Source organism: Strix aluco, chromosome Z, assembly GCF_031877795.1.
Source record: "Strix aluco isolate bStrAlu1 chromosome Z, bStrAlu1.hap1, whole genome shotgun sequence".
Classification (NCBI taxonomy): Eukaryota; Metazoa; Chordata; class Aves; order Strigiformes; family Strigidae; genus Strix; species Strix aluco.
The window spans coordinates 69,974,739-70,118,917 of NC_133971.1; the positions used below are offsets into that span (position 1 = coordinate 69,974,739).

General features: G+C 37.6%; 1 protein-coding gene across 8 annotated transcripts; it reads right to left on the reverse strand.

Annotated features, from left to right (window-relative positions):
* Window positions 1–978: 978 nt before the first annotated feature.
* On the reverse strand, window positions 979–62,071 carry ERCC6L2 (ERCC excision repair 6 like 2). 8 transcript variants are annotated; one of them, XM_074812708.1, is made up of 19 exons: window positions 61,596–62,050; window positions 57,155–57,579; window positions 53,925–54,044; window positions 52,277–52,470; window positions 48,116–48,277; window positions 46,675–46,882; window positions 45,113–45,253; window positions 43,472–43,585; window positions 41,862–41,981; window positions 35,770–35,841; window positions 34,470–34,615; window positions 29,274–29,369; window positions 27,819–27,918; window positions 24,107–24,259; window positions 22,882–22,962; window positions 19,890–21,087; window positions 19,011–19,165; window positions 4,105–4,292; window positions 979–2,227 (listed from the first exon to the last, which is right to left on the reverse strand). In XM_074812708.1, the coding sequence occupies exons 1-19, from the start codon at window positions 61,612–61,614 to the stop codon at window positions 1,252–1,254; spliced, it is 4,668 nt and encodes a 1,555-aa protein (XP_074668809.1). In that variant the 5' UTR covers window positions 61,615–62,050; the 3' UTR covers window positions 979–1,251. The 8 variants fall into 8 exon arrangements, 7 of the variants coding, with proteins under 7 accessions (XP_074668809.1, XP_074668811.1, XP_074668812.1 ...); XM_074812710.1 differs by lacking the exon at window positions 53,925–54,044; XM_074812711.1 differs by lacking the exon at window positions 61,596–62,050 and having other exon boundaries at window positions 53,925–54,022; window positions 57,155–57,210.
* Between the last annotated feature and the right edge of the window lie 82,108 nt (window positions 62,072–144,179).

Here is a 144,179-nt window from a genome sequence, read left to right on the forward strand (position 1 = left end):
ACAGTAATATTAGCAGACTAACTCAGCAGATTACAGTTAATTTCTTCAAAAAGTTACCTCATGATTTTAAGAGTATGCATGCCTGAGTTTAAAAAAATGTGGCCACACAAATGCCCACAAAGTTACTCATACTAAATATTCATGTTTTAAATAAAGAAAAAAAAAATCAATCAGCAATCTGCACATACGTTGCATATCTTCTAAGTGCACATGCAATACAATGCATTCAAATTTTTTTCAGAATACAATGCTTACAAAATGAAACTTGTTTCATTACTTAAGTTGGGCAAGTTTTCCCAGTATAAACTGTATTTGCTTCTTTCTATCAGATACTCAAATGTATGAAATAAATGGAGACAGAGTCTGAATTACTGAATGGCATTAGATTCTTCCTGAAATTCACTAGGGAACAGAGTATATATTCTTTATATTTTAAAAGATACAACCTTTTGTATTTTAAGACTATTCCCTCTTCTTTTCTTGCATAAAAAGGTAACACCAACATATTGTCCAGACCACATAATCTCAAAGACATAACAGAAGTCTATAAAAATGGGAGATGAAAGTGCAATAGAGATGGAATTTGGTACCTAGCATCACTTAATATGTGGTAGGTCTTGCACTGAAAAAGAGCAAACAGACAAAAATTGATGATTCTTCACATCATCCAAGCTGAGAAACTCACTGCCATAGGATACTGAAGGTAATCAGAAACTCCATAGCTTCAAAGAGAGACTGAGCAAAAACACAGGGTGGGGGAGTAATCCATCAAATGCTATTCGACACAAAGACATCACCCCTGTCTCATGAAGTCCCTCAGTCTCCAGTAGTTCAGAAAGTATATGGAATATCATTGACAAATCCTGTAAATATCATTAGATTCTTCCAAGATAACTGAGGGTGTCCAAATGTAAGGGAAAAAATTACTCAGTATTGCTACTGATTCTAGGAATACAATCAGAACTCAAGAAAGCAAAGTGCACTCAGAACATTTAAAGAAGTTTAATTTAAAATGAATATATCATAGCTTACAATATATAGCACATATGCACTATTAGGCACATATGTACTATATGTTACATAAGTAATTGTGTATATATTCACATCTGTAAAACGTAAATCTGTATAATCATAAACATGAATTCATCACTTTGCCTTTAATTTCATGGAGGTATATTTTGCTGCATACTGCTGAAGTTGTGTATATTTTAATGTTCAACTAAAGTATAGTGCAACTCACATAGAAAACTTTCATTTTACTACATTACAAGATGTAGCAGTGGATGGTTCATCTGAATCATCCAGACTGTATTTTTTCCACAGAAAATTTTCATTTTTTTTCCAAAGAGAACTTTCACACACTTCTCTCTCTTCTGTAACTGGGGGCTGAGGTGCTCTTTCACATAGCTTCTCTATGACTGCTATGTCTGTGAGCTTTCTGAGGCTCTCCTGATTCTGCTCATTGAGCATGTCCCAGAAATCTTTTGGTCTCTCCTTTGATTTTTCTACTTGCCCTGAAGGGAATCTCCTTGGTGATTCTATAAGCCCACTTCCATCATTTCTGAAGAGGTCATTGAGAATAGAGGTATCTCCAAGCAAGTCCACAAAAGACTTTTTCTTACAAGTCTGAGCTTTTCTCTCCCCATTTGCTGACTGAAACAGGGATCTTTTTCTTGGCAGCTGTGTTCCTTCTGAGTCCTGCTGTCCTTCACAACTTTTTACAGGCAGCACCTCAATTATTTCTGATTTACTGCTTAATGAGCCAGATGTTATAAAATCCTTGAATGCCTGACTGTTTCTCATTTCGATACGTTGAGTAGCAACAGTGGGCGATTGTTTATATTTTGCATCAACACACACATCTTGCAAGTAGGAGTCACTGTGAAGCTGCTCCACTTCTCCTTTATGGCCCTGCTGGCTCTGTGTTTCTGTAGTTCTGCTCAGTAGTAGTCCTTTAGCTGATGAAGATCCAGACTTAGATCTTCCAAAACTAAGAGTGGATTTCCTTTTTCTGGAGTGTCTTGTATCCACTTCTCTTTCCTCATAGTCATGTGGAGCTTGTGCTGGTATTTCAGCTGGGAGGAAAGACTCCATCTCTGGATGCTTGGAAACGTAGAATTCCTTCAACATCTTCTGCCTTGTTTCTGACGTAGCTTTTGCAATATGTTCTGCAAGTTCTTCCACTGATCCCATATTAAAGTGGGATACCATCTCCTCAAATTGTCTCCTGCAATTATCAAGAAGGAAAAATACGTTATTCTGACAACTTTAACTAGAAACAAAAGCAGCTTTTAAGCAATTTGTTCGATTCACTTACTTCACATAGCCCAGAAAGTAATTGCTACAAGCAACTTCCTTATTAGGAGCATTGTTTTATTTTTATTAGCAAAGAGAAGAAAGAATAGTGACCTTAGAAGAACTGAAGTGACTTCTGAATCCCAAATTCCAGTGTGATTTCCTCAGGTTATGATCCAGAGACTTACCTTCAGTGTAGCTAAGATATCATACCAAATGACCAGATTTCAGAAGGTATTTAGCTACCAAAAGGATGGATATGGATAGATAGTAGAATATTTTTTGGAAAAAAAAAAAAGTTGCTCAAACTCATTTTAAAAACCCTTGCTAAGTAAGAGCTGGATAAACACATTCACAGGACACAGGGACTGTCCCCTCCATCCTATCCCGTGAGCTATGGAATATTTGTTTCTGCTAAGAGGCCAAGCTCTAACTAAAGGAGATCATTCTAATTGAGCTAGCCATAGTCTGGAGTCAGGTAAGCTAACTGGAAGGCTGGAGAGGTGGGTTTATGCTCCCTTGTCAGAGAAAGATTATGAAATATGTTACCTTTCCCGCATGTGGGCTCCAATAGGCATGAGATTTAACCCTCTATGGCCTCAAATACCGCTTGACTGGCTAGCTCCGACTATACCGTTTGTGTGTGGTGACCGCAGACAGCTTCCCACTCTACCTTACAACTACATCACATTTAGTCACCCTCGCTTATTGCACAGCATATCCAGATGTATTACAAAGTCTAACTGCAAGCCAGGTGCTAACAGATGACTTAAGAGTAAATGTGCTTAAGCTTGTTGTTAGATATGGCTTTAGTATCTTGGAATAACATCCTTAGTTGATTAATTGCCTTTGAAAATTTTACTTCAGCAAATTATTCGTAACTATGATTACGATTTTGAGTACTTTGGCACAAAGGGTTCTCCTCTACCCGCCTCTTAAATATTTAGAATTTTCAGTATCTGTAATAGTAAGCAAGTCAGGCACTTCAACAATAATAGTTTGGATAGCTGAGGCCAGCTGGCTAATATGACAGACTCTGAACACTGACAGGTATTACCTAGATACCAACTCTCATGTAGCAATTTAATTGTCTCAAGGCCAAATTGAAAATATATACCAAATCCCAGTTCTACAGGTTTGCGTAGTTAGCTACAGCTTTCCACTTTCTATTTCCAGATACCATCTGTCTATCGTTACTGAACTTTTATCTATATGCCAATGGAATTTACATATTTATAATAGCAATAGTTTAGGGAAAAAGGGAAAAAAGGAAGAGAGAAAAATTGTCCTTCCAAAAATGAGGGAGGAAACAAAAGATTAGAAGAAATATTAAAAGATATTGAGCCCCATGTTAAAAAAAAACTAAACAAAAGGTCTGCTTTTTTTAATAGTCTTTCATTGAAAGTGATGAGTTCTAGGCAAAACCAGTAGGCAGTTGGAAGCTCACACTATAGAATTTGTCTACAGAGTTTAAACATTGGTTTGTAGTACTGCATGATATACATACCATGAACACTCATGGTGATGACATCTGTACAGCTATGTAATATATGACACATTGAATCAACACAAAGTGATTTGTGGGTTCAATTAATTTTTTCAATTCATATTAAATTAATTTTACTATTCATTTAGTATCAGTTATGGTACTCTACAGTATGAGTGGAAGTTTCCCATTAGTTCTGCTTTTGCTGTAGAAAATAACCAGTATCTCCTGAGTATGGTTGAAAAAAAGACAAAAGCAACTGCCCAGAGGGACGTTCATTTCAACCTTAAAATTTTACTTCCATCTCACCAAAACAATCTCACCTGCGGATTCCTTTGGGTGTCTTTCCAACCAAGAAGGTGGTTGAACCTACTCTGTGTACTTGTTTGTTTTTCTGGGTAACAGGATGCATAACATACAGGTGATGCTGATTACTGTTTGCCAACATTTCTTGCCGTCCCTTAATAATGTTCTTCTTTGCTGTGTTGTCTTCTGGATTTTCTTCATTTTTCTAAAGTAAGACATGGAAATAGTCAGAACAGCTGTGTTTCTTACATAATGATGAGTTTTATTGCACCCAGTTCTGTCACTCAGCACTCAATGGTTTGAATGCTAAGACTGGGTTTAAGAGCTGCAGTGTACACTACCTACTCAGTCACAAACTTCCAAGGACACTGAAGGCCAGTCTTTATTCTCTAAGAGTAAGGTGGGATATTTTTCCAAACAGGTTAATTGTGATGTTAAATGAAAGCACTCAAAACACTCAAAGAGAAATTATAATCACAACAGTATTCAAAGATACCAAAGTCAAGGTAAAAACATTTTTATCAGTATTACAGTCTCTAACACACACACATATACATGCAATTATTCAGAATTGTAAAGATACTTTTGGAAGAGTACTCACATGTAAAGGAACAGAAAATAAAAGTTAAGACATTAAGCTTTCATCATAATACTGGTAAGATTAGAACACTGACGCTTCTTAAGTGAAGAATGCCAATTTTAAATGTAATAGAAAAAGCTAACGTTTTAATCAAATTCAAGAAGACTGTGCTACAGAACAACTCATCATGCACTGACAGTCAATGTCTTGCACAAAAACATAATCCTATTTACACCTTAGTTATTTTTCAGAAATTTTCACAAATTCTTGTCAAAATTTCTCCTCCACCAAAAGGCAAGCTGAGGTAAATATGAAAATTAAAGAATGTGTTTGAAGAGCAGGGAAAAACAGAAAAAAACAGAAACGCAATGTTACTTTGGGGGGTGGTTTTGTTTGGGGTCTTTTTGTTTTGTTAAAATTGAGATTAGGGGAAAGAATAGCTGCTTGGTGATGTTCTCAGTCCCCCTACTAACACTACTTTAGAGATGAAAACACAAATTGTGTTCACACCTTGTCATCTGCAGTTCAAAATTTGGTTTTAGATCTACAGTGTTTCTTCCCAATGTGTTTCTATTTGATCCATGTTCACTTCCTTTATTTCCATGGGCTGTTCACAATGTTCTTGAGCTTTAGGGTCTCACATCTGTTCTCAATCCATTATTTTGGCAAGTAACCTCAAACTAGCATACAGAGAGAGATGTTAATATTAAAGGACCTACAGGCATAAATTTTCACTTTAAGCTAAATGCACAACTCCAAAGATTAAAATTTCACTGCACTACTAAAAGTTATACTACACAAAACTGAAACCAAGGCCCCAATTAAGATAAAAAGCCTATTCTCCCAATAATGTTATCTAGAGCATAAATATTCTATCTTGCTAATTCTGTATACATTTAAGATGTTTACAAATATATATGTATTTTTTAAGATATGCATGGATAATACAGAACTTGGAAAATGTATTTTAAAAGCAGAAAGCAATGCTGCTTTTAAAAGGTATTTATTTTGATGGCATTTTTTCCTACAAAATATTCATAGTATTCAGTTCTCACTATGATAAGACCTCATGTATTTGTCACTCTGTCAGGAAATCAGGATTGTATAATTTAATTCAACCCTAACCATGTCAATGCCCATCTTAAAAGTATTTTAAACCCCCATAAACATGCATCCATCTACCTCTTATTAAGCAAGACTGAAGTATATGAGGCAGCAATACTTTGGTTTACACATTTGTTCAAACACAGAAGATTAAAAATCTATTTGGGAAAAAAGCCAAATGTTGTAAACACGCTGAAAGTCATAAAATTGCTTGACTTTGCAGAGAAACAGAATTAATGTAAAAAGTACTGCTAATTGCAAATAAGCTCACAAATGGTATATTTAGTTTTGGAAGTACAAAACTTAAGTACATTGACCCAGGGAGCCAAACCCAAAAGAAGAGCAGCAAAATAGCACCATATACACACAAAAAGCTCCACTTCTTTCTACCTAAATTAGCTGCTCAAACTCTTTTCCTTAAAGAAAAAGTTACTATAAACAAGTTACTCCAAGAGCTGCAGGAGCTAATGCCAGTGAAAGCCCATGGCCACTGTGAGTCACTCCTGAAAAACTTCTCAGCTCTCTGGAGCAAAGCCAGTTGGTTAAATGGCACCCAGTTAGGCTGAAACACAGCAACTGGCTCTGTTGAACTTGTGAACATTTTTGAACATTTGCCAACTTAAATCCAGTCCCCAACTCCCAAATCCAATAATTTATTTTTAAAAAGTGATAAACATTTTGTCAGTAGAACTAAAACACTTATTTCAGATTTTTTTTAAGATGTGTCTGTGTTCACTAAAGGTCAAATCTGAAGTTTGTTACTCTGAACAATACATGGATGAGGCTCTAGGTAGAGGTAGATGAAAATATTCCCTGTATCTTTCTACTAGCATATCCATTAAATGAAGTGAAAACTTCAGTCAACATTCCAGCACTGTCAACATTCCACACTATTCTGCTTTCTTTTGAACATGGCTTCATGTATTACTCTCCTTAATTCTTCCCTCTCATGGTCAACTTCTTTCTGATTCTCTTTCACTGTTTGCCTTCTAACTCACCAACTGAAATATATTTCATGATGAAAATTTCCTTTCAACAGCTTTCTATTTTCTGTTCTTCAAGCACTTTCTCTACCAAACTATTCTGTGTGTGTGTGCCCATTATTTGCTCCTACATGAAAACCCATGTTGACTTTACAGTACTAGTCTTGTTCACCTGAATTATCACGTGTATCATATGCATAAGACAAAAATCACAAAGAAAGACTGAAATTAATACAATTTGATTAAGCTAGGAACCTCTGACTTGTTCTTATATTACTGATACTAGCATATTTTATCTATTTATATCACTGAATGTCAGACCCTTTATGAATTAATAAATGTTATGACCAAAAGAATGGAATAATAAAGGAAACAAAAATACTTCAACACAAGAAGTATTCTGTGCATTTGGAAGTGCACATTATCTTTGCTTAGCTTAAAGTACTGTATATCCAATATAACTGGGTAAGTACAAGTGTTGCTGAACTTCTTGAAAGAACATTTTAATGATATAAGATCTGACTACAGCATTTCCAAATCATTACTGAAAAACTCAAAGACGTTAGTGATCAGCCCATAAGCATATCTCAGGACTATAAAGAAACAGTGATTCAATAGAATAAAATAAAGGAGAATTAAGAAGAACAAGTCAAATTTTTTTTGGTCAAAAAAAATCCAACTGTTTTGCCAAATAGCAAGTCTGGCTTTGCTTTATCGTTCAGCCACATAACTACTGAAAAATGTTAACTAATTTAACACAGGGAGGAGAAAAGTAGTCAAAAAACTCAAATGGCACAAATAGTGACACAAATTCTTTCTCGTGGAATCCATCCAGTACCTAAATAAGTAATAACATGTTTTTCTCTCACACTAAGATATGAATATGCTTAAAAGTTTCAAATACATGATTATGGGCAAGTTATTCTGAATGACAATTAAATTCACAGTATAGAAATCCAAATACATTCTTGCCAAACATTATACCATCACACACACATATACTGTGTGTTAAAGCATATTCTTCATGTACCGCATAGCACTAATAGCGCTAATCTTCTGATTAGCCTTCTGAAATACATATAACACAAAGCTCAAGAAATACTCAGTATAGCATACAGTATGTGCTATATGAATTTTAAAAGAATTTTTAGAAGTAGATTGACAGCAATCATGAAAGCAGTTAGTCTTTACTAAATGTTTAACCATATTAAAGACAATATGCATTCACAGTGCACGTTATGAAATTTCCACTGTACAAAGTGGAAAAGTTTCACTTAAATTTGCCTACATACTTATTGATCATCTGATAAAGTAAGTGTGCCTATACTGAATTATCTGTAACACCATTATACATTTCTGTATTCTTCACATTTTCTCCTTTCTCAAACCAGCACCTTGGCAGTGGGAAAAAAGTGCAGCAAAATAATTCCTTTTCAGCAAAGATAAAAAAATTTTGACTGAATTACTGAATGTAACATTTTTACTACTTTATTCAACTTTGTGCACTTCCATTTTGACAAGAAAATCTTCACACAAAGTTCAAAGAAATAATTTCTTTACAAAGGCATTTCAAAGGTTTAGTTGAAGGCAACATTTTTTTGGCTTCCAAAAATTACATAAGAGGTTACACTACAGAAAAAATCCCAGTAAATGGAAAGAAATAAAGTTAACGAAAGTACAGTAAAATGTAATTGTGAAGTGCTATTGCAAGCTAGGGAAAATAACATGTAGAAGTTTTCTTATTCTATCCCCTCTTCATTTACTGCACTTACTCTGAAGAGGCTTTCCATATAATCCAATGGGTAAGAGGGATTACTACATAGTTGTGCAGAAAATAGTTTTTCACTTTTCATGTTCCATTTAGTCTATGGCTTTTTCAACATAAACATGTTATATCTTCCTATCACAGAAATTATTTTCCTCCATTCCTCCTTCTTTTGTTATAAATGTCTCATTCTTAAAAGTATATATCAAGTTTTGGAGACCAATAATGAGTTTCCAGTTCTTTGAGTTATATATTACATACAGGCTCTAATCATGAGTCCAGCAAAAATGGTAGCATCTACACATTTAAAGTCCCACACCAGTTCACAGTTAAGGGTAATGTTCTTCAAGAAGAATGAAGGTATGCTGCTCAGCATCAAGGAAAAATTTAAGTGCCATCATGCAGCAGTCACTTCTACTTAGATATTCCATCTTGAATCTGCAACAGATCTTGGATCTGTTAGCTCTGTGTGACAATCCAGCTGTCTCCTGCTACATAAGTACATAAGTTTTAAAAATAGTACACACCTACCAAACCCAATTTTTGTCCTTCTTTGACAGTACAAAACTTCAGTATCTGTTCTTCCTACAACAGGCATAAAGAGGTGGCTCTACACTCTGGGGCAATGAATGCTAATCCATGTATAAGCATCATCAGACATGACTGAGGTGACTGGGCACTTTAAGCCTGTGACTTCCCTCTTCCTCTCTATAGCTCCTTCAAGCAAGGCAAAAGAGAACAATGTTCATCTTTTTAAGTACAGCAAGATGAAAATGTATGGGAGAGTAAGTGAGCAGAGGCTAGGAGTAAGATGAGAAGAGAAAAAAAGAGAAACAGATTCAGGGATACTTGCTTTTTAAGCTGGCTCACATTTGTGCAATTCCTCAGATCACCAGATTGAGAGGAAACTGAACTTCCTTCAAAAACCTGGATCTGAAGTTGAAAACATGTTTGCGTAATTATCCCTCAGCCACAGTTGTACTGTGTCTGAGCATATTCCTCTCTTTTACTGCCTGACTACCCAAAGTATCACTATGGAAAGTATCTTGGCCAGATAGTGACTTCCAGTCAGCAATAAACCTCTCTGACTTCCCCACTCACAGCTGAAAACAGTGTTAACAGGCTTTTCTCTTCAGGTATGCATGAAACCACTGCTGCCAGATATCCAGGATACTTTCCACTGCACACTTTCATTGTTTGTTTTCATTTCTAAAACAAACAAGAAAGGCTTTCTCAGATCTCTAGCTGCCTTGCAGCCACTTAAATCATACAAAAGCATGAAACAGTGAATTCAGTATGACTGTCCTCTTAATATACAGCTTACAAGCAAACAATAAACCCTTATACCATATTCTACTTTATATTTTCCCATTCCCTCAAAACCTGAGAAAACACATGACTTTCTAGATATATTTTGAATTGCAGTGGGTTTTGGATGACTATTATTTTGATCAGGTAATACTTACTACATTCCAGTGAATTTATCTACCCAAATTATAATTCTGAATTATTTCAGCTAATCTTTTGTCCCTTTGTAATTTTCCTTGTTTTTTCTCCGAGAGCTTTTCTCATAGTATGTATGAATTACTATGACCTTTCTATATGCTTTTCTTGAACATACGCTATTCCTAGGTATTGTTTTTATTTTACCTATGTTTTCTCTACTTGTCAGGACATATATAAATACCCTGAAATGTTTGCTACATGACTGTTCATTCTTGGTCTTGTTTCCTTCTCTCTTCTACACGTACACATGTCAGACAAGAATTCTTCCTAAATTATTCTGCATGCCAAGGAAGATAAAGTGTAATAGCATTCACATAAAACTTCATGTGGTTTCTCTAAAAATGAGGTCCACATGGTTAAGAAGATAAAAGAAGTTATCAAATAATGAGACTGTTTCTATTTTCACCTGATTCTTAAATAAACCAAAATTGTTTTTCTATTTATAGAGGACACACTGCTGAACAAACTATGTACTTTGGAGGGTTGTGGCGAGTTACAGATTCCATAGTTTGAAATAAGCCTGAATCTTAGAATATTTTAGAATGATTTCCCATGTGGACATTCATTTTCCCTCTGAATTTAACTTTCTTAATTAAAAAGCAATCTCACTCAGACTGAATTTATCTACTGTTCTAACAAAACAGGATTGTAGAATGAGAATTAGAGGCAATTGTATAGCTAATGGTTAGTACCACAGTTGTTTTAGAAAATGAAGCTAACCTACCTCAAAATTTTAGAATACTGTAGGACAAATTGCATTTGTTCTCAAACTTTGTGAACTAAACAAAGTTACTCAGGACGTTGGCTATGACTTGCAAAGGTATCTAATATTCAATAGTATCACAGCAGACCAATAGCTGAAATATTCTTTAAGCTATGAAAACTGTTAGGCTTACTCTGGGTCCAAATTACTCTTCAGAAATATTCTGCCAATATCAAGAGACCAGTATTTAACTACTCCTGCTGATAAAAGCAAAGAAATTTTATCAGATTCATACATAGTTATTTTCCTCTGGTTGTCACATCTAGATTTTCTGCTTGTATAAACTGAGACCAAGGGCATTCCATAAAATCTAATCTTTTGCTTGGTAGCGGAGAATTGACAACTAGGTCAACTGAGGACAGACCGTTCTCTCAGTTTCACATTTACTTCTGTTTCTTCTCCAGTCAGGTAACAGAGCAAGAATTTCTCACTGGGAGCAGTTTATTTAATTTGTTGACTCCTTAAGAAAAATAATTCCTATAAGCTGTATCACTTTTATTACTTTTTTTGCACCAAAAACTGGATCATAGATCAACATAGTTATTACTACTGTTGAAAATGAGAGGAGATAATCAGCCTGTCTCAGAATTCAAACCTAAGGGAATTGTTTATTCCACCAGAAGTCTATGGACTTGCACCTATCTTCTTTCACTCTCTCACCCCTTCAGCAAACAGTAGCAAAACCAAAAGCCATGCACATACACCATAACGCAAATGCAACTACATGCTTCACAGAATGCAACATATGAACTCACCACACTTTAAAAAAAAAAAAAAAGCCATGCTGAAATGGTTAATTTCATTGTAAACTGAAACAGTAAACTCAATAAAGCAGCATTACAGGCCAATCATTTGGGAACAATTACTTTAAAGCAATGCCATTCCCCATCCTAGATGAGCAAGGATAATGGAATGTTATCTCCCAAAAGCCTACTCTTTGTAAACAACTATCTAAACTTGTTGAATCTGAAAGCTGTGCGAACACACTGCCATCAGAGTTACTATAACTGATAGAAAAGTCTTTGTTCAAATAATCTACAAAATGTCAATGTAATACAAATAAGATAAAGAGAAGTTCTTAATGACACAATTTTTGTATTTACAGTATTCTCAACAGCACTTAAATCTGCATTGGAGATACAAAGGGCACGTTTCTTCCTAGGCTGACAGCATGCTTAGTCCTCTCATTTACACCACATTGCAATAACATAAAGAGGGGTTTACCATTAATCCAGGTTTTACTACAAAGCATCCCGTTATTTCTCTGTCAAACACTGGCAACAGTGCCAAATGTCTGTCATCCAATTCAAAGGATTGTCGTCTTTTATAGTGCGATTCTTGTACGAATTTATAAAAATACAGATATAGTTTCTTAGAGCTGGTCACAGTCTACATTTTGGCCCGAGTTCATGCCACAGAGGTTGAATATGACAGCTGGCAGGAAGCTGAGGGGAGAATACATCCTCCCCCTTTTCAGTCACCACATTTCTGTTGCCATAGTGATTAATCCTCAATTGAATGGCTGTCTTTGTACATTTCTTTTCAGCAAGACTTTAAGTAAACTTAAGTTGAAAACATGCAGTTGACTAAAAAAGACAGACTACACATATTCAACAGGTACAGTAAAAGGTCCTGTGACAAATACTTTTCCACATATTAAAAAGTGCAAAGTAGCTCTAATGTGAGACATCAGTTTTTCAAACTATTTACTATGTGCTGTTCCCATTTTTGTCTTTTTTTTGTGAACCTCCAAACCTTCTCCAAAGTCTTCTCCATGCTCCACCCCCCCTCACCAAGATTCCTATTGAACAAATATTACACAAATTCAGCTTTATAGGAACTAGAGAAAGCCTATTCCAGACTTCTGTATTTGTGTAAAACATTTCACATAGGTTGTTTTTGACAACAGAGAAATTAATTAGGAAATTAAGGAATGCAGTCATTTAATTCAGAGTAGACTAGAAACATTAGAAAAATATATTTAATCTTGCCTCTTGGAGGCTTCTACTTCTTATGGTAACTAAGAAAAAGTTTCACAAATAACAGTGCAAGCTATCCAAAAACCAAAGGGAGTAAAAAGTTCCTGCACTGAAAATCAGCCAGGCTGCTTTGGAACCTGGAACCCACCAGGAAAAAAAAAGATCAAAAAAAAAAATCCAAACCTCTAAAAATACTTAGTAGATTATTAAAGTCTTAGAGAAGTTGTTAACACTTTCATTTTTTTCCCTAAAATTAATAACGTCAGAATAATTTTAAGCAAAATATCACACAAATAACACTTCCCCCCACCAAAAGACTGAAATAGCTGTAGGTCTGCTCTGAAAATTATAGTTTGGCTTTATAAATCCACCATGTCTAGTCTACCGGCTCATTTCACATGTTTTCTTTAAGATTTTGTTTGCAATATCCTTCTTTCTGTAGTTACACAAGATAGTTCTTCATTTTGGTTTTCAGCTATCTTCTTAACAGATAGTGATGGAGTAATAGAGAAAATAATCTTCCGCTTGTTTCATGAAAAAATAATTAGTTTTTAACCAAGTCTAGTTGCATACATGTGTAAACAGAAGACTTGAATTTAAACTAAAATGCAGAACACATATTGTTCAATGTCATTAAATTGGGCTAAACCCAACAAAATAATGCAGGAAAAATCAAGTCATTTATTCCAGTACATTAATTTTTAATATAATCTTCTTCACTCACACGTCTACAAAAAGACCAGAAAACCCTTCTTACAAATAATCTTTTGTGAAGTAGCATATCAAGTGTATTTTGTGGTCATACGCATAAGGAAGCAACAAAGAACAGCTTTCAGTAATTTTTACTGGAGTGGAATTCTGCCACACTAAATAACATGCATTTTCTACCCTCAGATGTTTAGAATACTGAAGCCTCATGTGATCCTCCCTGCAACATGGCATCACAGATCTGACCATAATTTCTGTCTTAACACATGTACTGGTTTTGGCTGGAATAGAGCTAACTTTCTTCACAGTCGCTAGAATGGAGCTATGTTCTGGATTTGTGCTGAAAACAGTGTTGATAACACAGGGGTGTTTTGTTAATGCTGAGCAGTGCTTGTTCAGAGTCAAGGCCTGTTCTGCTCCTCTCACCACCCCACCATCGAGTAGGCTGGGGGTGCACAAGAAGCTGGGAGGGGACACAGGTGGACAGCTGAGGAAGTGGGGAGACATTCAGAGTGATGGTGTTTGTCTTCCCAAGTAACTGTTACGTGTGATGGAGCCCTGCCTTCCTGGAGATGGCTGAACACCTGCCTGCCAACGGGAAGCAGTGAATGAATTCCTGGTTTTACTTTGCTTGCATGCGCAGCTTTAGCTTTACCTCTTAAACTGTCCTTATCTCAACCCACACTCTTCTGATTCTATCCCCCATCTCACCAGGGAGAGGGAGTAAGTGAGTGGATGTGTGGTGCTTAGTTGCCAACTGGGGTTAAACCACAATATCTTATGACTTGCTATGAAAAATAGCTAGACATCATAGCTTGCACAGAGAGACACTTGACTGCTTTCAGAGACACTTAGGTTCTGGGATGTACAATGAATTTTTAGAACTACAGAGGAAGTTGAGATGTATTATTAACCTATAATACAGTATAATCTGTATCTCCAAAATTTCAAGAACAGCTTCCTGCAACACTTCTGCATGGAACAAAAATTCCTGGCTTTGTTTTGATTACTGGGGCTCTTAAACACCTCTAATTATTGACACTTCAGTGCCTTCCACATAAGTAGCACGATCAGAAACATCAACTGTTTGAGGGAAGATTATCATACTGTTCTTATATCCTTTCTTCTCAAAATCTACATTGATCTGACACTGCCAGTTGTGGTCAATGGTAAGAATATGGACAATCTTCAGACACAGGACAATATGTACAATTCAGGAACTGTTAGTAGTAAGTTAAAATATTTTAATTGTAATTCTAAGTATTCTATATTTAAGGGGTATCAAGTATATAAATGCCATGTCTACCTAAACAAAAAGTTATTAGTCTTTTAAGCACCTCCCTGATTATACTTGCAAAATAAAGTATAAGCAGATCTCCACTGCTGTAGATGACTATTTATGAAAGGCCCCTCTATAACAAGACAACAGTATCTCTCTTAATTGAAAATGCTGCTCTTACCTAACAGGTATAGAATCTTATTCTATTTCTGTGCAATTCCATAGGCTTCTGTGATAAAGGAAATAGATTCCACAAAACACAATTTATTTTCCTTTCTTCAGGATCATGCAATAAAAAAACCTTTCACATTTGTGTGCTTCTATTATTGTCGTATACAAACTGTCTTCAAATAGTTATCCTTCTTTAATTCAGATGCTGGACAGGATTTATTTTGACTAATGACATTTAACCAAAATATAGTTTATTCTCTTGCTCGTACAATTAATGCATACTTTATACTGTTAATTGTACTACTTTTAGATTTTATCTTACCTTTCATAGCTGGTAAATTGTAAGAGAACTCTCATGACGTCCTTTTTTTACTTCTTAAAGGCAGACTTCATAGTCTGGTTACTGTTACCTAACTGTATTTTCAATAGTCATATAGAATTTATGGAAACACATGCTAAACAAGCATTCATTACTATAAACATGAACATTCTAGCTAAACTAGTCAGTTAGCACAATTCCTTTTAAGACAAACAAAAATAGAGAGTATGACAGCATTCCCTACCATCTCTGGATAAAGAAGAGTCAAAGGTTCTGCAGCAGTCCTGAAGCCAAGTACCAGGACTGTTACAGAACCTGGAGCACAAAGCAAGCAAGAACAAAAGAAATAGTAGCGAGACCTGTTTCTCATAAAAAGAACCAGGACTTTGTTCCTTAAGCATTTTAAGGTACAGAATACCACCAGGTTAAAATAATATGTTCCTGAAAGAAAAGGTAGCTGGGGTGTATAAATACTAGCAGAGGTAACATTAAGGACAGACTGACTACTTATTACTGGATAAAAAATACACTTGACTGAAACCTACAGTTTAAAAGGTTAAGAGAGATTTGACTGTGAATTACAATAGTGTCCACTGTCCAGATCTAATGCAGACCTTCTGAAGTAAAATTAAGGGAAGAAGCTATCACCAGATAAACACCTCTTCTTATCCCAAAGTTCAAATCTTACACTTTTTATAACCAATTTAAATCCAAGCTTATTTATTCATTAGTTACTCATGTTCTTAAATGAGATGTTACATACCTTCAATATTCTTTTCTGAGTAACAAAATTCCCTGCCCTCTGTCCCTTCTACCTTGGCTTTCAAGGATCTTCTTCCCATGCAACCTCTCTCACTTTGAATGAAGAGTCCTCACAGGTTTTGCAGTCTGCTCCAGTTTTAAGCAGTTTCTACAACTCAAGTGACTACATTAGTCTCCATGCTTCAGCAATAAAGGAAGGACTAATAAACCTAATTTACACTCCTTTTAGCTACTACAGGTAGAAAACCAGGAAGAAGACATTTTTAATATTGCTTTCTAGTGACTTATTTTTGCTGTTACTCATATTCACCTTATTTCCATAAGTTATCTATGTAAAAGTTTGTGGGAATTTAGTGAAGAAAAAATGCAATTAGGTGACCAGTCAGTACAAGAAATCAACAAAATGTCAATGTTTTTACAAAACATTGTCTTAATTGATTACTTTCTCTTAATATTTATTAGATTTTGCTTATTACTTATTGCTTATTATGCCTGTCATTCTAGATTCATATGTAAGCAAGAAGCAAAAACGTTTCACTCTGTCTTCAACTGAGATATGCAGGAAAAGCTGTATTTCCCAACTTAAACTCATCCACTTCAATGGAATACTTTCTTAGCTTTTAAGTATTCTTGCATCCCCTTCCCAGAGATAGTAGTAATTTCTTGAAAAATTTATTTAAATCTTCTTAAATCAGAAATTATTATAGACAGATTGCAGAGCAAAATTGCTAAGCAGGAAGACAGAGTTGGCATAGATACACTGAACAGCACAAAGGATATTTCACTTTTGTCCTAAAGAGACCTATCTGTGAAATGAAAGGAAGAGATCCTTTTCTGATCACTCCTACTTAGAAACAAGACAATTTGATTAAGTGTACTTAAAAAGTGACATACATATTATCAGGGCATTATTCAGGGGCCTTCATGATGCTATTAAATAAAGCTTCAATATAAATACACTGTTGAAAATGCTTCTAATTAAGAATGTGGTCATTGATACCCAGAGCAACCTGAAACAGCTACACAATACTCTGAGAAACACTGTTAGACCAATGATCTAGAAAGCGACAGTGAGAAATTCCAGCTGACAAAAATTTTTTCTTTCAACATCCATCAGTTTACAATTAACATTCCAATATTTAATAGTATAATTTTATTTACCTAAAATGATGGAAATTTAAACTGTTCAGCCGTATTTTTAACAGTATGCTACTTTAATCTGTTGAAAAACTTTTTTATTAAACTTCACTTGAAATCAGCATTCTCTTTATGATAACACCATTAGTTGCACTGACAGTGAATGTCCTAACTTAAACTGATGGCAAATAAGTGAAGAATGACCCGCAAAGACTGATGGCCAGAAGAGTAACAATGATCATGTTTTTCACAGAACACTTTCTAAAATAAAAATAAAATAATGAAGAAAATAGTAGCGGTAATATTCTAAGTAGTCCATATTTCAAAGTTGTCTTATGAAGCTCTGGCAGCTCTTTTTTTAAGCAGAGCACAAAAAATTCAAAGCTCCGCCTTTAAGAATAGGCAGCCATCTAGGGACCATTTCTAGATTAGTGCCTCTACATAAAAGAAAAAACAAGAAAGCAAAAGGAGAGGCAGCCTTCTCCATAATTATTGATGTTTTTCTTCCTATTTAGATATCCAAGAGAAGTGATAATACTGTTGCTTTTGAGTGAAAAACATATACCTAGAAAACTGACAAGTTAAGAGAAGTTCACTTGTAATACTTGCAGTGACACAAACTCTAAAAAATGAGATGGAAGTTACATGAACAATACAAATGAACTCCCACAGACTAGTTTTGAACATAGGTGGATCAACAGACATTTACTCAAAGTACTCTCTTCAAAGTTTTATTTCATTTATATTTAGTTTCAATAATGTTGTCAGCCATTGCCATTACCTTTCTACAGTATTCTTGAGTATTTTTGACCAACTTTTCTGTTAATAAATGACATTCTAATGCAAATGTGTTAGAACTGAAAAGGCCTCACTTTTACTGGTTGGCCTGGTTTGATCCTCCCAGTGTAAAAATTCTTTGGCATCCCTGCTAATGGCTTAATTAAATACAGTACATCAACAACACTGGAAGAAACTCTTTTAGCCACTGCAGATGTTCAACACTCCACAGCAACATAGTCTTATGGCTACAACTTCTGTAGTGATCGATAACATGTTTGTAAAGACTAAACTGCAGATTCACCAGTTACTTATTCTATGCTTGTGGTTTATCTTAAGAATGAGTCTAGGAAACTGCAAATGTTTATTACAAGACAAACAAAGTGTCCAGATAATCAGAGTAGATTAAAATCACTATGTAATAAGAAAAAAAAAAATCTGAAAGCTGTACCTGAATTTATTCCAGATTTGTACATATTCCATATGTAATTAAACAAGATGCATGACCAAGAAAAAGCGTAAAACGTATCAGTTGCTGCAAATGAGCATTCCTAGTAAACTCTAGTTTTACATATCAGACATTAAGCATAGACAATTTAACTCATTATAGCAACTGCATGTGTCCACCCCTAAAAAAAAATAAAATATGTAAACTGATTTATGCTTTACTTTCTATGCTACAGAGATTCCGGCATGTATTGTGGCAACTGGATTTTTGTTAACTGGATCCAGGACAAGCTGAAGTTTTTTCAAGCCTCAAATCAGAAAAACATGGCACAGAATGTGATTTCAAACACTCAATCTTTAATCTTACCGTTTTTCTCACAGAAAAATCCCACAGAGGGTGCTGTGTTGCTTAATTCCCAGTTCTTTCAGAGCTGGCCAATGTGAAAACCACCCCAAAAAACAAAACACAAAAGTAATTTATTAGACCTCCACTTGAGTTGCTTCCTCCTCCTTCCATCCTCAGTTGCTTTGATCATTCATGGTGGCCATTAACAGAAAACCAAGTTTGTTAGAGCTTTTTAAGATGAAAAATGAGGATAAAAATAAAGAGTAAAAACAACATTTCTCAAACATTTCTCTTTACCTTGGCACTACAGACTGCTACATTAGCAGGGAGCTGGGAAAACTGCTTCAACTCAAATACGTCTCGCACTGCCCATCGGCTCAAGCGATTCTCAGCCTTGCTGGATCCAACTACATTCTGATTTGAATGAATATATGCCACTTCTTGAACACCATCTGATATATCAGGAGAAAGACATAATCAAAGATGTTCATTATTCCAAAACCCTGAGGGTACACAGTTGCACTGAAGAAGGATAGTGTAACAAATTTTACAACTTTCACATAAAACTTATTTTAAATTACGATTTCACTTAGCACGAAGTTTCTCAGCTCTATGAAATTAACAACAATCTTTAGACTTATTTGGATTCATCCAAACAGTTTAATACTGCTTCCATGCCAGTGTGGTTTTTTTTCAGCAGACAAAGAAGTTTCAAAGCATCTATGATTTTATGGCTGCAATATTAACATTTAAAGTCTCTATTAAGTTTCTAACAGAATCAAATCTTCTACACAGTATTTCAAACTCCCAGATCACAATTTTTTTTACGTACTTAAGATTTTATTTAACAGCCCTGTCAAGATCTTTACTGTTTTACCGTTCAAATATTTAGATTTGTGAATTCTTAATAAATCTTCAATCCTAGCATCTTTCAACAGGCAGTGTTTAGCGAAATACTACAAAGAAGCCCATCACCCCGGAAGGCAGCAAAGTAAGGCTAACAGGTAATAAAGAGTTACAGAAGGACATTACTAAATAATTTAGCAGAGCATTTACTAGTATCTAGTAACAAAAGCATGTATAACAGGAAGAACTTAAAATCTGCCAACAAGGATAAATTAAACATATGTTACTACACTAGTTGAAATAAATCAAAGAAATTAAATTACTCGTTACCTAAATATCTGTCCATTGATTCCACTTTTTGCTCGTGATGTTCAAATTCAGTTTCACCTGCAGAAGTTCTACGCACAGCACAACTGCTAGACTTCATTTGTGCAACAGAGGTATCCTGAGTAGTATGAAGCACTTCAGACCCAAACTGAACTCTGCCTCTCTGGCTTTTACACTTACAGCTTTGCTTTCTGGCATGAATCTTCTCAACTGGCAATTTATCTTCAGAGGATAAAAATTCATTTATATTCTGAGAATCATCTTCCTTTCCTTTTCTACTGGGCTCCTTTGGTTGCAGCAGAGATTTGTAAACGTTATCTAGTCCATTGGTATGAGTGTGTCTTTCTTTCCATTTCAAAAAGCTGAAAGTTTTTAACTTTCTTGATTCAGAATTATAGGAAATTTCAATATCATCAGACTCATCACTTATGTCGCTTGCTCCTTTCAAATCTCTTGCGCTGTTCTTGATGTCTTCAAAAGACATGACTTTGCTGAAATTTGACTCAGTACTATGGAATCCAAATTGCCTACTGTCTTCGTTAAATACAAACCCATCTTTTTCTTTTGCTAACTCTTCACAATTTTCAGATGTTGACCTGTACATTTCAACTTTTTTAGTAAGCATTGGTTGTTGGCATGCTGGAACTTGGGTAGGAAAGATGACATCATCACCCTCTTCAGAACTGCTTTCAGTTTCCATGACTATATCACTTTGCTTTGAAATGCCTTGATCCTCACTTTCTCTGTCCCCTTCCTCCTCAGAACCTGATAAAACAAGCCAGTCTGTACCACACACATCTTGCTTATCAGTTCCATCTGGTGACTGAGCAGCTTTCCCATGCTCCAAAACAGGTATGTGGCTTTGCCATTTCTGAAAATCACTGTGCTTGCTATTTACATTTGTTCTTACAGTCTGATCATCAGAGCTTGAATGATGAGAGTTATAATTATTACCCCCTTCTTTGGTAGTTTCAACTTCTCTCTGCAACAACTTAGAGAATCCACACTGCATTAGGGAAAGCTGTCCCTTTGTTACCATTAAATTATTTGCATTGCAAGGCTTCCTTTTGTTACATTTCTTCACAGACATTTCCAGAATATCATCATCACTAAAGTCATCACAAAAGTCCAGTTCTTCTCTCTTTATTTGTGCCTGAATGTTTTGGGGATCTCCATCTTCTTTACAGTCTGGTTGTTCATACTAAAAAGAAAAATAATTTACAGCAAAGGTATTTAAAACATAAATAGATTATGAAACACACCTAACTCCAACGCAGTGTAAAAAAAGTGGATTTTCACTGTGTTAATCAAAAAATATACAAAAATAGTACTACAACACAAGTGGAAAGCAAATACAAAACAAATCATAAAGAAAAATTATATGAAAGTCTTTGGCAGAATAAAATTTTAGCAGAACAACAACGAAAGTATATTATAAATTATTAGCAGAACAAAAATATTATAGTTATTAAAATTGTAATTATAATTATTAAGTTATAATTATAACATTATTTTAGCAGAAACAACAAAAAATATTATATATGAACCAATATATGCTGCACACTGTTAAAACAATCTATGTCTTCAAAACACACACCCACATTTTTCTAGTTTATACTAATCTTGTTGCAACTTTTAATCTTTCAAAGGTAGTTTGAAAAGTGACTTCACGATTCAAACCTTAATGCTGTGTAATGATATTCATAAAAAATATAATCTCACAGCAGTAGTCAACCTCCTTATATATGGTGGCTAACAGTTTAAAAGAGCTATGAGTAGGTGACATTCTGCTCTAAAATTAGTTGAGGCCTACTGTAATCAAACAGAAGTTATACCCCAGGCAACCTTAAAACACTGAAGAGACTGAAGTCCAGAATATAGTTTCAAAACTGTATACTACTGAGGAGAAGAACTTTGACAATATATAAATGGAAAGTCAGAAGGGTAAATACTAAACTTTTGTACATGAAGAGAAGTTTTAAAACTAATATATTAATCCTGATATATCACCCTGCTTATCAAAAAGCATTTAACGTAAGTTTAAAAAGTTCCTGTTGTCACCAAGTCCAAGGTGAGATCATGACCATACAGTGATGTATTAGCAATGTAGGGTTATGACCAATGTTATGACATACTGATTTAAATTAATACTGACATTTGCCCACAGAAATCTCCAAAAAGCATGAGACAGTGACTAATTTTTAGTACCATTCAGTATGATCTAATCTAATGATATTTTCATGCTTAGAGGCCATATTGTAGACTTAATTGTTAGTTTCCCAAATCACCTGAACACAAGTGTTCAAAGACATTCGTAAAAATGCTCCCATTAAACCCAATCTTTTCAGGAAAAAATGATTCTTGATCCAGAAGGAAACCATTAGATACATCTTAAAAAAATAAAAAGGGGGCCAGCATTGAACAGACCACTGATTTGGTGGGAATCATTGTCTGAGTACATCAATGAAGTAGTCCATGTCTTCCACAGAGGTCCACAAAACCTGAAGCAAGCTTTCAGTCCTCTCAACCAACTGTACTCCTTTCCACAATTCCCTAACCAAAATCTTCTGAACAACAGTAGATGTAAAATTCTCAACTGACTTCTTCATCAGAAAGCTGTCACATCATACTATAAGGCTGTCACTCTTAAGACACTACAGAGCAGTATTGTTTACCAAAGCATTGCTCTGTAATAACAGCATATTAGAAATACCTTCATTTGGACTGAGGATATCCAAGTGTTGTAAAGGTCACAGAATACTGTATTACCCAATGTTCAGAATATTCCATTTTAAATACAGAAATAGAGACAGCATGACATTCTCTAATGCTTTACAATGTTAAACCAGAGGTAAACAGATCATAAAAGATGGCAAGTGCAATCTTGGGTAAAAGTATTATTGGTCTAACAACATACTGTCCACATTTGCTACTGTAGTATCAGGAACTAGAGGGACTGGCATGCTCTGGTCCATAGTGCACAAAGACACCTCACCTTCTCTGAGCTGCACGGAGGAGTCTCTTCCTTTAGCCATGTAGCTGCTGTCATGACTCCTGCTTCTACTCGCCCTTCCCTCTAAAACAATCAAGAATGTATGTAATAAATACTGTTATGTATTCAAGTAAACAAAGGCAAGCCCAGAAAAAAATAGTTTTTCTTTCTTTTTACAGAGGCATAAGCACCAGATGTACAATCAGCAAAGCCCAGACTAAGACTTACATTTTCGCAATACACTTACTGTTCTTTGATCTAACACACAGTCTGCAGGAAAAGTAACATACTGCATAAACTGGGAGTATCTTATACATACACTGCGTTTTAACAATTTTAAACTTTTTTCCAAAGCAGAATACTTGCTACAATGTTCATATTACATGCCATGTTTTAATTTAATTTAGAGAAGTTTTGACCTTAATATCCCCAAAGTATATGCACTCACACCACATTACTCTTTTGGCTATGCTACCATTATACTGCTATATCACATTCCCCAGCCTCCTCCTAGCATAGGCAGAATAACAAAATAAAGGGAAGGATGGGAAGAAACCTAGAATAAAGCTGCAATAAATTCTAAGATGCAAGTTAGCCACAGAAAACATGCTGCACAGAAAAAGGTATAATACTACATATACTTAAAATCAGTTTGCACTCTGTGCTATGGAATTGGGCCAACAGTCTTTTTAGAGTAACTAAGAAATTAATCTTAATAAAAAGCCTCAGTTATTTACTGTAATATTTTTAAATACAGCATTATAAAGTATATTTTATTGAACAGTTTCTGACATCTCAAAATGTACTATAAAAAGGTTACTATAATCACAAAAAATATTTTTGTGATGAGACTTCTGGCTTGAAAGGTCACTACTCTGAGCTACTGGTGAATAAAAGGTACCTGTGCACAAAGTTGATAATATGTGAAAGTATCACAAAAATAAGTTACGGCATTTTTATTAGGAAAAGAAATCATTAGTAAACTTTTGAAAATTATAACCCAAACTTCTTCCAGTTTTTTGTTTGAGTTAAGGAAATTTATCTGGTCTACAGCAGAGTAAGAAATTAGCAAGCCTATTTCATTTAAAGCACTGCATAGACAGGTACTGTTTAAGTTTCACCATTCTGTTTTATGAAGTGTTTCCATTCAAAATTATGACAAAGTATCTCATGAGGAAAGGAAAAATGTAAAACTAATATCCAAAAGTAAAAGGGTAGGACTTCACACCTCCAGGATATCTTTGGTAAGACAGGACCCCTGAGTCCTAAGTTTAAAAAGGTTATGGATTCCAAAAAGCTCTCCTTGATGTTCCTTTGATCCTTGCACTGCCTCGAAATACCGCTTGGCATTTTCACTTCCAACCACCACACAGTGAAGTTGCTAAAACAGAACAACACAAGAGATTTCAGAAGTGTTTGCTCCAACAACATGTCAGAATTTCCTGGCATCCACATTATATACACAGCTTTAGTTGGAGCAGGCAGAAATTCCTAAGGGAGGATATTTTGTTTTAATTTCCCTGGCAGATGTTGGTATAATAGATTATGGTACAATAGAACCTGCTTGGTTTTACTGAATTAAAAAAAAAATTCACATCTTTTACTTCATTGTTGTCTAATATCAGAAACCTACTATACACGCTACTGACACTCCTCTATATTTTGACTGCTCATCTTTCCACATACTAAATTCTTACTATTTTTTTTCATAGTCCTTTGCACTGTATGCTTAACTTGGTAAGGACTAAAGCCACAAGATTATTCCTACCGATCTCTGAATATTTTAATCATGCATTCTTGCTAAGTAGACTGAAGAGAAGTGACTTAAAAATCTTCCAAATGAAAAGGAAAGACAAGTAAATAGTTTGTCAGGCAGAATTAAAACCCTTTTGAAGTCAGGCAGGATTAGCTGCATTCCAATGACTGCAAGCTTTCAATACTTATATAATTGGTCTATTTGACTTTAAGTGGAAGAATGTCAAAACCATGGTTTTATGGATACCAGACCTGTAATAGTTTTTGTAACTGTCTCTAAGCAGCTGGTAGTTCTTCAGTTCTAGTAACTTCTAGTTCTAGCACTGAACAGGCATTTTCCTAAACAGCACAACTCTTTAATTATGTAGGCCAGTAACTATACAGTCAAATTCTAGTTTAACTTTAGCTAAGCACAGTTAACATTCTCCTTAAATTACGCATGGTATTTACAAAAGCATACTTTAGGATACATATGTAACTTATTTGGGTTTCTATTATGTTAGATTTCAATTTTACTTACATCAGTTTCTTCAATCACATATAACAAGGTCAGACAACCAAACATCACTAAAAAAATTCAGCAATTTTAAAATCAAACAGATCCTTCAGTAAGAATACATGACAAACATGCTAAAGCATTTTCACATAAATTCATTTCACGAAAAACATGGATGACATGATTTAGCTCTGACAGCACGTTTGTATAGTTCAAATGCCACATATCCACATGCACTCATGGTTTCTGAATTTTCAACAGCAGAAAAAAATGCATTTTCTTCACAATTTACTGAAAATTTCCTAACTGTGCTCAAGCATCAGTAACAAGGAGTGCAATCCAAGTGTAGACAAAAAGAAAAAAACCCCAGATTTACAATTACTCTGTTTACTGCTTTTTAATCAACTTGAAAAACACAAGTGTCCTGGTTTAACCAGGATAGGGTTAAGTTTCCCCAGCAGTGGGGGGGAGCTCTAGCCGGGTTATTCAGATACCATGCGGACGTCACATCCTGGCAGGTCACATTTTCCTGGCGCGGAGCGCGGTGCACTCGTGGTTTTGTACATCGTGCTTCAAACTGCTGTATTTGGTAGCTATTTTGCTCTGTTCATTGCTATCACTATTACTGTTATTGTTATTGTTTGTTGTGTTGCTGTTGCACTGTTCTATTAAACCTCTCCTTATCTCAGTCTCGGGGCTTTGTATTTCACTCCCTTTGTGGGGGAGGGGCAGCGGCCGCGTGGTCTCAGACCCCGGCGGGGGCTAAACCACCACAACAAGTCAACTTGAAAAAAACCCCATGAGAGTCTTTCAAGAAGTTTTATACATGCCTTTTGGAAATCCAAACAGACAATATCCAGGTTTTCTTTACCTACAAGATCACCAATTCCAAAGCCCTCTGTGAAGCATGACTCCCCTCCTTCAGGATTTTAGTGAATTTTGTTGGTCGTAATACGCTATTGCTCATTTTGTTAGTCTTTCTGAGACCTCTCCTACTGATACTTGCTGTTGCAATGAATCCTCAAAAGTACTTCACACAAGAGAAACTTTCGAACAGGATGCTCTCTAAGCTTTTCCATAAATGTGTATATAAAGAATAAGTCAAGTAGGCTAAAGCAATGCCCATAGAGCAGTACAATTCCCGCTCCTGATGTGTTTGAAAACTAAATTATTAGCTTTTATATTTTCATACCACTGTTCCTCAAAAATAGTTTTTGGACTTACAGTGTTTTATATTTAACTTGCCTCATTAGTATATGATTTCAACTATTAATACAATGTCTTCTTCACTCTGAGCTTCTCATAGAGTCTCTGAAAATTGCCCAGTTACCTGTGAGCACTTCAGCCCATCATCTACTACTTTTAATTTCTTCTTAACAAGTTTCCTCTTTTTTATTTAGATCATTTTGTCAAAATTAAACAGAACTTTAATGGCTTTTTGGCTTCTACAAAACACTGAATTTAAGTGAGATAAAATCACTGTCACACTTCTGAAGGTAACATTTTAAGCCATATACATTACTGAGAGCAGTTCAAGATTTGATCTTCCAGCTGTGGGTTTTCTGTCTGCTCTGTAAAATCAGATGATCTTAGAACCTTTTTCTTATTTGTCACTTACTTAAGAGGATAATGACAATTTTTATAGTACATATTTCCCACTCCTTCAGCCTCCAAACTCCTCCTTGTACATAACCCCTCTACAAGAGGGTGCTTGTCACTGAAGACTTATTACCAGATTTTTCCTATTTATGGCCAAAAACTGTTATGTTAATTAATCAAATTTCATAAAGCTTTCTTTAATATATAGTATCAATTGCCCACTGAAGTGATCTGCTTTGTTTTCTCCATGCAATGCATTCTTCAGGACAACTGTATCTCACTGATTTTCTTCCTTTCTCCAAGTTTATATGTCCATGTCAGTATCTCAACTTAAAACCAATATCTTATTTCTTAACTTGCAATTTGTTGAGAAAAACATGTTCACATTTCATCTGGTTTCTTACTATTCTGCAGCCTGCTTTTTGTTGTTCATGTTTGAGTTTGCCTATTTTTTTATTTTAATTCTGATCTCATCAGGAAACAGTTGCTAGATTAAGTGTTCCTCAAACCACACACTTAGTTTTTCATCATCTTAGGTGTTTAAACCCATCAATGCAAGTAGAAAAATTTAAAAAGAGCAAGTGTTTCAGGTTGAGTACTCTGGCAAGCAACATAACTTATGACCTTCATATCAGCAGCAACTACAAGCTGTTCCCCCCTCCTTTTATAAGCAAGTTTTCACAGGCAGGAGAGTAGCAATGCCTTCTTGCTTTTCTTCTGTAGCACCACCATGATTTTAGCCCTACTTTCTCCAATGTTTCATTAAAAAAGCTGTCTGAATCACACTGCTGCAGATACTAGCTACAACTCTCATAGACATATTTCACGAGTCTTTAAATAAAACAGTTCTCTGTATAACCTGATTAATGTATATTATGTAATTAAACTGTCAGAAGTTACATAAAAACTTGAATACAAATATAATTGTTTTGTTCTTTGACAATTGCTAAATGATATATCTCTGCTTAATAAGTTAACAGCATGTGTAATAAAACCAAGGTAAACTACAATTTAGCTATAGGCTAGCTTAGTTTTCAGTCATTGAAATCGCTAAAGAAAGCTCCCAATTTAAATAGTTTGTGAACTTTACCTGTTTATAAACTTGTCGCAAGTACATCATCTCCTCCACAGTTCCCAAGGATATCAATCTAAACACTTTAACAGCTTTGTATTGGCCAATCCTATAAGCTCTGCAAGGACAGTGGCATATTAAAACATTTTTTATCAGTAAAAAAAATAAGAGAGCTCTTAGGGGTAGTAAAATAAATAAATAAAAGCATTCCAATAAAATAGGCATACTCTAAATCATTTATGAGTTGGTTGTTTTGCTTTGCTTTTTTTTTTTTTTTTTTTTTTTTTTTTAAACTTTTCATTCCCTGTTCCTTTACCCTGTGTTTTCCATGTTTCTTCCCAGGTCTATCTAGCTGAAAAAGCTTTCCCTCAATTTGTATCAGAAGGCCTGTCCCCCATCTCTCTTGGAAACACACCTTCCACTATGTTTTCTCAGTTATTTTTTTTTCCCCTCTCTGTCTCCATTTGCTCTTGAACAAGATATTCCCCTATTTGCATTATATAGGAGTTAGATCATGGATTGCTTGGGGCAGTCTGTTCTTTCTTAACTTTATAAAGCACTTTGCAACTTACATCATCATAAAAACAGTTAATGAACAGACAGTGTTCTATCTAAATGGTAAATTCTGAGACTTCTAATAGATTATATTCCAAAAATTCAACAGAGGCTGAACCAATTTATAGAAAAGTGATCTTAAAGATTCTTTACACAGTCCCTTTCAACAAGACACTTTTCAGATACACATATTTCTCTAGAACAGGTGCCCATCAACACCTCTTAGAAGTCAGAAAGACCCATAGAATGGAATTACATAACTGGATGGGACAAAAGAAACCAGTTTATTTCTGCTCAGGAGAATATGTAAGTCTACTGAATTTCAAAGTCTTCCAATAGTCTTTATTTCAGCTATTCAAAAGTCTGTCCTGAATTCCTAGGGAAACATCCTATGTTTAAAAAAGCCTTGAAATAAAAATCCAGATTCCTCGAAACACTGCAATGGCATACCATCAGAGATGGAAGTGTGTGCTGAAAAGACACTAATCTCCACAAGGGTGAAGCAGAAAAGAACATGAAGTGTTTTTCTTTAAGTATTCCGGAATTCAAAACATCACTTGAACTCAGGTCAACTACAATGTACTCTGTCCTGACAAACAGGAAAAATGCCACCCAGCTACACACACACACATTCTAGAGATCACTAACAGTTACAGTAACTATGGCCCTTTTTTTTTTTAATGAGCCCAGCATAACAGTGCCACAAAAATAAAATGAAAAATAAGAAGTAAAATTCAGAGTTAAAAATTGGAACATCAAAGTTAAAAAATAATTTAGCTGGACATTTTTTACTGTCTTATGGACAAGTTAGACTATGTTAAAAAAATTCTTCCCTGAGAAAAATTGTAGTTGGACAATCAGATTACATAATCAAAGCAGAGTACAACATGGATCAATGTCTGTATTTTGAGAGTATACCTGTCAATAGCTTGAAGATCATTTGCTGGGTTCCACGTAGGATCAAACAGTATAACAACATTGGCACCAACAAAATTAAGACCCAGTCCACCAGCCCTAAAACAAAAAAAAAAAAAAAAGAAAAAACAGAACTATTTGACAGTAAGACAACCAGAACAATTCTTTTTTTCAGTGTATCATGTCCATAGTGGTATACTCCCCAACATAAAAAAGAGCACATTAGAGATATTGAAAATAGTGGAGTACAGCTTTGTGTTACTGTTGTGCTAATAATCACTGCTGTAAAATGCAGTCTTCTCACCTAAGCAGCAAGATTACAAACCGTATGATTAGCTGAGTCATAACCAACTGCTATCACCTTGCTATAGTAAAAGACCGACTTCTACTTCATACTCACTGAGCCCAATACAGGCCAACCCCCCTCAATGATTACACTGAAATTCATAACCACTTTTATGCCAGTTAATATTAAAGAAGCAGGAAAACTATAGCTTAAACATCATTAAACAGCATTGAATTTTACTTCCTCTAATCCCAGTATGTAGTTTTGACAATAATGCTATGCAGCTTCCACTAAAATGGTCACAGTCTAGGGTAAGTCATATCTATAAGAACTAACAACTGTTTCAAGTCTATTTGTAAAGTATGTAAGTCAACAGTTAAAAATACAGTTGGCCACACAGCTGCATATGAGCAACATCCATACTAGTCATTACAAGAAAAAAAGCCACTAGAAGAAGATTGTCTACCATAGGGGTTAGGAGTCACAGGGGTACAAGTTACATCATCTTGAAACATTCAACAGCTGTAGTGTGCTTTCAGGTAAAGCCTGCAAGCCAGTAAAGTATTTGAGCATATGCCCAACCTGAGGTAGCTAACTAATAACCTGCTGAATCCAACAAAACTGCTCAGTTACTTGGAGTTTGGCATGTGCGCAGCTAAATGATTTGATAGGAACAAACGTGAAGAAAATACCACTGCTCATCCAGACGTGAAACAAGCAAATACCGAAAATTCTTTTCATCTGGCTCAACCAACATCCCTACAAAAACGGACAAGTTCCTATACAAGCACATGCTAAATATTATTATTAACTATTAAAACAATTCTTCACATTGACATAGGCAGCACTAATTTCAAGTGTGGTTTTTTTCCTGAATGAGGTACCACAAAATTGAAAAAGTCAATGCCATTTAATATACCAAGCACCTGGTTTTAACAGATTCCTTTATATTCTGCTTGTTTAAAGCAGTGGGCAAGGTAAAGTTTCCAGGTATAAGAATGGAGACAGAAAAAGCTTATGGAGCCCCACCACTTTTTGGTCTTCATGGAATCCTTGTCAATGAAAATACAGTTGTGGCCTCCTCCTTCCAGGTGTGGAGTGGTGTTATGTTAGTCAAATCTGGAAAGGGAAAGGATGTGGGAACCCACCAATATTAACGCAGGTTTCTGGATGATGAGTGTTCTCAAAGTTTGAAATGCTGAATAAAAATCTTTGTATTTTTCAGAATACCTTACTGTATTTTGGAATTTTTGTGTATTTCTTTTTAGTGAAGACAGAATTAAGCCTCTCATCTTACCAAATCAGCCCTGCAGACAGACTGAAACATAAGTCAACATGTTTTTCCAAATGCCTTCTCATAAAAATTGCAATATTTGGAACCAAAATATGAATTAAACCTCAGTGCAAAGCCTTGGTGCAAGTAAAAAAGACTGGCTATAAAAGTTAACTAAACAGGATACTTAGCTTTTACCTTTCAGTATTTTTAGGTATACCACAAAAATTCAGATATTCCAAAACAGAAAAAGAATGGCTCCTATATCTTTCATAGACAGAATGAATGCAGTAGTTAGTTTGTGCATTGTAAAGAATATCTTCTATTTAAACTACCATTTTAACTAGCTGTTAGTCATTACTGCAAGATGGTCCATGCAAATTACTATAATATGGCTCAAATGAAGAGCCCTGCACGAAAGGTCTCGTAACAGTTGTTACAAACAACAGTTTTCAAAAGATCATCTTACTTAAAACTGCATGCTACACTAAATAAACGGCTTTTTATATCCTGTCACTGACAACTGAATACCTCAATGTTTAGAAGTTACAAACCAATATTGCATTAGAAAAGTTTCCATGAAAGCTTTGACTATGTAATTCTATTTACCAAGGTAAGTTTTTTTTACAGTTTATAAGTGTTCTGTTTCAGTGAGATCTTGTGACTGAAAGTTCTCTGAATGTGATTACATGCACATTAAAAATTACTTGCAATATAATTGTGAAGAATTCAAGTTAAATGAAGTCCTGTAAAAGTAAAAAGTAATGGACAGTAATTGAGAATGCTGCAGGTAGAATGGAAGTGCATATTGTAACTTTTCATGATAAAAAAAACTATCTGCAAATTTCTGTAACATCACCTCTTCATCTACGCACTTCTCTTTACATAATAAAGAAACTGAGAAGCAGAAATAGATTTTCATTTATAACTATTCTGAAGGAAATAATCTAGAGATAGACTAGTGTTGAAAATCCAGAAAACAATGATTTAGCTTTAACGGTGGGAATACTTGCTATTCTTATTTCCTGGAGAACATTATGATGGAACAGAACTGCGTAGACTTCAGTATTTTACATTCAGAGTTCCCCTTTTTCAGGCTAAGCAGCACCAACAGAGTTGCAAGCTCTGACATTCTCCTAGCACGTTATAGGAACTCCAGCAATTATTTTAATGTTCCTAAGTATGCCTAAAAATCTCCTTTTCTTCCAAATAATCATACATTTTCTCAGCAACACCAGCACAGGAATGAAGTTTTCTAAAACAGCTTTTACTTCATGAGCCTTAGAAATTCCAGCAGATGTATACCTATTTTACCATAGAGCTCAACGTTGAAATTAATGATCTATACCTAATGGTTTGATGGAATTTACAAGTTCTGAAGGAATCAATCATATTTTCTCTCAATACCTATATATTTATCCATATATCTGTATTAGTCATCATTATCAATAAAAGCATTATAGATAGCTATATGACTGATACTAACATTAATGGCAAGACTTGAGGTCAGGCTATATAGACAGATTTTTCTTTTTTCTTTTTTTTTTTTTTTACTTTATTAAGGTCCCATTTCTCAAAAAACTCAACCAATTAAAATCAGGATTTCCAAATGTCTATGGGCTACACATAGGCAATTCCAGGCAGAAACAGCATTCTGTCAGTATTAAAAAATTGGAATGTAACAGGAACATTGTAAATTTAACAGTGAAGTCATCACCACTGTCTGCACTGTAGCTCACTAATTTATAGATTAGAGCTTCCTGTTTAAAGTTGTATGTTAACTGTGCCAGTGGACTATAATGGCATACTCAACATCACTATGCGTGGAATTCATCCTTTGCAGAATGCATTTCTGCAGCCAAAAGACTGAGCAAGTATTTTCAATGAAAAAAATCAATATTTGGCTCTCTGAGCAATGGGACTTTCAGAACACATACAAGTTGACTACACGGATCAGTCAAAAAACTTTGCAAGAAAGTACAGACAGAAGAGTATGACCCAATTCTGTCAACTTACTACGTGTTGAGAAATAAAGAATATACTGTAAAGTCCTAATGCCTGAAATCTGAGTATGATAAAAAATTAATCTCTTGTAGAGTAGAACTAGGATAAATCACTTTGAGTTCCAAAGGATTACAAAATTAAACTTGGTCCATTACTGTATATCAAGGAAGCAAAAAGATCACTTCTTGTTACCTGTGATAAACTACACAAAGAACCACACCTTCACCTTCTGTTTTGCTTAGTAAACACCGGTTATGTTGACTGCAATTCCATCATTGTTTGTTTCTTCCATTTACTCAGTAAAATGAGAAACACTAAAAACAACAGAATAAAGTCTCTTGTCTCAAGCACCACCAGCAGGCATGGCCAGCTCAACAGTCTCTGTATTCACAAGCTCTCATAACAGAGGAGAAAGTCCATCTCTGTTTACCTGATCTTCATTTTTATTTCCGTGTAAATTAATGGAAGAGAACTGAAAATGTTATAATTATGCAACTGACCTAGACTGATAGAAGCACAAACTAGAGAGTCTTTCCTAATGCTATGGATGCAGTAATAGCCTGCTGTCTTCAGAGACAAGGAATAGGGACTCATGAAGGTCTTAGGGAAGCTGATGGCCAGATTCCACAGTTGATGGAGATTACAAACAAATGTGTATAACCAACACTACAAGTCTCTTCACAATCCTGCCCACATGCACCAGAGAGTATCTGAAAACAGTTCTGACATGCACTTGCAATAGTCTTTAAGATTATCTCTGACTTTTAATTAAACAGAGGTAGTGTGGGTCCTCCTATCTAACTCCAACATACACACTTTCAGTACAGAAGGACTAAAGTGACTATATAGGCAAGAACAGCATGTCTGCATGTTTCATCAAGTTTCACTGAGTTTTCCTCTGGACAGGAAGATGGAAGTTTTTCTTTGTTCCCTTTCTGCCCTTGCCTGGACAAACTTTATCCAAGATAGAACATGGAAGTAACCAGAATTAAAAAAAAAAAAAAGAATGGTCATCATAGTTTCATTAATCTTAGTTGAACATATTGCTCTATTTCAAAAGAATTCACTATCCATCATAAATTGATAAGCAGATCTGATAAATACATTTTTAAAAAGACAATCCAGGATTCTTTGAAGTATTTCAAATAGACATGTGTTAATTAACATGGTTAATAAATTACAGTAACACCAAGAGATAATTTTTCAGTTCAATATAGCCATTCACGTTCACACTCATTTGCTAGTTCTACTAGCACAGTACAAGAAACCGAGTCTGTCTACAATAAAATGAAAGGTTTTTGTGGATAATGACATCATCATAATAATAATGTTTTAGTAATAATATTTAAAAATGGTTTCCTCACTCCTACAGCAGCTGGAAATTTAAAACCAGGATTCACAAGACCCACTTGTTTCAGGTCTTAGAAATCCTCACAAAGCAGAGGAGAGGGGAAAGGAGGTATTTTAAGAAGCTTCAGACCACAGCAGTGAGTCTATCTTTACTAACAGACAAAAGAACAATTCACTTTCTCAGAGACATATTCCCTTAAAAGGTCATCAAGCAAAATGCAGAGTAACCTATTTACTGAACACTAGAAAGGCAGAATGAAACAGACTACAAGTTAAATTTTCTTACATTGTAGATACAAGACATATGTTAATTTCCTGAACGCTGTTGAACTCTCTTACAATTCTGAGTCTATCTTCTGATTTTGTATTTCCATCAAGTCTTCGGTAATCTAGCCCAGATGCCATACAGTATTGTTCCAGCACATCTAGCAACTGGGTGGAAAAATAAAAAAAGATTAAGTGTTTACTATTATCTTTTTAATTAAGCATAATCACAGAGGCCATGTTTCTCATATCTTTTCAATAGAGCAAGCATTGAAAATGAGAGTAAATCTTTGCCATTTTGGTATCAACATCCTTGACTCTCTTTAGCTGTGATTCTACAGCACGCTACATGATTAATGTTGGTCTGCTGTGGTCTCGCTCAGTCCTCCAAACCTGGATGCCTGTCCCGCCTCTAAGTGATGCTGAATCAGTTCAGCCCAATAACTTAAAACAGTTTCCTACTGTCTTAGGAAGTTACAATGGCTTGAGAAACAATAAATGAGGACCAGAGCCAGCACAGAGAAACATGCTGGTATGCACCATCAGAGTTCAGAGGGATGGAGTGAAGGAGACTGCAGTAACCACCAGTCAGTCTGGTCTTGACACTGTGAAGGGCAGCTTAAGACACATGAGCATTTTACTACTACATCTAAATACTAAACCTGCAATCTTCCTTAAAGCCACAAAATTATTAATTGTCTGAACTGTCCTTCACACTTATTTTTTAATACTTTTTACTGCTATCATTACAAATATTTAAAAAAAAACATATTACAGATTGAACCACTTCAAGAAATGAATTACCCTCTAACAAGAAAATCAAGGAGCAAGTTCCTTAAAAGCAAAACGTGCCTACACCTCTTGCTCCAATTAAGCACTGTTTTAACTTCAAACCAACTCGTGAATAAGTCTCAGGGTCAAAGCTTCATCGCTGCTAATGCTCAAAAGCAAGTAGAACAGTGGATATTTAACTACTTTCAGTGTTAATAAAGAGGCTGTATGATACTTCAGTCATACTTTGCTGTGACACTGCTCTAACTCAAGACATACCAGCTGAACTCAGTATGAGCTATCTACACCTGAAGTAACACAATTTTAAAAGGCTCTAAGGAAGGCAGTGTGTTACATTTGTTTTGCCATCACCATTTTTATCATGAGATAACATAAGGTTTCAATATGCTTCTTGAGTATGGCACACTGTCCTCATCATTATTTCCCATAGTACTGAGATAAAGGAAATGTGGTTGACAGCTGTCACCTCAGTGCTTTATGCTTCACAATTTACTGCTGCAGTTAATTGATAAAAATAATACAGAGCTCACCTTTGTGGAAAAGGAGAAAAGAAGAACTTTATCCTTGTTTTTTTGGAAGTGATTTAAAAGCTGCTGAAGGACCTGTAAACAAACCACAGAATACAAACGAAGAGATTTCATCTACAGGTCATCTCATACACACTTGTGTTTTTAACCTTTAAACAGGCTACACTAATCAATTGATTGCAAAGCCAGATGCATAACAAAAAATGTTATTAACATAATAAATGTGCCAAAGGTAATGGAGATGATGGACCCATGCATTTTCCAGTGATCTACATGGAAATCCTGTTGTAAAAAGGCAATCATACCACTAACAGGTAAATTCAGAAGCTATTTGTGTCAGTGCATAGACTGCAACAGAATGTTACTTTTCTCATGCTCTATCTCAGCTTGTGAATTTTTACATTTAACAAATGCATACAGTTCCACAGTTCCCCTGAAAACATGAAGGTCTGTTTAAGTTTTCTGTACTGCATCTGAATTCAGAACTTCTTGGAACTTCTCTTCTTAAAATAATCAGTGAGATGTATGCCCCTCCCCACTCCCACTCTTGTCTGTTGCTCTGTTTACAGTAGGATCCAGCTTCCCAGACTCTGCACAGACCTTGAAATGCCAATAATCCGCCCACACACAATGTTCTTCTGGTGGGGAACCAAGTAATCCAGAGCCCTGTGTATAATTGTGATACTGTTATTTTCAAAAGAAGCATGTCCGAATCTGGCAGTGGCAGCTCCAGAGTACCACGCAGAAGCAATACACAAAGGGGAAAGATGAAGTCTTCTGTACTGTGTCTATAGCTTTCTCCCACTGGGCAATAAATATTTTAAAAATTATATTTATTCAGTGATAAATACATAAACTGTTAATCAACACTGATTTCACTAAAAGCCTAACAAATCTTTGACAACCAAACAACGGTGAATGTTTAGATTAATTTTACAGTTCTGGATAATATGTAGAATATAAAAAAGTAATTATATATCACTTATAAGCCCATTTGTATATGTTAGCCAGCCAGTTAAAAGTGAAAACAAGATCATTTTTGCCTGGTTTCATTGTACAAGAACATGTAAACCAGGAGTTATTTTACTAGGGAAAAATCCACATCAGGTAATTTAACAAAGAGCTAAAGGACTTACATTTGCATTTTACTCAGCCACATTAAGAAAAAGAAACAGAAGAAAAACAGTGACATGTTTTTAAAGTAGAAGGAATTTGGCTACTGTATTATCATTGCTATTATTAAAGCACAGGTCAAATAATTTCTTATAGGAGAACACACAAATTTACCCAGTTTGTTTAAATAAAATGGATCAATGCCATGTTCATTGGCATTTCAGGTATTCTGGAGTAAAGAACAGCTCTGGCAAACAGGGAAAGTAATGAATGGCTCTGCATCAAAGAGAAATAAATTCTACACTTGCACACCAGAGCATTAACCTGAAAGTTGCTAGTCTGCAAGAGAAATACTTGATCATACTCAAGCAAGAGTGACATGCTCTTTGTAAGACTCCACATGGATTTAAATACACATCTCCCCATTACTACACATTGTGAGCTAACTGATGAAATTTTAGCTCTCAAATTTGAGAAAGCCTTGCTTGTATATAGACGTCCAAGTTAGCCTACAGTGTTTATAAGCCTTCAAAACACGTTCAAAACCATGCCTGCCTGGGTTAAGGTTATGTTTAATGGCAGAAGTTGATATTATTTGCAAGGTGCTCCAACAGACTTCCATTTTCCTACTGAAATAATGGTAATAAGGCAGGCAAAAAAAAAAAAATCCAACACAGTTATTCCTAAGATATTTATATTCATTAAGTATTCCAAAACTCCTCAAATGGATGTCTGTGGAAATACTATACTTGTAGTTTAAAAAAACCCAACAGTTATTACAAGTGCCCAGACATTTAATAGCCCTTTTTTCACTTAGAAAGCATATAGAGCCTCTCTGAGCCAGAATTTTAGCAAACTGCAGAAATAATCAGACATGGTAGTAATGAGAATTACTGCAGGCTTTTAAAACTACCCTCATTCATCCTACTACTTTTCCAAGCAGTCCCCAATACTTCTGTGTGGACAGTTTGCAATCTTTGTGTTTCAAAAGCAATGGAATCACTCATTCTTACACTTTGCAGGTCCCCTCTGTCTTTCTTCATGATAGAAAAATGGTGGTTTCCACCAAGGCAGCACACTCCTTTCATTTCAGTTCTCACATATTCAACTATTTCAAGTTAAAAATCTAGGCACGAAATTCATCTTGCAAAAGAAAGTATAAGCAAAGTCTTATGAAAACTGTAATTTCTGCAGTGTAATTGCACACAAGAGGAAATTCCACAAAAAAGCTGAAGCTCAGATCACATCACTGTGTATTACCCGCCTCCCACTGTAACAAGGATGTATAGGTATACTATAAGTACTTATATGTGTACATTTGGATTATAGGGACTGTTTTTTCCAGGCTCTTGTTATAATCTTAAATTATGAACAGAAAACCTGGGGTGGCATGTTATAAATGCTACAGCTTGCAAAACACAGAGATGACTGTAACCACACAAGGTAGGACACAAACACCAATATGCCACTCTCACATGTTCAAGTAATTCTAGTTTAACTGGTGGCAGCAGGCTTATTCCATATTACAAAGGGCTATGTATCCCTATGTGTTTTATCTCTGCTTAGTGAGACCACAGATGATACTTTCAGCAGATAGGTTAACCTTTTTGACTCTGCAAAACAGTTACAACTGCTTAGCTAATAAATTTCATAGACAAATTCCAGCCTTGTCACCCCCGCCCTGAATAAATTTAATAAATGCATAAACTTTTCCTTTGAAAAATATGCTCATTTACAAAAGAATAACCACCTGTTGCTAAAATTCCTGGGTAGCCTGTACTAAATTTTAAAGGACTAAATAATAGCTATTCAGTCTATGCTACCAGACGAAAGTTACAAAAGTATTTCAATTAGTTTCTAGAATTTATTTGTAGAATAGAAAACATAAAGTACTATGTGGACAAAGCTATTAAAATACATTTCACTTTCACTTGTCTCATTTATTTCCAAATAAACGTGTTAAAAATACAGAAAGTAGTTTTCAAGCTCTAGTATCTGTTGACTCTCCTGTGATTACTTTCTGATGGTAAGAGGACTTTCTAAATGAAATACTTTCTGAAGGACTTTGCCTCCAGAGCATAAAAACCCAAATCATCCCAAACAGCTTCTGTTTTAAAATTCAGAATAGAACACAAAAAAGTTAAGACAATCTTTTCTCACAAAGCAAGCCTTCAGTGCAAGCAGCAGGAGAAAATAAAAAAGCCACCACAGCACCAGAAACATATGAACCAATTTTTGCCATAATAATTATTTTTAAGTCAAAATTAATGGACTCAAAACCCACCCTATTTTTCAATGATGGCTACTTGGCCCACTACATAAAACTACTCCTTTCAGGCACAGAGATGTCACCACACAGTTCATAATATTGTGTTTATACAAAAATATATTTCATGAACTGACACAAAATTCAAGTTTCCCTTACAAGAGAAAGCAGACCAGTTTCTCTTAAAGTAAGCAATTCTTTCAACAATTCTTAGATAAGTTTTATTCAGTTTGCAATGGACGGAAATAGACACTATAAATTTCAAAAACAAAGCATCATATATACAAAACCAGAGGTCAACAACAGTGGAAAAATATTCTGTAAGTTTACCAGACTGTCATATATGCAGCATTTGAAAATGTTTCTATTCTATAATCCATAAAGAATGAACCGAACAAGCAGAAACCCTCATAATAATACGAGATCATAATTTCTTATGTTGGAAGAAAGATCCATACTGCTTTGTACCTTTGCCTACTACTACTGCAGTGTTGTGTCCAATCTGGCTTTTTTAAAAGGTCAGAGCAATATGTTCTGTGAAAGAATTATAGCAATATTTTCTTACTTTTCTACAGAAATTTATATAGCACTTCTCATCTCTCATCTACCAAACATACTGAAGAAATATTTTTACATATAAATATTACTTCAAAACACAAGATTGGATTTTCCATAATATACACTGCACTTCTTGAAAAAAATGGAAATTCTCCACACCAAGGCTCTTCTCAAGAATATATGCTTATTTAGGGTTTGGGGGGGTGGGGTGGGGTGGGTTTCTTGGTCTTGTTTTGGGTTTGTTTTGGGTTTTTTTGCGATTACGTAAAATCTATATTAAAAAATACCTTGAAATACAAGAATATTGATCTGTATAGACTGATAACAAGCTAAAAGATAAATAATTAAATGAAAAGCACAATATATCAGGAAAATCTCCAGTGTGATGGAATGAAGATGAGGATTAGATGATTCACTACCAATAAAAAAACCCTCAGGAGTAATCACTATACTAGTAGCTCTCTATTTTTTACCATATATTGCTCATCTCATTCTACTTATGTTTGGGCAACCTACTGGTAGCTCAGAGATTCATTTTTCCAACCATGTGGATCTCATCAATGTCAAAAGTAAACATACAGCCTGCCTGACATCTCATCAGTATCGCGCCATTGACACAAGCTCAGTATACTTAAGAAAAATCACAGTCTCTGCTTTCTTGCCACCTTTGTTATGCTCTTACTCCAGCCCTGCAGCAGCACAACCTTCTTCCTTACCATCCAAGGCTACTGCACACAAGCATGAGAAGAGCCTTACTGCTACTAGCCAAGGTTACACCCAACTCAGAGCCCTGAGAAGACTCTGCAGTCTATGTTGTTCCAGAAGCAACTCAGACTTACAGCCATGGTTTGGAACAGATTCCTCCCAATAGGCAGCTCTGTAAGCTGCAGGATTTAAAGGCACATAAAGTTGGAACCTCCGTCTTAACTCAGGCATTTTTCATTGACTGTGTTGTTCACTACTGTGTCAAAAAACACATAATGAAAATGTTGTAAGGAAGTGCTGGAGTGAAGTATGCAATAGCCCCAAGAGATAAATTTCTAGAGAAAGGAAAATTTGTTTCAACCGATAAAAGAGCTTCATAAGCACCACTGAAGATCATGGACTTAGTTTTTACAGGTATGTATTAAATATTTACTGGTAGTTAACAATAAAGCTGACTTTCATGAGATAATTAAGTGTATATAACAAAGATAATATGCAGGCCTCTCAAAGAAAGATGTTGCCTGCATAACAAATCAATAAAGTGGTAACAACAATTACTGTTACAAAAACATGGCCCTGCCACTGCTTCCCCATCAGTTCTAAGCAGCAACTGTGAATATCCAGGTTTATAGACAGAAAAATACAGTACACTCCATTCTGCATAGCTTCTCACCCCCCAGTCACCCTCAAGCTCAGGAACACTCTGAAACCTAACATCTTTTCCAGTTATTCATCCTGTTCTGCTCTGAAACCAGACAAAGTCACAGTCTGAGGTAAGGAGTTTTACAGGTTTAATTTAACATGTTTATTTTGTTCATCTTTAGCATGGCTCCTCTTAGCTTCATTTGGTATCCAAAGGGTTAGAAAAGACAGTAAGCACTCAGTACATCTTCACCAGTTCCATGGTACTCATAATTGTGTAGGTCCCTCTCATGTTCACCCTAAGACATTTTTTTCATGCTGGAGAGTCCCCACCTACCTGGCTGCTTCTGTCTTTGTGGCCTTTTCAAGGTCTAACATGCTTTTTGAGAGGAGGGACTGAAACTACCCACAATATTGAAGGTGTGCACAAATCAAGTCCATAATGATTTTGTTTTGCTGTCTTTTACTTTCCCAAATATTTCCAACTGCCTCCAAGTCGATAGTTTCATGGAATTATCTGTCATATTATGATCTCAGTCCCCTTGACTGTAAGGGTCGTTTCCCTGGCCATTACTAAATATGTGAAGCTGACATCTTACGATATCTTAGCATCACAGATCACTCTTATCCAGTCTTTTCCCAGAGGCACCCTGATCCATGACAGGAGATACCTGCTGGGGTACCACCACCATAAACAGAATGATAAAAAACCCCAGAACTACCACATGTACGTTTTCTTACATCTATATACTACAGCAGCAGATGTGTTACTATTACCAATACTGATTTTTCTTCTAAAGAACAGGTTTACCTTCATTTTTCCACTGTACTTCGGATCTGAAATGGTTTCAAAGGCTGCATCTTTGCTTAACTGCACAAAATCTGGAAAACTGGAAAATACCTGGCTGCACACCCGTTTGATATGTGCTTCCTGGAAGAAAAGCAGAAAGTTTGAATAGGAGTTAAAAATCAGAGCTACATTGGGATACCAGTAAGCAATACAAGGAGGTAAACACGTTGAAACAAGCGATCTGCCGAAGTAACTCAAGCAGAGAGAGTTATGTGTTTTTATTCAGTTCACTACAGAAGTGTTGGATAAAACATCTCCTTGCTTCATTTAAAAAAGAAAGAGGATCTTAACCTGAAACCGTGGATTCTAGTCACTAGAGTAAGAGATGTCCAAAATGTCTTCTCCTGTACAAAGACTGCAATAGGACTGGCCAGAATTGTCAGTCTCAAGAACTCGGTCAGCTTGAGGTTTGCATTACCCAACAGCTGTGTGCCAGCACTTTGCTTGACCCCCTGGCATGATAAGCCAATATGGATATTACACAATGTCCCACCAATATGACAAAAACAATACATGAAATGCACTTAAAAGCATGTTCAAAAGCCACATAAAGCTCCACTGCTACAATTTTGGTAATTCTGAACTTGAACATGACCACATACTTTAAGTCTGCTTTTCCAAAGTAACACAGAAGATCTCATCTCTCACCTAAGAATAACACGTGATGGACTTTAACACTAAGGGTGAGAAATAGTACAAAACATGTTTCTTAGTAGATTTTGGAGGTTAGTAATTATGTATGCCATAAAAGACAGTGAGTCCCAAAACACTTATATATTGTTATTTCAGTGGCTATTTCAACTTGCAAATGTGATTCCAACAAAAACTACATAAACAATATACAAGCCAACACTAAAAACATTTGGGTACATACTACATATAAGGCTCTGGACACTAACAGTAACATTTCCTAGAAAGCAAAACTGCTTTAATGGAACAAACTTGCCAAAATTTGCTAGGATTCTCTCATTTCCATTCCTTTGTGGCTTCTGAGAGGAAGTGGTAACATCCCTAAATCCTTTCGCTCATTCTTGGATCTTAAGGATCACATACAATCATTTTTAAAAATTGACGTTTGTGAGTTTTATAGGTTATTTGCCACAGTAACAAGATAAACTGACACTGTTCTCTCACCGATCATTTTCTGTTAAAACATGTTTCTCATTATTTGAAGAAGCTCAGATCTCAATATAAAGTACTAGAGAGAAAAACCCACATCCCAATTGCCTATTATTTGTTTACTGGCACGAAGATATTCCTCTTACTAAGCACTTGTCATAAATGAAACAGAAATGGCACTATCAGAAATCACTAAAAATTACTCTCACCCCTAAAGCTCTCCAATGTTTCTAAACCCCTTATTTTCAGATTTGCATCACTGAAATGAACATACTGTTGTGTAACATCTCTATCTATAAGGGCTGCATTCTGAATTGCTGAATGGAAAATGAATTTTGCAAAATATCTTATTTTCAGTTTGTTAGGACTTAAAAGGAGGCCAGCAGCAATTTTTGTCTGAGTTTTCATCCCATTTTCCACAAGTCCATTTTTTAGATACTTCTGAAACTAACCTGCTGCTTGCTAGTGTTGTCTGTCTGCAGCAGTGCAGCATGATTTGCAACCTTTTGTAGGATTGTCAGGTAACTGAAGCGCAGTGATTTAATTGTTTCACCATACGCATTTACCTACAAAAACAAAAGAATGTTTATGCAAACAAACATTCCTGAAAATAAGAAATACTCTAAAATAAATGCTATTCTTACAAGGTTTAACGCATTAGTAATTCTTAGTAGTACTGTAATTGACTCCAAAGAGACACATACTATATTTCTAACAAAAATGCAGCAAAGTTTTTTTTCCCCCCTCAGTTTTGTGATCCTATTAATGGAAGACATCTTAAAAAGAAAAAAAACTCACAACTATGTCAGTTTGCTAAACATGTCAGATAGTAATAGGATCTCAATAGATATCATGCTAAGATAACCAAGAATTCCTCAGTAGGCAAAAAGACAGTAACTTTACAAATGATTTAATGTAAATCAGACGAGAGCTGTGAGAATGACTTATTACCCTATGACTGCTAACTGTACTTTACAGCAAAAATGTATAAAGTTTAACAAACAAGTAACTTAATTCAGACAACTTCAAATATTCTACAATGCAGCAGCAGCAACAGCATCAGCTGTTTTTCTGGTTATGGCTGGTTGATTCGACCAATATTCATTTTCCTTTCCCTTCCCAAGTTACTAAATTTCACAGTTAACTCTGGAATAAGACAGTCCATAAGAGCACTTAAGTGTCTGCAGGCCTGCCTACTGCCCTTTGTGAATCAAGTTCAACAGCATTTTACTTTTACTACAAAACATCACAAGAAACAGAAGCCAGCAAAGAACTAATGCGAGTATCCATGGCATATTAAACAGGCTGATAGGTGGATTGTTTTTAAAGAAAGATGCAGAAGGCTGAATAAGCTACATCATTTGGAAAAAAGCCTCCCACCACTACACAAGAATCAAAAGAGGCTAGAAGGAAAATAGGGAGAAGCAAGTATGAGACATATGCCTCTAAATGTTTAAAAGATGTGCTTTATCTAAGCCTACTCAGTGATATGGGCAAAACAAAGTTAGACTAATTGAGTGTTAAAGAAGTCCAGAGAAGATAAAGAAATCTGTCAAGCTCATACCAGTGAAAAAAATTCTGCCTGTGCTCTATGGCTAATGTTGCAGTTCTCCCTTCAATGAAGCAAAGCAAAGCACATGTTTAGCAGCACAGAAAGAGACAATCCAACTGCAGTTATAACACAAGCAAAGCCCAGACAACCTGCTGGGTCCAGGATGCCTCTCATTTGCAGCTTCTGCATGGACTGCCTGAGGCACATGGGAGCAGCACGCCTGACACATACTGAACATCCCAATGCAACACCCTTGCCAACATCAACTATATCACAGGTGCACTTATTAATACAACACATCCTAGAATTTACTGCATAAATAACAGCCACCTGCTCAGGGCATGCAAAGCAGCTCTGCTGTAAGCCCGAAGTGCCTAACTCCATTATGCTTGTCATGCAGCCAACCATGTTTCCAGTTGGGATTTCCCAAACAGATGGCCTCCGACCACACAGCCATTTCAATCAGCAACTCATCGGCAGAGAGTCTCTGAAGAAAACCAGAAAGACTATGTGCTAAAATCCAAACAGTGCAAGTTCTCACTTTGTAACAACAGTTCTTCCTCTTTTGGCCGCTGTTGCAGTTACAGGGCTCTCCTGCTTGTAATACTAAGCTTACATCCTCTGTCTCTAGCACAGCCTGGTACACCGCTTTCTGGAACTCGGTCAGGGAACAGTACACCATCTGTCAAAGAGAGAACCCCAAAACCACAATTATGTGCAGTATACAATAAAAAGCAAAAGAGCACTGCATCAAAAAACATAAAACATGGAACACTGAAAATAAAGCAGAAAACAATATATTTGCTCAAATAGTTACAGGAAATTATTCTACCACCAAAAGAAAAAATGTGGATCTTGACACCAAAATAGCATGAAATTGTATCCAAAATGTACATATACTTATTTTACACACACACACCCCCCATTTCTACAAAGACTATCAATGTCAAGCTACAAGAACTTCCTGTTAGGTTTCTATAAACCTTTCGGTATGACTTCTGTGGAGGTATAGGGGGAGGGAAAAGTGAGAGAAATAAATGCATAATTGTAATTACAGGTTCCACTCTGCTTTGCCAGTTACTTAATTTGCCCTTTATTTCCTCCTTCTAGGCAGTAGCTGTTGTAGAGTACTACCACAGGCAGGACAAATAAGCAATGAGAATAAGCAATGAGAAGGCAAGGATCTACACAGTGCTATGGCCAAAACTCTTATCCTCCTTCTTAGAGACCATGGGTGGCATCTCCATGACATCTTTAGTCTTAACAGCAGGAGACAGAAATCCCAAGATCATTCCTTAACCTAGGCCACCCACACAGCAGCAGCACCATGCTGAGCTACAATAATACAGCAGTAACTCGAACATATACTCACATTAACAAGAGAATGAATAAAACCTGCTAGATTTAGAAGTGATTGACTGACAGTTGTGCTAATCTTTCCTTCAGAAGACAGTTTAGATGACATTATTACACACTAAGGATAAAGAATAAATACCAAATTTTGAAAACAAAACCAGCTGCAAACTAATGTATTTGTCTACTTAGAAGGACAGCACAAATATATTCCATAAGAATGTATCAGAACTCTTAGCTATAGCCATAAAGTATTACCACTTCATATAAAGTTTAAAATAGCATTAGATAAACAGGATTACAGACAACAATCAGCTTAACGTTTGGGGGTTTTCTTTTATTTAGTGATTGAAATTGAGGGAGTTAAAAATGAAAAGCATACTGTTCCATGCACAAAGTGTCAAGCTGCAAATTCAGAAGCCCTACACAGAATTTCAATTTACATACATTGCATTGGGTTTGCACAGATAAGTACAAAAGTGCACATAAAAGATGTGTAAATCACTAGTCAGAAGTCTAGCTGAGCATTTTCATGCTTGATTAACTCCATTTCAACATGCAATCATAGTAATTATGTGAACAAAGCACACAACTGCATATGCATTTTTTCCAAGGCTCTGGATTCTTCTTAAGTCCAAAAGAAAACCATGAACTACTACAGGCATGATGAACGAGAGAAAACACAACAAAAAACAAAAAAGAAGAGGTATATTCATTAGCACTGTATTTGAAATATGTAGGCACTCTTACTCTGTCTTCCTTTTTTGGCAGCTGATCACTGATGAGCGCTTTGGTACGTCTCAGAAACCAGCCAGACATTTTTCTTGCTAGCATCACCATGGCCTTACGACCTGTTGCTAGCTCTCTTTTAGTTGCAGTGTGCCTCTGGCCATGCTCCACTGGATCAGAAAATTTCTTCTTGAAATGTACTCTGGTACCCAAAAGTCCTGGTACAGCCCTATTAAAAAACAAAGTGGGGTAGGGAGTGGGGTTTCTGTGAATGAGTAACAGCATTTTCTTTACTCTGAGGCAGTCTATCCTCTTCCATTGATTAAAAGCATACCATAAATTTTTTCTGACTAACAGCAAGAGATCTTAAATTAACAAGCACTAGAGAAATGAATAAAAATTGTGTATATAAATAGAAACATATACTACTTCCAGATATGCCATTTTTTTCATTTACTTTCTGTGACTCTCAAATGTTAAGAGATTCCCCTTAGAAAAAGGGTTCCCATCTCCAAAAAACCAAAAGCTCAGCTGACCAACAGAAGTCACAAGTATATAGAAGCTCTAAACTACAAGGCTGTTACTGTTCAGTAGCCTAAATTAGAAGCTAGTCAGTCCTGTTTTCATTTTTTACTGTTTTTAATAAACCAGGTTATGCAGATATTACAGTTGACTAAATAAAATGTTGAGAAACCCAACAGTAAAAAGAATTTAGTAGTCATTGGCAGCACTACACACTAGAACAATCTATTAACAACATCAGCATAGTTTTAATGGACCTAAGCTTGCAGTTAAAGTATTTCTTTCCTAGCATTTCAATTCAGTTTGTATATCCTTATATTTAAGGTATGTTTGCTTTGTTCCTCCTCTGTAAAGCATCCCCAGTAGGTCTTCTACGCTTAGATTTACATCTAGGTTTAGTTCAACCTCTCCTTCTCCATTAGAAGATTTCCTGGACAAGATTGTTGCTTTGCAAATATGTACATTTGTGCATTTTGAAAAACAGCAAAATATTATGACTTTCATCTTCCAAGTATGTCAGAATGACCTGCACATATTGGACAGAGCAAAGGCACAACATTCTTCAAAGCTGTGTAAAGATTCTTTATCTACTGTACTCCACACAGAAGAAGAAAAAAAAAGAGAAATGGAAAAGGTAAACGTGGGGGGGAAAAAAGAAAATAATTTTAACTGCTTCCCAAATTCCTCAAAGAAGGCAGACAGGAGGAGCTTCAAATGTATTAAATGACTGCAAAATTCATACCAGGAGCTTACCTCTGTAGATGTACTGGAATAACACACTTACATTCTCACAAAACATTGGGGTTTTTTTGTGGGGGAGAGTTGTGGTATTTTGTTAGTTTTTTCATACGGATGGGTCCAGATCATCCAACTCTATCCCAGTCCCACTGCATAGTTAACATATAGAGGTGTTTAACAATATAAAAAAAAAATTATTTACCAGTCCATAACACACCAAAGTTCCTTCATATTGTTTTGAAGAATAGTTCCAGTAAGACCTATGCGAACACTGCATTTTAATGACTTCATGGTTTGAGTTATTTGAGCCTTTGGGTTCTTGATTCTATGGGCTTCATCCACTATCACAGCAGACCATTCTACACTGCAGATCAACAAGAAATATTGTATTAACTGAAACTATTTATCCCATCATCCCACATACACATAAAAAGTGAAGTCAGCCACACAAGTAGCTGTGATTATTATAAGACACTATTACGTCCTGATTTGTTTTACATTGTATTATACTACTCAGTTTCTTTATATTCTTTATATTGTTTAGTAAATGCAATTGTCATAGTTGAAAATAATGACTAAACTATGTAGCCAGATAAATGAACTACAGTTAACTGTATCAAATGTTTTCTGTGAAGAAAGCAGCTTTCAATCTCTGGAGAAAAAAAATCCAGCACATCTCACCAGCACTAATTCCACTCATAAGTAAGATTTCAAAAAAATAAATAAATCTCTGAAGTTAAACTACTGAAACATGCTTAACACGGGTATGCTTCATTTTCCACTGTAACTAGAAGCAGACTGAAAGCATTTAAATCTGCATGGTTTCCTACATGAAAGCATCACTCAACTTCTTTAATATCTATGATAGCAATATGGCAGAGGAGTTTTAATATTTTGGGATTCTGTGACTAGGAGGAACATATCTAGAAGCAGGGACCAAAGCACATTTTGCAGCCAGTTCAAGCATAAAACTTGGAGTTAGAATTACCTGTATACTGTGACAGTAATTTAAGTCATCAAATCCCTAGGAAGAGATTTATTAACTATGAGATTGCTTTATGTATACGAATGAATGAATATTTCAGAACAACATCATATTCACTATGATGATATTTCAAGCAACAAAAAGCTGAAACAGGTATGTTTAGAAGGAAACTTCTCTCCTGAGCAGGCTGCATTTAGTTCACCAATCTGAGGGCTGATCTTGTGGCATTTTTGATGCCTGCTAAATACAGTCATTCATATCTGAGTTCCTTACATTCCTAAAATCTGCTAAAAATTGGGAGTTTCTGAAAGGAGCCTTAATAGATGAACACATCCATGCTACTTCAATTTAATCTCTCATTACGCTGATTTACATGCATAACTGAGCCTATATATTATTAGTGATAATTAATTAAGACCAGTTTTTGAGGCCACTCCATCATTTTAGCTAAGCAAGACACACAGTCTCTTCCAAGATCATAGGCCCATCCTGCTCTGCAGAAGCAATTTGCTCAGTCTGTATACTGAAGAAAAGACAACAAGAAATGTTTCTGTAAGTATGTCAGCAGCAAAAGAAAGAACAGGGAGAGCCTCCATCCCCTGCTAGACACGGGAGGAAACATGGTAACAAGTGATGAGGAAAAGGCTGAGGTGATTAATGCCTTCTTTGCCTCAGTCTTTAATAACAAGACTAGCTGTACTGAGGGGATCCAGCCTCCTCAGCCAGAAGCCAGAGACTGGGAGAACGACCCCCCGGCAATCCAGGAGAAGATAGTCAGTGACCTACAGCATCACATTGACATATACAAGTCTGTGGGACTGGATGGGATACACCCGAGGGTGCTGAAGGAGCTGGCTGGGGTGCTCGTCAAGCCACTTTCCATCATTTACCAGCAGTCCTGGCTGACCGGGGAGGTCCCGACAGATTGGAAATTGGCCAGTGTGACGCCCATATATAAAAAGGGTTGGAAGGATGATCCAGGAAATTACAGGCCTGTCAGCTTGACTTCTGTGCCCGGGAAGCTGATGGAGCAGCTCATCCTGAGGACCATCATAAAACACATGTGGGACAACCAGGTGATCAGGCCCAGTCAGCATGGGTTTATGAAAGGCAGGTCCTGCTTGACAAACCTGATCTCCTTCTACAACAGGGCGACCTGGTTATTGGATGAGGGAAAGGCTGTGGACGTTGTCTACCTTGACTTTAGTAACACCTTTGACACCGTTTCCCACAGCATTCTCCTGGAAAAACTGGCTGCTCGTGGCTTGGATGGGCACACGCTTCACTGGGTAAAAAACTGGCTGGATGGCCGGGCCCAAAGAGTTGTGGTGAACGGAGTTAAATCCAATTGGCGGCCGGACACGAGTGGTGTCCCCCAGGGCTCGGTTTTGGGGCCACTCCTGTTTAACATCTTTATTGATGATCTAGACGAGGGGATCAAGTGCACCCTCAGTAAGTTTGCAGATGACACCAACTTGGGTGGGAGTGTTGATCGGCTCGAGGGGAGGGAGGCTCTGCAGAGAGATCTGGACAGGCTGGAGCGATGGGCTAAGGCCAACTGTAGGAGTTTCAATAAGGCCAAATGCCGGGTGCTGCACTTGGGCCACAACAACCCCCAGCAGCGCTACAGGCTTGGGGAGGAGTGGCTGGAGAGCTGCCGGTCAGAGAGGGACCTGGGGGTGTTGATTGACAGCCGGCTGAACATGAGCCAGCAGTGTGCCCAGGTGGCCAAGAAGGCCAATGGCATCCTGGCTTGCATCAGAAATAGCGTGGCCAGCAGGGACAGGGAAGTGATCTTACCCCTGTACTCGGCACTGGGGAGGCCGCACCTCGATGACTGTGTTCAGTTTTGGGCCCCTCACTACAAAAAGGACATTGAATTACTCGAGCGTGTCCAGAGAAGGGCAATGAAGTTGATGAAGGGTCTGGAGCACAGGTCTTAGGAGGAGCAGCTGAGGGAACTGGGGTTGTTCAGTCTAGAGAAGAGGAGGCTGAGGGGAGACCTCATTGCCCTCTACAACTATCTGACAGGAGGTTGCAGAGAGCTGGGGATGAGTCTCTTTAACCGAGTAACAAGCGACAGGACAGGAGGTAATGGCCTCAAGTTGCACCAGGGAAGGTTTAGACTCGATATTAGGAAGTATTTCTTTACAGAACGGGTTGTTAGGCATTGGAATGGGCTGCCCAGGGAGGTGGTAGAGTCCCCAGCTCTGGAGGTGTTCAAGAGTCAGGTTGACATAGCACTTAGAGATATGGTGTAGTTGGGAACTGTCAATGTTAGGTTAATGGTTGGACTGGATAATCTACAAGGTCTTTTCTAACCTTGATGATTCTGTGATTCTGTGAAATGTATTTGCAAGCAGTCAGTCACACATTAGATCTGCTCTGCACATGCACCTACTTCCTGACCACTGCCTATTCAATGACCAAACCTGAAGAGTTCATCAGAAACACAACAGCAAGAATTAGGGTACTGCTGACACAGCTCCTTTAGTCTTCTCCTATCTGCACTTCTTTTTTGGACCTGAGCACAGAGAGAGATGGAGATCTGATTGTTTTGGTGATGGCTGTCAACACCACTAGGACACTCTCTGGGGCCTGGACCCTTCCCAACACCTAAAACGACAAGATCTGCAGATCCACGGACAACACCAGCTGCTAAGGACAGGCTGCTACTACTAGCTATTTACACAACTTGTACCCTACTTCCAAGATGACATAGGAAAGAGGATCACAAGGATCAGGTGAGAAGCTAAGTACTCCTGAGCATAGCCAAAGGAAAGGCAAAACTTCTAGTTTGAAAATGCTGACAGCTATGGAGCAAATAAAGTAGGATTTCTAATACAATCTGCTGTCAGAAAGACTCTGATTCTGCTAAATCCATCAAGCATTTAAAACTATACACACACACACACACCCCCTCTTCTATCTCAAGAGTTTTTAGGACTCGGGAATTTCATCAAGCTGGTGAGAAGTGCAAATAACAAGGAGAATACCGTTTGAACATTTGCTAAAAATTCCAGATTTTTTTTCTCCTTACACTATACTGTAAGATAAAAATACCTTCTGCATATCTTTCAGCTACCACAGGTTTTCAGGCAGGCAATTCATGCATCTTTTAAAGAACACTTCATGAATGGGTTAACAGCAAAAACCAGCTTTACGAGACAAACACTTACTTCTCCCAAGCATCCCACTACAAACATAGTATAGGATCAACCCCGCCAAGACAGTTAAATGGGATTATTCTCTTCAGCAGAGTGAGTCATTGGATTTAACACTAAATACATTACATGGAAAGAATAAGTACTTTCAAAGAACAATGCAAAATTAGACAGCTAAATTTCTGTGTATAGAAAAATACATTAAAATCATTACCTGTTAAATTCATCCAAATGCAGGCGAAGTATCTCATACGTTGTAAGGGCAACTTCACATTTACCTTGCTTGATGCGACTCAAATCATCATCTTTCTTACTCCCATGTAAGACAGACACCTTAAAGTACCCCCATGTGTCTAACTCATCCTTCCAGTTGTACAGCACTGAAAGAGGGGCCACTATGAGGAAAGTCTGAAAACAAGCACATGTTACAGCATTACTGCAAGAACTACAATAGCACTTTCTCAGTAAGTCAAAATCTTGAGATTTGTTTTACTGCTTTGAACAGTTTGAACTGTTTAATTCTGTCACTTCAAAGCATAGTATAGAAAATATCTGAAGAGTCAATATAAATTCAAAAGTAATCTGTTTACTCAGAGTATGCAAATAGTACAGAAGAAAAATACTGTAATACTAAAAAAACCCAACAAAGTATTGCTACTTACTCAAATTATGCTCTAACAACTACAGTAAGATGTGAAATACTAACACTTTGCTTTGTTACAGCATTTCTACCTGTATACCATAAAATGTTTTACAGATGGAGAAAACAAAAAGATGAAGAGGGTAATCAGTTTCCTACAATCCACAAGTCTAGTCATCATACGACTTCAAAACAGACATCTGAAAAGGGTTTAAAAATTTAAGACAGCTCATACAACTCATTTAATATCATAGAATAATAAAACTGGTAAGGTAGGAAGGGACCTCAGGAAGCTTCTAGTCCAACTTTCTGGTCAAAGCCGGGGCAACACTGAATTCAGACCAGGTCATTAAGGGCTCTCCCAACCCAGGTCTTCAAAACCCTGCAAGGATGGAGGCAGTCTACAACCTCTCTCTGTGACCTGTTCCAATACTTGACTGTCCTCAAATTGAAATTCTTCTTCTCTTATTCCCAGACAGAAGCATTCCTGTTTTTTTCAGATGAATTGCTATCCCTTAGCCTCTTCCTCTCTGCCTGTATTTCCCGAGGAACCCGTATCCATTATTCACAGAGCTATAGTCATAAAAACCATTCTGCCAGTCAAATATTCCAATTATTCCAGTAAAATAAAAATAGAAATGGAAAACAGAAATTGAATGGGTCCTGTAATGGGTAAAATTAAAATGATCTTCAGATTTCTCATATTGACACAGAACTTGAATATATCTTTATTTGCTGTAACCGTAGTCAATTACCTAGATTATCAGACTTGCTTCTGACATTATGACAGTCATTCAAGAAAATATTAGCAATAAATTTTTGAAATATATGCATTTGTCTTATTTAAATATCCTGTTAATATAGACACATACGCTTTCTGTACTTTAGAAACACAATCACACAAACTGTAATTTTCTACTCACTGACATGAGCTTTTCAAAGCACTCTAGCCAGAAATCTCAGCCAGATATTTCCAAATGTTTTGGGTTAGTGCATACCAACAGTATTAACAGATTAGACAATAACAGCTAGATAATGCACTACAACTGTCTGGAAAACTGAAGGCTTCCCTAACACTACTAGGACAGCCATGAAACCCTGACCTACCTAAGTAGCTGAATTTTAAAAATGAATACACATAAACTCCTAAAGCAAGCAAACAAAGAAATCCATGTATTGCCTTTTACCAAAATCCTTATGATTGTATCACTAAAAGCTGTACCTTCTTGGGATTAGACTTCAATTCTTTTTTCACTGTCCTCAGTAGAAATTCTGGCATATTATTTTCAATATCCTCACGTGTTCCCTTTTTGTGCAAAACTGCAGCCAAAAATGAAATGACCTTGAGAAAGAAAACAATTCTCACTGATTATGTACAAAAATGCAAACAGAAATTGAGTGAGTTCCACTGAAAATAAACATCTAGGACAAAATCCTGGATAGGATTTAGTAAGGTGGTTTGGGGGAAGGATTGAGACTTTTGTTTAGGACTTTTGTTTGTTTTAAATCAATCTCAGTTTTTAAAATAGGAATCCCTTCCCTTGGACAATTCTGAATTCATGATAAAAGCAGTTAATTACTCTATTTCACTCTTTCACCCTCTAAGCAGAAAAGTCCCAAAAATATAGAAAAGACTATGAATGAGCCAGGAAAAACTAGAGATGAGGCATGCCTTCCAATTCTCCTCCATTTTCAGAAGGACCCTTGAACCTTAGATGAGAAGACAGAAGCAAGAGATACTTGCTAACTATACTCCCAACACTATTTCTGCAAAAGGAAGAAGAGGTTTAAACCAGAGGTTAGATTTATACTGATATGTAATTTTCTGTATGTTCCATTCCTGCCAGTTCCTGTTGTTAGCTTCAAAACCAGTTTCTTCTGGTGTGTTTGGGCTATATTCTCTCAACTGCCTCAAACCAGTCAAGGTCATTTCCCTTTGATTATGAGAAGACACTTACTATAATGCACCACAGCAAGGACAAACATCCCATCATAGGTTATTCCAAGCTGCTCCCACAGTAATCCAATACAGCTAGAAGGCACAGTTATCTGGCTAGAACACGCAAATCTGTAAAATCCACTTGGGATAAACAGTATCCATGGGGCTAAGCACCAGTGAGAACCTGATGCATCATCAGAGAGGTGCCCTTCCTTTGAAAACTCAACAGACCCCCTTTACTCAGGGCAGCCAGCTCCAGCCACTTCATTTTGCAACTGCCACACAGCTGCTTATAGCATGGCAGAGGTAAAGCTGTCAGCTGTTGATTTCCACAAAAAATGAAATTTCCAGAGCTTTCTTGCTATAATAATGTGGGGGGGAAAGAGTCAGCCAGGAGTGCAGAAGTGCAGGAAAAATACCCAAGTAAAGGGAGATGAGCAGAAGAGAGGAAATCCATCACATATGGGGGCATAAGGTGGAAAAGAGATAGGTAGAAGAAAACCAAACATTTTTATACATATCTCATATAAACTGAGGCTAAGAAGAACTGCAAGTTTGCATGTTGTTTGACTTTAATTTTTTTTAAATCCTTTTGAGAATAAGAATAAAATTCAATTGAACATAAAATCTCCATGTGTCTTCCAGATCTTCCATTTTTGGAAGAATTATGCATCACAAACTTGTAACAATAGCAAAGGCTGTAAAAGGCCAACTCTGCTGAGAAACCTTTGGCTCTTCCAGATAAAGCAGGAAGCAACCTAGGCCTTGATACAAAACTAACTTACTGCAAATCACATTAAGAAACATTATTCTACTTGTCTCCACCTCAACCTCAGCTTGAAATGAGAATGCCATAAGTCAGGCTAATTTATGCAAAAATCAGTTCAGAAGTACAAAGAACATTAAAATGCAAAAGTTTTCTAGGAAAGTCTTTACCTCATAAATCATCATATAACTCAGAAACAGTAATGTTCAGCCAACTGACAAGCATGAGACAAGTTTTCTATAAGACTATATCAGTTACCTGATGAAGTTTAACTAATATTTTTTCTTTCATGCATACTAATCTTTCCTAAACAAGTGAAATCCTATTTTACTTCATATCCACTGAACTGCCTTTCCCATACTGAACTCGAAGAACATAAATAATGTGTTTTATAAAAAATACACAAGGTATTCTTCAAAACCTCTATTTGTCTTCTGTAAACTTGACACTGATTAAAAAAAATAATCATCAGATGTGAATTCCGCACAGGACTATGTGTGATACCACACTGTCACTGTGTGATACACATGACCAGGTCACTTCAGAATCAGCTATGAGTTTCAAAAAACACAAGACATGCAAGCAAGACAACTCAATTCCACCCACCCCCACCCTCAGTTTACTACTATCTTATGTAGATGCTTCTTACTATATGAAATCACATTATTTGCAGTTCTGAGTAGAAACAAACCTCTATAACAAGCAAGTTCTTAAACTGCCATGGATAAGAAACTCGGCCAAGCTTAGGTCAAACACAAGGTAAATGGATGCAGTTTAGTTTTAATAAACATTTGTTAACAGATCATCAACACCTACACAAATCCATGATGCACCTCTAAATGCTCTATCCAGAGAAATTTTGCCAGTTTAGTTTACTCACTCTCCTTGTCAAGCTTGCTACAGAACAATACTTTGCACTGAAGGGTGTCTGTCAACATTTTCCTAAATGCAAGGGCAACAGACGTTACAGCCAGTATTTGTCAGTGAAGGAATGAGCTTGTGTTTGACACATGGAGGGAGAAAAGAGAGGGGAACAAACACTAGCCACCATAGGACTCAAGCTGCTAACATAAAATCAGACAGCTTAAAGAGAATTTTCAAACATAAAACCACCCTTATTTTAGTAAAATAAATAAATCATTTGGGCCACACTGATTCAAAGCATAATTGAAAAATCCAGCTATACTTTGTCCTTCCATCAACCCAAGTTATACTTCCAAGAGAGTGATAAAAATAACAAGGAACATCTAAGCACTTTTTCCAGAGATGGGAGTAAACATGTCTGCTCCTTCTTGTTTCCAGTACACTTAAACTATTTGTTTTCAGGAAAAAAGGAAAAAGACATTTAAAGGGCTACAGTCAGGTAAGGACTGTAAGTACTTTTAGCGTACTTCAGTGCAAATTACTTTCACAATGCACAGGTAGCAATCCTCAAAGTAAATTCAGCACAAAATGATTACTAACATTTTAACTACCATAATTACCCATGCTTACACTAAAAGGGGCCACATCCCAGTTTCCTGGCCTGTCAGGAGTGAATTTTAAATCAGCAGTGGCTCCTGGATCTAAGTGCTGTTCTGGATGGTCACGTCCTGCCTCCTCCAACTTCACACTAGCAAAGGAAGGTTAAGCTCCACTGAGGTGGCTTTTCTTAAATATGTTATTTTTTAAAAAGATTTACAACTCTCAGAAAACACACTGCCAAAAAAATTATCTACCCTCTCACTGTAATAATCAAAAAGAATACCTGTATTGTCTTTCCAAGGCCCATATCATCTCCAAGAATACACCCCCTTTTATTAGCATAGTGTCCATACAGAAATTGGGCTCCTTCCCTTTGATAATCACGCAGGTATCTGTTAATTGTATACGGGATAAAATCACCATTGTCAGATAATTTAAAAGCAACTGCAGGAGATGGAAGATTTCGGTCAGGAAAATAAGGTTTTTCCAGATCACTATCATCAAATATTAAGCTTTTCCAGGGTCCTCTACTGGCTTTGACTCTACAAAGTTTAGTTATTAGTATTTTCCTTTCTTCAAACTCCAAGAATGATACAACAGCAAATAATTTTCCATTCTCGTCCTTTTCAATAGAGGATATTGTTCCTTCATGAAGTTTCCCATTTTCAAGGCAAGGGGCAAGGCATTTCTCACCAATATGCCAATTACCTATAAAAAAACAAACAAACAAACACACATAGTGATAAAATAGCCAGATGTACAAAGTATTTCATTTTGTCACACTAATAAAACATTGTATATAAATTTATTTGACAAAATGTATACCACGTAAGATAAAAATTTTATGGTAGGTAGCACTAGAATCAGGATACCGATTACTGCTTAAAACCAAATCCTGAGCTAGACGTAAAATTGTATTTTGGTGAAACACTGTTATTTTATAAATACATGAAAGTCTATATGAGAAATCCGATACAAAAGCCAAATTCTGATACATTAAGTTGTTACACAGTGGCTTCACAGAGGCAAACACTGAAATGCCAAGGACTGCAGGTTTCATGTCCATTTAACAGACCACATGACCTGGTCAAAAAGGCCTTCTATGTTAGACACACTTCTAATCTATCTGAATCTAATACTGCAGTGTTAGTAAATTGTTTTATAATCACATAGGAAAACATCACCTTTCTCATAACAAAGTCTGGAACAGGTATAAAAAACCAACATGTTTAGAAACAACAGATGTGTACTCTAAGAACATACAGTAGTGTACCATTTGCCTACGTTCTTCATCAAAGTGGCTAATTAGTAAACTGCTTACAGAGCTGTCAAGTCTGGAACGGTTAAAATCTGTTCCTCTACAGTGTATCAAATATTAACAACAGAGATGACCGAACTGCTTAATTTTCAACTATTTCATTTTTACATTTCATGCACAAAGATGATTTTTCAAATTGTATGTATGCTGCTAACAGAAAAAGAACAGCAGCAGTGTATCAGAACCCAATGTGACAATGAAAAACCCAACAAAATACCTCTATCAAAAACCAAGGCCTTCACACTTCATAGTAAAAAGAGAAAGACTTCGTGAATAATGATTGCACACAAAGGTTTCCAAATCTGAACTGAGGAAGTGTTGTGCTTTTGAGTTTGTGAAAATAATTTCCAACTTTTCCCTGCTCAGCCATCCCAAACCAAGAAAGGGACACAAGATTAATTTCAGAACTTTTATTGTTTCTTATCTATTTGTTGGAATAAGTTCTGATACTTCTGGGAAAGTCACTATCAGTAGCAGTGTGTTATGGTTGAAACCCAGCTGGCAGCCAAACACCACACAGCTGCTTGCTCACCCTCCCCCACTCCGGGGAATGGGGAGGAAGTTGGAGGGGTAAGGGTAAGGAGACTTGTAGGTTTAAAAAAAAATTAATAACTGAAGTAAAATAAAATTAAAATAATAATGATAAGAACAGTAATAATAGAAAATACAAACAGGTAATGCACAATACGATTGCTCACCACCCCCTGACTGATGCCCAGCCCATTCCCAGCTAGCGATCCCAGAGAAGTGAGAATCCCAAAACCACAACCCCAGAAGCCAGAGTGAGCTTCCCAGTCAACCCTCATCCATCTGCTGACATGACATTGTGTGATATGGAATATTCCACTGGCCGATTTGGGTCCATTGCTCTGGCTGTGCTCCCTCCCAGCTTCTTGTGTATCTGCTAACAAGCAGGACATGGGAAGCTGAAAAGTGCTTGATTTCTTAGCAACAGCTAAAAACATCAGCGTACTATTAGCATTCTTCTCATAGCAAATCCCAAACTGAATCCAAAACACAGCATTAAGTACTAAGAAGAAAAAAATAATAGCTTTATCCCAGCTGAAACCAGGACACAGTGAGAAGCACCTAAGATTTTTATGGGAACAAAAAAGTTGGAGAGAATCTTTCATCACAGCAAGTATTCACGCTTCACACCTACGATCAGTGGTAGTACACCTTTGTGGGGACATCAACCCAGTTATTTTTCAGAGGTAAGGAAAAGAGAAGAGCAAATCCTGAAGGCAAGAAACTCCACCTTTCCATTTTTATGTCTCAGTGCAAAAAACTCATGGAGAAGATAGATTCTTCTCACCAGTTCCTGAGCTTCTGGAAGTGTATGCTCACAGGATTTTTTTCCACAATGTATTAGTTACATCAATGATAACTATACTTCATTCTTAAAAAGTAATTAAAATACTTACACTAAAAGAAAACAAAAACATCCATGTAGCCCACTATTCTGCAACATACAGAGGCCATAAGTTGATGTCCAAGTAACAATAAAAACAGCACAAGCATATGGAATATCCCTCTTCTAAAGTTTTTCAATCTTAAAGTATTCTTTTAGCTACAGAGATTTCCTGGGCCAGGCATGGTTTTTCTGTTTAGCAAACCCCAGTGGGTCTCTCTTACAAGTAGCTCCATTCTCCTTTCAACACACGCAGATTTCTTGCATTCAGGGTCTTCTGACTACAAATTTCGCAGGTCTCCTCTCTAATACCTTTCAAGCCCATTATGATCCCACAAACTAAACTGATGGTCCATTAGTTCTTATACTAACAAGATCATAAACCATGACCTCTCCGTTCAACTAATTTTGCAGATTTCTTTCATAATGTCCCCCATCATCCTTACTTCAGAAGTTCATCCCTATACCCTGTGACCTGTACATAAACTGCTCCACACCTTCAGTCATTCTCGCTGATCTTCTCAGAGACTTGAAGCTCAGATGTTTCTTTTTGAGGCAAAAGGTGAAATACAGTATATTCAACAAATCATATGTATCTAATCTCTTAAAGTTTAAGGCATTTGTACTGTGTCTCACATGCTCAAATTGATGCAAAAAAAAATGTGCACATGAACTTCACCCAGTAGCATCTAAGTCTTTGAGCAATTTCTCAAAAACATGACTGAAAAAAACGAAACCAGCTATATACAGCACACTGTTAAATATGCAAAACAAAGTTAAAAATAAGAAAGCATTTCCGTAATTACCTTCTTTTACAGTAACATCTGAAGTGACATGGGACATTAAAGACTCTCAAAACCGTGATTTAAGATGACAGTGCCTTTTTAAACTACGTTTTTAACTAAGCATTTACTTGAGTTTAATGATTTGTTAGAGTTCCAGGTGCAAAGTGGAATAAATTGCACTGATCAATAGTTCCAGTATTACCAAAGTCCAAATCTAGTGAAAATAAGGAACAGAATGAGAAAAAGGGAAAGAAAATAAAAGCAATGGTATTAAGGACACCATTGCTATAAAACCCCAGAAAATCATGTTGTACAAGCAAGAATTGCTACTTTAACTAGCCTGATTCACTAACTTCTTGGTTTCCGTACCAGAACCGTAACTTATGTAGCGTGCTGTCTTTAAAAATGAATTATCTGCCATGGCTTCCTAGCATGGGTACAGTGCCATCAATGAAGAAAGCTGATATTTAAGATACCAGCCTGCCTGTACTTACCCCTTTACTACAGCAGAAAAAAAATGTGCCATTACATTATTAACTATGCTAAATTGTGCTGATAATGGCCTACTGTCACACACTAGCTCCTTCCAACTACCCCTCCACCAAATAAAAAAAGCAAAACAATCATGAATACTTTCTAACTATTGAGGTTTGACGACTTAATGTAGCGTGCAAAAGTTCTTTTTACACTCCAATAAATGACTGTAAAAGTAAAATTCAAGGACAAAGTAAACGCACTGCCCTTCTTACATTGTAAGGCTTAACTACAAAGGTGGTAAACAAGAGGCTAAAAAACCCCAAAATGTCCTCTTACAGATTATGACAAAGCAGAATGTTTTGACTTCACTTAACCAGGTTTCCACTTGTTGCAAGAAACAAACTCAAAATGTATGCTTCTGATAAACAGAACTGCTTTAAAGAGCTTTCTCAATATTTCTAAAACATATACACTACCCTTCTCTTCCATTCAAACACCTCAGCTTTGCTGTTAGGCGAGGCCTGGCAGCACTGTAACACAGATACACGTTCAAGGCAGTACCAACAAGCTCCCACGGGTCTGCGGCCCCACGGTCCCGCTCCTCCCCATGGCGGATGTGTGGGACTGCCAAAGCACCTCGTAACTTCCACACCTGCTCTCATTTTCCACCTGAGCAAACCTGAATAAGCGATGTCTGAACATCGCTCTGGAACGGTTTACGGAAGATGCTTACCTGGCACATCATCGCACATTTTAACTTTTGGCGGTGCAAAGCCCAGCAGAGCCCCTGGACAGAGGCACCCGGGCGCAGGCGGGGACCAGAAACCAGCCAGGCCGCCGTTCCGGGGGCCTACCGCCCGGGGGCGGGGGGCGGGGGGGGGGGGAGCACGGGCCTGTCCAGGGCCCACACCCCTTCGCTGGAGGCCGCACGCCCCCCGGGCAAGTCACAGGAGGGCAGGGGCTGAGGCAGCCCCGGGGGAGCCGAGCAGCCCCACGGCGGGCACTTCACAGCGTGCCAGGGAAGGAAACCGCCGCTCGCCCCCTCCCCGCACCACTGCCGTCCCCGACAGCGGCCTGGCAGCCTCGCCGCCCCTCGCCACCAGGGCGGCGCCCGGCGCCCACCCCCCCGCCCGTCCGTCGGGATGCGGGCAGAAGTCGTGCCCACGGACGGGGGCGAGCGGCTCCTTCGCCCTCGGGTGCGGGAGGATCGGCCAGAGCCGGACTACAGGGGAACCGGGAGCGGAGGGGGCACGCGGGAGCAGAGCGCAGCGGGAGACAGGACCGGGTAGTATCGCGAGAAGAGCGGCGCGGCGGGACTTCGTTCTTAAAGGAGCCAGCGATGAAGCGGTAGGAGCGGAAAGGATCGCGAGGTGTGCCAGCCGCGTCGCGAGAGGTGGGCGGGGCGCTGGGCGGGGCGCGGGGCGGGGCTGGGCCGGGCGCAGCGCGTGGGCGCCGGTGGGTGTCTCGTGTGGCGCCCGGCTGCGGCGGAGCCCGCGTAGGCAGCCGGTTGCTGTGGCGCGAGGGGCGCTTGGCCTGCGGGCGGCCGGGGTGCTGGTGAGGTGAGTCCCCTGGAGGGCCCAGCGCCAGGCTGGGCGTCAGTCGGGTCTGTGCTGCGGGGCCGTGTTGCACGCACCAAATCAAGTGCACTTTCGCACAGAAACGCACCGAGGTGGAGTGTGGTACGTGTGGCGGTGTCGTACAGACCTGTGCCTGGTGAAAAATACGGCGTTGCCCCAGACTGTAGCCCTTGAGCCGATCATAACTACTGCTGGAATAATTTGTTTTCTTGACCCATACTTGCTACACAGTAACATTTTCCTCCTAATGCTGCCTATGTTCATAGCAAAATCTGTAAAGGAGGGGGGAAAAATGGGGATCTAAAGTTATTTTCTGTGAAGAAACTGCACAGGAAAGAAAGGGAGAACAGCTGGTGCTCTGGCAGAGCACAGCTTTGCCCCTGGCATGGTAGGGAGGAGTTGGCTGCAGTGAGGTGATTGGAGCCTGGTAACAGAATGTGCAGCAGGGTGACAGCCTTTGGGGCTCAAGTGAGAGCAGCTCACTTGCTACAACAGTTAGTTCCACCCGTTTTCAGAAGAGCTTGGCTGGTGTGGTAACACTTTGCAAATTATAAACCATCACTAACAAACATTCTTGCTGAAAAAATTCAGCCCCACCAAGATACCTATTCAGATTGCCTCATATCTCAGTAGCAATTTAATAGCATGTTACACAAACGGTACAACTTCCTAGGTCGTTGCTATTACTTTGACAACAAGCATTCACATGCATTTAATAGCACAATACGAGGTGGTTTCACTTATGAAAGTTACATGTATGTGTGTAAATATCGTGCAAGATCTATTTTTAAAGCAACTTTGATTTTTTAAATGCAAAAGACATCAGTTTGGGATGAATCTCATTGTTTCTAATTATCTTGTAACTTCAGTTTACTGACATGTCAAGGAGGGATTACGCATTAGAGAAAGAAAAAAAAAACAGGATCCTTTTGGTATATGCAGTAAAACTGTGTACAGTAAAGATGGATGTTCAGACTGGCTAATCAAAATTCTGCATCCTACAATATTTTCAGAAACAAGGCAAGGCAATAAATTTGCTCATATATAGGTCTCCGTGCTGTTTCAGAACAGTTGCAGCTGACATGCAGGCAGCTACCTGCCTGCTCTTAATAGTAATGAAGACTTATGCAACCTGGAGCAGCATTAAGTTTCTTCTTTAAGTTATCTGCTATTAGCCAAAATTTTGTTCCAACAGAAGTTTAATGAAAGGTGGTTGGTGTTTGATCAGCCAGTTAGGTTAGACTAATAGGAAAACAGCAAGCATGAAAGCAGTAATGCGGTTGCTGCAACAATAAACTACATGAATATCAGGCCCCATATATTTTGGGGGAGGTTGTTTAAAAATAAAATGTAACGTAGTACCAATAAATTACATTGTTTTAAAAATATACATGTAGTCATGCACCAAATGAATGTGACAAGAACTATCTGTCATAAAAACCAAAGCTGAAAACAGGATGGCATTTCAGATTTTAAAAATCGGGCAAAATAAACACAATGTAACTTTACCATGACTTAGGATACTTAATACACCTCAGCTCTTGGACTGCCTTTGGAAAATCCTCAAGAATATAGGCTCTGATTCTAAGGCAAGCTTTTAAACTGGATCATGTTTGAAGATAAGGGTGTATTTATACCACAAGGTGTTTTACAAATACTATGTCGCATTTGATTCTTATCAAGATATTTGTGCTTAATAACTCTTTCATGCAGAGTACAGCTGTTATTTTACAGTCACAAATACAATACTATGACTTCACAATAGAAGGAAATAAAAAACAGATTAAACTCTTGCTTAAACAGTTAATTTTTCTGATAAACAGGCAGTAAAATTCTGCCCATGCTCCAAGGATCCCATTCTGCTTTATGTCAGTGGTAAGACCTCAGTGGCTTAGCTGGAAACAGAATTGCACCTGAAGATCCCAATGAAGTCACTAGGATGAGTCTCCATTATAGTTAAGTACACTCTTGAAGCTCTTCCCTTCAGGAGGGACAACAAAGGGAGGAACACACCCTTAAAAGGAACAGTTATGTCAACAGGTGGTTTTGCCATTAAAATTTGTCTCGCAAATTACAAGAAGCTTCTGCATCTTTACTCCACTTTAAAAAAAGAAAAAAAGCTAGAAAACAAGCTGGCCCATTGAAATTGGGACTTTTTTTCATGCAGTACCCCCTTATAGGACCAGGCTCATAATGAAATGTTTTCAGAGGTCAGAGAATTCTTTAGCTCTGTCACATGTCTTTAAAAGTTTTTGGAATATGAAAGTCCTTTTTTCAGGAATCTTTCTAGCACAAGCTAGAAGTTACTTGCTAAGATGTCAAAGCCGTCTCGCACCATGTTTCTTCATGGAAAGATTTGTAAAAGGATTTCATTTAGAAAAGCTGTTGCAATTACTGAAAAGTTAAATATATCCAAACTTCATATTAAAATTTGAAGTCTGCTCACATTTGTCTTAGTTTAGATTTCATAAGAGTAGTCTTAGGCTCAGATAACAACAAAAATAGGATAATGGGGATAAGCGCTTTTTAAATATGTGCTATATCCCTGAAAGCAGTAGACATGTAACATTGTGGCCTTTCTGTTCACTCTTCTTTGACACAGAGAAGAGATAAATGAACTGATGTGCATCTAAAAAGAGCAGCTTGGTTACATTTGCAGCATCCTCCCATCAGTATGTCTGAAAACAAAGCAAGCTAGTGATTCTCAGATGCACTCAGCATTTGCAAGTCTAACGGAAACCCATGGAAAATACAGGCACCTAGAATTTTGGAAAATGCAAGTTGCTTGTTTAAATTTATACTAGAATAAAGAAGAGGTGGTTCAATTCAGTGGTATTAATTAAGCATGGCAGCATTAAAAGTGCTACAAAGAGGAACTTTGTAATGTGATACACACTGAATTAACATTTTAGAAGGCCTTTTGTTTCTCCAGCAGTTCATTTGCCACAGTATTTTACGATTAACAGTATTCAAGAAACTCTCAGTTCTTTGGGAAATGAACCTGACTGGGTGCTCTGAAGTATCTGTACACTGATGCACACCCCAAAGGGAACAAAGAAGAGGCATTAGTGCCCCTGTGTGCATCTGAAGGGCTACTGTCTCTTTGGGATCATGGAGATATGGTGGCATAGCTTACATGACTGAATGCTGTTGTGGGTAGATACGGGCAGTTTGGGAAGGACAGAACAGGACAGTAGCGAGCAGAACTGACTTTTTATATGAGAGAGCAGCAGGGATACATTGAGCTCTGCCTGGTCTGTAGTGACCATAAGATGGTGGAATCCACGATTTTGAGAGAAGGGAACAAGGCAAATAGCAGGATCCTAATTCTGGACTTCGGGAGTTCTGACTCATGCCTGACCAATCCATTAGCCTTCTACAATGGAATGACTGGCTTGGTGGACTAGGGGAGAGCAGTGTATGTTGTTTATCATGGCTTCAGCAAGGCTTTCACTGCTTTCTCCCATAACATCCTCTATATACAGGCTGATGAAGTATGAACTAGATAAATGGGCAGTGAGAGGATTGAAAACTGGCTGAACTTCTGGGCTTAAAAGATTGTTATCAGCAGCGCAAAGTCCAGCTGAAGTCCCATTACTAATGGAGAATACTGGGGTCCGATGGGTCCAGTACTGGCCATTACATTACTCAACTGGACATAGGCCTAAGCAACCTGCTCTAGGTGACGCTACTTTGCGTAAGAGGAGGTTGAACTAGATGTTCTCTAGAGCCCTCCAACCTCAGCTATTCTGTGATTCTTTGAAGCATTCTGTAGGACAAACAGTTCTGGCTAACTGCTTATGCTGCCTATTATTTAGAAATTAAGAGCTGTAGATACCAGGCAGATTGCTTAGCCAGAATCCAGTTTGTCCTGTAGCCCAGTGCCAAAAGACATGGCACCAATTCTTACCTAGCTATATGCATATTTCTACTTTTATCTTCCAGTTATTCTTAATGACTCATAAGATCTTAAAGTCATTCTTCTCTTTTGTATCCTCAATCATAAAATGAAAGCCTGAAAATGCTAACTAAGGATGTCTAGAAATGCTGCACAACACTTAAATGTGTGCACAATACATAAAAAATAGATAACACTCGAGAGTTTAACTCAATAAATCAGGTATCTCTTGTTAACTCGTTCTCTCTCCAAAAGATTCTGGCCAGGCCTAAATCTTACTAACTCTTAGAAACCAGGGTAGTATAATTCTTATAACCTGCTGCAAAATTGTCCTTTAAAGTTTGTCTGCCAGATGATGTGTTACTAGGCTTGAATAAACCTGAGAGACTGATTCCACAAGTGTTATGAACTATTGATTCATTTCCTTCAAGTGTCTGGTTAAAAGGTGGCTTGAGGAAAAAGTGAAGTTTTGTCCTTAAATAAATATTGTATATAAATGGATCATGTCAGCAACACTCAGATTTCATGATTGCCTGGAGTGGGAACTGGATAATGAGACTTTTCAGCTCCACTGGATTTGTAGCAGGTATTTGTGTAGAGCAGTCCTGAATGTTTCAGAAAAATATGTGAACATTCGAAAGGCTTGTGGACCAGTCTCAGTTATGCTTTGGGTCTGGTTAAACCAAATCAGCATAATTGTTCTTCAGAGGATCTTTTATTACGTGTTACACATTTCACTTTACAAATAAAAATTATTTCAGAACTGGAACAGAGCTTTCCATTAGGAGTAGTAGTCATAGAAATGGTTTATGGAGATTACACTTGAGTTTGGTTCCCGTAATCCCTTTTTTCCATGAGGAAAAAATAAAAAATATTTGCTTCTTCAGGTTTGATTTCATTTTTTTGAGTTTTGATTGACATCAGAGCATGAAGGGAAAGACTTAAAAGCAGTGTACACACAGAAAGAGAGCGAAAAAGACTAAAACTGGAAAGAGAGTTTTTTATTTTCTTTTTTGTGAGGTATAGCATGGCAAGCTGTCCTCAAGAGATAAGCAAGTCATAATTTAAAGCTTCCTAAGCAAATAAGATACAAATGTCATCTGGTGTGGGAGACTGGGACATGCAGCTTTCATAAACCACAAAACCTGGAGTATACAGCCCTTGTAAACAGCCATCTGACTTAATCATCAGGTCAAACCTAGCCGAAGCACCTCTAATCAAATGAAACTGTGGAATCATTTTGGAAATGTGATGCCAGCTGTGGATTGCTAGGCTGCTATGATGATCCAAAAATAAAGAAAAAACTATATCTGGTTATCCTCTTAAAGATAGAACTTTTTTTCCTTTCTGACCTGTTTTAAGCAGTTTACCTCATTAATTGTGTGAGTCATAACCTGATTCAGTATACTTTTGAGGAGACATGCAGAGATATACACATATATACACACACAACTGCATATATTAATGCATAATAAGAATATTAGGAAGCAACTCTGAAGCTCCATTAAAAGATACGACTCCTGTTTAAACAAAAATATCCTATTCCAGAAATAGAAGGAAAATACTGGCCTGCTGTTAAACAGGAAAGGTGAATTAGTCACCAACAATGCTCAAAACGCAGAGGTTCTCAACACTTTCTTCACCTCTGACTCGACCAGCACTGGTTGGGTCCCAGAGCTTGGGAGCAAAAATCCAGGTCACTGCAAACACAGACCCACCGTCAGTGAAGGAAGAGTTGGTATGTGAACTACTACAGGAACCTGACGCCTACAAATGAATGGGCCCTGACATTATCCACTTGAGGGTGTTAAGAGAGCTGGCTGATGTTGTTGGAAGGCCACTCTCCATAATCTTTGAGAAGTCATGGAGATTGGGGGACTTGCTAGAAGACTGGAAGAAGACTAGTGTCACCCCCGTCTACAAGAAGGGCTTAAATAATGATTCAGGAAATTATAGACCCATCAGTCTTACTCCAGTCCCTAGGAAAGTTATGGAATGAATCCTGGGGACTATCACAAGTCAAAGTATGTGATTGGGAAAAGCCAGCACGGATTCACCAAGGGCAAATCGTGCTTGACAAACCTGATCACCTTCTATGACACAGTAACCTGCTTGGTTGATGTGGGGCAAGAGGTCTACCTGGATTTCTCCAAGGCTTTTGATACAGTTCCTCACAGCCTCCTCCTAGAGAAACTGATGCATTGTGGTCTAGACAGGTGGTCTGTGCGGTGGGTGGGAATGGGCTGACAGGGTGGTGGTAAACAGCTTTTTTTTCAAACTGTCAACCTGTCACAAGTGGGGTCCCCCAGGGATCAATATTGGTCCCAACACTGTTTAATATCTTCATAAGTGATCTGGATGATGGGATCAGGTGTACCCTGATGAAGTTTGCTGATGATACCAAGCATGTATTTAAAGGATGGCTACACAGAAGATGGAGCCTCCCTTTTTACAAGGACTCACATGGAAATGACGAAGGGTAATGGGTACAGGTTACTCCTGTGGAGATTCCAACTGGACACGAGGAAAACTTTTCACAGTGAGAACAATCAGCTACTGGAATAATCTCTCCAGGGAAGTGATGGATTCCCCCACATTGGACTCTTCTAAGATTCAGCTAGACTGGATGCTGGGCCATCTTGTCTAGATCGTGCTTTTGCCAATAAAGCTTGTACCAGATGATCCTTGAGGTCTCTTCCAACCTGGTATTCTATGAGTCTATGATTCTATTCCAGTACTGTGAGTAGAATGCAGTGCTTTATACAAGTTATTTCCTTGTTTCTTCTTCATGGTATCTATACAACACATCTAACAAAATAGGGTAGTTTGATGAAGTATCAGTTTTTAGGGGAATATTATAGCTGTGTACAAGTGTGTTAACATGTAAACTGGAGCTAGAGAAGCTAATCAGGAGGCTTGTCAAAGAATTCACCAGTCATTTCCCCTAAAGCATGTAAGAGTGCTGCATGTTCATGTGGAAGGCAGGGATATTTTTGCTTCTGGCAGATCTTTCCCCAACTCTGAAGTCAGTTAACCTCTTTTACCAGGAGGATCAAACTGCTGTTGATGCCAGAAACCACAAATGTCTGGCACCAGTATATCAGAGATTATTTCTGCTGAATCAGCTCTCAATATAACAAATGTATTAAACCAGTAACCCAAGCACAGAGACATTTCATAATACAATGGGAACTGCACTGCAAAGTATGTCTTTGATTCAGACAAATTCTGAGCCCCTGTCCAATGTTCACTGTTATGTAAAAAAAAAAAGAAACTTTTTGTGACACCAGCAACAGATTACAATAAAACTACTGGTAGACTTTTTCAAGTCTTTGCTTATGAATAATATTGAAGATAAAATTAAAATAGAATAAATACCATGATATGATTTCTAAAGCACCAAAGGAATTATTAAGCCAGTTATATTAAAAGTTACTTTAATTTAAAGGAATCATCAAAAGTACGTTATATATTTAAAAGTAAGTTGCCATGCATGCCTTGTATAACTTAAAGTTGTTGTTTTGTAATTTATAATTGTAAAATCGTTTAATATAACAAAATTATTGTCAGGTATCTGATCTCTGTTAGATTTTTCAAAACCATCTATCAGTTTGTACACATACATGCACATCCATATGCTGTCCCACTGGCCAACAAACAAACTGAAACCCATTCCTAGTTTATAATTAAGGCTGTCCAAATGCAAGTGCCTACAATTAAAACCTAATAAAACCACAAAATAGCAAACTTGATTCATATGCCATAATAACTAAGTCTTACTGTCCTAATCAAACTTACGTAGCTTCATCATCTGTAAGCAAATTCTCAGTTACTTTTAACTGCACTGTTCTCTTATTTTCTGATTCACCTTATCCAATAAATTCTGAGTTGATACCACATTTTTTCAAGATGTAGCATACAGAATAAGTTATGTACAAACCACAGAAAGAAAGAATATAGCTTACAAAAATAATCACTGTTAAAAACGTACCTGTTTTTTCTAGCTTTAATTTTTATCAAAGACAGGTAGTAGGCTTCCTTATAAAAAAATTCTTGAAACCGAAAAACCCAAATACTCAGTCTTATTCTGGGACTGGATCCCAACCTTAATGTTTTTTTCTTATTTTAAACAGAACAGGTTTATCTTTTTTTGGTAATATTTGCTATTAAATTAGTTTTAAAATACTGTTTTTGCTAGTGCATTTTAAGGAAGAGACCAGGGCCAAAGGAGGGGAGCATTTATTGGAGTTTGGAAGGATACTTACTTTTGTTTCTGAGGGTGATTGCTTGCTGACTTTAAGTGGACTTGTAATCAGGTTAGTTGCACTGCTACAGGGCAGCACTGAGCAATGGACCAACCTTCTCCAGCATGGTGCTCTCTCATGCTGACTGCTTCATTCTTCCCACTAAAAACAAAGATTCATGCTTGAAGTATAGTAAGTAAATAAAGCCAAAAGGAAAAAAAAAAAAGAACCCAGAGAGAAAGACAAAAATATACAGCATTCAATTGCTTGTGCTTTCTGTACAGGCCTACCAGGGTCCTCCCACAACATTCAAGATTACTGCCAATCCAGAGTTTACCAACTTCTTTTCAAACTCAGATGGCCCTTCTGGTCTGTCCTAGGAGCTGATTCTCTCTATGTGGGTCTTTGTAAGTATAAGGCACAAGTAACTGACTCCCTAGGCCAGTTGTCAAATTGACAATCTGTGACTTTCACCAAAAAAGCCCCCCAAACCAGAAAAAAATAGCAGAAAAAATGTTCCCAAGAACATTTTTATCACAGTCAGTTACTTATACTGCACATCTTTTTTTTTCTTAAGAGATTAACCTAGGTCTGTATGTGTAGGTGGGAGGGAATAATTCTGTGTTAAGACAGATGTGCTGTTATTATGACTTCACTGATGTTTATCATCTAACTGCTACAACTACTGGAGCCATAAAAATAAATTGAGTACCAGCTGTCACCATAGAAAATGAGGCAGAGGAGAGATCTTCTAAGCCATATTGTCGAGGTTCTGTGTCTTCTACATGGTATGAATAATGTTTGCATTCATTTGCATTTGTATAATGTTTCCTTAGAATACTTTAGGCAAAATATAGAAAGATTTTTAAATCCCAATTAGTAGGTGGCTGTATTGATTTATACTTGTATATATATGAAGTTAATATAGCTAGTACGAAGTAGTACAATCAAGACAGTTTTCTACAGAATCTGGAGTGTTCATTTACAACAGAATATTTGTATAGATATACAGAAATAAAAAACTAAGTGCTTAAACTTTTGCTTGATGCATATTTTCTGATCAGTACCATCCTTTCACAACAAAGACAGTAAAACAAATTCTTTTAGCTAGACTTAAGCCTTAGCTTAAATAATTTTCTAAACCAGAATGAGAGTAGTCAGTACATAATGCTAGGATGAATGAAAGCCTAGGTTAGTTCAGAAAGACCACAGAATGCAGAGAGAATTCCACCTTGTTTCTAAAAAGACATGTAATCTCAATTCCTTTAAAAAAAAAAAAAAAAAAAAAAAAAAGACTACTATTAACTTTTGTGAGGTAATAGGTTGTTTTGACAATTTCATTATCCAGATTTATGGATGCATCTTTCAGTTTCACTCAAGATCTAATTCTCCTCATCACTCCAAGGCTCGAGGACTAGTGATTGCTGGAATCCTCCACGGATTACCCCTGATCCTCAAGGACATGAGAGCAATTCCAAATTAACTTCCAAATACATTTATGTAAACTGGGTATCCTGCCTTGGAAAGAATAATCCACTACCTTCACATATAAACAGAACTATTAGATATGCAACAGATGTTCCATTTTTTGAAAAGCTCTTGAACTCATTGACAGGCCTTTGGCTAAACTGATGAATTAATTTGTTCAGGGTGGATTTCATAAATCCTCTAATAATTCTTACCCTTACACATCTTGACTTGATTTCTGAGCTCTACAGCATGTGTTTTAAATGTTTTAACCTTTACTACTTTAATCAGGTAACATTTATTTCAGGGCTGGATGATGATCGGTCATTGAAAGATATAGTTGACTAGGAAATAAAATCCAATTTGTCTGTTAAACAAACCTCCACATCAGAAATAAGGAATCAGTCTGCATTACTGGATCCCTGAAACGCTTAGTGGTTTTGCTTTCACTCTTCCTTACAAGAATATATATATATAGTGCTGAATTGATGAGTATTGTTAGATGCAGTGCTGGTATGCGGAAACCACAGTTACCGTGCTTATGCACAACCTATTTCTTAGGGTAGTTTGAATGTAAGCCTTTGCTTCTATACTGAGATTTATTTCTATCATTTTAAGCTATTTTTTCTTTAATACTTAGAGGCTAGATACCAATCTAAACAGCAATGAAATCAATCTGAAGAACAAATTTTGTCTAAGCTGCTTGCTTTGGAGAGCTCTTCAACTTTGTTAATGCCTCTGATGTAATGTACTAAATTATATCAAAAAATTTAAGGGGGCTTTATTGACAGATGTGTTTGATAGAGTGCAGTAAAATGTGCAGGTAAAACTGCCAGCCCGCACTCAATAACTCTTCATGTATTTTGTTACTATAATGGGACATTCAGAGGTCCAGAAGTCTACAGTCTCAAAGATATGATAAGAATATATTACATTCATAATGTTTTTATTTCTGATGAAAACCATAAACAGAGCAAATGGCCATTTTTTGCCTCTTCCGTGATATTTGCTCATAAATCTAGGTTTAGCTAGATTTAGAAGTGTGAGTACATCAACGCTGACTGTATGTTACTAGTCCCCATCTGTATGAATCCGTAGAATTATGAGTGTTGCAACCTGATTTGAGATGCTGACATCCATTCTGCAGTGTTTGATGCTTTTTTGCACTGATGCATTTGTAAATGAACTCTGGTACACCAAGTAAAATGATGGATTTTTGAATGAATTGCAGGGTTAAACAGAATGTAACAAAACCAGACCTACCCACCTGAATTCAGCCTTCAAAAATAAACTGAATTCTAGTTAAAATCCATCTAGGTGGTTTACATTTATTTGAAAGAGGTCTGCAGTTAAGGTTTCTTAATCTGGGCCAGTTATATATGTATGGTTTTTATATCTCTAATGTGACAATGCTGTTCATGAAGTGGAACTACATTTTATGAGTTAACAAATAGTTGAAAAATTAAAATTCTACTACCATCTTGTGTTTATTAATTTTCCAAGCTATTCTGGAAACAGAAGACTTAACAAAGCTTATTTTTTATCGTTGATTCACCAGGTTCTTTCTTGACAGTTCCTCCTTAGGCCATAATAATCTCAGCTATCAGATGAGTAGCTAACGAGCGGAAGTCAAGCAAAATGTGTATTAACTACCTCCCATCTGCCTCTCCTTTGACAATGCCACTCATATTGACCTCTCTACCCAGATGTCAAATTTTATTAAATTTTAGAAATTTAATTATAACAGAGATTTTTTAGAAAATGGATAAACCATTTTTAGAGATTTTTACAATTTGACAAAATGCTGAACTTGAAATTAGGCTTCTAGCTTGAAATGACATTTCTAACTAGAAATTCTAACTTCAGGTTAGTCCTGCTTTCAGCAAGAGATTGGATGTATGATCACGCAAAACCTCTTCTGACTAACCTTGTCAAAGATCCTGTGATTATGTCTCCCTTTAGTTGAAATTGATCCAGAGATTTGAGAATTACTGTAGGAGACTAGTACATGATATAATCATGTGCTTTGCAAAGTCATATAGAAGAGTACAATACATATGGTGCAATATCCAAGAAAAGATCCAAAGACCAGAGTGTGCATAGCTGAATATTAGTTCATCCTGTGAACTGCTGTGCTGCACACACTGGAACAACCAGAATTCGTTATTAGAGGTCCTTTAAAGGTTATGATCTGGAGAAGTCAGTCATAATCTCCCGGTGTACAATTTGTTTCGTACGTCATATTTGGCATTCTGTTCCCACTTCATAAATGATGAGGAGTGATTATTCCTGGGAAATGAAGTGCTATCATCATATTCAGTAGACAGGATTTCCTGTAGGGTAAATCTAGATTACAGTATTGTTAGGGATCAGGATTGATGCTAATGTGCTCCTCAATTGCAATAAGAAAGCAAACAGATCTTGTGTCTTTGAGTTGCTTATCAGAAACAAATACAGCCACTGGGGAAGATGCTAGAGGAATTTTCAAATTGTTGTCAGACATTGTAGCTTACAAACGCCAAATAAAGTGCAGTATGTTATAGAAACAACTATGTGATTACCCAATTTTCCGCTTTGCTATATTACCAACTTTGGAACATACTAGTGCAAAATAGGTGACAGGATAAACCTATAACTGAAAACCAAATATACCATAAACTTCATGAAGTTGTTGATAATTAATTTTCTTCAAATACTTTACTTAATAGTAACAATACCTTCTGTCACAGCATCGCTGGTAGCTAATCAGTAACATATTGCAGCATATACAAAGGGCAGCAAAGTCTTTCATAGCTAAGCAGTCAAATACGAGGAGGTTGAGTGAAAGACTTGCTCCAGAGAAAAAAGAATTCTCACAGTAGCCACGAATAAAGTGTCCTTTGATTCTTAGTTTTTAATTTCTAAACTCCAGGTTTGCACTGTTAAACTCAAATTCTAAGATCAACTTTTACTGGTAGTATGTTGTTTTCTACTAAAAAATTGAGTTTCATGCAGAAGTCAAAGGACCCTAAACTCAGCTGCAAGCTTAGCTACAGAAGTACAAAGCGTACAAATCTGCAATGACACAGCATTGTTCATGCCAAAAAAATAATCTTATATAAGCACAGAAGTCATTCTCCTATATCAACTAAAGTGGGTGTGGCCATTTCCATAAGATAACCAAAAAAGACTGTATTGCTTAGTGCTTGACTCTGCACTCTTTGTTTTGGAATGAACGTGCCTCTAAGATAAGAAAATGGAGTACTGTTTTACTTAGTTTATGTACCATTTTTGGATGAAAATATGCCACCAAACCTAGCCCCTGTCATTTGAAAAAGGCAGTTTCATTTGGCAAAGACAACTAGTCTACATGCATACTGAAAACTTCTCCCAGTATTGTAAAATAAATAGTATAATTTCAAACAATATATTTTGACTAAGAAATTACTGAATTTATTTATTTAGGTAAACAAGAACAGCTATTCCCAAAAAAGTACTCTATTGCCAGTGTGGGTGGTATTTAAATTAGAAGAGTCCTCAAGTATAGCTTAGAGTAATTTTACCAGGAAATATGTTCTTTGGCTTGTCTACAATGACCTAGCTTTAAATTAGCTAATCTGGATATCAAGTAGCAGTTCAGCCACGTCAGAAAAGAGCTCATCAAGGGTGGGCTATTGTAATTTTTCCAGTAGGCTTTGCAGCCTGTATTGTGCTCTTGTTTAAATTATACTGATAACTGCACCCAAGCAAGCCAGTTTAAATGTAGCTTAGGTTATTCAGTATCCAGTCATAGGTGAAACTCATAGATGAGTATGCTAATACCTACCTAGTTTATTGATATTGCTGTGTATTTACTTTCAGTTGCATCATAGCTGTGGCCTCATAGAATGAGTGAAGGCCCAGGCACTTAAGGAGAAGAGACTTATCAATGTGACTAGTTCCTACAGAACTCCCATTTTTTTTCCTGAGGAAAAAAAACCACAACAAACATTTATTCTAATTGAACAATCATACCTGGCTGCCACTTCAAGATATTACCTTAACACTGACAAAGACACAGGAACCAAACTTTGAAAAGTGTTCCAGTCACATTACAATCCTGTATTTTATAGAAAGGTTTTTTTCTAACTTTTGAGTAATATAAAACATTTTAGTTAACTGGGATGAAGACATAGGTTATGATCTCACTTTTTTTTCTTTCTCACTTTCCTTTTCACCTGTTTTCCTTCTGACTTCAGGAAGGATTCCTAAGACCAGAGGGGAGCTAGAATTAGAGACCTAATCTGTAGACTGTAGTCTTTCAAAAACAGAAATCCCAGAGCTGAGACACATATCCATATGTATATTTGCTGACTCACAAAATTATTTATGTCCAAGCTTCCTACAGATGGAGCTATAATGCAGTTTGTAAGAGCCTGTTTTCTTTCACAGCAGATAAAGGGATGGCATCTCCAGAAGTGGGCTTCTTGTTTAGATGTCTTATGTTGTGTTTCTAATTTACTTGTTTTTTACTGGAGTAAGTATTGTTCAGAAGAAGTTAGTTTAAAAGGTATAGCTTCTGCTAGGTTGAGTTTTATGAAAAAAAGTATAAAATGGCTTTTGACATTGCTGAGCTTAATTTTCTTCCCATTTAATGCTAGTGCATTTAGCTTATTACTTCTTTCAATCCTTTCTTCAATATGGCAGTTAATACAGAAGGAGAAAAAAACCTAACATTTTTGAAGGAAACAGACAAAGACACAGGCTCAGTGTCATTCCTGTATCATTCTACTCTTGTTGCATGCCTTCTGCTATTTTGTCTTTTCTGTTATCTGGCTATGTCGTAGGCTTTTGGGACCAAAGCCATTTTCTCCGTGTGGAGTTACATGAATAGTATTCTAAAGTCTTTGTTTTAGAAAAAGGACAAACGGCTGTAATTTGATTTTTCTTAGGGTCTTCAAGAGGGTTAATCTTAAATTGTGTCTTTCAGACTTCTCAGGTACTTTATTCCTAAGTATTCATACTTTCCGATCTTCTATTGTGCCACCTACCTAGCAGACAGCAAGTAAGAGGGTGCCTGGGCTGGCACCATGGACAGAGGCCCCCTATGAAGCGGCTGGTGTTGTAGACAGTGCGTTCCTGACAAATCCTACTCATGTGTGTAACTCAAAGATTTCCATTATTTAATTAGGTTAACTGAATTATGTGCATTGGTAGATTTTGAGGGTGGATGATTCTTCCCCCCAAACTGGAAAAAAACAACAATTCTTGTTCTATGAAATATCTGTATCTGTATTTGGGAGAATTCCAAATTGGCAACTGGTAGCTGAAAGATTCTGCAGTCATATTCCCTACCACATAATCTGACAAGAATAGTAAACACCATTATGAATCGATAGTCTAATCTTCTAGCATGACACTAACAGACTTTGCTTTTTGATAGTGGTCTTCTGCCCCCCCCCCCCTCCAAAAAAAAAATTTTCAGCTCCCTGCAGTGTTCTCCATTGCTACATCTAATAAATATATACAGTTCTACCCCTAGGAGGAGACAATCCAGACACACTCCCTGTAGCATGTGGGGGCTTCCATTTTTATTTGCCTCATGAGGAATGGATTGGAGCTGCAAGACATTTCCTGACCCCAGAGAATACTGTAATTCAAACACAGCTTCTGGAATTTCAGCACTGCATTGTAATTAGCCATTCTCACTGACCTGAAAAAAGAGAATAAGAGGATGTGTGGGGTGTGTGTCCTAAAATTATTGTTATAATCCATTTCATGTTCAATAGTTTGTCACACATCTGTAGCTGCGGACCTCTTGCTGCTACACTGGGACTTCTTAGTCACATACAGCCCTACATCAGCCACACCTGCAAGACTCGTGCAAGTGAGTTCTCAAGACTAGGTAGAGATGAGGTGTTCCTCAGCCCTGAAACAAAGCACTGTGTCCTAACACAGTGCCACTTGTCAAAGTTTTTTGCATATGAAGGTAGGCTCCTTTTGCTTAGTGTTGGCTTCTGTGAGATTATATTTAGTTCATCATATTCAAAATACAAGCAAAAATCCTTGTCTAGAGGCCCTAGGAATCCATTTTGGGGAACTGCTAATTTTGCCTAAAATCCTAAGGGCTGAGAAGAGATTCAGGAATGGAGAGGATATCCTTGCTGGTCAAGAATGTAGGCATGGAGCCTCCAGAGTAGCAAGGAGAATAACTTTTAGCTGAATTTATGATCCATAGTGGTGGTAATGTTAGGCTGCTGTCCCTGCATTGGGTTTTATGGTAAGTGCTTCTGTCTTACTGCAAATGATCTGTTTGTGGCCAACATCTGTTTATCTGGCACTCTCTAAACAATGGAAATGCTCCTTGGCTGGCGAGGTAGGCCTCAAAAGTGACACCTGTGACTAAAAGTAGCAAAAATGTTTCTCAGTGGACCACATGTGAACCAATTGGGTGTATGGTCCTATTAGTCTTGTGCTCCTGGCGCTAAACAGAAGAACATGTGGAACATGGAAATTATTTTCTGTGGAAAACAAGCTCTTCAAGATGTGGATCACAAAGATCTGAATATCTGAATCCCAAGTGGTACTTGATTGAGAGATTCAGTTGATAGTTATAACTGTATAATGATGACTTTGGGAAATTTCAGGTACTGAGAAAAAAAAGATGTTTCATATATTCCATCCCATATATCATGAGTCAAGCCAGTTCTTCCTTTTGAATATGCACTAATGTTTGCACTTGTTGCCAGCACCAGTGAGCCTTGACTGACACATATTATCAAGCGTATGAACCAAAGATAATTTGATGGTAAAAAAAATATATATTTACTTCTTGAAAGGCAGCTTGTGTTGATACTGAGTCCTTTTCTATGTAAATGATACTAAAATTTTATCCCCCAGGGACATCATCTTGCTGTAGAACTGAGGGCATTCTCAAAAAAACAAAAATTGATGATATCTGCCATCTAACCTGAAAGCTGACAAGAAGAAAAGGTTTATGATGCAATTGAGATGTTGGCTTTAGAGTTCCTTGTATTTTGTTTAAGGAATACTTTTTTCTGTGTTACAGTAATGCCTGAATATGATGAAGGAAACACACTGCCTTTCCTCCTCCTTTCTGCCTGAGACACTGTAATTTATCATTTCAGAGTTGTACCTTTCAAGTTCACCAGAAAGCCACACAACCTTAATCTTGTGAGGTCTAGTGAATCAGACTTGGTGGTGAGACTGTAAGCCCTGTCTTGACATTGGACTACGTAATGGACAGTTTATTTCTGAATACCCGGAGGAAATGTGTTAAAGATTGTAAGCTCCTATGACAGTAGGGGCAGGCTATACAAAGGGAGCATACTAAACTGGGTAATAGAAGAATTCAAACATGAGGAGCAGCTTCTGTGTACCTTGTAGTCTTTTTCTTCCTTTGGTTGGGGAAAGGGCTGCAGCCTTCACCAGGATCCTGAAACTGCTATGTGAGTCTCCTATGAGTACTACTTGTAAAGTTTACACTGTGTATAAACTAGCTGGAAGGTTGAGTGCTGTGAAGAAGTAGCTTGCCACAAAACTAAATTAGCTGTCAGAAGGAGAAGGATCTGCTATGCCAGATTCAGCCCCAAGGGTTATTTCCCTCCTTGATGGCCTCTCTGAAATTTAGCACATCCTTTGTCCCTGTAATGTACCAAAGGGTTTGTTTGCTCTTTAACTAGAGAGAACTAAAATGCTGTCTGTTATCATTTATCCAATGTACCACAGTCTGACTAGTACCTTTTGCAATTCTAACCACTGTAGTCTTTTGTGTCTCAGCTTGCATTTTGTTGCCTAAAGTATTTTGGTTTAATACCTTATCTCTATGCATACAGATCCTAGTACAGAAGGCTTGAAGCTGCTCTGTGCTATTAAAATATAAAAACAGCCTGAGATCTGATAATTGATAACATTTGGTGTTATCATTGATCCAGTTCTTCATGGCTTCATCAGTAGCTGAGGAGAATTCTTAGGGCCAACTCCTACTGATTTCAGTTAGGTGTGTTTCATTAGAAACCTTATCAGGCCCTAGACCCAAACTTTATACACAGTTACAATCCATTGGCTACATAAGTTTATAAAGATGTGCATTCAAGTGTTAATGATAAAGATTTGTTTTCAGATTAGAAATGTAAGACATACAGACTATTTCTGCATCAAATAACTCATCTTTCGTATTCTGTGCCATATAGCCTCCAGAAGAATCCAACCTGGCAGCCAAAAGAAATCACTCTACACATGCTTGATATTTAACACCAGCATATGGGAGGGCAACCTAGGTGTCAAGTGAGAGGAAGTGGCAACACCCCATTTAGCTAGAGTGCACCATCAGATCTTATATCTCTTCTCTGCTTCTTGTCAAGCAAGTTCTCAGTTTTGGTTTGAAATGTCTGCTCCTTTTCCTTAATAAACGACTGTACTTGGAAGGTGGAGTGCTGAAGCACAAGCCTAGGCTCAAGAAAAAAGCCTTCCTATCTTCAGTGAGTTAACATGGAGAGCATCCAAGTGCAGGGAGATAAGGAGAAAAGGCTTGAAAACAGTCCTCCAATGGATCCATGCCACATTAGTCTTGTGAAAGATACTAGATGATAAAGAAACCATGAAAATGGTTGGAAAGGAAAAGAGGGAGCTAAAACCAAAAGCTTTATCTGGAACAGAAGGTACCTGTAATCGAAGATGTAGAAATTGCTCAGACATGAATGTTCCTTCAATCTTACTTTCCTTTCAGTCTGATATAGAAATGAAAGGATTATTTTTTATATTAACCATATTTTAAACCAACAAACAAGCACAATAGAAAAGATTAATAATTGCATAATTCAAGTCTGTCTGCCTTTTTTTCCTTCTCTAGATAAAACTGCCTTTGGCACATGCATAATTTCCATTTCAGCATATTCTTCTGATATTTCCTGTTCCTACCTGCTTCTTCAGGGGGAACTTGCACATTTAAAATATTTACTGACTTCAGGCTGTCTCCACAAACTTCAGTGTCTTTTACAATAACAGCTGAACATGCTGTCTGTCTCTGAAATGTAGTCTCTTCTTGTTTGGATATGGGACTATTAATTCCAGGGAAGAAAAGTGTTTGAATCGTTAGGTACATTATATTCAATTGTAGGATAAACCTATCACATAAAGGGCTGCAAAGATAGCATTGTTAGCCACAGAAATCATGGAAGTCTGAAGGCAAGACCTGCTTCCAGGAGGGATGTATAACAGAGGAAAAGAAAGTATAAACCTGGGTTATTTTGATATAGCAGTTTCCAGGACCTCTCTTGGAAGCACAGTCTAAAAGCAGACATAAACTTCTCTTGAGAAACCCATTCAGTATACTCTATGAACACCAGATCACAGAAAGTAAAGGCTTCATATGTATGTTTTTCCTTGACTGTGCTTAGAACATCCTTGCTATAACTAAGTATATAGGTCACAAAGTCCAGATTGCATCCAGATAATTAAATTGAGTAAAATATTCAGTAAGTATCAGACAATTAGATACTCTTGACTGGATCTTGGTCAGAAAGCCATAGCAGCCATGCCAACTCTTATAAAAAGAAAAATACGGTTGTAGGTCCTGTAATTATCATAACTGGTCATAATGTACTGTTTCAGTCTCATTTGAAAACTGGGGTCTGCAATGGCACAATATTTGCAATATATACACAGGATGTTGTAAATATGAATTGTAATAGGGCATTGCATTCCAAGTACTGGTGAGGAGCTGCTTTGATCTGTACAAATACATTCTTTGGCTAAGAATACACCAAACACTTCATTCACTGTAAAACTTTGTTTTTTTCTATATAGATTCACAGAATGCTTGAAAAGAAGCTGTCCTGTTACTAAGACTGTGTAACTTTATGATATATTATGATTCACAATTACATCACATATAGGAACCAGCCAACCAATACTAGAGAGCCATTACTTAAACCTCTGGCCATGTTCTATTATTTAAAAGATGTGTGTGTAATGGGTGGAAGTAGGAGAGCTTGGCAAAAACATTTAATAGTAATGTTTCTGGCTCCTCAGAACTTGTTCTTACAATTGCAATACTTCCTGCTACTGTACTTGTCATTACGGAGTTGTCCACCAATAGGAACAAGCATATGATGCATTCAGTTGCATTTAAGAATCAACGGTGACATAATCCTGTGATCTGCAATGGAGCTGGCACAGCCAATATATAGTAAGTCTTTCAGTAAGCAGCAAAATAAACAATCATAAAGATCTATACAATGGAGGGTTTTTTTCAACATACATATTAAGTTGGATATAAAAAGGTACCAACAGCCTGAAGCACTCTTTTACATAATAAACACTGATAGTAAAACTTGAGCTGTCAGGGCAAATCAGCACAGTGGTGTCAACAAATGTCAGTATACTCACTGTGCACTAGAACTGATGTAGGGAGTTTTATGCTGCCAGAGTTTTGGCATATAGTTAAAGCTTCCCAGACCACGTTTATGTGTTAGTTCTAATTTACAGTAGGATTGGAACAGCAAGGAACAATCACAGTATCAGAAAATCTTACCAGATTGTTGCCTTTGACACCTACCCCATGAACCCATACTCTTACCTGTTAGAGTTTTCCTGTCTATATCTCAGCTGACACCAGGGTGAAAGCTCTTTGGTCTAATACTGCCACATGTCTATCTTTGTACAATTTCCTTGGTACAGTGAAGTATTTGGAATGCTTATTCCTCCATCCCTTCTTGCACATTCTCCCAGTATGTTTCTATATATGGTATAGATGCAACCTATACAGTTTAAGACACTTCTTGAAATTATTTGCATCAAAATCTGTGGTGTAAACCATGCATGATGATGTGGTCTTCATTTTCACCTCTGGTAGAAACATCTTTTCCTTTTGGAAACAAGGCATCTCAGCTTTATTTTTCTTGAATTAAGCATTCCAAGGTTCAGACAACTCTAGTGGGATTTGTCACCCTTACATAAGAGATATATGGGGAGCCCCACAAAATCTTAATTAGCTTTGGAGAAGCTTAGACCAATATTAGGCTTCTTGAGGGATTCAAAGGGAGAAAGCTAGCACTGGCTTTGTTTTTTTTATTGCTTTGAGAATGAGAAGAAGAGAGGTTTTTCAATCTGTTACCGTGGGACTAAAAGCACTGGCTGAGTGCCAGGACCTAAGGAAGATTTCTCCCTGTGGAAAGGTAGAGCTTGATAGGAGATGATTACTAATTTAGCTGCCAAAGCCAATTTAGGCTTGCCTGAACCTGGGCAGGATAGAAGCATTTGTAGAGTCTATTGGCAGTGAAGATTCTAATGAAAGTCTAGGCCCAAAAGTGGTGAAAGAGTTGGGGTTGTGTGCTTATTTTGGACCTGGAGTATCCAAGAAGGGACAGAGTTTTATATGACCCTGTAAGAGAGCTGTTCTGGAGGCCAGATGTATAAGCTGAAAGGTCAAGAAGAAAAAAGAAGTTCTCACAGTGACCTGCCAAAAGTGAGAGTACAATAAAAACATCTATACTGTTCTTCAATGTCATTTTAAAGTGCTGTGCATACCTATCCCACATGTGGGTGAGTGACATTTAATGAGAAGGATCATCAGAATGATGATTTCATTATTCTTTTCACTACATGGATCTGATAAACACAGAAGACATCTCAACCATTGGATACAGAAATACGCCATGAAGAATTTGTCTGTGTTGTATATGCTGTGTATACTTCCATATGTTCAAATGCACATTCCCAAATTCATTATTCTTTAAAAACTATTGATTATATACTTATTTGATCATCCAACAAGATGGGCAAAATACTCTTCTGTGACTATTCACACTAACATCTTTCCCATATATTAAGAACCATACACTGGGAAATAAAAAGATTGCTTTTCAAAATGTTACAGAAGTAAAATTCTCCATTGTTAACTGAATGTACAGTAGAAATATTTGTGCTTTATATTGACCAAGAATAGTGCTTTCAAGTTTAATTTTTTGAAGTGTTTAATCATTATCAAGTCTAGTGTTTCAGTATTATTCCTAGTGCCTAATGCTGTAATGGATTGTCAACACAGTCCTCATATTCGTGTCAGATCTCCTGACACTTTTAGCAGGAAACTGATGTAAATTCTGTTTTCACAGAGTGATGTTACCGGATTGAATTTACTACCATTACCCTTGTTCTGTCTTTTTTAAACTACATTGTCACACAAAATCTATTACAAAGGTTTTATTAACAGTGATGGAGTTTCCCTGCGGTGGGAGAATGGACAACTGACTCTATTTGCTAACAACTGCTCAATGCTCCAGGCAGGATATATTGCTTAAAAAACCCTTACCTCTCCACAGTTGAAGAACTACAGTTTCAGGAGCAAACACCATTTGAAACAAGGCTATACCTTCAAAAATTTTAAGAAGTTGCTCTGTCAGAGCCAAGGACTACAATTTGGTTCAGTTTGCATACAAAAATGGCAGGCAAGTCAAGCTTACTCATGGAGTTAAAGTTGAAAGTAAAGCCAAATGCATATCTAAAAAATGTAAATGCATGAGTATTGACATCTAAAAATAAGATATACATTGGGTGGTAATTCAGACTTCCAATATGATGTCTCATGGTTATTTTTACTGTTTACACAAAAATTAGTTGGCCATCCTGAACAAGTTTCAATATTGTTGGAAACATGAACAATTGCTAAGGAAAAATGAAAAAGATATGCGCTATAAAAATACTATAAATAGGTAAGAAGCAAAGCTTATTATGTGCTTTATATAAAATCTAGTGTGTTATCTAAAGAATAATGTAAATATTCTTTCTCTAGTCATATTCTTTCTTTAACTGGTGTTAAAGTTACACATCCTTTTTCTGTAACTAGTATTTTCTTTTACTGAGTGGTTTGAAAGACAGAAGAAATGAATGCTATCGCATTCAGTTCTAATAAACATGCATTCATGAAGTATGCGCATTTTAAATGTTGAACCTTTAACTGTAAGAAGTAGGGTCTAGATTTTTAACAGGGAGAGGATAAACTGCTTTATATTTTGTTTCTCTGCTCAGTGGTAATAAGATGGTAGTGAAATGAATATTCATGTAAGTCCACTAGAGACAATATGAACTATGTAGTACTGCCAGGAATGTTAAAAATAATGATCTACTCAACTCCCTGGCTAAAAATTCCTGAGAAGGTAACAGGAATAGCATGAATGGAGACTAAATTATTGTCCAAGATTCAAGTCATTCTACTAGATACTGATCTAAATATCTATTAACACTCACATGAGGCACTCAGGCCCTCTTTTTCTTATCAACAAAGCATTATTAATTCCAAATTAAATGCCCACAAAAAAATGATCTGGGAACATCTCTCAGAAAAGAGCATCTTAGTATTATTCAGTTTATCTGTCTCCAAAGGGAGGCAATTATACTGATCTACATTAACACTGTGAAATTAAATTATTACCAGTTGAAGATTTTGTTCTCCTAAAGTGGTCTGAAGTCTTTTGACATGAGATATTATGACTCTATTAAAATCATGCTTCGTCATCTTCAGCTTATACAACCAAAATTTTAAACTGGAAATCAATGCTCAACTTACTTTCATTAACATGAAAAGTTTTCACACTTTTCCAAACTACTGGACACGTTTTCCCCTGTTGCTGATGAGGGGGAACTTATCATTGATGACAGTTCAAATTGCAAGGATTTGAATTAAATCTGACATTGCTTTCTGCTACAGTGGGAGCTTTTTGTATCACAGACAATGTAAAGGTCACAGTAGGCTTTCTTTATTAGCAAAATAGCTCCTTTTGTGTTAAACATTGTCCAGAGTCCCCAAAAAGAGGAAGTCAAGGATAGCCTTAATTCCATACAAAAGACACTCTTAGACATGTTTAAAAATCCCTAACACTGAACATCTAATTTCTGTGATTCTATTCTGAAGAGATTTTCCACATTACAGAGTTTGATGGGGCTAGATCTATTTCATCAAACACTGAACACGTCATTAAAATATTCAAGTGTTAGGTAAGAAATACAAAACTTTGATTAACTGAGACCTGCATAAATATTACAGGATGGGGTCCTATCCATAACAGATATTTTTTTAAATCACTTAATTTTTTCATGGTACAAAAGGGAAGTGAAAAGAAGGAATCAGTGGTAAGCACCATGAAAACATAAAAGAAGGTGATTCAAGAAATACATTTGAGACCATTCCAACTCCAGATTTAATTGCAGTCTCACCTTTACATCCACCTTTTCATTAAGAACTTTTCTTTCTTGCCCTCATGTATGCAGACATGTAGGATGAAAAGAATAAGTGCATGTGATTTTATATTTGTGACATCGAGTCTTGTTTCTAATGCTGAGGAATTTTATTCTCCTCACCTTGTGACGTGTGGGGAAGCTGCAGCTCCAGACTGCTGGTTCAATGTAAATAATATTAGTATAGATTCCTAGGTACTCCAGGCTGCTGAAGGAGCAGCTGAAGGCGTGGGTAGCGTTGTCCAGAAGGGGGCATGATTAGGATGTCCAACAAAGGTGTTGACTTGGAGCCTACTGCCAGCAGAGCTCTCATGAAACAGCAAATACCCCTCCACAGTGATGAATTGCCCCCTCTGGCATAGGAGGGTTGGCTGATGTTAGGAAGTGCAAATTACATCTCCCTGTGGCAGCTTGTCTAAAGCTGAACCTTTAATTGTAATTAAGTGATGAATACATTCCTTTCATTTTTGTTTTGTTTTGGTGAATTCAGCTCTGATAAAGGTGACAGATTAATTGCACTGGGGAATGAAGTCATTGAAGCTCGTTGAGAAATGGTTCAAAAAAATATTTTTTTTTTTCCCTTGAATTATCTAAAAAAGGGTTCAGCTGCAGGAGAGTCTTTCCCTTCTACCGCATCCAGATATCTGTACCACACCTTGAAATGCTATTTGTGTAATACAGTTGGGCACAAGCCACATGGTTTTGTTTGTGCTCTATAGGACAAGCATCTCAAAAATATTTCAGAATGGTCAGACAGATGTTCACATGGAAATCTCTCTTCCTGATGATTCACAGGATTTCCCTGTTCTTTAAAAAAAGAGATAAAATCTCAGAATATTTACAAAAGCAAATTGAGATGACTAGCAAATATATACCCATGTTTGTGGGGCTTTACTTGAACCAATAGTGTGAGTGGTGTGTGGCAGAAAAATCCTCTCTACAGTTACTGGTAGTTTCAGTTGCTTTGCTCTGAAAGCTTGAGAAGAGGAGAGTCTAGCAAAGATCTGGTGGCCTCCTTCAGGGCCCTCTCTGGAACAAGAAGATGGCATGCAGACAGGGTGCTGCTCCCATTTTCTCATCTACCCCACATGAGAGGCGTCATACCCCTCTGCTCCCAAATGGGGCGAGAAGATTGAGGATCATTAAAAGAAGATGTCGTATCCTAATTGCTAGACTTGTACTTATTATTGTATCTTTTGGGGGCTTCTCTGCTGCATAAACTAAGCAGAGAAGGAGGGTAAGGACATGCAAGCAGATAAATCATGATTTAGAAATTGTTGCATAGCATCTTCCAGTATTCTAGTATTATTCCACAGAGGGTGCTTTTCATATCAGAACATGTTAACCATGAGAAACATATTAGAATAAACAAGGGAACATCTAGCAAATTGTACTAGAGCTGATAAATAAAGTGATAGTTGTCTATATATGTCCATGAGCATAATGTGAAGAGGCAGCTTTGTGCAATGCAGTGGGGTTCTTTGTCACACAAAATAATGGTTTCCACCAAGTTAGTGCTTTGTATAATATGGAATTCTAGTTCAATACACAAAGTTTAGGTAAGTGACAAAGGATCAAATCTTTTATGACCAAACATTTCTGCTAATGCGTATTTTCCATCTTATCTACTCCATTACTTTTTTTTAAGCAAGTTGTTTTTATTGGACTATGAGTAGCAAATTCCTACAACTTTATAGCCATGTGACATTGTTGTCATTGCTTTTAGCACAGGAAATGGTACATCTGTTAGTAAAGAGACCAAAAGAACTCTCCCATGAGTCACCAAAAAAGCATTTGCCAAAACTAATTAAACTAATGCCAAATATGACAAGTCAGTTTAAGACCTATAACAATTTACAGTACACTGACTTTGCGGGAAAGGGGTAGAATATGGGGTGAAGGTAGTGGGAGGTTAGGGTAAGGATCTGAAGTATATTTTCACAGAAGAAGTAAAGCTCCCTTGTCTGATTTTTTTTTTCAATAATTCATCTACCTATGTTGAGCTAGCCCAAGAACTCTGCTAAAGAAGTGTTTTGATCTTGATTTTCATAAGGAAATTCAGAATGAAATACAGAGTTCTTTTAAGTATTAAGCTAAAGAATACACCAAGAAAAGCAATGTAAGTTTTGATAATTAAGACCTCAGAACTATTTTTTTTCCCATTAAGCCTGCAAAACCAAAATATTGCATGTCTAGCTAAGACTTGTTTTTAACTTCAGAAAAGCATGTAAACAATGTATCAGGAAAGCTGAAATATCAATAATAATCAACCTGATTATATAATACTTAAGAAATTACTCCTTTTGAACTAAGTAGTCATTGTACGCTTACAGTTTCTGAAATCAGATTTTTTTTCCATTTGTATAGCAAATACAATAATTAAAATGCAGCTATAAGAGTACTGTAGAATTATTTAATCTAGATAAGCCATTAGATTTATTTTTTATTCTTAAAAACATTATTGCACGGTTGCAGTTTTTGGACCATAATGCATTGTGGAAGCAATGAGGAACACAAGGAGTACAGATGGGTTATCTAGAGACAAGACCAAGGCCCTATCATATGTGACTTGTTTAATTGACAAAAGACCCTCACACAAAACTAGCTTGCATCATCTGCCACCCCAAATCTTGTATCAAAAGAGTGTGGAGAATTGAGCCCCTGTTTTCATCTTAACCTTGCATTTGTCTCCAATGTCAGTCTTAACTGCCAAATTTTGTGCTGCCAGTGCCATGAACTCTTTCCTTCATCACTTTTCTGTGACAAAAGTATTATTTTAGTGATATTTTTATTGAGAATTAGCCCACCAGGCTAGCATTAACCATCAGAAATCCCTTTGCTCATAAATATTCTAATCCATTCTTGCATAATTCTATAGACACTTCAGTGATTCATTGCTCTCCATCTTTGTTTCAGAATATCTTTGTGTCCTCAGCCTTCCTGTTCATGTTGATATATCTTCTAAATTAACTTGAGCGAGTCCAAACAATTATTATCAACTAATTTCTTCCTTCTTTCCAACTAGTTTAAAACCAGTGTGGCGGATCTTACTTGTTTCAAATCTAGGAGTTTGTACTTTTGACTCAAATGAGGATTTTGTGATATCCGAAAACGTTCTTTCAGAAAAAAATTTCGAAGGTCTCATGACCATTGTCGTGAGCTTTTAATCAGTCTTCAACACTACTCGTGATAAATTTCTGATGCAAGTAGGTGGCATTTGCAGCTGTCTCTCTAGCACCCTGGAAAAATTCTTACTAATAGTTAAGTTTTCCATAACTTCTTACCCTGCTGCAGCCCTGTCCTGCACACAGATTTCCTGTTTTTAAAGTGAATATCTTCTGATAATTTAGGATATTTAGTGTTCCTAAATTAATATCTAATCCCATTATGTGGGATGAAGTATGTCATACTGCTTTCATTAACTAAATTGAAACATCTGTGGCCCAAAGTTCCCTGGCATGGACTCAGTGATCAAGATCTCCTTAATCTTTTTGGTAGTTCATGATTATTTTTCTCTGTTAGAAACTCCTGGTCCTAACATCTCCTGTTTGGATTACTACGGTCAATTTAACCAGGACTAAATGATGACATTCATTTAGAAGATACAGCTAGGTCAAAACATAAAACCTTTTCTATGACATGCAAACTACTTAGAAACCTACAGTAATACTGCTGTAGACAGAACTGTTCACATCCACATTAAGTTTACTGTGTGCAGGTTAGAAATTCTGTAATGTCCAAACTTTAGTTTCTGAAATTGTTCCTTCTTCTAATCCCATAATTTGATGATGCACTTATTCTTCATCCTTTTGTTCCCAAAGGTATTCCAAGCTCACTGATTTTAGGCACATGGGATACAGATCATCCATTCCCTGAATTTCTCATAAAAGGCGTGATAAATAGGTTCAGTTTTTATAGGAATGGGAGTCCCCATCTTAAGGAAAGGATAATCCTGACTACTGGATTTTATTTTTTTAACTAAGAAAAACTATAGGGAAAGAAAATAAAGGAGATAACTACAAAGCTACAATATGAACTGATTCTGCATCTAGTTGCAAATACAGTATTTTTTGATCAAGGTCAATGATAAAAATCTACTGTGGTAAGAGATAGAAAATTATTATTATACAGAAATAAAAGCATTTATACTCTAAATGGAGACTGAGAATAAATGTTATTCTTCTCTGACATAGACAACTTTTGGATTATGTTTTTCTCATAAATAGAAGAGGACTACAAGATTTCCTTAGAATTCTGTGTAAGGTGTAGATAGCAGAGCAACTTTAGAAGACTGTCTTATCAATCATACCACATCTATAGCATATACAAAGTAAAAAGTCATGGCAGTCAGGCAAAGTTCCCAGTGACTGGAAAAAGAGAAACATACCCATTTTAAAAAAGGATAAAGAGGAAGAGCTATCAACCAGTCATCCTTACCTCTGTACCCTGTATCTGTAAGAGAATGGAGCAGATCCTCCTGGAAGATGTCAAGGCATACGGATGACACGGGAGTGATTAAAGACAGGTGACAAGGCTTCACAGAGGGAGAATCATGCCTGACTGATCTGGTGGCCTTCTAAGATGGAGTGACTGCATTGGTGGATAAGAGAAGAGCAACTGATGTAATCTATGTTGTCTTCTGTAAGACCCACAGAACATCCTTGTCACTAAATTAGAGAGGTATGGGTTTGATGGATGGACGATTCGATGGCTAAGGAATTGGATAGCCACATCCAAAGAGTTGCAGACAATGACTCAATGTCCAAATGGAGATCAGTAACAAGTGGTGTCCCTCTGGAGTCTGTAGTGGGCTCAGTATCTTTATTAACAACATAGGCAGTGGGATTGAGCGCACCCTCATCAAGTTTGAGGATGATACCGGGCTGAGTGCTGCAGTTGATACACTTGAGGGATTTGGATGCCATCCAGAGGCACCTTGACAGGCTTGAGGAGTGGGCCAAAGTAAACCTCATGAAGTTCAACAAGGCCAAGTGCAAGGACCTGCACCTGGGTCGGGGAAGTCCCTAGTATTGATACAGACTGGGGATGAATGGATTGAGAGCAGCCCTGTGGAGAAGGACTTGGGGGTACTGGTAGATGAAAAATTATATATGAGCTGGCAATGTGTGCTTGCAGCCTGGAAAGCCAACCATACCCTGGGCTGCAGCAAAAGCAGTGTGGTCAGTAGGTCAAGGGAAGTGATCCTGCCCCCTCTACCCCACTGTGGTGAGATCCCACCTGGAGTACTGCAGCCAGTACTGGGGTCTCCAGCACAAAAAAGACATGGACCTGTTAGATTGGATCCAGAGGAAAGCGGTCAGAGGGCTATAACACTGCTCCTGTAAAGAAAGACTGAGAGAATTGGAGTTCTTCAGCTTGGAGAAGGGTCCAGGGAGACCTTATTGTAGCCTTTCAATACATAAAGAGAGCTTATAAGAAAGACTGAGAAAGACTTTTTACCAGGGCCTGTAGTGGCAGGACAAGGGACAAGAGTTTTACACTGAAAGAGCATAGATTTAGACTGGATGTGAGGAAGAAGTTTTTTACGATGAGGGTGATGAGACACTGGCACAGGTTGCCCAGAGAAGCTGTGGATGCTCCCTCCCTGGAAATGTTCAAGGTCAGGCTGGATGACGCTTTGAGCAACCTGGTCTGGTGGAAGGTGTCTCTGCCCATGGCAGGGGGGTTGGACTAGATCTTTGAAGGTCCATTCCAACACAAACTATTCTGTGATTTTATGATTCTAAATAGAAGTATAGCATTATATAGCAAGCAATTCTACATGTTAAGGCCTAAATTAAGAAATTAATGCTTGCTACTAACTTTACAAAATATTAGGCAGAAATCAATTGGTAATCCAAAAACTGGAGTAGTATTTGATATATGATGACTTTCAGGAGTGAGATTTTTACTAGGGAGGAAAACAGTACCTTGAGGAATGAAGGACTCCCTAGATGATTTTGTAAATATCTGAAAAGCCTTTTAAATAGTTTTGGCAGAATCATAATCCTCTCAAACAAAATGTATAAAATGAGGACTCATTATAAAATTAGGACTAAAGTCAGAGGAAAAACAAGCAATTCCTTTGAAGAGTGAGACACCTCTATTTTAACTCTTTGTTAGTCATAAATTAAGTTGTACTGATTATATCTAGATAAAGATGTTTAAAGGTTTTATATATGTTAAAACTTCAAGTGTATACTACTTGTCAAAAAACATAAACACACATGGGTAAAGCTTAGCCTGTTATACCTGTAAAACCAGAGGAAGTCCACTGACTTCAGTGGAGTTTTTTTTAGCTATATCTTACAACTGAAAGTAGGATTTGGCTCAATGTATTTTTCAAAGAAAAAAAAATAAATAATGACATGTGTGTTAGAAGCCACATAAGTTCATGTATCATCCCTTTCTCTTTCTTCCAAATGAAAGCCTAACAAATAAAATGCTATAAAAATGCGTAGAATTAAAAAAAAATAAAAAGCAGAGGGTATTTTTTTACTATCAGCTTTCAAAAAAAATCCCCAAAGAGCATGTTAGAGTGAATTAAATCTCCAGTGAATGCTGTTCTTTGTCATAACAAGAAAACAAAAAAATTACAAAACACAAACCAACTTTCAGAATAAGGTTATGATTTAGCAGAACAAAACCAAAGCTTTTGGTATTGTATTTGTTTATTTGCTTTGGCATTAGCTTATTTTTTGATTGCGCTTCAAATACTCAGTTTTGCCTATCTGTATTTCTTGCTAGTTTAGTGGGGTTTGTAAAATAAGAAATCTCTTGAAAACAGGCTTTGGATAAAGCTGAATAATAAACATAACAGTCTGTCAAAACCAGCTATCAGACAGACATTAATCTGATCTATTTGCAGTCCAGCATCATGCTTGAAAGTAATACAGAAATACAGAAATTCAGGGCTTTTTTGCTCCAGTTATTCTGTTTTCTCTATTCCAGCCCCATTTAAAGATTCTGAAGTCCTCTATTATGAAGCAAACAATACTCAAAAGAAATAGAAACAGTGTAGGACTTCTACAACTGTGATATTACTGTGTCCTGAAGAGAGGTTGAATTCTAGATCTTGTTCCATAAAGACTTTTTTAATTTACCAAATGAAAAGACTGATGTTCCTGGGTAAATAGACCCTTTTGACTAGGTAAGCTGCAGTTTTCCTTTAACTTTTTTTCAGTTATGCTTAAATGTTAAAGCTCTTATGCTCTCTTTGGCAGGGATAATGAAGGGGTGTAGATTCATAAACAGAAAGAGATGCTTCCTGGAGTTGTCTTTGCAGTGGGGTGGAATCAGAGAAATCAGATATGCATTGAACACGCTTGTTAAATTCTGCAGTACATCATGATGAATCATCCTGACAAATCTCCGAAATCCTTAGATTTGACCTTGTCTTTGTTGCTGTGATTATGGAGAAAAAATCTTTTATACTGCAGGAGACATCCAGGCTCCCCACTCCCCCCCAGGAAAAGCATTTTCAAAGTACAATCATGTAGGCTGTGTCACCAGCTAGAGAGGAGAAGCAAAAGCCACACCCACGTTCTTTTAAAAGCTTTTTTCCCCCTCACAGAATCTTTGTTTTAACAATAGTCAAAGAAAATAAAATCTCAATTGAAAACAGAAGTCAGAAGCCTCCCTGCTTTGACCAGCCAGAGGAGGGAAGGGAGGAAAAGACACCCGTTCTCCAAAGCTCCTAATACAAGCACAGCTACAGAGAGCCAGGCTGCAGTCTCTTCTGTGCAGCTTTTCTTCCTTTGACATGATGCTGGTTGATAAGCTATTGTGTAATTAGAAAAAGCCATGGTGGGTCAGAAATCGCCAGTTCGGAAGAAGCAGAGATGGGGAACACCTAGACTTGATTGATTTGTGAGGAGTGAGAGGGCTGGAGGTTTGTGAATTGTTTACTCAAGGAATATTTTGTGTTCTGTCTCATTTGATGACACATTTTTGAGGTAGCCTCTTGTGAGAGGTTTGAAACCCTACCGTTATGCTCGGGTCTAAACAGTGCAATACAAGTGCAGGTCTGTGTTTCAAGGAAGAAAAATCTAACTAATTCCAAAGAAACTGTAGTCATCAGCCACTAGGAATTTCCCACCAGAGGTAGAAAAGGGGGTTGGATCATCAAAGCCATGGGAAGATGCAGACATGTTCTGGAAGTCCAGGAAGAGAACAAATGAAAGCATGCAAAACACTCAGAATAGAGGAAGCATGGGGGTTATACTGAAAGGTACTGGGTTTTCTAAACGTAAATATTTTGCACAGTAACCTGGCTGTATATTGCTATAAAGTACCTTGTTAATGTGCTGTTATGTTAGTGTTAGATTTTGCCAAGAAAATCTCTCTGTATGCTTCCTTAATTGGGAATCCAATAGGGTATATTTTCCAAGTGTTTTATTTTAGCAATGTAGTTGCAAAGACTTATCTGATACTGGAAATGTGGCACCTGAAAATATTATTTGCTTCTACTGCAAGCTCAGACTGGCACCATATAAAATATTCAATAAGCACTTTCATGAGGAAAAAGGTACTACTAAGGTCTTTAGAATACTTACTGTAACCTCTAATCACTTGTTTCTATGTATCTACCTCTAAACTTAAGGAGCAATGTATTTACAGAGGCAAGGACAGAGGAGAGCAAAAGTAGAACCGAGATGTACCAAAGAGCTGGGATTATTCAAGGAAGAGAGTGCCAAAAACCTTAAGATTTTTTAATGCAACAGGCTTCTTTAAATCCCATTGTGGTGAAGAAATATTGAAATAAGGATGAATAACTTTAAATTAACTTTGAATTTTGCTTTGTCTGTAAATTGCAGTGAGACGTACGTAGACATCTCCAGTTGAAAATAAAACTTTGTTTATGCTAGTTCACAGCTTTAATTAGATGATAAGTCAGAAGTCTCCTATAATTTTCAGTTCAGAAAAAAAATCCTTTGTTTTTTGGTGGTGTTTGTGAAAGCAAATCTAATTTTGGAATCCTAAAATAGTCTGTAACCTTATGTTTAATTGTACTGTCTGAATGTATTGCATTAGAATCACAGAATCACAGAATTGTCTAGGTTGGAAAAGACCGAGAAGATCATCCAGTCCAACCATTGACCTAACACTGACAGTTCCCAACTACACCATATCCCTCAGCGCTAAGTCAACTTTACTCTTAAACACCTCCAGGGATGGGGACTCCACCACCTCCCTGGGCAGCCCATTCCAACGCCTAACAACCTGTTCTGTAAAGAAATGCTTCCTAAGAGCCAGTCTAAAGCTTCCCTGGCGCAATTTGAGCTCATTCCCTCTTGTCCTATCGCTTGTTACTTGGTTAAAGAGACTCATCCCCAGCTCTCTGCAACCTCCTTTCAGGTAGTTGTAGAGGGCGATGAGGTCTCCCCTCAGCCTCCTCTTCTCCAGACTAAACAACCCCAGTTCCCTCAGCCACTCCTCATAAGACCTGTGCTCCAGACCCTTCACCAGCTTCGTTGCCCTTCTCTGGACACGCTCGAGTAATTCAATGTCCTTTTTGGAGTGAGGGGCCCAAAACTGAACACAGTCATCGAGGTGCGGCCTCACCAGTGCCAAGTACAGGGGTAGGATCACTTCCCTGTCCCTGCTGGCCACGCTATTTCTGATACAAGCCAGGATGCCATTGGCCTTCTTGGCCACCTGGGCACACTGCTGGCTCATGTTCAGCCGGCTGTCAATCAAATTAACCCCCCTAAAAGGTAGCATGCAGTAGTTCATATCCTAAACTCCAAACCAGAAACTAGAAGAAATACAGTATTTTGAGCCAGTTGCAAAATCAAAATATAAAGTCCATACAGAAAGTGTTGGTGAAAACACACTATGTTATGATCCTGCAGACCTGGAAGTTGACCTGGCATTCTGAAGAGGGACTGAACTATGTAGACCAATTTGAAAATTTGCCCTGTGGAAGAGCAAACCAACATTCTTGTTTGTAACTCAGCATGTATTTTTCACCTCAGATTTTATGTACTTGCAAGCACCCCAGGAAAGCAAATATTTGAAAACCAAAAGTGTAATTTTGAAGGACAAACAAAACAGGACTCATTCACGTAATACTGAGTGTGCAGAAATGCAACAAAACTCAAAGCAGAGATCACCAATTAAGATTAAAGAGGGCAATGACAGGCAGTTGACATCACAGCCAGTGTCAAATGTATCAGGGAGCCTGCTTCCCATGAAACAGTGATGCTGAGATAACTGATGCAAAAATTATTTTTCTCCTCAAATGATGATGTTGCAAAGTGTTGACCTGAATTGGGGCACTCCTTTTTGTCCTGCACTGGGATGGAAACATTGAAAATGTATTTACAACTGAACTGCGGCTCATTATACAGTGACCTTGTACAGAGACCTTTTGTTTAGCAGCAGAGACAAAGTGAGCATGTCAGCTAGGGAGTATAACTGCCGCCTTCTTCTGTCTGTGCATGAAAGGCTTTTGAGTCTCCTTTGGCTACAGCTGAGATACAGTCACATCTGAAAGTTGGTGGAATGCCATCAGTGTGAGTGAATATCCCACACAAGAGTCTGCTAGGCTCAGATATGCCATGCTCAGTTTATTCCTGAGGTCATGCTAACATAAAAATGCTCATGAAACGCTTATTTCAAAATGCTTCTTCCGTCTTGTCCTCTCTCCCCTTTTCCCTTCCCCTATCCCAATTTTTTGGCATTGCCTAGTGGGAAGCACAGGGGAGAGAAGCTGCAGTGAGTATGGTACCTGGGTTGTATTCACAAACACAGGAATGCTTCTTAAAAGATCAGTTCTTTTCATTGTCTTACCGCAGAACAGATAGTAGACTTCCCTTCTGTTCTTCTTCCAAAAGGTGATCTTTTGGGAGAGAGGAAATTCTTATTAATGGATGTTAAATGCATGACTTTACATTTTTGTACTGTTGAGTTTGCCCCATGACTCCCATCGTCAAACTTGCCTAATTCTTACATCATGTTCTCGTTCTCCTCTGGATGCTTGGCACCCCCGACCAGGGGCAACAGACAATGCTTTTATCTTTACACCTATTAGTGACCTTGTAATAAATTTTTAAAAATACTGAATCTATCCTTGCAATGACTTTCCAGAAAGAATTCCTTTCCACTGAATGGTTTTATTTTAGCCAAGTACTTCCCCTTCCAGCATAACTCATTGTGTTCTCCTATTTAGTTAGTGTTTTCCACCTCTTAAAATTCTTATATTAATCCTATAGCATTTAATTTCTGATATACCATCATACCAAATGTCTTACTGAATCTGGATGAATTAAATCTATCACCTTTTGTATTTTAGAAGTAATGGTTTTCTCATTAAAAGATAAATACTGAGTTAACGTGGCATAGCCTGAAGTCTCCTTAAGGATAAACAAATGCTAGTTAAGCTAGACAGTTCTAAATGCAAACAACTGGCTCTGCTTGCTAGTTTTGAAAGTCCCTGATTCTGCAAGTGCTTACTTACGATTGAACTGCCAAAGTGGTCTCACAGATGACAGGGTTGCTTATGGGGGAATACTTTTGGTGAAAGTTAAAGGATGTGTGTAAATTCTTTCCAGTGTCAGGACCAAAATCGTGTGGGTGAAACGTCAAGATGCAGCCATTGACCCTGACAGAAAAAAAAAGTAATAGAAATAACTGCTAAAATGAACAGAGATGGATCTGTTTAAAGTGCAAGTGAGAACAGAAGAGGCCCATAGAATAAATCTAAGGTGTTAAAAGTGGGACTGATACAAGTTTGGCTCAGGCTCTCTGGGCTTTTAAAATCCAGACTTTGGTGTGTAGTATGGTGAACAGGATACTTAGTATGGTCCCTCACCCATTGCCTGCCCATAGAAGGTGGACCAGAATGCTTGCTTTCAATTAAAATTCCTACCTGTTTGATGAATTCAGCTCACCTGTGCCCATTTTTAGGCCCCCTCTAGGTTCTACTTCCATAAATTGCCATAACTGGAGTCTGCATAGACCTAAATTTGCAATCTGTAAAAGAAAATAATGCTTTTCACTACTAAAAATCAGGCATTTCTGGCATAGAGGTATTTCCAACTTTTTCCTAAAGAAATGTGTTCCAGAGGGATACATTAGTAATTTCAAGAATCAGTCAAGTTTTATAACATGTTTATAGAGCTCTTTGCAATAAAAATTATTTTTGCCTGTCATGTTATCAAAATATAACATGTATATAGACCTATTGTTAAACGTTAGGGGTTTTATTTATTGACATTATTGTCCTAACTGCTAAGGGGTATTAAGCCAGGTTATTAGTACTGGGGCATTCATGATGCACATGGACCTTCATGATGCACAAATGACACAAATCACCTAAAGGTGCAAGACATGCCTCCAGAAAGGGGCTTTTGAAAGGCTGGAATTAGAACTTTTTTCTGTTCCCTGGCTGGACAATTCACTACCTACATGTTTAGCCAGCAGTTATGACAAGCCTTCTGAGTACCCTGCTGTACTAAGGACTTTTTTCCCATGAATGAGTTTTCTTATCTTTTTGCAACATCTGACATCCATTTAAATAAAATGTCAGTTTCCTATGTCATTTATGCAGAAATTTCAGCAAGAAATATAACCTTTTGCTGCATTTGCCCCTGACTCCTTAGAAATTAACCACAGTAAAAGTTGGATATTACTAATAAGACAATTACTTCATTGTTTTTTGCTGCTAGTGCTGTTGTGGGCTTTAACAAACTGTTTTATGAGCATAAGATTTATGACGGAAGAACGTATTCCTATCTGAACATGAACGTCTCTCAGGGAAGGCAAAAAGGGGTGCAAATGAATTCAGACTTTTCTTTTCTGAAGATGCTGCCTTTGGTTTTGGCAGTGTCTTCTTACTCCAGGACATCAACGTCTGAAGATTTTGATAAGCAATCAGAGTAATCAAGTTCTCTTTCCATCCATTTCATTCTGCAACTCTCCCTCTTCAGAATCCCAGCTGGAGTACCAGAGGGAAAACAATTTTTATATTTAAGCTTAGTACCATTCATTAATAATTGAGCTACAAGTACTAGTTGAATTCTTCTAAATTACCACACTACCAAAGAGTTGCTTGTCTTAGTCTTTATGTTAAAAATGGCTTGATATTTTTGAAGTTACAGCATCTCTTTGAAATATTTTGCTAAATGCCAGTTTTCTGGTATTAAAACCTAAGTTAAGCTTTGGTTAGTTTGGGTCAGCTGTCCAGGTTCTGTCCCTTCCCAACTTTGTGCCTGCCCTGGCCTATTTGCCAGGAGGGCAGAGAGGGAAAAAGAGAAAGCCTTGATGCCCTCCAAACCACTGCTCAGTAACAACCAAAATGCTGCTGTCTTATCAACAGTTTTAGCCAGAAATCCAAAACATGGCACCTATGAAGAAAGTTAAATCCATCCCAGCCAGACCCAGTACACCTTCACAGAATCACAGAAACATCTAGGTTGGAAAAGACCTTGAAGATCATCCAGTCCAACCATTAACCTAACATTGACAGTTCCCAACTACACCATATCCCTAAGTGCTATGTCAACCCGACTCTTAAACACCTCCAGGGATGGGGACTCCACCACCTCCCTGGGCAGCCCATTCCAACGCCTAACAACCCGTTCTGTAAAGAAATGCTTCCTAATATCCAGTCTAAACCTTCCCTGGCGCAACTCGAGGCCATTACCTCTTGTCCTATCACTTATTACTCGGTTAAAGAGACTCATCCCCAGCTCTCTGCAACCTCCTTTCAGGTAGTTGTAGAGGGTGATGAGGTCTCCCCTCAGCCTCCTCTTCTCCAGACTAAACAACCCCAGTTCCCTCAGCCACTCCTCATAAGACCTGTGCTCCAGACCCTTCACCAGCTTCGTTGACCTTCTCTGGACACGCTCGAGTAATTCAATGTCCTTTTTGTAGTGAGGGGCCCAAAACTGAACACAGTCATCGACGTGCGGCCTCACCAGTGCCGAGTACAGGGGTAAGATCACTTCCCTGTCCCTGCTGGCCACGCTATTTCTGATGCAAGCCAGGATACCATTGGCCTTCTTGGCCACCTGGGCACACTGCTGGCTCATGTTCAGCCGGCTGTCAATCAACACCCCCAGGTCCCTCTCTGACTGGCAGCTCTCCAGCCACTCCTCCCCAAGCCTGTAGCGCTGCTGGGGGTTGTTGTGGCCCAAGTGCAGCACCCGCCATTTGGCCTTATTGAAACTCCTACAGTTGGCCTTAGCCCATCGCTCCAGCCTGTCCAGGTCTCTCTGCAGAGCCTCCCTACCCTCGAGCCGATCAACACTCCCACCCAACTTGGTGTCATCTGCAAACTTACTGAGGGTGCACTCGATCCCCTCGTCTAGGTCATCAATAAAGATGTTAAACAGGAGTGGCCCCAAAACCGAGCCCTGGGGGACACCACTCGTGACCGGCCACCAACTGGATTTAACTCCATTCACCACAACTCTTTGGGCCCGGCGATCCAGCCAGTTTTTTACCCAGCGAAGTGTGTGCCCATCCAAGCCACGAGCAGCCAGTTTCACCAGGAGAATGCTGTGGGAAACGGTGTCAAAGGTGTTACTAAAGTCAAGGTAGACAACATCCACAGCCTTTCCCTCATCCACTAAGCAGGTTCCTAGCTACAGAAAGTTACCTGTAGTGAGTAAGTGCAGTAAAAATAATGACAGGTAAGGAAGATGATAGCATAGGAAGAAGAACAGAGCTCTAACTTGTATTTAATTTTGCTATGTGCTTTCCTGAAGCCCTGAGCCACTTCCCTTAGTGGGAACTCAGTCATTTCACAAAGTGCCTGACTATAAGTTTTGCTGAACATTTCATGCAACCCCTTTTCAAAAATTGAGTTGAAGTTCCTTGGCTCCAGTTTAAAAAATAAACTGTCCTAGGCTTCCTGCAGTGTGAAACAGCGTATAATTCAGTGTGAATTCCTGAGCTACCTTGAAGTTACCTGGTGACCCAACACAATGCAGCTCAGCACCGTGCACGGAGCTCTGAAGGAGCAAGCTCTTGAGCTTGCCAGCTCAAGCTGCAAAAGCAGTACATTGCAGGTAATATCACACTCAGTGATCCTGAGACTCCCATCACAAGCATATAACAGTCAGAAAAGCAAATAACTTGGTTGCCATTTCTTAAAGACAGCGCAGTGTAACTTCCACATGACAGAATGCTGACTCTGTTATGTCCCTGAATTTTGTAAACTGTCATTTTCAATGAAGAACCCATACTGATTTCTTCTTACTTGCTTGTGCCATATAACTACATTGGATAACCAATCAATCAGGACTACTAGCACAAGAAATTTCTCCTTATATCCATACTGAAAACAAAGTAGGTCAAGGATAATTTCATAGTTCATATAACCCTCCTCTACTTTTGTCCACCTCTGTGGTGTTTTTACATCTCCGAGGGGGAAAAAGGCAAAAGAATTTGGGAATTTATTTTAATTCATTTTAATAAAAATAGGTCTGAAAACATCCAGAGGTCTACCACTCATCCCTAGCTAAGGAATTCAGAGCTACTGGTGTGCCTGCTGGGTACCTGTCTCCTGGTGCTATGGTGTTGCCTCAGAAAGTGGCACTTTCAGCCAAAGTGGTATGGATGTATTAAAGGAGTGTGATGAGATGGAAGACGTGGAAAAGCTTGAAGATAAGGATTTTGATAGATATGCTTCGTTGCCAGCTCTTGCCTACAAGGTGTGACCCTTGTATACACTTAATGACGTTCAAAAAATTCATAAAGCACATTCCACGGTGAGGGGAAATGGATGGGTCGGTTCACTCACCAACAATGAAATACAGGTGTTCGTAGGGTGGAGTGAAGCTGCTATTTAACAGTGCATGAAATGCTACACAACCTTTTGATCAGGGTGGGAAGAATGCAGTAACAATTTGAAAGCACAGAGGAAATGACAGACTATAATTACTGCAAGCAGTAAAATGAGTCTAGTGCCCCACCTCTTGCACAAAGCAGTAAGAATCTTTAACTAAAGCATTTTATTATTTGTTTTTGTCTTGAGAGCAAAAAGCTGAGCAGTATGACATTGAGACAGTAGCTGAGTAGTTACTTGCTGGTTGTAAATGAAGGAGCAATGAATTCCCTGTCATTTCGGTTCCGGACTGGTGACAATACAAATGGAGGCTGTACTCTAGGGAGAAATCTGCTGCCCAAGCTACACTGCCAGGTGCAGCATATCACTTAGATTAAACAGCAAAAGTGACCCTTTATTATGCTGCAGCTTCTACAGCTGCAGCTACTATACATCAGCTGTAATGGTGTAGCATAACAGATTACAAACCTGCAATACAAACACAAGTGAATGCTACCTGCTGAATCACTAGCTCCACTTTTATCCAGTGTTTTTTACACAATGGATGATAGAAAACATCTAACCTTATTCTGCAGAGGGATTGTACTCTGTCATGAAATACAGCTGTAGGCAACCTGTATGTGTGTAAACCACTAAATTGTAATTCATATAACACCAAAATTTTGTCCTTGGCTCCTTCTTGTGTTGTTTTCTATAAACATAAAATATGTCATCTTTAATGACTTGTTTTGCCTTTGTTGGTGAGGAAGCAGAACTATTTTTCAGGACACCTACTGTAAATGTAGGAAAAATATTTTTAAAAATTTTAATTAATGGGGTGAAAAAAATAAATTGGCATTGAAGTCACTGTGAATCAATAACTTCATATCATATTTGCTCACATTAAATAGAAAAAGACTTATTTTGAAACATAGTTAAGCTTGTATATAAGTCTACAATAAAAAAATTTAAATCAAAAGTAAGAAAGTTTTGATGGTGCAGTGCCCAGAAAAGGCTACAGGTTACTGTGACAGATTGCTCTGTATTTTTATTTTCTTCCCACAAGATTACATTTTTCCATTGTGTCCTGGTTTAGCCAGGATAGGGTTAAGTTTCCCCAGCAGTGGGGGAAGCTCTAGCCGGGTTATTCATATATCATGCTGACGTCACATCCTGGCGCCAGCGCGGGAAGAATCGATGATCGTGTGGTTGGCGCAGCCGGTTCTCTCACTGCTGTATCAGTATATATTTTGCTCTGTTCATTGCTATCCCTATTACTGTTATTGTTATTGTTATTGTTGCTGTTTGTTGTGTTGCTATTGCACTGTTGTATTAAACCTTTCCTTATCTCAGTCTTGGGGCTTTGTATTTCACTCCCTTTGTGGGGGAGGGGCAGCGGCCGCGTGGTCTCAGACCCCGGCAGGGGCTAAACCATCACACATTGAAATATACAAATAGGGTTCTGAGAGATTTATTTACCTCTGATTTATAAAAATGCTGTTACTTCTTTGGTGTACTTTCAAACATAAAAGGATTTAGAACTGAAACTAAGTGCAGTCAAGTTTCAGATGATGACTCCACTACGTTAGTTTTATTTTCTTATTAAATTGTTTACATTAATGACTGGGAAGTAATTACCAGCATGCCTTTCTTTCACAATTTCCCAAACAGTAAGGGATATCTAACTTGCCAAAGGCAAGATAACAAAACGTTTAGTCCCAGTCTGCTTCTTCATGCACCGACTCTTCTCTTACAGGCATGCTTCCTTGATTCTCGATGGTAAAATTTTCTTGATCTTTGTTAAGTGGAAAAGAGATGTCTGAAATAAAAGTGCTGTCATCAGCCTGAAGGAATACAGGCATAGACTACTTTAAATGTAGATGGATAAATACATTCTGTGTTACCAAAAATTAAGAGAAAAGGGGAAGTTTGAGAACCATTGAGGTAAATGGTGAAGAGACATAGGTTTCCACCAAAAAACATTGATGCAATTTCACCAGCAGGTGTTGTGGTCTACTGCATATCTGTATTGTATCAGGAAGTGAAAGTACTGGTACCAGTTTCCTAGATGTCTGTGCATCCTTCATGCTTTCTAGCTCTTTTATCCTCACTCATAAAAGTAAGTTCTGTGTGCAGAGCTTGACATAGTAGTAAGATATGATAAGCACCCAGCTTTGGAAGGAGTAAGAACTTGTTGTTCCTGGCTGTGTGCTTAATCATTTCAAAGCAGTTTTGAGGTGGGTAACATAAATACATTAAAAGAATCTGAGCAATCTTCTTTCCCAAACTGGAAGCAATATAGGCTAATGGAAAACCATTAGACCAGCAAGACTCTCAAATCCTTGTGAAAGTCGTTTATCTTCCCCTCTACCACAGTTTCCTAGCAGAAAAATGGGGATAAAACACCACTTTTTGTGATAAAGAAATCAAAAGAAAGACATTGTTCAAATACAATGTATTGTGCTCTGGAACAGGAGTTAGTTTTTTGGACTACTCACAATGGATAACAATTATCTCAGACTCCAAGATCAAAAAATTTGATTTTCAGTGTACCAACAATGAAGTGAAAGCATTATTTTTGCCAGTGAACTTTATATGCCAGCAACGTTTTGATTAAATTTTAAAAAATTGTTCTAAATTCTAAAAACAGCTATATGAGTATTCAAGTATTGACCCAAGGCTTTACAGTGAAGTATAAAACTGCTTGCACTCATAGTTAAATGAACTCTGTAGATTGCTAGTGGCAAGCATGCATGAGAAAGAAATAAATAAAACAAATTACTTCCAAAGTTTTATAGCAATCATGTCAAGAGGGTGGTTCTGTGAGCTATTAGTTTGTGATGGTTTTATCTCATGTCTTTCTTATTTGTTTAGAAGGAACAGTTTAATAAGATAGAGAAATACAGTGTTTTCATGGCCCATGGAGCAGAGCTCCTCTGTTACTCCATAAGAAGTTCAACCGTGCATTCTCTGAGGAATGAGAGACTTAAATCAGTGAAAAGTGCTGGAAAAGAGCAGGACAAGCAAGGGAGATGTGGTAAACAGAGTAGCTATAGAGCGCAGGAGGGAGAAATGTACGTGGAGGAGCAGCTTCAGTGAGTCTTGATGTAGTGGGGAAGGAGTTTGAAGTGGTTTCTGTGTGAGACAAAGGGCAGTAGCATACATCCAATGCCTTGTTCCTCTCTTCTCAGCTCCCCTGTGCAGTAACATGAGGGGGCTTTCAGCTGCTGCTAAGATCATGAAGCAAAACTGCAGAGGAGGTTCACTGGAGGCCAGAGTGGGTGTATATAAAAGAAAGGATGGACAAATAATTATTTTAATTCTGCTTAGTTGCAGCAGGGAGATGTTTTCTACACAGCAGAGAGGGTGGTTTAGAGAGCCTTCAGGGTAAATGGCACTCGGTATTCACACAGGCCACACACAGGGATTGTGCATGCATATGCACACAAACACTTGCAAAATAAATCCTTTGCACAGGCTGTCTCGGCAAACATCTTAAAAACTTGCACTTCACCCTCCGTGCTAGAGGATGCTTTAGGACCTTTATGATTGTTGTTCAGGCAGCACTGCAGATGTTAAGAAACACAGCATGTAAAACAGAGAAAGAGATTGAACAAAATGGAAAGCACAAACTTTACATTAGAAATAAATATAGAATATGCTTGCTGTATATACAGAATGTTTCTAGGACAGGTGGGCTTCCAGGCATTTCAAGACAAGGGGGATATATCTCTGTCTGTTTCAATTTTTCCATGCAGATGCTACAGTGTGTCATCATTATCTCTACCCTGCAGGCGTTAAACTAGGCATACCATTGTGTCTGTGTGTGCTGTAACTAGAAAACTAAGTAAAGCAGAACAGCCTACTACTATGTCAATTGCGTATGAGGCAAGTAAAACTAACTGCAAGTAGGAAAGTCCCACAACTTTTCAAGGTTTTATCTGAGAGCCTGATCACTTTATTTGTAAAATTTTATTTTCTTTTTGGCTCTCGTGATCAAATGCTTTACCGGTCTTACCTGAAATAAGAGACACAGGAAAGTATTAGTCTGTATTACTCTTCTCATGCAATCTTGAGATCAGTAACTGTGGGTCAAGTGGGGCACAAGCTCTGTGTGTCTTCTGCATGTACCTCCCTGTCTACTGTTCCTCTGCTCTCTCAGAGTTTTGAACCTCTGGCTGCATGCTCCGTAGTCAGCACTTAGAAAAATAACAGGAAGGAATTTGTCAATAAAATGCATCTTTCTCTTTTCTAGAGCATTCTTCCTGAGAGCGCACACTCAGCTCTGGCCCATGTGGGATTTCATGCCTGAAACAGAGAACCCTTTCTAAACCAGAGCAGCCCACAGCTTTGCTGGAGACCAGGTGGCAGAGCGCTTGACACAGGAACATCAGCCTGACTTTCCCACCTTCCAAGTGAGGGGAAGAGCTGTTGATTATTCTGGATGGGGCTGTTGCAACTAATAAGCAGGAGGTAGTAGTAAAACCAGGACTTTAATCTTGTTTCCATACCTCAGTTCAATACCACAACTTCTGAGGATGAGGTCTTGCACTATTTCCCCCCTTTATCATTATTTAATTTACATCAAATGTATATATCACTCTTTAAACAAAAATTTGACTGTGGAAATTTTGCCAAAGTAAGTGATTTAAGGATGTTACCTTTTCGTTGCAATGATTTGTTGTGACTGGTGCTGCAGAATGAATCAAAGACTGCATGGCAAGATGGTCACCAAGCAACGGTTCATTGCTTGGCTCTGCCAGCTGGGTGTTAATGATGTTTCCTTCTCCCAGAGGTTACAGAGCCCTCTGGTAGTTGGAAGGTGATCAGGAGGTTAAAACAGAGCCTATAAAGCAGAGAAGTCATTAGAATGCTGAGTAAATGGTTGAATTCTAAGAAAATCTGCAAGTCTGGGTGTCATCTGCTGAAAAAAAACCCAAACAAAACCAAAGAAACAGGGAAGACTGTAGTTTAGGTAGCTGGTTGCAATAAGCAGGTAGGAAACTACTTCCGTTCAAGCTAAAGAAACAAAAAGTTGGAACAATGTGGACCTCCAGAACTGTTTGTGACCACTTCACAACTGTCTTGTGGATGTCAAAGGCCAGATTTACTTTCTGTATCTCTTCCCTCTGCTGTAAGTACAGGAAGAATTAGTCTTATAAATAAGCATTCATCCTATAATGTCTGTGTAAATAGGTTGTGCCATTATTCAGTTCATACACATTTAAAAGAGGAAAAGAAAAAATACTCAAATTGAAATTTCTGAAAGAGGTGTGATTTTTAGAGGGGGGGAGAGATATATACCTAATGTACATGTGATGTATGTGCTTATTTTTTTTGTCTCATGATCCAAGCAGACAAATTTTGCTAAATTATTATCAACAGAGAATTAGTGTTAGAGACAAGAATAGACTGTGCAAGAAGGTGTCACTAACACTCTGGAGTAACTCATAGTAGATGTAGTTATTCCACATGTCTGCTCAGCCACACTGAGTAATGTATTAGTAGTAATGTATAGGTTCTACCTGGCCGCCCAGATGACCAGAGAGCTTCAGCCTTGACAGTGATAGACTGTTCCCAACCAACTGAAGAAAAACAGTAAAACATTTAAACAATTAATTTTCTTTAAAGTTCATGATGTCTGTATTGTTTCTAAATGTAAATAATGCCCCAAGAGTACATAAGGCACCACTCCATTATTCGGTATCCTTTCTGACTGCATCCAGTAGAGTCTCTCCTTGAATGGAATCCATGTAACAATTAGAGTGGGATATGAGTTTGATACACCGCCAATACAGCTATATGTTTCTTTTAAATTAGTAAGGGTTGATGTTCCCCTTTCTGTTTACAAGTGATACACTGCAGGTAATGGCAGAGCTAGTCTCTCCACCTAGGTCTCACTTTGCTGAGCTGGATCCTAGAAAGGACTGAGAGAAATTAAGTCGTAGTATTCCTCCTCCACAATAACGTCCACATAGTTTTGGGTAATATCCAAGGGATATTTGTTCTGTTTCGGTTTTCGCTTTGGCTTTTTTTCCTCTTGCTTTAGCTGTTGTTTGAGAAGTAAGAATCTGCCTGACCGCTTAACAAAATAAGTGCAAAACTTTGCTTAGGTTTCAGAAACTTCATTCAGTTTCCAAGCTTCCTTCCATCTGACTCTTACCAGGTTATACTGAAATCTGTGTGGATTCAGCACTTGCTGCCTGAGCGCTCTTGAAATGAAATTCCAGAACTTCACCAAAGCCACAGAGGATATACTCACCATAAGTGTTCAATAGTGGAGACTTAAAGTTATTGCAATTAAACGGGGATAGAAAGAAGTAGGAGATGCTCCTTTGCTAGAGATTGGCAGAGAAGCAGATGGCTAGGGTAGCCGGGGTGGTAGAACCTCTTGTTTAGTAAAAGAAGAAAAAATGTCAAATTTGTTGATTCTTTACGAATGACATAACGATGCAATGCATTCCGGAGGTTATGAGATTCATGACCAAATTAGATAAACACTTTCAAAACAGTCAGCCACCAGAGAAAGTAGAAGATACCCTTCTTAGTAAGGGTCATGGAGTTGAAGTTAGTGGAAGAAACAGCAAGAAGGGAGAGACAGTAGATACAAGAAGGCAGAACATCACTCAAAGTTCAAGTAAGAGACACCTTTAAAAAAAAAAAAAAAGCTTGCCAAATAATTGTTTTTAAAGTTCTCTTTTTAAAGTTCTGAAATTTTCAGGTTGTTTCCTCAATGTATATTGCCTCATGCAACTGAATGTGTTCTGTTAGAAACTTATGAAATATCTGCAATAAAAGTAACAGTTTTCAGCAATTTTCACACCTCGTTTCTAGCCTGTAAATGAGCCTATCTTGCCAAAAACATTGTTTTATTTTGTGAGTGTTTTAAAAAGGGGCTTTGCTAATGGAAAAATATCTCCTTTCCAGGAAAACTGAAGGTCATCTGAACAGAAATTACTTCTGAAATTAGAAAGGTTAGCACAGCACAAGAGCTTTAGCTGGGAGAATTAGTAAGAAACTCATGTGATTTCTCCATGCACAAAGTCTCAAACTTTCATTCCTCAGCTAATGAGCACAAAACAGAAATTTTCCACACTGAAAAGCAATAGTACCAACATTGCAAAACAATGTAACTTACAGAATTGCTGCAACAGATTGGACCCAAGTCCACTTAGCCCCACAGACAGTCTTGAAAAGTGTCTGTTATATTTACGGTGAGAATAGTGTGACTGTTCCTACTGTACATTGCCCAGCCTCCAGTAGCCAATGTTTGAGACTTCATATCTCAAGCCTCCAAGTTCCACAGCTTGAAGGTGTGGAGAAAGTCAGTAGTTCTTCTGTTAGTATTAAGTCTGTGTGTGATAATTGCACTGCGTGTCTGTGTTGCTAATTTCATTAGATCCTTCTTTATGCCTCTTCACTACAGTAATAATTTCATCAACCTCTATGATTCATTTCCCCTTCCTTCATCCTCCCTCAGTTCTCACTTCCCAAACTGAAGAATCATTTTTACTCATCTTTTCCTGTATGACCACTGTTTTATACTGTTCTTCATTCTTGTTACCCTTCTCTGTTTTTTTTTCCTATTGTCAACTCCAGATACATAACAGATTTCTATAGTGTAACACTTGTTATGTTGTCTGGATGATGATCTGAGAGTAAAACTTCAGAATTTAAATCCTAATTAAATTAAATTAATTAAATTACATTTTCAAGCAGCCATCACAAATAAATGCACCATGCAAACACTGTGCAGTGCTCGAGCAGGGAGTGGCTGTTTGGTAAATGTTAATACCAGTACTCATGCTCTGCCTAAGGAATGAAAAACAAATTATTGTAGCTGATAACATGGAACAGTAAGAAATATTTTCAGTGCTAAATTGCACTAACATTGACAGTTTGTCACTAGATGTTTGCAGAGTTGTGTAACTATAAATTATAGCTTTCACAATATTTCCAGGTGAGAATAGTTTTATCACATATAGAAAGTTGGAAGGAGAGGCTGAAATTCCAAAATCGATGCAGTAAGAAATTAATAGAAAATTCTTCAACACAACTTTTACCAGTTGTAATTGTAAGGGTTTATAGTTGATAGTTTATAGTTGATAATAAAGGTTTATAGTTGATGCCTCTATATCACAAACAAGCTAAGCTTTTGACTAGTATATTTATAATATCAGACTTTCTCTATTTTTTTAAATATAATCTTACTAATAAAACACCATTACAGGCAAGAGTTCACACCCCTGATAATTTACATCAATCCCAAGAAGATAGCAGTACATAAGAATACAATTTCAGGGATAAATTCACTGAAAACAAAACCTAAAATTCTATCTAGTTTTTCTTGAATGAGATCAGCAGTGATAGAGGAGCTGCTACTAAAATAAATTCTAAGGCAAATGCCTTTAAGGAATAATGTAGGAAACGTGTAGCTGTAATTAGATCTGGAGATACTTTCCTCTTCTTCATATTCACCTGAGCCATACATATAAAATATATTTTCCACTCAGTTTTAGTCATTTTAAACCAATAGTGTGGGTAAGGTTACCTTTTTTTTTTTTTTTTTTTTTTTAAGATTAATAGTATTGACATCACTGATGATAGAGATATCAGCATTTCCACACTAACTGAACATCTCTGAAGGCTATGAAATGACTGAACATGGTATGCACCCTAATGGATTTTTTCTAAACTAAACCAAACTTTCACACTTAGGCAGCAGACTAGGGTAAAGATGAAGCAGAAAAGGCCAGGCAAAGATAGCATTATCTTTGACATGATCTGTTAAAAAGAAATATCACCTGCCTGCATTCTCCTTTATCCCCCCAACACACATATTCCCTACCCCAAAACACAACTGTGTCATCCTGTAACTTGAAACCAATACTTTAAAGCGGTTCAGTGTTGTGTAAATTACAGTCTGCTACACAAATAATTTGCCCTGAAATGTTTATCAGCTCTGTGACATAGCTGCTTCCATTTATAGCTTATAAACTGTTTTTTACTGGTTCCTTCACATCTGATAACATGGCTTGAAACAGGTGGTGAAAATGTTAGGCAATTATGAGAGTCTCTGTTTGCATGTGTGTGGTCTCTTGGTTTGCAAGGCCACTGACCACATACAAAGGCACTCTAAAAGTCCCAGAGTTAGATTATCAGCCTCTGTTGTTGAGTACTGCCCAAGCAGCAGCTGGAGTGTTTCTGGACTGTAAACAGCTTTGCTGAAGGATTAAAGGTTCGGAATTATGAAAACCTACATTTAAGAACAAAATTTACTCAAAGTAAATCACAAAATATTTTTAAATCTTATATATCTATAAGTAGTGTGGCTGGTAACTGTGCAGTATTCCACTGTAAAGTTGGTTTCTTAGTAAGGCTTAGAAAGTGGTATGATGACCAAGTCAGGAATGGCTATTTTTGTTGCATGTTACCATTGCACCTTTAGAGACTTAGCAGCAAACCTTGCTGGAATAAGTTGGCTTTCCAGAGATAAATTAGTAAGGGTTGTTTAATTTTCTCTGCACTTTTATCATGAAAATGTCCTCCAGGAGATTCCTTGCAAATTCTTCTTACTCAGTTAGAAATATCCCTTTAGAGGCAGAATACTGTTAAATTCAGGATTCAGATTTTTATTTTAGCAAAGCAAGAATAAAGTGTGATTAGTAGTCTCTAATCAAGAAAGGACCAAACTAATGGTAAAATCTTGCAAATTATTACTGATAGATATAAAGCCCTTTAGACAGAGTGAAGGCTTTCTGTAATTTGAAATGCTTTCAAATTTTAATGCCATTATTGCTAAGAACTTGTTTACCTCGGAAGGTGTAAGTGCTGCAGGATTGTTTCTCGCCAATGGGTATAGTCCAGCTCAGCATATTTTTCACTACTACATTTGGGTGTGATAGGTGCTATTTGCCATTATGCAGAAACAAAAATAACTTCGAATATTTGCCCTACAGCCACAATAGAGTTGCACATCTTGGATTTCAGCAGCCATTAAAATAACCTTTGTAGAACTGAAGGAACAAAGAAGTAATAGAGAGGATATTCTACAGATGGTGCAGTCTTGCATTACTCCCATCACATCCCATTACTCCCATCACATCCCTTCCCAACGTACCTGTATTTATCCAGGTCTCCTTCCCATAACCTCCAGAAAGAAAACATGCGCTCTACTCCAGGATTTTAAGAACAATGGGCTCTCTTCCATCTACAATACATTTACTTTTGAGGAGAATTCAACAACAGGTCTATGCAGTTTATATTTTATCAAAATTCTTCCAGTACCTGTTGCCAGTACTATTGACTGAGCTGGGAAAAAGGTAGCAGGTCTGTACATAAAAAATGCATGAGCCATAATCATTTTGAAGGAAACATGTATCAGAAAGATTAACTGCATGGCCTTCACAGAATTCCTTTGGGACCCAGTAAAGTTCAGTATAACCTGAGATCATTATACTCAAGTTCCTAAGGACTAATTCTGCTTTTTGATTTTCCTTTCTTGCAACTTTTGTTGCAAATAGTCCTGAAAATTAGTCAGTATATGACAATAAACATAATTTTGTGTTCTTGTGTGAAATTCCGGGCAAGAAAGGCGTGCCTGATGCTCACACTTAAATATTTCAGAATAACTGTAAATATCAGTTTTCAGCTGTTTGGCCATGAAATTATTTTTAATGAGCTAACTCTGCAAACTCGTTTTTTGTTACATCTATATCCCAGTATCAACTTGGTATGTTTTTCTATTTGTCTGACTTTATAAAAGCGGATGTGTCCAAATAAAGGAAGAGGTTTTGAATGGCCTATGGTTGTTTACTTAGCAAGAATTTTTTCAATTTGTACTGTTCTGACACTTTCAGCATGAGCTTATACTGGAGTTTTAGCTTGCCCTTTCAAAATACAGTTTAGAAAAAATAAATTTTTCATTTTCTTATTGTTACTGACACAAAAATGTGTTATATTTCATTTCATACCCATGTCAAACAGTGTCTATCAAAAAATTTTAAGATTGCAAAATCACATGTCCAGAAATTAGTGAGTGGCAGAATTAAGATAGTCTGTCAACTCAAGTTGTGTCCCTTTGGGAATATTTTGAAAAGTTGTCAAGAAAATGATCATTTATTTTTCCACTAGACCCTCAACTTCAGCAGTGCACACAACAGATATTCAGTGAATGCAACACCTGGTGAAAATTTTAGAAGTCCACAGCTCTTAATGATAACAAAATCCCTTTTTATTTCCAGTCTCCATTGTTTGCATGCTGGAAAGGCTTTTTCCATTGAAGCTTTTCTTAAGAAATTTCAATTTGCAGTGCACACTTGAATGGGAAATTTCAGTTCAAGTAATTAGTTTATCAGTGTCAGAAAATGACTGAAAATAGAGGCTTATAACAGAAAGTGTTAGACTACTTCCTCTGCTTGTGCTATCATCACAGCAGTAATTATGTGTTCTTAAAGGATCAAATTCATTAATACAATTTAAGGTAACTGATACAATGGACTATGGAGGCTTTGCAAAGCAGGTTGTAGTTGTGGAGTATCCCCATGACAGTTCATGATGCAAACACGTCCCTGTTCAGGAAAGTAGAGGGAAACAGCAGAGACAAATGTGGCCTAACCCAAGCCCCTTTTCCTCCTTGCTGCTGGGGATTGTGTATGCTGAAGGCTCCAGAGGAAAACAGAGATTTACAAAGGTTTGATGTTAAATGAGTGTGTCTACCTAAGGGTTCCTGTGTAGTAGGGCTGAAGGTGACACATGGAAGGACTGTGCCATTGATCCTCCCAGTAACTTTCCTCATGACCTTTTTGTCATGACTTCTCTGCTTCCTTTGATACCCAGTTTGGGAGAAGCTGAAATATAAACCAGCAATGTTTATATTGACATGCACTTCTATCTACTATGATTTCATTTTTGAAGTTTTCACTATTGTGCAACAGAAGCTGTTTAGTCAGTGGTATAAATTGTAACTGACTTCTTAATGTTAAACACAAAATTTTCTGCAAACATCTTAGCTAACACTGAAGCTTAGCCAAGTAAGATGGCCCCTAAATAAAAAAAAAAAAAAAAAAAAGACAGCATTTTCAGCAAAGTTACAACATTAACATAAGAAGAAAAATGTTATTGAAATCTTTTGCTTGATTTTTACCTTTCAATCAATGGGCTACATTTGGGCTAAGGTTTCAAGCTTTCTTTGAAATTAGGGGCAATAACGTTTATAAATGAAGCAGAGGATTGTCACATATTTGCAGGCTACAAGGATCTGGGACAGAAAAAGAGCCATCCAATATTGTGAAGCTTGCAGTGCAGTGCAACTGTTCCTTAAGTTCAGTTGTCACCCCTCACATTGTGGCTACACAATTGTAAAAGCTGCTTTGAAATCTCCATGAGTGTGTGTTTTTAGGCACTATGAACTGGTGGAGTACCTATGGAAAACAGACAAATTGAGATGTATCCAATATGGAACAGATTGTAGAGTTACTAGTGAGGGCATTATAGGCTTAACTTTCCTAAAGAGAGGATTCTTTGGGGGGAAAAATGAAACAAAACCAACCAACCAACCAACAACAAAAAACCCTCCCTGCAGTAAAGAAGCAGAGCTTGTCTTCCTTTTCCACCTATAGGACCTCACTCATGAGATGAGTAGTAGAGTGATTGATGTGTAGCCATAGTGTATAGCCATATTGTATAGCCAAGTTTGTCCTAAAAGCTGCATTGGTATAGGTTGCCCTCTGTGGAAAATGATGGTGTGGAACTGGTTTCTGTGGAGATCCCAACTTGCATCAGAAGATCAGTATAAAAATGTTGTGTGGTATTCAGAAAATTACAGTGATCTGTAGGAGGAAGGAGGGGGTTCTTCAGTGTTTAGGGTTTTTTTTCCTTTCCTTTTCTTTTTGAGCCAGTTCTATCATCTGCTTCAGAACTTCAGCTTGGGAAATGAAGCCTAGCCATAGTTTACATAACTGTATAAATAATGCCAGCTGTAGAAGCAGTCACACAACATTGACAGCAATGGATAAAAATACATAAAAACTCAATTGCTAAAACATTGCCTTTTAAGTACAGTAAATCAATGAACATAAGTTCTCTGAAATACTGAGTTGAAATACGAATGTTTATAAAATATGGGGCTCCCAAGCAGATGGGCTAAGGGCTGCTTGGCAATTTGCATGTAAAAGCAAAAACTTCCCAAATGGCCACTGTTCTGGATCCTTTTACATTTAGGCTGCAAACAGGCGCTACCATTATCCAGGTATGTAGAACTGCTAACCTATCACAACTTCACATGAGGTTAGTGGGAACTGCAAGGCTTTACCATTTTGAAAATCAAGACAAATGCCTCATTCGTTGCCCATAAATATATAACTGCTTAATTCCTTTTGCCTTTTTGTTTTAGAATTGTCATTAATAATCAAGTTTGTTAAACTTCATTTTCTGTTCTAGTAACATTAAGGGAAATAAGAGAGCATTCTTTCTGCAATTTGAACTGCTTGTATATTGACAGCAAGTAATGAATGGAGAACATTTACAATCCTGGTCATTCATGTGTAGTTTCAAATTGTGTGCTATTATGAAAAATTAGACATATAAAGTCCTTTATCATTGTCTGGTCTTTTTTTCCTGCACACACAGTCCTCTGTTTATGACTGTAAGGCATAGTGCAGGTTACTCCAGAAAATTAAAGGAGGGACCATTTGTCCAGGTAGCTGGCATTCTTGTCTGCTCTACTGCTTCTTTACAGCCCAGGAACTGAGTTTGCTGGTATGGCCATGTTGTTTCTGTTGCTGTCCACTAAAATATTTTGGAGTCAATCAGCATGGTGAAAACAGGAATTAGCCAACCAGCTACATTCAGCGAATTTACAAGTGATCAGGCCTCAAAATACAGAATTTGCTTTTGTATAGGAGCTTGGGACTCTGCCAGACTCATAAGACCTGAGAATGCAAGTATTCCAAGAGGGCAGGCAAACACAAAGGGTCAAGGTTGCAAGCCCTCCTACTCCCCAACATCATTAAAGAGCGAAAATCAACAATAGAATTGAACTTGCAAGTAGATATACATGAAAATAAATATTGCCTGCCCACTTTTGCAACTCATTCCTTCCACCTTGCGAGAGTATTGTTCTAACACATGAATAAAATTAAACTAAATTCTTACAGATCTTTAAACCTTTATTTAAGCATTTTTTCAAAAAAGCAGAGAAAATGATAAGTGGTTAGCAACACTCAAAGATCTGCTCTTCAGCTCAGTACCTATCATCACATATTTTGTGATACAGCTTAAATATTTGCCTCCTAATTTGGCATCTGGTTTTCTCAAATAATTACCCTTTACTGCTATCACTGATAGCTACAAATGGGATGCAGTCATGGAATGCAGTGCATCTCAGTATTGGGGGAGTTTAAGATTTACTTTCTATAGTCTTATAAAATAACACCTATATTATGTTAGTGCTCTTCCCCGTTCTCTGCCTTACCTCAGCCATGTGTTCCTGGCCATCTAAATACTCATAGAGCAGATCTTGTTTCCAATGAATGACATTTTTATTTGTATGAATTTGCAGGGGGTTTCTGTTTAGCCTGCTAATGGATAGAATTATGGAGTTCTTTTTTAATGCTTGGTCATGCAAAAGATTGCACATAGAGACAGACAGAGCAGCTCTTTCTGTTTTCTTCTACCAATCTAACACACTTCATACCTGTATTAAAATTAGTTTTGTGGCTTTTTCCCATTTTTTCATTTAGGGCTATTTATGCAACATGTAGTTCACAACTTTATTGAAACAGAGCAGAATTGTTGTGAGTTTTGAATAAAGAGACTCTACAGAAGGCTGCACAGGAACGTATCATCCTCGTCTTGCCCAGTGTTCAGTTTTACAGTTCAATGTACTGATAGATTTCAAGGTAAGAAAGGACTATTTTGCTCACTTAGTCTCACCCTGCAGCTATTATAGGCCAGAGCACTTTTTTCGAGGCCCAGATCCACAACTTTTTCTTAATGTAACAGGAGCTAAGCAACCTCAAAAACCTGTGGGAAGCCTGTAGAATTTATTGGAAATTAGTTTTGCCTAAAACATGAGGTTCTATTAATGGTAGATTTATTCTGCTACATTGAACCTGAATTTCAAGAACAATGCAAATGTGCAAAGACCAAAAGGTTTCCATTAGGGAATAATAATAATAAGATGCAAAACTATCCACAGTTCAATTCTGATTGCATAGAGAGTGACTGGAAGTTTTTATCACCGACTGTACAAGTAGAGAATTGGCAGATTCCCTCTAACCTCAAAGGCAAACTGCAAAAAAGCCCCAAGTAGCAACTTCAACAAGTTTTAGTAGAGTAGCTCTCAGATGTCTGGTAAAAAAATTCCTTAAATTTTAAATGATCTACACAAAAAAATGGATTGAAGTGTTTTGGCTGGACAGTTTGACTTGACTTTTTGTTTACTCTGGAGTCAAGCAAGCTTTCAACCTATAAGATACTGAGTTTCTCACACTCTTGGGATCAAATTTATATGAAAAGTTAACACGGCAAAAAAAATAAGAGCAGTCCCTTACTGAAGTTAGTATTAACAAACCAAACCAAACAAATAAACAAACAAAAACCCCACAAACCTTAAATTTTCTTCATTTTTGGGAAGGTCTTTTTTTCCCCAGTTTTTATGTTTTGGGACTCAAGAGTATATAGGAAACAGAATGCTGTCAGCAATGTACACCAAGGAAGTCTCACAAACAGTTCAGCACAGGATAATATCAGAGCTGGAAAAGAAGCTGTGTTCCCTTTTCAAAGTTTAAAAAAAGAAAAATTTTCATCTCATGGTAGGACAAACAAAGATTATGCACATGTTCACAGGAACTTTAGGTGTTTGTCATGAAAACAGAATTTAAAAGAACAGAGGTTTTTACACCAGAACAGTGGCTGAGCCCAGGAGACTTGGACAGAGCCAAGGTTCAAGTCCTCCATCTGAACAAGGGAGAACAGGCTGATTTCACACATTGTAGGTGAGTTTCCTGAACGTTATATTCCAGTAGTGCATTTCTGTGTGACTTGAAATTCCTTTTTTTTTTTTTTTTTTCAGAACTGGCATACATTTGAAAATTTCATGTTTTGTAATTTTTTTAAAGACAAAACAGCTCACCTGAAAACATCTGACTAGTTCTAATGAATGTATGTTTTATCTAAAGCTTCAATCTATTGATTGATGTCTGTTGAGTCTTAATATTGTTAATGTCCTTTCATTAGATATTCTGTTCATGTTAAAGGATCCCATAGCTTAATTACAAAACTTGTGCCCCAGTGCTCCAGCCACTTCGATTGGCTTTTAGTCAAATGAAAATGTAGTTTTAGCCAGTATTACAATTGGTATATCTAATTTGCCTTAAGGCTGTACGTGAACAAGTGCTTTTACAGTAAGCAGAAAAGTGCTATTTCATCAATCTTCTGTTTTATCATGAAACCTAAAATCTATTTTAATGCACTTTCTTTTCAGAACAGTTCAAGTTCTATAGAGTCATTAGACATTTGAATTAAGGGGTATATGAAAAGGCCTTGTCATTCAATTCATTAACTTCAGGAGAGGGAGGCCATATCTTCTGTTTATATTCAAGGAAATGAATGTCAAAGATTGCCATGTGTGTGGTGTAAATAAGAAAGGCCACCAGTGGAGAGCTTCCATTTTTGTGATGAGAACATAAAAGTCAGTTGCTTCTGTTCCAGAGGTGATATTTTACTTAGACGTCTGCTCTGTTTGCAGAAAGGAGGCGAAACATCTTTTGTTATTGATTTGCAGACTCAGAGGGTTCAGACATCAATTAAGTTTAAGCCTTTTGAAAGTCCTTCTGTAAACCTTCATCTTTTAATGATAGACTGAACAGTTCTTTGTAAAAATACAATTTAGTTGAGAGACAGAGGGAATAAAGCAAATAGAGGGTGTGGGTTATCATGAGAATAATTACACTACATCCCTGGAGCATTTTGCTGCTTGTCATTAATATTCCTAGACTATAATTCTACTATGAAAACTTTGCCATGGGGAATTATATCATGCTATTCTAAATTCTTAACCATAGAAGAATGCAATTTTTGTGTATATTTACTGGGGGGAAAAAAAAACCATGATGAATCTGGCCATTTAGAGTGACCAAAGGTGACAGGATTTTAAAGGAATTAATTTAAGGGATTTTGCATGCTCCATTCTTCTTGACATCTTCAAGACAAGTTCCTTATTCTTTGGAGTAATTTTTGGATGAATAAAAGCAAAGTCAGGTCTGAATATTAGGATTTTTATTATAATTATGTGGCTCAAATAGCTTTGAAAATGAAGCTAAAAGCATTATATGTGGTTACTATATACACCACCATCATTCAAATGATCTATAGAGAAAAAATTTTTCTATAGAATACGTTTTAATCTCTGAACTCATGTTTAATGCCTAAATTGTCATAATTTACAAGGAAGTGGTAGATGCTGGCTTGTGTTTGTTTGAACACAGACTTTAAAGTCCAAGAATGAGCAGCCATCCAAGACATGTAAGCAATAATTTATAAGAATACTTGAATTTCAACTCAATTACTGCATCAGTCATCCTAAGAACAAAAGCACCGGTTTGGATTTTTTTCTATGCTGTGACAATATTCTCTGCAGCCATACCTAACTCCACTATCAGTATCAGGACTACAAGTTACTTTAACAGCAGTTGTGTAACCAGTATGTTCTCCATGTCCCTGTTACTAATTCCATAACCAACACTGAGATCAGCCTGGCTCTTTCATTACTTGAATTTCTTGAACCTTTGAACAATGAGTGTAAGATTCTATGAAAATAAACAGTTTTATTACTGTTGCAATTGATAAGGTGCAACATAATCTAAACTCAAGCTCTTTAAAATTTCCCTCTTTGCACTTGATACAATTCTTTATGTTGTTATGATACACAAAGAAATCCATTACACTGTAAAGAATATTGATAGATGAAACTATCTGGAAAAGATTATTTAATTCCCAGATATTTTATTCTGCTCATATTTCCTAATGTAAATGGTTGAGTTGAGTAAGGAAACACAAAATACAGAGGGAAGGCCCCTTAAAAAAATACATGGTGAAACATTTGATGTTGCAAAAGGGGAATGGGCTAGAATAAAAAAATAAAATGGGTCCCTGTGACAATGACTGCTGATGCCTTGACAACTGCTTCCATTTTCTAATTTTGTGTGTTTAAGCATAAGGTATCTCACTTGGTATTTTTGATACAACTCAATAGAAATTTGACATTTGTATACTTTTATTCTGTGATGAACCCATAGCAATGTACGTGTGACAGGCAGTTAGTAATATGTTCTGCTAAACTATCTGGCCTAAACAAAGACAGCTGCATCAGTAGATGACCTGCTGCAGTAAACTCACAACTATGTGTTTAAAAGAGACGATTTGTTTGACATCTTTAAAAGTGATGAATATTACTTAACAAAACCAAAGAAGTTCAGAGTGTCATGCTTAACAAACTTATAGAAAACACTTGCATCTTCTTTTTGAGATGTTTTGTAAATGTTCTTCAAAAAAGATAGCAGCAGAAAAATATTTTAACATTTTCTTTACTAGAGTGCTCTCACTACTCACTGTATGCAAATTATACATAAAATCCTTCACTTCACCATCATTATGAACCAGATTTTTCCTTCAGTTGCAAGTCACATTCTCAATTCAAAAAGTAAATAATTCTTTACGTCAACATGTGTCTGACCCTAAAATTTTGGGAAGATTCTAGAGTTATACTTAGGTACTTTATCTTGGCAAGAGGGTTCCAGTGGCTAAAGTGATGGGAAGCAAAATGGTTATAAATGACTCCCACTATAATACCAAATAAACACCACTGACTTTGCCATTCGTCTTCTTGTATGGGCTTTTTATAACCTTGAAAAGTCATTTCTTAGAGAATTGAATATATCAGTGTACACTGACACACTTTTAAATATTTCATTGAACTTAATTTTATAATAAATTTCAACAACTGAGAAACACATCCTGCCTTTCTGGATATATGATTGCAGTATATGCAAACCAAGAAATAAATATTGCATGGATTAAATTAATATTCTGATTGTAAAACTACCACACAGATTTCCCCTTAGGAAATTCTCCTTTTATGAAAAAAAAACAAAGCTGCCTGAATTTTCTCTGCAAAAGGACAAGCAAACAGAAGTGTTTGGATTGCACATAAAATAGATGGTAAATGTAAGTGGATTTTCTGAATTTCCCAGGATTTTTACCACTGATTAAACTGGTACTGGCTCTACAGCGCTGGACAGCAAGGTAGATAGATAACCCATTGACTTATGCAACAAGAGCATGTTACCTGAGGTCTAACTACAGAGTGTCGTATTATTAATGACAGTGCAGGTGGCAGAATATTCTGCTCTGAAGTTGTCAAGTTGTTTTGCAATGTTGAAAGTGAGGATAAACATTTTAATTTGTAATCTAAGTTTAACATGGAAATAATGGAGAAAGAATTAGCAAGGCATGCTTTAATACACCAGTCATTCTGCATACTTTCCTATTTCCTCCTTTTCCACTCAGCAGTGCAATTGAAAATGCTTAACTAAGTCTGAGTTTGGCTTTTAAATGTTAAGTAAGTTTCATAGCAGATTGTGCAATGTATGGACAGTTCATGAGCTGGTTTCTTAAAGCTTTAACATTGGCTTTTAGTTTTGTGACCCAAACAAAAAGAGATTAAAGGTTGTGATTCTATTTCCAGCTTTTTAAAGTGGGTTGGAGGGCTCCTCCTTTGGAGCCATTTCTAGTTACTGTCTGTTAATACTGCAACGTGAATACTGCTGAGGATTGGTCTCAACTGGCCTTCAAGTTCACAGTCTACATTGCAATTGCTTGACACTCTTTCTTTCCTTCAAGGATTATTTTTATTTAATTGATAAAATCCCACAAACTAACCATTTCAAAGGAAGAGATATTTCTAATATGGAACAGCAAATTCATCCATAAAAATGGAATAAAACCAGCCTCGTATGTCCAGAGGAACCTGAGAATTGTTCAGGATGAAAGTAACTTGCAGGCTTCACACTGCAATATTTTGCTTCTTTCATTCAAAGGAAAGGAAAAAGGCAGCATGGAGAAGAATTAAACAGAGTCACTCTGTCTCTGCACACTTAGAAAGTGCAGGGCAAGGTAATTACCTAGAAAGGCCCAGATGTGTCTAGAAATAAAGCATGACAGATCCTGGACACACTTAATATAATACAACTGTATTTTATGTTTTACTCATGAGCGAGCTGTGTCATACTCAGTCACCTAAAGAAAATTAAATGGTTAGTACTTGGTGGAAAAAAACTGTTAGAGACTGTCTTGCAGGCTCAGAGAAGGTAAAGTCCTGCTGTCTGGTTATTTTGAATCTGGACAACAAACTCCTTTTTTACCAGCAAAGAAAGATCAGTTCACTACAAACACAAGGACCAGCATGCTATCAGCTGGGAAATCACCAACTGTTTGTGTGTTGAAAGGGTTTTGGGATGTTTTCAAAAAACTGTGAGTTCTGCCTTTCTACTCCAGCCTCAGTAAGTCCAGTGGCACACTCTACCTACTATGCAGAAGTCATCCATGGAATAAGATCAGAGTCACATGTTTACATACATGGTCTAAAAAACATAACTGAAAAATTTCATTTAAATTTAGGTGAATATGGTTATTGTGATCATTACCTCCAAAAAATAATCCAGAAACTGTCACATATGGAAAACTGATTCTGATGTTTGTGTTTACACAGGGAAAATTCTGTATATGCATTCCCTAAAAAATCAGTTATAAATCATCATTATATCTCATCAGGAAGCATTCCTCAATCTTTTGAAACTTGTGAGTGAGACCACCATTTTTGTAGTTCTCAGTATGACAAACTTGTGTTTAGCCAGACAGACCATTTTAAGCACTCAAGTTCACAAACCATCTATGAAATGTAATGAAGAAGAGGAATGCCTGCATCTAATGCCTTGGAGGCAAGAGAGAAAATTGTTGTCTGTATTGAAATTATTATAAATAAAAGATGTGTATCATTATAGTTGGTCTTAAATGCAGTGACAGCAATGCAGCGATTCTATCTTGAGTCTGCATTATTTCTGCAAGGCGCTGTAGCTGGAGTCTTGCCACTGGGAAATCTCCCAGCAGTTCATATGGCTACTGTTTTACTTTGCTTGGCTCAAAAGAAAGGAAAAAACTGTGTGGAAAAATCATGGGTTGTGGCAGGAACTGTGGTGCCTCTGCAAACTCATGATGTGCAAGGCCAGGCAATTACCTAGAAAAGCTGAGAAGCATCTACCAATAAAGCATGGCAGCTCCTGGACATGCCCAGTGTAGGAGCTGCCTTGTACGTGTAGTAGGTAACTGTTAACTTGAGAGAATAGGACACATGTTTCATGTGGTGATGGTACAAGAGCCTCTGATCACTGTTGGTTTCCAGCTGCAATATCACAAAGAAGTCAAAAGAAAGAGGAGACTGTTAACCATATTAGAAGCAGAGATATCACTGTGCGTACAGTAGTCCACAACATAATGTCAGAGATACCACAGACAGAGTTTTAATGAGATATCATAGATGTTGGATGCAATCTAGCTCCAAGTCACATTGTCCATGTCATCTGGTTCTCAAGACTTAGTTAATATCTTTTCTTGATGTTGTAAGGACTCACACTCTTAAGATAGTACCTATGGCCTAGGCTTAGACTCTTGTCTATTTTGGAGAGTTTCAGCTCAGCAGAATACCTCATCCTGGTTTTCTCTGTTTAGACTGCTTCTAGTCTCTAGCCTAGATAGTTGGTAATGAACAAGTATCTTCCATGACAATGGATGTCTGTTGCATAGGAATGTAATTATCAGGTGAATTTTCTTTTTTGTCCCATTTGTCTCATAAGCACCATATAATCAACAGTGTCAAAGGCCAAGGAAATACAGTAATTTGAGCATAGAGATGTTTTTCTTCCCCAAAAGCTGTAAATGGTTTTCTGTCAGCTCAGTTTGTTCCTAGTCTGATCTGAAGCCTAACTAATGCAACCAATATGGTAACATCCTAGTCATCCCTTCCAAAGGAATTTGGGCAAAAAAGGGAGCTTGCCATAGAATAGAAGCTGTGAAGTTCACTGGTGTTATATGCGAGCTTTTCCAGACATTCCAGATCTATGGGGTAACACACATCGTGGAGTATGTGTTTGTGTGGGTTTGTGTGTGTATACTTTAATTATTTTCAGATCAGAAGACCTTTCATGTAACTAACTGTCACAAAGTAGAAGGATTCTTATTTTGAAACTGAAAGAGGGGAAAACAAAATTAAGGGGAGGTAGACTTTTGAAACTGAAGTTTCTAATCAGTTTAATTGCTATGGTCCTATTTGTCTCAGACTTTAAGACCATGCTGTTTGTAATTCCAATCCAGAGAAATATTCTTACCTCACAGTCAGGATGAATTACTTCTGTACTTCATGTTCACTTCATGGGAAAGTTATTAAAATGACTTAATAGTCAGCTAAATTTCAATAGTTTCAGTTTGAATGGGATATCAAAGCCCATGCATAGATTTATGTCTATGTGGTGCCAGAGTTTTGAGGAGCCAGCTTGCTGTAATCTGTAACTACTAAGTATTTTAGGTCCAACTTACTTAAAGGGTCATTTTAGTGAGCATTTTTAAGCTGTATGGCCAGGTATTACAGACATATTCATGCATGCAAGGTGCCTGCAATTCCAACATACATAGTTTAGTTTTTGAGGCAAGATTAAACGTCTATATAAATACAGGAGTAGATGGAGAAATATAAAAGAGAGATACTTTTTCCCATATCCCTCTCAGTAAACCTTTACTGAGAACACCACATGCATTATATATCATTCAAGTGGATGGTATCTGGTTTTAGCACAACGTGTTGGAAATGTGTCTTATCCTTTATTGGATGCCGGGTGTTGCACTTGGGCCACAACAACCCCCAGCAGCGCTACAGGCTTGGGGAGGAGTGGCTGGAGAGCTGCCAGTCAGAGAGGGACCTGGGGGTGTTGATTGACAGCCGGCTGAACAGGAGCCAGCAGTGTGCCCAGGTGGCCAAGAAGGCCAATGGCATCCTGGCTTGTATCAGAAATAGCGTGGCCAGCAGGGACAGGGAAGTGATCTTACCCCTGTACTCAGCACTGGTGAGGCCGCACCTCGATGACTGTGTTCAGTTTTGGGCCCCTCACTACAAAAAGGACATTAAATTACTCGAGCGTGTCCAGAAAAGGGCAACGAAACTGGTGAAGGGTCTGGAGCACAGGTCATACGAGGAGCGGCTGAGGGAACTGGGGTTGTTTAGTTGGAGAAGAGGAGGCTGAGGGGAGACCTCATTGCCCTCTACAACTACCCGAAAGAAGGTTGCAGAGAGCTGGGGATGAGTCTCTTTAACCGAGTAATAAGTGATAGGACAAGAGGTAATGGCCTCAAGTTGCGGCAGGGAAGGTTTAGACTGGATATCAGGAAGCATTTCTTTACAGAATGGGTTGTCAGGTGTTGGAATGGGCTGCCCAGGGAGGTGGTGGAGTCCCCATCCCTGGAGGTGTTCAAGAGTCGGGTTGACATAGCACTTAGGAATATGGTGTAGTTGGGAACTGTCAGTGTTAGGTTAATGGTTGGACTAGATGATCTTCAAGGTCTTTTCCAACCTAGATGATTCTGTGATTCTGTGGATGAATGAGACAATTCCAGGAAAAGTGCAATTATCAGCTGTCACTCTCTGGTGAAAAGTCAGACATCACCCACAAGCACAAATCAACATACTTCCTATAATTATGTCAGCAGAAGAAGGGAGATTTTCTTTTCCACATTATCACCATGTAACACCTGCTGGCCTGATCAGCTTTCTAAAAAGAGAAGTGCTCATTGGTCACCAGCAACTAAAAGCAGTTAAGAGCTGATGAATGTGGTTTTAACATACGTAGAAAGTAGTGTCAGCAAAAGCCTGTACTGATGGTGGTCCTTCCAAGTTGGAAGAAAACTACCACTGAAAGATTATATATTTACAAGACACCATTCTGTATCAAAAGACAAGGAAGATAATTTCTTGTAACTCTTTTCTTTTTCCTTGCATAAATATATTTTTCTTCTAAGAGATCTGATTAGGTGGTGTGTTTTCGTTTTTGTTTTTCGCTTTTACTGAATTCTCAAAGACTACAAAACATACTACTCATGCATATTCAAACCCTCAAAAAAGAAAAATATAATAATTTTCACAGCAAAAACCTTTACTGAGAACACCAACAAACAACACCATTTTTTTCCTGCCTTCAAAATATTTGCATGAAAAACCAAACAGAACCCACAAAGGGTTCAGCACTCCTAGAAAACTTATTGGTCGCACAAATGTCCCACCCAACTCAATGGGATGTTGTTATGTGGTTTGCTATGGGCTAAACTAAAAGGGATAGTGGAGTGGAATCATAACCAAAGCGAATTTCCAGAGGACATCTTGCCTGATGCAGAGCTGTGCATGCAACCAAACATGCAACAGTTTAACCAGCCTGTGGAAAGAGTAAACACTCTCTCACACTGAGGTTTCTAGCAGTGTCAGAGACTTACATTCACAGCACATTGACAGCTGCAGTGCCTAATTCTTAAGTACCTTGCCAGCTCTTGGAACTTGTCCTGGTTTTCGGTGTCTGAGTTTTCTAAAGCAATGCCCCAAAGAAGAGAAAAAAATGCCTGAGTGTAGGACCTGCAATAGCCAACATGCTGTACAGAGAATGGGACTTTCCATCCTTCCTGTTAAGGATGCTCCAGTATTAGGTAGAATAATTAAATAAGACTTGAAGCCAGAACTAGAACAAACAGAATTTCTCTGTCTTTTTGTAGCATGGGACACATGTTGTTATGCCATACCAAACTGCATAGTTTCTCTAAGCCAGGGACTGAGGGTGCTGAGTGTGAATGCAGGAAGCTGATGAGATATCACACAAAGCGCACCAGTCCCTTGTGAAAGAGGGTGTAGCACACAAGCTGTTCACTTCAAATTAGTCTTGATGAGAATGAAAATGTCATGTAAGCTGAAGAGAAAGTTATAAGAGGGAAAGCTAAAGTAACAGAAGATATCTGTGATTTCATATAACACAAAAATTACTTTTTCCCCTGAATTTACAGAATCTTAAGTCAAAGGAGAAGGTAGTGAAATTGATACAGACGCTGAAGGAGAACTGAATGTACTAGAATTCCCATTTTCTAAAAAGTCAATGAGAACTTTATTGGAAAATAACAACCTGTTTACTGATAGAAAGCCAGCTCAAAAATATGAAATTCTTGGCTTACTAATGCTGGTTACCCCAATGATGTCTGATTGCATACGAAGAGCAGGAATTTGACACTACTACCTTTTGATTTAAGAGGAGAGGGAGTTATCTTTAGGACATAAGAATACCACGAGTCCTGCCTAACATGTACGCAGAACCTACAACAAAGATTTACCCCTCTTTACAAAACAACTCTGAGCATCTTGGGCAGTTTTTAGTGTAAGGGAACTCATGTCTCAGAAAGCTGAAGCATAACCAGAGAGAAGTTAAAAATCCAATGTAATAGGATAGAAATTGCATAGGAATTTAACTAATGGGTAGGATTTGTGTACACGTAGTAAAATGAAATTAGTTTGTGGTTGACAGCAGCTGCTGAATTCTGCTGTCACTGATCAATGCTTTCCACTCTTAAGTCGGGTGTGTTGTAATACCTCATTTAGCTCTCTCTCTACGAGTAGGTATTTATGAGCCTTGATCATCACAGTATTTGAAAATAGAATCAGTTATTTCCCCCTTTGGGTTTTATTTCTTCCAGAGAGTTAGTAGAAAGGCTTGATTCTTTTGCTGGTTCCTTACTTTTGTATTGGCTAGCTTGCTTCTGTGGTTTCCATGCATGCAAGGAACAGGTGGTGTGCTCTGCACTGTATGGTATTGAAAAAATGTACAGTATAATTTCCAAGACAACAATTGGCATGAATTATTTCCAAAATTTGGATATTTTTGCAGCAGGAAATTTGTTTTCTTAGGATTACCAAAATAAAATACCTCAAATTTTCTTCTTCCAGATCCCCAGCACAGGATCTTTTATTTAAGGACCTCACTTTGTTTTACTGTCACTCATGTAGCAGAACCACATTTGCTAGACACTCAAGGCATGCAGTTGGTTCCTCTCAATTAAGACTGAGGGATCTGAAAAAAGCTGAGTTAAGAAGGCTGTTGCATTTGAGTTGAAGAATTAGCTGAGCTGAATACATTTGAAGAGAATCTTGTTTTCAGTGGTGATATTTAGAGTATTGTTAATGACATAATGAAAGGGCTTCTCAGTAAAACAAATAATGTTTGTCACATATATTTAGATCACACTACTATATATCTGAATACATGCAGGTCACTCACATTCAGATGAAAAATTCTGAGGAAATTGTTAAGATTTGCTTGTATATGACTCACCTTTTGTATAACTTGCAGTTGTCCATTCTTGGAGGTTTCCATATTTTTCATCATTATCTCTTGAATACAGAAAACTATTATGTTCATGCAAAATAAACTAGTTTTCCAAGCTGTTGGTTCACCTACCTCTTAAGTAATCACTTGCCCCCAAAGTCAGGGCCTTTCAAGAATAGCTCCAGAAGTGGTGGTTTAAAGTTTGGGAAGCAACCAGTAAAGAGCATAGCTCTTACTGGAAGTAGCCTTCACTATTTCATGATTCATGGTATCTTGGTGTGCATTTTATCCAGCTGTAAAGGGATATACCATCTGTTTCCTGTAATACTGCTTGCTGCTCAGCACCTCCTATGCCTCTGACTGATGAAGTTGTTTGAGTATGTTTTCTGAATATAATTTCTGTATTGAAAAAAATCATGTTTTGGCATCACCTATGTGTAGCTCCCAAAGACTGTGACAAGTTCATTCACATTGGTATATTTTCATGGAGGTTGAACATTTGTTAATACACTATACTTGTGTAGACTTTTAATGGTTGTCAGATGTTTTTCCCGTGCTAACAATGCTAAAAGCTGTGTTGCTGTGTTCATAAATTTAAAGAGGGGGAAAAAGAGTGGTTTAACATTACTTAATAATTCACTGATTTCAGTCTTCATTTCTTAGTCTGTATTGTCCAATCTCAGCTACCAAATTCATGTTGTCTATTATATATCTTTCCCATGTTGTTCAACCAATTTTTAACAAGGCTGTGGCAAGAGGTACTTTACCATACAAAAGAAAAGCCAAATCCTTCCTTTCTTTCTTTTTTTTTTTTTTAATTCTACTTTCTTTCTCTCATTCTTGTCCAGCAACTCTGGCCTCTCACTGTGTACATTATATTATATAAGAAAACCTCTCCATAACAGTAATACAACACATCCACAATCAGCTCTTGAAGTGTCCACTGTCATGATGATAGGAAACAGGACAGTCAGTGAAGCCCTGATCTTTTATAGTCCTGCTATTAAAAGTACAGAATGTCTTCATGTCTCCATCGTGTGACAAACATAAAACAGTAATAGGGCTTACTTCTGAAAGCAATGCTTAATTAAAAAAATATTTGCACCATTATTTTATTTAGTAATAAAAAACAATATGGAAAACTCTTAAACTATTTGAAATACTTCTGCACAAAAATAGACCTCCTGAGAGTAGATCTAGTCCTCACTAGTATAAAAGATTTAACTGATTGCCTTCAAATATTTTTAATAAGGATATTGAGGATGTCACATCATCTGAGAAAAAAAACCCTATGACACTAGGATTTCTCTGAAAAAAAAAAAAAAGAAGGGGTCAAAAATAATCTTCAAATGGAAATGTTCTTCTAATGCCCTTTCTTAGTCTGTATTGTCCTGTCTCTGCATTGAGCACAGGCAGCCAAACCCATAGGAGGGGTAAAATAGCTAGGACAGCAGGCCACAGCAAAGCCTTTGGATTCACACTGGATTCTTCTAGGAAAAAGATTTTCCTTTCATTTCATGAACTTCATCACTTATATTTTTATGTGTCTTATTCTGATAACTTATTCATCTCCCACATTATAACATCATGGCAATGTAGCATAATCTTACCTAAAGACAAGCAACTACATAAAAAAGCAGTTTGAGATGCAGAAGTGGAAAAGTGACCAAGAAGCAGTTCTGATTCAGTCAATTTTTAATGGTTTACATGGTGCACAGTCATTTGAAGTACATTGTATTCTGTTTTCATTTGTCAGAACCAAGAGATACCAACACAATATCTCTGGTTGGTTAGAAGGAATTAGCTCCTGCAGTGAGCTGGGATAGGGAATTTACTTTTGGAGCCATCACCTGGACGTGAGAGCAGGAAGCAAAGGTTTCTTTTCTTGCACTTTTGATGTTCACTTCTTTCTGCATTTAAACTGAGAGCTATTAGGTAGCAAGAAGGAAAACTGCCAGACAGAAAAAACCCTGTGTCAGGCTTCCCCAGGGTGGGACAGCAATCCCCATGTCTGGAGAAAAAGAACATTTTTTTCTCTCTCATAATTCGTTAGATATAATAGAGAGAAAGCCTCAGGCGTATCTTTTCTCTCAGAAGACCCAACTGAGATTTTTTTTTCCCCTTCTGAAGCTGGAGTGTAGGTAGATAAAGGTGTGACAAAAGCCACACAAAGTCCTATTCCTTACAGCAGTGTTTAAGACATCTAATTTTCAACCTTGCCCAGTAGAAAACATAGGAGCTGGACATTCTTTTCAAAATGATCAGGTAGAGGTGCTGAGAGTACATAACGTTTCCCCGGATCATTGTTTTGCAAGCATCTAGAGAAAGACATAGTGATGAAGAAGTTAGAAGTCCATCAAAGTTGTGTTAAATCTCAATTATTTTAAAGTGCTTTCTTGAATAGTAGCATTATTGAATTGTTGAAAAAGTTAAAAGATGACTGTGTATGCTATGTGTATGAAAGGAGCGATCAGAGATGTAGAAAACAAGTTAGATACAAATCGCAGGGTAATGATGCTTCAGTAGGTCTGCCGCTGTGATGGGGGCTACCTGTTGAGCAAGAAGTAGAAACTAGGCTGCAGCGTGTAATGCTCTCCTTTCAAATGTCACTTGTTTTAAGTCTTTCTTTGTGGTGTATATATAGTTCTACTCCGACAATTTCATGCAGGCTAAATGATCTGCAATTGATAGAAACACACAGTAAAGCTTTTGCTTGGTTTTAATGTAAAAGTTGAGTTCATCTGCCCCAACAATTTGATGACAAAACGATTTTGAGTACTTCATATGCATGAATAAGTAACGAACAGGGTGCCCTCCTCTCCCTTTCAGTTTCGATAGCATGATGACCCTTCTACACTGACACTTTGCACAGAAAAATTCAAATAGCCAGTTCAGCAAACGAGGTGCAGTCACGGGATGTGACTATTCTTTGCAAGACACACTGCAAGAATAGTCCTTAAATCAGCCAGTGAGACTGGAAACAGACCTGGACGCATAAAACAAAAAACCCAAAGCTGAGCCTATGAGCAGATCGGCATTTTTTATTTAGCTAATTTAATTACATGGACTTAAAACAGACCAAGTGTGTGCAAACAGCAACATTCTTCTATAACTTGATGCATTTTAAATGCTGTAAGTGTTTTCTTGTGGGAGAGAGAAGAGACGCACACTGAGCTCTCTCTGAAAGCAATTAAATACTAATAACAGAGGGTGACATCATGCTGCATGACTTCTTCAATTAGAACACCAAGTCATTTCTGGTTTAATCATTCCCACTTGTTAATTTGTTCTCTAGAAGATTTAACAGACCTGCTTCTTGCCCCAGGATTTCTGATTCTGACACCTTTTAAACAGAATTCCACTTGGATGCAGCCTTCTATTAAAACAGAATCTGGTATTTTTCCTACAGCAGAACAAGACGTCAATAGCTCAGATGAAAAACTGATACAAATTAAATAAATGAACATGACCACTTTCATTTGCTATTTAGAAAGAGTATGGACTGAATCCTCCTCTTACTGAGATTAAATAGAAGTTTTGCCATTGACAGCAGTAGAAAGCAAATGTAGCCCAGTATATGTAAATTATTATAGACCTTCTCAACTGCTTACCTTACAGTTTGTAAGAAAAACGTGGTTTTATGTTTAAATATATATCTAAAGTATTTGGGGGGAATAAGGAGAAACTGTAACAGTGAGCATTTAAAGAATATTACTAGAGTAGGGATAATCAGGGATATTCCTATTAATTACAAGGCAGTATGTGATTTGAATCTTGCTTTGCATAAGTATTTTTGGTTCTATATTATTTTCACTCTAAAAAGGATATTCTTTAAATGTTTTCCATGTTAGGCAAAAGAAGGCAATATAAAAAAATCTAACCTGAAACCTCTTCCCATTCTTTACATTTATTCATGAATATTGAGAGGTTATTGTAGCCTTCTGTTTTTCAACCTTTTGTGCTCTCGATCTAAGCGACTGATGTTGCAGCTAGCTCTTTCAAAGCAAATACAGCAACAAGTTACTACCCTTTTCCTTAAAGTTAAAAGTTGTGAATAACTTTAGAAAAATAAATTTAACACCAAATTTTGTTTCCATTCTCAAAACACATTTGATTCTTACAAGTAATTTTTGATTGAAGTCATTGCACTCAATCAATTCCAAAATACCTTCTAATATTCAACAGGCCTCTCTGATAGTTATTACAGATCTTAATCTTGTATATGATTTTGACTGATTTGACAGTGTTTGTCAGGGAAATTGTTTACAAGACTGTAAGAACTATGATCGGAGCTGTCAGGTGTTTTGAGGTTTGCCTGAGCTGAACATATCCTGGACAGTGTGAAACTGAATACAGCTCCATCCTGATCTAAGCGAAAAATTATAAATATGACAATCTTTTACAAAAATATAAAAACAGAGGAGGAAAAATTCTTCTGAAAAAACAGAAGGGAGATTCTCAGGAAAAATATGTGTGGTTGAATAAAGAAAAAATGTCAGCAGCAAGAGGAAAAAAGAACAGGATCCATGATACTTTTGGAGGAAAGGAAATACATAATTTTATTGGAAAGGAATCTGGCAAACTTTTAAATACAATTTTCAAATATCATTTTTCATTAAATTTAAGAAATAACTTTTAAATGAAACTCAGATAAATGTAGGTAAAGCACCAGAATTTCAAGACTTCACCTGAACTGAAGCATTTGTTTATATTTTTTAAAAATATCTTCAGTTCTTTTGTCTGTGAAATACTTTAGATACTTAAGCTAATAAACCCTCCATATAGCCCTGAAAAATACATACTGGTATCCCCATTTTACAGGTGAAGAAAGATTAAGTAACTTGGCTCAGACCACAAGAAAATGATGCATCAGAGCCAAATTAAAGATTTATAGTCTCTAGTTCTGCACTCAGACCATTAAATCACATCTCTCTGTCCAGCCATGACTATTAACAAACTGTCTTCCAAATTAACATTGAAACATGATCTTGCAGACCTTTTGCAGTGTCCCTCTTCTCACTTCTTCCCTTTTCACTGGAGCCTCACAGACTTCATTTCCTAGTGAGAGCTGAAACACTGGGATCTACTTTGAGTATGATATTAATGTGGAAAAGTCCCTGTGCGACAGAAGTGATCCAGAGCTTTCTGCAGTGCAGAAGGTCGTGCATCTGGCATCTGCACCTGGTGAAAAGCAATTCAAAAGAAAACAGTAGAGCCATTTTCCAACGGCTACATATGTGCCTCCCACAGAGAGCTGCAGCTTCTGGCTCAGGATAAGGACAGGAACTCTGTTACCGCTCTGTATTTTTTCAACATGAAAAACTATTATACCAATTTAGGTGGCTCTTCATTACTAAGTAGCTTGGGCTGTAAGCCTGCCTTAAGTCACCTTTCCTGCCAGTTAAAATGGGCAAAAATATCTAGCAATCATCTTCATTAAGCTGAACAGAAATTAAAATGTGCTCCAGTTAGACTAACAAATGTCCATATTGTTTCAGATTACTAAAACGAATAATTCAGTGAACAACTTCTAAGGATTTCACTAAATATTGGTTTCATTCTCATACTCTGCTGCATGTTATCACTTATTTTTATGTAGCCATTTTATTTTCACTTGAACTGTGTGTGAGAAATCCTCATCCCTTTGCAGCCAAAGGCAATGGTGAATATACCCTTTGCTCCAAGGTTTTATCATGTGCATATGCATGCAGCACACAGTACAAAAGTTTTTTGCTATTTTATCATATTACAAATACACTGTCTTTCTATCTGAGAGACATGTGTCTGCTATATACTTCGCAGCAGTAAATCTTGAAGTATATAGAGAGAAATGGTCCTGGAGTAATTCCAGTGTAGTAATTAGGGTGACACCAGGACTGAGTTTGTCTTGCAGCTTCTGGTTCAGGAGTTGAGAACCATCTTGCCAGGACATGAAGACACGAAGAATTTACCACAGGAAGAAAACTAACACTTTTTGATTCCTTCCCTAGGCTTACTGTATCCTACGAGGAATACCATTGGTATATCACAGAGATATACAATGCACCATAATGTGAATAAGATACAAATTCTGACTTAGAAAAGCTCAGAATATAAGGGAGAGGAAAAGGGAGGGAGGGAGGTGTGTAGACAGAATGATGGACAGGTAGATTGGTTACCGTAACAAACTACGTGATGGCCACTTTGCTTGAAAGACTGCCTTCTTGTCAACGGACAGTTGCTCTCACAAGACAGGAGATGTCCTTGCAGAACAGGGAGAGAATTTTACTGAAGAAATGGGGCAAGATTCCTCATACCTTTGCTTGTTCAGTAGGCTGAGAAGCCAGGTCATAGCCTACTTCTGAGCCTTGAGGTCTGGATTCTCTCCCACTCACCACAGCTGGTCCTGGGATGAGGAGAAAGCCAGGCCCAGATATTTAATACCTGTTTAATAGCGGGTAAGAAAAATTGCATCCAGCTTTGTTGCCAAGGTGGAACCACAATAAGTTTGCCAGTTGTGCCAATTGGTTTCAGCCCCATTCTTCTCATCCTTCATTAAGTTACTAGACAGTTAGTAAGATCACGGAACTGGGTTTGGAAAAGATTTTGGAGAAGCCCGAACTACCTAGAGCCTCGCCTTATGTAATACCTGGATTTGAAGTGCAGGTGCTGCAGTCATGTTTAGTGCAGCTGGGGGACACAGTTCAGCTGACTTGCTGGGAGATGCCATAGCATTGTTTCTCAGTTTAGCAGTGCACAGTGAGGGATTTTGTCTGTGTGCCTATTCACCTTAAGATTCCCTTTGTCTTTCTTTTTACATGACAAAGGTTGGGAAGCTAGACTGTTTTTAGGATCCTGAGAGGAGAGTGGGGACACTGTCTTCAGAGCCACCCAGATGCTGGTGTCAGCAGAAATCTTTTTGCCAAGTGGTGTGGACTGAATACTTACGTAATTTTAAGAAAAATGTGATCTCTGGATGTCATCGTATGCTTGTGTCTCTGTTTTGCTGCTTCTGCTTTTGCATCAGAGATGCTGTGCCAAAGCAAAGACCACAAAACACGAAATCTTTGAGACCATCATGGCTGTGTTGCTATTCCAAGATAAATATATTGTTATTTTACCCAGAGTCGTACCTCAAGCACTGATTGAGAACAGGTTATAGAGACATAAGTACTGAATTGATCTAAGGGCAGCAAAGAACTCAGAGAAAGTATAACAAAGTTTACTGTGTTGTTTATGTAATTAAGATTCTTTTCTAGCATCAAACTATAGTTCCAGTTATAAAAAATGTCAGTCGGTGTTTGATTGGGTTATGAACAGTAGTCAAATTCAGCCCTGGCATAAACATTCAAATTCCACTGAAATCAGGAGGCATTGTTTCCACTTACACTATGGCTGAATTTGGTCTAATAATTTGCAGACCATCAAAGCAGCTGCCACTGTAAATGCAGTTAATATTTATGACAAATTATTGCTTTTATTGTACTAGCACCTGGTGAAGCTGCCTGGATGTGAAGCTTCCTACAGTAGACACCATTGAATGTTTTAGAAGGAGAACATTCCTCATTTTTATTTTATAAATGGACAAGGAAAGTGCTATGGTTTGTCCAAGGCCACCTGGAAAGATTATGAAGTTTGGAATTGTTGAATTATCATAATCTTGAAATAGGCTGTCTGTAACTTTCACTCAACTCCTGCTCAGGTTTTGGCTAACACACAGCCTATGCTAAGGCTCGATGTATGTGGGAGGGTCCATGCGAAAACAGCATGTAGGCAGGCCATGATGGACAGGAAGGGCTAAACGTCATTATGCAGCCGCTAACACCTGCATCTTGCTGTCTCCTGCAGCCATCATTCTTGCATATTCATGGTCTGTCAGTTTCTTCAGAATCCACTAACTTATTGAAACAGTATAGACCCAACTTCCAAGCTGGAAGGTATAAATACATCAACTTAACCAAAAAGCTTTTGAAGTGCATCCAACAGCAGCCAGACTGCTGAGGCTTTTGTGGTTCCCTGTATGATACAGAGAACACACAAACCCTGATGGGAGAGGAAGGATGAGCACTCCCACCCTTATTCAGGTAACTAGTTTGCTCATAGTTACCAGTTGCAAGTTATGAATTAGAGAACTTGTGAGTTGGAAACCTCATGAATGAAATTATGAATTAGTGCATTCATTTATTAGACTAGTCTGTACAAAGGGGCTTGAGCCCTTCTTTGACCTGTTTGTTTGTTTCCTTTCCTAATGAGCTCATAGTATAAAGTGTAATTTACAGAATATCTTGTCCTGTTAATTTAAGTGATACAAATGGACCATGACAGTTGCCGTAGTTTTCTATAACTGTTATTTCTATGCAAATACTAGCTGAATGGTTTAGAATGATGGAATTATATAATAATCAAGTTGGAAGGGACCCATAAAGATCATTGAATCCCACCCCCTGCTCCTCACAGGGCTATCTAAACTACAACCATATGACTAAGAGCGTTGTCCAGAAGCTTCTTGAACTCTGGTGCTGTGACCGCTTCCCTGGGGAGCCTGTTCTAGTGACCAACCACTCTCTCAGTGAAGAATCTTTTCCTAATGTCCAACATGAACTTCCCCCGATGTAACTTCATTCCATTTCCTCATGTCCTACCACTGGTCACCAGAGAGAGGAGATCAGCACCTCCCCCTTCACTGCCCCTGCTGAGGAAGTTGTAGGCTGTGATGAGGTCACCCCTCAGCCCTCTCTTCTCCAAGCTGAACAGACCAAGTGATCTTAGACACTCCTCCCAAGTCCTGCCCTCGAGACCTTTCACAATCTTGGTTGCCTTCCTCTGGACAGGCTCTAATAGTCTGATGTTCTTATATTGAGGCAGCTACAACTGCACACAGTACTCGAGGTGGAGCCTCACAAGTGCAGTGTAGAGTGGGACAGTCACCTCCCTTGACCGGCTGGCTATGCTGTGCCTGCTGCACCCCAGGACACAGTTGGCCTTTTTGGCTGCCAGGGCACACTGTTGACTCATATTCAATTTGCCATCAACCCAAACCTCCAGATCTCATTCTGCAGGGCTTCTCTCCAACCTCTTGTCCCCCAATTTGTATGTATAACCAGGATTACCCCATCCCAGGTGGAGAATCCTGTACATGATCTTGTTAAATTTCATACAGTTGGTGATTTCCCAGCTCTCTAGTCTATCCAGATCTTTCTGTAAGACCTCTCCACCCTCGAGGGAGTTCATAGCTCTTCCTGTTTTAGTATCATTGGCAAACTTACTGAATGTACATTCAACTCCTGAGTGCAGAACATTTATAAAAACATTAGAGAGCACTGGCCCTAAAATTGAGCCCAGGGGAACTCCACTAGTGACTGGCTGCCAGCCTGATGTAACTCCATTTACTGTAAAACTTTGAACCTGACCTGTCAGCCAGTTGTTCACTCAACACATTATGGACTTGTCTAGCTGTATGTTGGACATTTTGTCCAGAAGGGTACTGTAAGAGACAGTACCAAAAGCTTTGCTAAATTCCAAAACCACCATATCTACTGTCTTCATTTGGTCAACTAGATGGATGACCTTGTCACAGAAGGAAATTAAGTTGGTTAGGCAAGACTTTCCCCTCATGAACCCATGCTGGCTATGAGCAATAACTGAATTGTCTCTCAAGTGTTTTCAATAACTCTCAGAATAACCTTCTCCATAATTTTACTAGGCACTGAAGTGAGACTGACAGGCCTGTAATGACCAGGGTCTTCCTTTTTACCCTTCTCGAAAACTGGGACAACATTTGCCAGCTTCCAGTCAACAGGGGCCTCTCCAGACTCCCAACACCACTGAAAAATAATGGAGAGGTCCCATGATGACATTGGCCAGCTTTTTCAGTACTCTGGGATGAATCCCATTGGGTCCCATAGATTTATGTGCATCCAGCTGAAGCAGCAAGTCTTGAACAAATTCAGAATCGGCTGGGAGTTTATAAACCCTTCCAGTCACAGTCTTCCAACACAAGTCTCCAGGGGTTCCAGGGCCTATCATCACTGTTGAAGACAGAGGCAAAGAAGGCATTAAATGTCTCTGCTTTGTCTATGTCCCTATTTGTGAGGTGACTGACCTCATGAAGTAACAGACCAATGTTACCGCTGATCCTCCTTTTGCTGTTATTTTAAAAAGCCCCTTTTGTTATCCTTCAAAGTGCTGGCCATCTTGAACTCTAATCAAGCTTTGACCACATGAATTATGTCCCTACAGTGAAGAACAGCATCTCTGTAGTTCTCCTGTGTTGCCTGTCCTTGCATCCAACATCCATACTCTTTCATTTTCTGCCTAAATTCTAAAAGAAGATCCCTGCTCAGACAAGCCGACCTTCTGCCCTGCTTGCTTGACTTCTGATACTTTGGAATTGCCTTCTCCTGCACTCTTAAGAGCTGGTCTTAAAACATGACCAGCATTCATGGACCCCAATACTTTCAACCTTTTCTTGTTGCACAATGCATTTTGTGTGTCCTTTGGCAGGGCAGGAAGAACATTTTGAGCTAAAGTGGACCTTTGCACCCACTCTATGTGCCTGTACACCGCCCAAATCTGCAAAATGCAGATGGAGTTTCCATTACCATAGCTTGCAATCTATGTGGATCCCTTACACTATGCTCTGAAAATTACATGGTGTTCGTGTCAACAGTAATGCTCCTATGGATTTCATCTATATCCAAGCACGACCAGTCAGACCTAGCTGGCTGCTGGATGACATTTCATGTAGGCTATTGCCAGCAGCAGCCCTGTGGTGATAGCCAGAACAAGACCCAGCAGCAGGCCTCCGTTTCTTCAGTCACAGCTAAATTTGTCTGAGCTTGGTCTTGGTCATGTCATGGACAAGCTGAAAACAGCCACAACAGGTTTTGCTTCTGAGTGAACAATATGAGATTTTTGTCCTTCACCAAGCCATCATCTTCTCTGGATCTGGCTAATCTGATGTTCTCACTGGGTCGCTCGTCACAGCTGTGGCCCACAGGCAGAGCTCTAACCTGAAGTCAAGGTTTTTCTCCCATTCAGATCACATAAAGGTCTCCTGAGTACAACAAAAGTTGTACTGTTTCGTGGGTACTTCCAAACATACAATACCTGATAATTAATAATTGATAAAAGACTGATCTTCCCATGTTTGCCTTCAAACTAAGTGAGCAATTAACTTTTCTTTTTTCAAAAAAGAATATTTTCTCAGGTTCAAGTCAGACTGCAGCCTGTGATTCATTTAGGGTTTTCACAAGAAGTTAGTGAGAAAAGAAGGATCCTAGAGTTACTGTAAACACATTTCCCAGATGCCTTATGCTTGTACAAATGGCCTTTCAGATTAAATGGACCCCACTAACCTGCAGTGCAAAGCTGTCTCTATTGCATTTTCTGTTTGTTACCACATGCAGTAGGATGACAGCTTGATTACATTTATGATGTTTAAGGAGCCAGGACTTTTATTCAGTTACCAGAATAACAAAAGAAATCACTTGCTTTGAAATAAAAGATCCTGAAAGCTCATTTTTTGTTTGAGACTAATCAATAGCTCATCATTAACCTTTTATTTTAGAGATTAAAGGAAATTGTGTCAGACTAAAGTGGTATTCCATGATAGCACACCATTCAAGGACTGCAGTTAAAACTAAAACGAGTAAATGTCACCAAGTCATAATTTCTGTTCACAACTATAGACTGATTGAAATGTGTGACCTTCTTGCACTACAAGTAAGAGGCAGCCTTTCTTCGGAGGACACAGCAAATCCAAGATGTGAGACACATATAGCATGTGACTCAAGGTAGAAGTAATGAACTTAAAAGGAGATGTCATTCAAATAATGGTTGCAGTGTATTTCACTGCAGTCTCAGAGCTCCAAACTGAAGTCTATAAAATGGGCAGTAAATAATGGAAATACTGGACTTGATCTTCAAGTCTTTACGTCAGGAGGGGCAAAGCCCCTATCTAAATTCACAGTGTAATGGGTCTGTTCAGCAGGACTTTTTCTGGTGAAGGAATAAAGCATGTCATTCTGTACTGATTTTAAATGGTTAATCATATCAGCAATCCTTTTGAATAACCCTTTTGCTTATCAATAAGATTAATCTTTTTTAGGAAAAAGAATCAATTTCAGTGGAAACAAAAGAAAAATTTCCATCAGGAGAGGTAAGAATGTGTCCATTACTAGCTTACTCCAGACAACCCTGTCCATTTTATTTACAGTTTGCTGCCTCTTGCCAAAATTTCTTCCTGACTGTGAAAAGAGAGGCAAGACTTGGAGTGGTTGGAGGCGACTGTGGAGGTGATAATCTTTATGGAGATTCTGAAATCTTTTCCACACTTAATAAATCTGGCAGTATCGCCTGGTAATGTCCTTTTATTTAATATGTCGTTCAGAATTTATCAAGAGACCCTACTGTTTACAATGGATGTGCTCTTTCCTAGCATACTAAAATTATATATTTATATAAAAATACAGTTTAATTGTCATATAATTCCCAGAGCAGGTAAGCACTTCTTTGGTAATACCAGCAACACCCTTCCTCTGATTTCCTCTCTCTATTTAACTCACAAAGTACTTCTTCCTTCAGAACTCATAAATGAGTGCTCATCAGTCTGGTACATATTTTATTAAGGAGAATAAGTTAGTTTTTATTGCAGTAATACTTCAGAACCCAGAAAGAGGGCCTCATTACAATAAAATCTCTGAAGCAACATGGATTTTTTGAAGATGATGGTAATTAACCCTGGTTTACATTGTCAAGAGCAGAGAGGAGAAAAGAAGATGGCAAAGGTACATCAGTTTTGCATGAAGTTAGTTTTGGTTTCTGCACTCACTGTGTTACAGTTGGCAGCTTGCTTAGGTAGGGACAGATGTCAGTACTTTGTGGACATCTTACCAAATATAATTTATAAACTTTATGACAAAATCTAAAGCAGTGCAAAATAAAAAAAATTGAATGTTTCCTGGAAATGGTGAGCCAAAAGCAAAGATGGCCTATTGTTTATTGTCTCTCAACAGGAAAAGCATATATTTTCCTGTGAATTTCAACTCACTAACTATTGCAATTCTACCTATTTCTCATGCTCTAATTTTAGTTTCCACTGATACTCTTTTTTCAGTCCTGTTGTGTTATTTCCAAGCACAAAGAAGCAGGACAAAATCATAATTATCTCCATGTGCAAATACATGTCTCTGTTTTATATTTCTGCTCTCTTTGCAGGCTAATAAATGCCATTTAATATTTTCAAGATGATCTATTTTAAACATAATTAAGTATATGTTAAGAAGTTATTTCAGATTAAGCCCATAGTCTCTGTCAGATCTAGTTGTGCAAATTAAAGATGGCATCCCCTCATTTTTTAAATTTTATTTTTGCTGCCATCTACTTACCAGAATTTACCAGACCTGGCAAATGTACAAACCATCCTTAATCTACTCAGTGCAAAATCAGGCAGGTTAACAAACCAGTTTATGAAAACTGGGCCAATAGATGGTGATGAACAATTTGAGATTACTATTATCATCAGCTAGAACAGCTATTTGTGTAATGAATATTCAACTAGGAAATAAGAAAAAGAGGAGTTTTTATCTGTTTAAACAACAGTGTTGTGAATGCAAAATCCCAGAATGATACATTCCTCTAGCCAACCTAGTATTTTTCTGTCCTGTAAAAGACATGCATCTCTTATGTTCCTGTGATACTGCTATGTATCACAGGAACATAAATGATAGTTCCCGTGTTACTGTTATGCTGTGCAAATAATGACAGACACTACAGTAACTAAACAAAGAGAAACTATGATAAATGTATGTGTAACTTGGGTTATTATAACCAACTTTTTTGACATAATTTAAACATAAATAATATCCACTAGAGCAAGCTTTCTGAGTGGTCTTAAACTGTCATTCCGTATTGTACAATATATGAATAGCCACAACTAACACTTTATTCATGCTTTGTGTCTTTTGCATAATAGTTGTGCCAAAAATAGTGATAGTTGTCTTCTGCTTTCTAAAACCCATTTTTTAAAATTTCAAGGCATTAAACTATTTTACAAAATATGTATTAAATGTGAGCAATTGAGTTTTTTAGCTATTCAGTAATGTATCACACACTAAGAGCTGTGTTATTTCTTCTATTCTGGTTAGTTTCAGCTAATTCATATCACATTGTTGCTGGTCCCAGATTATGTGAGTATGCAACAATATTTCTGACAAGAATACTTAAAAGTCCTAATTTAAATGTTCATCTCCATGAATACTTGTGAATGCGACTCTTAAATTAATTCTTTTGCGCCAGTAGAACTTGGTTGCGTGAGTGGTAAGGGGACATAATGGTAAGGGGGATGAAGAGGACATAATATAAAACTAAAGCAGGCATTGTATGTTTTTGTACTCTTCCATTCATTTCAATTCTATAGAACCGTATGACTATTTTGGAAACATTTGCTCCTTATTCTTAGGATTCAAAACTATATATAAGGACAGGCTACAAAAGAGGAACCAATACAGGAACATTGCCTGGGGCATGCAGGGATGGTGTTACAGCCAAAGCTCAGAGCTGTGTTGTAGAGTTGTAACTGGCAAGAGGTGACAAGGAGAGCTTCTGTAGCTACTTGAGCAGTGCAAAAACAAACAAGGGAAAAAACCTGGGCAAAGCTCTATGAAACTTGCTTTGCGTAAGCTGGACTGGATGACCTCCAGAGGTCCCTTCCGACCTGAATGATTCTGTGATTCTGTGAATGTGCAAATAAAGCAGCAATAACCTCCATCAAAACTAAGCTAAGGCAGAAGATCATTTTACAGCAAAACATTCTTCATTCCAAACTGGTTTTGTCAGCAGCAAGGTTTTGTTCCTTGAAAAGCATTTATGTTTGAAACTGCCTTTTTAGCCAAATTCAACTTTTTGCTTTTGCATACTCCATTCCTTGTGGATTTCACAGTAACCCTTTTGAAGGGTGAAACATATTCTTAAACCATCCCCAAAACTGTTTCTAATTTGAGCATGCAGCAAATAACTTGAACATGAGTGTTACAATCTCACTGAACTTTAAACATGTGAATAGGCAACAGAACAACTCAGAAAGTGAAAGTTAAAACCATATTTAGGTGTTAGGTTTGCATAACAGCTCTGGAAGGCAAAGGGAAACAGCATCATTGCTCCCCTTTTGGGTCTGAAGAATAGCAGTCTTTAGTGTAAGGTAGAGGATTTGTGTAGTCTTAACACCTGAAAGCTAGGTAGTCACAGAGTGAAAGCCTAGAAAGAGTTCAGAGGAACTCCTGCAAGGTTCTCCAAATAAGATATGGTTCCTAGCCATCAAAAATTATCAGCCTTCCAAGCCAGAGAGAAATTTTAGATATGAAAATGAACTAGACATCTTGTTGGATATACTAAGCAGAAGAAAAATTCAAACATAAAATTTGCATTACTAATGGTTTGGGTTGGAAGGGACCTTAAAGATCATCTAGTTCCAACCCCCCTGCCGTGGGCAGGGACACCTTCCACTAGACCAGGTTGCTCAAAGCCCCGTCCAACCTGGCCTTGAACACTGCCAGGGAGGGGGCATCCACAACTTCTCTGGGCAACCTCTTCCAGTGTCTCACCACCCTCACAGGAAAGAATTTCTTCCTTATATCTAATCTAAACTATCTTCTTTCAGTTTGAAACCATTACCCCTCACCCCATCACTACTCTCCTTGATAAAGGGT

What these genes read in the sequence shown, in the direction of transcription:
- ERCC6L2 (XM_074812708.1), bottom strand. An exon ending in TTACCAAAGATATCCTGGAG is followed by an intron (nt 22,963 to 24,106) that starts GTGTGAAGTCCT and finishes TGATTGTTTTAG; the next exon opens with AGGGAAGGGCGAGTAGAAGC. An exon ending in ATCAATGGACAGATATTTAG is followed by an intron (nt 19,166 to 19,889) that starts GTAACGAGTAAT and finishes CTGATATATCAG; the next exon opens with ATGGTGTTCAAGAAGTGGCA.